This window comes from Heterocephalus glaber, unplaced genomic scaffold, assembly GCF_053883595.1.
Source record: "Heterocephalus glaber isolate CG9 unplaced genomic scaffold, H.glaber_assembly_v1.0 deba00001465, whole genome shotgun sequence".
In the NCBI taxonomy this organism is placed as follows: domain Eukaryota; kingdom Metazoa; phylum Chordata; class Mammalia; order Rodentia; family Bathyergidae; genus Heterocephalus; species Heterocephalus glaber.
Window position 1 is genome coordinate 20,776,587 of NW_028258312.1, and position 116,565 is coordinate 20,893,151.

The window sequence follows — 116,565 nt, forward strand, 5'->3', positions numbered from 1 at the left end:
TGGTTAATCCTCACCTGACTCTTCCCAAAGAAATTTCTGGTGCCAGAAGTAGCATATAGATATATGTATAGATAGATTTTTTCAGAAGCATTCTTTACAGATACTTAGCCCAATCATAATAAAAAGTACTTACAGGTTTTAATTAGAATCAGATAATGTTAGAGTTAAAAGGGATAGTTTGAGTCTCTTAATTTAACCTCACCCCTTTAAGGATGAGAAAATGAGACCAGTTGTCAAAAAATGCCTTCATCTATTTCTTTATTTGCTCAACAATTATTTCCTGAACATAGACTGTGTATTTGGTACAGGAACTCAGTGCCAAACAGAAATAGATATGCTCCTTTTGGAACTTATACTTCAGTGGGGGAGAGAAACACTAATGAATCAACTGATAAGACAAATGGGTATAATGGAAAAGCTGTGATAAAGTGTTATCCATATATTTGATGCAAGTGCATTTTAAGGGAACTTGGTTCCAGGAGCAGTGCTGTTAGAAAACCTCTATGAAATCACGTGAGGGTTGAGTAGGGATTTATTGAGCAATTAGGAGAAAAAGAGGGGCCTAGGCAGTGGGTACAGAGCATGTGCAAAAGCCCTGTTGCAGGAAGGTCATAGCACAATTAACAAAAGGCCTGGATGTTTGGAACTCCAAGAGCCACCACAAGAGAGTTTTGAGAAGAGGCTGGAAAGAGTGGAGGAGGATCACACAGGAGCCTATCCTAGACTTTGGACCTTTATCCTAAGACCTTTGCAGTGAAGGACTGGAAGGGGGCACATGTGAATTAGGAGGCTAAAACAGTGATGACCCAGAAGAAAAAATGATGACTTACTCAAGGCCACGGAGCTTTGGTAGAATTGGTATTATGTCTAGGTTCCTTGATTAACAAGACTCTTTTTTTTTATTGTTATTAATGTATAACTTTATTATTCTTCACTAAACACACACATATACAAAAATTTAAATTATTCAAAGAAAAACAATGCAAGGGAAAAAATCTATAATAATATTCCAATATAATAGAACTCAACCAAAGCAAAACTTAAAAGTACTTAAACATTTTTCCATATAATTAAAAAAAATCTCAAGCATTAACAAGACATCAGAAGATGTGATTTGCTTTAGAAAGTTTTTCAAAACTAATGTTGAACAAATAGTGGTCTGGAGAAAAATTTCTAATTAACTAGTACACTCCACATAGGCCAAATTTTTTTTTTGATTTAAATTTCAATACAGTCATGTGACACGAGATGGAAATGTAATCGGAGAAATATGTTATTAGGCAATTTCATCCATGTGTATCACAAAGTACCACACAGAGTGCCAACTTCTAAGTGGAAACTGAGAAGGTATAGGTCAATCACCTGTGATGGCCCCTTGATATTACCCAAATACGCAGTTAAACAAGAGATACATGAGACTACCACTGGCATAGCAGCACACGGTTTTACAGTAAACTCTTTTATATAAGTAGGGTTATGCTCTAAAGGATGAAAAGCACAGCATGTTATGATGAGTACCTAAAACAGTACCAGTCATTTATCACACTATCGAGTACTGTGTACTGTACATAGCTGTATGTACTTCTTCTGGAAACACACCCTTCTCTCCTTTGATCTCAGCGACTCTTCCTTCCCAACCCACTGATGAGCTCCAGCCTAGTCTCCATCTACATCTCTTCCTATAGTTTTAAACACAGTCTATACATGGATTCTTTCCAGATTCCAGCCTGTAACCTGGTCTTTCCCTTTCCCCTCCTGCCAGCCCTGCCCCTTTGAACCTTTTCTTCCTATTTCAAATTATCCATTATTCATTTTAATCATTTTAATCCTTAATTACACTTTCAGTTTCTCACACCAGAGAAACTATTTGGTATTTACACATGTGTGTCCTATTTATTTCACTTAAGAGGATGGCCTCAATATGCAACCATTTAGCTATAAATGCCTCTAGTTTCTCATTCTTTATGGCTGAGTAGTACTCCATTTTATTAAAAAAACCCACATTTTCTTTATCCAGTCTCCAGTTGATGGGCACTTGGGTTGTTTCCAAGCTTTACCTATTACAAACTGAGCTGCTATAAACATGGGTGCACATATATCATTGTGGTATGATTCTTTTAATTTTTGGGGGAAGATACCCAGCAGGAGGGTAGCTGGGTCAAATGGGACCTCTAAGCCTACTTCTTTGAGTTATCTCCGTACTTATTTCCACAGTGGTTGAACCACTCTGTCCTTTTCACCCATAGTAAGTAGGCATTTTTTTTTAAAAAACCTCTCATCCTTTTTTTCCCCCCATATATTTGTAGATATACCTTTCCTCAACAAGTTCCCATAATTTTAATAGAGCTGGTTGACCCTCAGCTCCAAGGATGGCCTGTAAATCAGACCTAATGAGACCTTCAGATCCTCTTGAGACAGTAACAAGTGGCTCAAGAGGGAGACGTGATGCCACCATAGCAAGAGACGCTGTGAAGCTGTTACTAGGCTGTCTATGACACAAGGTAGTGAAGCATGGCCAGCTTCCTACATGGAGTAGAAACTAAAATCAACATAGCAGAAGCCAGACATGAGAGAGAGAGAAGACTTCTCCAGAGGGCTGATGTTTGAGCCCTGTGTCCAATCATGCCAGAAATAGGTCATATTGTGGATTTTGCCATTATGAGAGACAATGAATCCCATTTGGTAGAGCTGATTTTCAGGGGTTTGCCTACCATGCACAACTGAAAGGCTTCTAATTAGTACAGTACTAAATTATTTACTCCTTGCTTATGCAATACACCTTAAAAGGAGTAAGCTGTGATTTCCAGAAGAAAATTTACCGGGGGGGATAATTTCATTATAAAATCAGCTGCTTTGGATTCATTTCAGTGCAGCACTAGGAACTTCAGTATTAAATCACTTTGAAACTTAAAAAGGTCAAATTTTCATGTGATATTTTATTTAAATAGAGTTGATTCTCTATTAAATACTCATACTGGAATAGTTTTATATTACATGATACTAGATAAAAGCTATTTATTAAATATCATGTCATTGGGGAAAAACAGCTAATTGACAGGTATTACATAATAAAATGATATATGTCAGTTCCTTCTTACTCATCAATAAATCATTGCAACTTTTCTAATACAATAACTTCCCAATTATTTTTGATGCTGTCTCCTCATATCTAACCTATGAAAGTCTCTGCTTTTGTTCTCTCGCCTTAATCAATCCAGGTAAATGCTATATAGTTTCATTTATTTTCTAAATGCTTTTTGTGTCAATTAGCACATAGCTGTGTTTACAAGTTATAATATTTGTTTAAAAACAATATTCTACAATTTAATAAAAATTAAAGACAAAGATTTTACAGGGAATTTTTGAAAATGTAGGAGACTTTTTGATTAAGATTGTTCTTGGCCAGTTGTAGCGTACACTGGTAATCTCAGAACTCTGGGAGCCTGAGCCAGGAGGATTGAAAGTTGTAAGCTAACCTGGACAACTTAGTAACTTAGAGAGACCCTGTCTTAAAAAAAAAAGGGACTGCAGATCTAGCTCAGTGCAAAGGCTCTGAGTTCAATCCCCAGTACTGCGAATAATAATAATAATAATAATAATAATAATATAAATTCTCCTTCACCTTCTAAATCAGACATTTCCCCTAAAAAGTCATCCTTTTGAAAACTTATAATTAAATGGGTTTCAAGAAATGCTGCCATTCAAAATTTTCTTGGATTCAGTCTTTTACTACAAGGCCTGGAAGGTTGTATTCACAGCTTTCTAGGCTTAGTTAGTAAAGGTTGACAACACAAAGTCACAGAAGTGAGGGAACAAGTTAGTTTTTTTTTGTCCCCAATTGGAATGCTGAGTATCAGGAAATCTTAGTAAAATAGACACTAAAAATTCTATTTTTACAATATATATATATTTTCTGCTGGAAATCTGAGTTTGTGGCATCTTTGAGTGGAGAGGTCACTGATGTCTGATAACTCCCAGAAATGAGCAGCAGGGCTAACACAGAAGCACCTGCCCAAGAGAGTCCTGGGGTCCTCTCCCCTCAGGAGTCCTCTGAACAAGGGACAGCTTCCCAAGCTTGGAATCCTACAGTTTTTTAAGAATTCTGAGGTTGGGCTGGAAGAGAGGAGCTTCCAGTGCTGGTGGAGGGAGCTGAGGATGAGGTGGCAGATTTTCCTTTTATGATCTTATGAAAATAGATTAATTACTATATGCAGGACCTACACAGTACTCGAGCACATACACAATTGAATGAATGTGTGATTTGTTATAAATATATAATTGTAATTTCAATATTTAGTAAAACCAAAGGAGAAAATGAAATTGTAAAAATGAACTGAACACCAGCCATATATCCATCAACTCATATCCATCAATATTTGTCCATTCTCTAAGGTACACATGTGATCTACCAGGCACAGATTCTGTGAAATAATTATAATGCCCATTTCATAAAAATGTACAGAGATACTTTTATGTTCAGAGGACTTCTGGCTGGTATGACCAATGAGTGCAAATGTAGAAAAAGTGATATTTTTGCTGTGAATTGCTGATTGTGCAGGATTTAGGAAATAGCACGAATAAAGTTAGGCAGTCAGAGAAAGGAGAGTTCAAAATAATGAGCAGCATGTCATTTAGGAAAGGAAGGACTAAAAGGTAAGTTTAGAAAAATATGGTAAGTGAAGGGCAGATCACCAAGGTACTTGGAAGTTCTTTAAGTGGTTTTGTAGTTTTTTTCTCAGGTATTGGGGAGCTATAAACTAATATGAAGCAAGAAGATGAGATAGCAAGAAGGTCCGAGGAGAGTTAAGATGGTCAGGGGATGGTGGAAGCTGTCCAAGTGGGAGGTAAGAAAGTCCACTTCAGAAGAAGTGGAAAGAAGGGGCGGTTGGGAGACATAGTGCAATAATGCATAGGCCTTTGCAAGTGACTGAGTGTGGGAACAAGGGCAAGAAAAAGATAAGAAAGGACTGGGGAGGCAAGCAAAAGTGGCTGCAGTAGGAAGGAAATTCAGGGCGAAGAATAGATACAGTAATGAAAAGGGGGGAAAGAATGTGCTTGTGTAAGAATTACAGTCACTTCTTCATAGAAATAGAAGTTCTGGATAAAGCAACTACCCTGATTCCTTACTCTGTTTTTATCCTACGTAAGAGGGCTGTGCTTACTCTCTTACTATAGAACTATTGTGATACAATCCTATTTGCAAAGTTCTAATGCAAATAATTTTATTTTTTCCTGCTATTCTTGTGCCAGCTGCCTGCACCAAGTGAAGAAATGACCTCTTTCTTTCAGAAACTATTTATTACAGATTCAAGACCTACATATTTCATTTCCATATGTGCTCTGTTGATCCATGGAAAATTTCAGCTGTAGGATTTCTTTTAGTAGAGATAAAAGTCAATAATGTATGAAATAGGCATTATCACCAACACGATTTTAAAAATATGAGGCAAACAGTACATTCAGCAGCATAGAAACTACACACACACACACACACACACACACACACACACACAAACACACCCAGATATATTTTTAATGCTGTTACTTCTTCTAGTGTTAATAATGTTTCTGAACTCTCACCAGACATGTGGCTAACCACCCAAAAAAGAGTGTTAAGCAATGGAATTAAAATCATCTAGTAAGGTCAGTGAATGTCTAACAGAAAAGATGGTTTTATATGCTTTTTATATAGCCCTCAAGAGTTCAAGGACTTACAACCTCTTTTAAAAGTCTCCTGTGTTTTATCATTCTCCTAATTAAGAAGTTCCTGCCCAAGTCTTGTTGAAACCTTTTCAGCTGCTTTTCTCATTAGACCTCTAAGGAGCAACTACGTTTTTCTTCCTGATTTTGGTGAAGCCTTAATCCTTCTAAAACATCTTGTGCTGATGAAATGACGTGGGGAGCACATTCCCTTCCCAATTGTTCAACACTGTAGTGATGAAGCCAGTTGTTCTCTGGATCTTGTATGGTTTGAGTCTTGTGTAATGACAGTAGAAAATGGCAGTGAACAGAGCCTAAAAAGTTAATGGGCAATCAGTCTTCTAATACCCTCAAGTTTCTATTGATGCCTTCAATACTTTCAGAACCTTACTGCTTAGAACACTACTGCTTCTGTAGGCTTGAAATTGTAGTATCTGGGAGAGAACTGGTACTATATAAAGTCCTATGGGCCGACAGCCAGGAACATTTCCCATAAAGTAAACATACTTGTCTCTAAACTTAGCTTGAAAACAAGGCCATACTGGGTGACTCAAGGAGACACATATGGTGCCAACTTTTAGGGTACTCGGTTTGCACTCTCATTGCCTCTTGGCTTCATCCTAGTCACAGATCCTGACTGAAAACAACTCTTCAGTGCACATCATTAAACTTCCCAGGATGTGAATTAGAGATTTATTATTCTTTTCCCTTGTGGGCCATAAAAATGATAGCAGGTTTAGGGTTGGGGTGAGGATTTTGTTCTCCAGGGGTAGGTGTATGTCTGTTAGGATTCTGTAGTTGTAAGCAACAGAATTGACTTTTCTCAAAGAAAACAAAAAGAAAATTTATGAGAAAGTATTTCAATACCTTCTAGGGAGGAAAAGCCATTTTATGAACCAGATTCAGGGAGGACAGGGAATAGTTCAGGGGTTTGATAGAAGTCTTGCCCAATTCTTTTGGTATGTGATGTGCTAGATACACTTACAAAGAGATAAATACACTTCCTTAAAATGACTCTGTGATTGGAATGCTACCCAAGTTCCTCCTACCTCACAGTGGATGATTGAGACATTCTATAATCATTTAGCACAATGGCAACAAAAATACATTCTCATGATAATTTTTCAGTACATGGGTCATTTTGAACAATAATTTGTATGTCTAAATCATTTATTTACTTATTTCAAAAATATGAGCATATATGAACTAATTGATACTAGGTGCTCTGTTAAGTGGTTGTATTAGTTTTCCCATTGTTGAGACACAATATCCAACACTCATAACTTACAGAAAGGATTTAATTTAGCTCATGGTTTTAGGAGATGTGGTACTTGGTTGGCTGGCTTCAATGCAGAAACCTCATTGTAGAAGGCCATGGAAAAGCAAAGCTTCTCAGTTCATAGTGACCAGGAAGCAGAACAGGGAAATAGTGCCATCGAAGATTAGACAAGGAACCATATATAATACCCAAGACTATGCCTTCATGACCTACCCAGACACAACCAGGCATAAGCTGCACTAATTTTCTAGATGTTTCTTATCTAGTGAAGTTTATACATCAGCATTATTGGTCACAATTCATCTCTTGTCAACTTCACACCCCAAACCATCTCCTTAAATTGTTCTTAACCTCCACATAAAAACAAAAGTAAGTTTATAATTATACCTAACAATACAACTGTCTCACAAACTGGAAATGTAATAATCTCTTCCCCCAAATCTTTCTAGCATTTTTCAAAAGTCCAAGTCTCTTCTGAGACTTAAGGCAGACTTAATGGTGAACCTCTGTAAAAATGAAAAACAGGTTACAAAATCCCAAGGTACAATGGCACAGAGTAAATATTTCAATTCCAAAAGAATAGAATATGGAAATAGAAAGATTTGCATCAAAACCAAACCAAAACCCACCAGGATAAATATTGAGTCCTGTGGCTTTGTATCTGGCATCCATGACACATGGTAATGAGATGTGAGTTTCAAACAACAAGCGTGGCCCCACCCCTATGGCCTTGCCAGTTGCAGCCCACAAGACTTCTCTTTTGGGCTGGCTTTACTCATAGCCTATAGCTTTCCTTGCCTACATTCCATATTCCTGACATCTCTGACTTCCAGGTCCAAATTTAAATTTTTCAATTTTTTTTCCTGCTCTGCATATTGCCACTGATTCTCACTGTAACTCTGGCTAAAAGCAGCCAGCAATACCCATGCTGCAGCCTCAATGTTGGGGTGTTTTGAAATTTCCTTCAGCAGATTAATTAATCTACCATGCTTAATTTCAGTTTCTGGCAAAGTCTGAGGACATGAGCAAAATATGAACAAATTTTCTGCCTGAGTACAACATACTTCTAAACCAACTACTAATGCAGTCTTTTTTCCCAACTGAAACATCCTGGGCCTGGTTTTTTAATGTCTGCATTCCTATCAGCAAGCTGGTTTTCTAGCTATAACCAGAATCACCCACTAAGCTCTGTTTTCAGCATTCTAGAACTTCTCTAGCTTGCCTCTCCAAACTTTCCCAATGTATTCTGGTGAACTAGTTCCAAAGGCTTCTAAACCACATAGTCAGGTAAAGGTCCAGCAATTTATCCACTCCTTCAGGACTTAATTTTCTGTATTAGTTAGCTTTTCTGTTGCTCAACACAATACCAGACACTCACAACTTCAAGGAGGAAAGGTTTAATTTAGCTCATGGACTGGGGGAAGTTGAGCCATAATCACTTGGCTTCAAGGCAGGAATATCATGGTAGAAGTGCATGGTACTTATTTCATAGCATCCAGGGGGCAGAGCAAGAGAAGAGTGCCAGAGAGGAATCGGCAAGAGACCATCTAGTACCCAAGACCATGCCTCCATAACCCACCTAGTCACAATCAGGCATATACTTTTCTAATCTGTTTCTTAATCCAATGAAGTGGGCATATCGGGATTAATGGTCAAGGTAGTCAAAATTGAAGAATAAAAGATATAATTTCTGCCTTCGTGGCACTTACCCTCAAATGGGAATGGAGTTTGGTGGATGAGCATGTAAATAACAATGCAGGGAAATGTGGTATTAGAAATACTTTCATATTGGCTGAGCCCAATAGGACAATTTAAAGAGTAGAGAGACAGCAGTGGGTAGATCATCCTGTTTTGTTCTAAGAAGAGGACCTCATGGAAATGTGTTATAAACACAAGACTTCATGAATGCAGTTTATCGATTCTCAAGCTTATCGATCCTTCTTGATAAAATGCTTCATACATCACAACTGTGGGAATCAGACTTTTATTCCAATTATTACCTGCATTCCCACATTGAGTAAGTCATTATTTCCTCATCAGCTATTTTCAGATCAGTTATGTTCCTAATGTCTCTTCACTTTCCCCCATACCATCAAATCTATCTTATTTAGTTCTCAGAAGAATTTTTAAAGCAAGTAGTATTTTCCTATTCAAACTGAGGCTCTCATAGCATTTGAGTTAGAAGTAAGGCTACCAATCAGTTTGCTAAATAAATTTTCAAAAATAGACAAATTATTGATTCCCAGGAAGGTTTAGAAATTTGTCCAGGGTCATGTACAATTGACATATGAGTGAGACAATGGCCTAAGAACAAATTAATTGAAATAAAGTAATGCATTCAATTTCTGAGCAAGCTAGAATAAGCATGTAGCCCAGCTCTGGGATCCCTCCATGCACAGCAAGCAGCAAAAATAGACAAGGATACTCATCTTTTTGGGCTTGGGCAACTTAGCCAAGCTCTGTTGGCCTCCATCTCTTTTTCTGTCAAGTGAAGATAGAAATACATCATGATTGCAGATGTAACTCCCTTAGCATAGTACCTGACACAAAATAAATATTAGCAGTTGCTAGTGTTAATTAGCAGAAAAAGTAGAAGAAGGGGATAGAGGTCGAATATCTATTTGGTTCAAGTATTAGTCAGGGTTCTCCAAAGAAACAGAACCAATAGAAAGAGATTTACTGTATTTTGAAGGATAGGCTTATCTGATTATGGCGAGTTCAGTCTGTGTGGTACACCAGTAAGTCGAAGGCACAAATAGGAGCCACTGCTGTGGACCAAGTTCCAGAGCCGTCTGCTGCAGAGCTCTTCCTTCCTCGGGGGAGATTAGACCTTCTTTTGATTGGATGAAACTCACCCACATCATGGTTTACTCAAAGTCCACTGACAAACATGTTAATGTCATCAAAAAGCAACCTTACAGAAAACGTCACAGTACTGCTTGACCAAATATCTGGCTGGGCACTTTGGCTTAGCTAAGCTGACACATAAAATTCACCATTACTGTTCCAAACCACATTAACCATGTTTTAAAGAAGGTATCACTGTCTTGTCTAGTATTAGTGAGATTATCATTTCATACATCGAACTTAGCCGGCTATTATTTTTGGCAGCCTTGGGTGCAAATCAGCTCCTTTTTCTCTTTCTTTGCTAGTAATGCTTTGCAGCCATATTCTGTGATGGACTGTTCATCAGATTTTCCTCATAGTCTAGCTCCAGCTGTGGACATTCACTGGCTCTCACACCCTACCTTCATCCAAAGTAATAACTGCTACATTGTTCCCACACCAATTAAAGAGGCACCTACTAAGCCACTGATGCCTATGTTTAACTCACTCATCTTCCTCCTGAGCAGTGATGTTCCCTTTGGTAGCAACAGCTGACCCTAAGTGGTTGTTAATGTTATTTAGATCCTGGCCCTGGAATCCAGATTTGTTTTGGAACGAGCCACGTGGGAAGCAATCAGCTGGTGTGGAGGTTTTTCAATTGGGGCTTTGGTGGTTCAGAGAGATCTGAGGAACTATTTTTAGGCCACACTCTTCTGTCAGAGGCAGCAGAGAAAGCTGAGGTGTGTCATCAGTCTCCTGGCTGACAGGTCCCAGCACCCGGGATACTCTCGCCAGAATGATTTGGCTGTAGAAAGTGGCATAATTTGCCTTGTGCTATGGTACATGTTATTAAAACTGCTGTTTAATGTTCTTTTCCAAGGAAATTGTCTCTGGTGCTTTTATCATCCGGGGAAATGTGGTACCAGAAATGATCACATTCCTGGCAATTTTCTTTGAAAATGGTAAACTTTTGCAGAGTTTATTCTCTTTTCTATTAGGTTCGATAACGAGAAATTGTGAGGATTATTAAACACTCTTAGCTTTCAGTAGGAACTTATTTAGCACAGATGTTTCTATAATTGCAGTACACTGGGAAAATTCACAGTGTTCAATGGCCCAAAACTCATTATTACTTATTACTTCTACCTGTGTATTGTGGCACTAGTAAGCTGGGCTGAAATGTTTAATTTAGCAGGGGCTATAGCTGTGGATCTCAGCTATTTTAGAACGACTACTGAGAAGAGATTATTAGATGTTCTCCCAAACTCTTATCTTTACCTATCTTCCAGCCATGACCTGTTGCCTTGATAAATTCCTTTATATAAGTTCAGGCCACACCATCACACTAGGTCTCTCCAGATAATTCCACAATCTATATAGCTATATGTAACAAAAATATATGGAATCAAGAGACCTTTCAAAGCAAACAACATAGTTAACCACTGTGTTTTATTGGAATAAAAACATGGATTATGTACAACTTTATCTGGTTTTTCCATTATTTCTTAACAAAACACCGCTCTCTTATCATAGCAGTATTGCTTTATTTTAATAAAACCTTACTAATGCATGCCTAAGAAGAGAAATTTGGGAGATGCCTTAAAAACAATTCTAAAAGGCTACTGAAGAGAGTGCAACACTTCCTCATAGTACTGGTTTTCTATAGTCTTAAAATGAAGGGTGTAAGAAATTCCCTATTGCATCGGTTATTTCTGTAAGCTGAAGAGAGAGTGTTTTGGCTTGCTTACAAGTTTGTGGAGAAGTCTGATAAATATATCTATGTGATTTTAGCCAAGGTGCCCTCTCCTTAGAGGTGCCCAAGGTTTGCCTAGGACATTCTTAGTTTTACACTGTGCATTCAAGGTTTTGGTTCCTAAGTGTTCCTCTTAGTCATCAACAAAGAGGGTTTGTTGGTCACTGTCTGCCTGTCTCCTTAGGGTCTCTGTGGTTTGTTCATGTTGCAGCTACTATTGCAGGAGCTGAAGGTTTCTTTGGGCATGCAGAAGAGTGCTCTTTTTTTCCTTCTGTACCTGGAAGAGATTGGGATTTACAATCCTAATGCAAATGAGAAAATATACATGAATTTAGAGACAATTCTTATACATGAGAGCCAATCAGAGAAGCTGTCAGAGACTAAAGAATACACACTGTGAAGTTTGGAATTAGATTTCAAATATGTCACATCTGTAATCTCAGAGCGTCAGAAAGATTTGCTTTTCATATTCATTTGCTCATAATAAAATTAATCTGGTTCATATTTGTCTGACAGTGGCAAAACAGGACTTACAAAATATTCCTGTGGGAATAGATAATGTAGACATATACTTGTACCTTTGTCTGGATAATCTGATAGTCTAATTTTAAAACAAATTTAATTTTCATCATTTATTCCTTACATTGATAATTTGAATTGGCTACTTGGAAACAGAATACAAGTTCAGAAGGTTATGGCTCCTTTGGTGATTGCTTGCTTTGCTGTACATAGAATATAAGTAATTTTTGAAAATATAAAGTTTCACTCCTTTTTACCACTTTACTTAGATTTATAAGTTATATACAACAAATAATATTATATTTTCTTCAGAAAACATGTGGAAATATTTCAGAAAACAAATCCTTCCTGTCTTATTATCTTGGGAAGCAGCAATATGTATGTACATTCCTATCCTACCCGTTTGTAAATGGTAACATGTTGGTGAGGTATATGAATGAGACTGGATCTCTTTAATAGTGATGAGAAAAGCATTGAGCTATTTGCTTTTGGGCCTAAATTATAAGGAAATATTTCAAATTCTAGGTATGAGTTTAAGATATACATTTTTCAGTGTGTCAAAGAATAATATAATTTTGCTTTTGTTTAGGAACCCAAACAAATGTGAACAATTATTTCATACATAAGCAACCAAAGGTATATTCCATTACTGAAAGTGTGGAATAAACTTCTGCTTGTCAATTTATTTTTCATTGTAGCCAGGCATCTCAAGGTTAAGGTATTTATGAAGATCATCTCATTAGTATTCAAACCTTTTCATTTTCAGAGCTTTCTAGTAAGATCTAAAATATTTAATCCACTTGATCATGAAAACAAACTTTTAGGAATCAAGAAATAGCCTCCATATTATTTGTACTTTCTAGCTTCAGACGGGACTCGGGAACACAGAGGTCTGAAAAATGTAAAAACTAATTAAAAGTTTTTATCAGAGTTATTTGAACAGCACCTTAGCTTCAGTTTGACTCACTGCGGAGGGATCAGATTTTTAAAATAGCTGGGCAGAAGAGATTCTGGCCTTCTTAAAATTTTGTTTGCATATGTTCACTTCTCATTCATTTGCACTTGAGTTTTTGAAGCTCTAAATCAGATTCTTCTTTAAGATGGAAAATAAGTGACAGCGACAGATCCAAAGCTAGTGACACTTGCACACAATATGCCAGCTTCAGATGAAGTTATCAGCATTTCTTCTGCACTGCCTTGTGCTGAAATTCTTCTCACCCATTCCTTCCCTGGAATATGCCTGTTGAAGAGCCACAATAATAACTACTCTGCCAATTAAGGTATTCTACCTGGGGCCAGCCGGAGTTTAGTGTGGGGACAAGGTCACTTGCTGGGATGGAGTTGTAGTTACTCAATTACTAGTAGTTCCACTACCTCTTCTAACTTGTCAAATAATGAGGAGACTTTGAAGGCTCAATCCAGCAGTAGCTCCTAGCAGGGTTAATGCAGAGTGAATGACAATGATACTTCAGGAGCGAGAGTCTGACAATGTCTGTCAAGCTCTGGTCACAAGGATGACAAAGTTCGTTGTTACTCAATTCTACTTGGGAAAGCTATTGGTCTTGATCTTAGGGAGGAAGGGCCACATTACTTAGCTACAAATTCATTAACTCCTTTATGCCACCCATGTGAACTGGGCATGCACTTAATGCCCTAATGAGAGAAGTTACATGCGCTTCAATGGAGCAGCTCATCCACAAAAACATGTCACCCCCAGTCTTTTTCTCAGGTCTTGACTTTCTAGTCAATGGCTTTTTGTTTTTGTTAATAAATTCTGTGTTTAGTGATGAATAACAGTGGTTATACAACAATTATTTTTAGTACTCATTAGCAGCACAACTGAGAGTAAAAAGATAACAAAATTATGCTCCCAAATGAAAGACAGAAAGGTTTTATACCAATGATAACAATTTTCACCGCTGACTCTATTGGTAAATCATTTAACTGCACATTGAAAACAACAGTAACTCAGCGAAAAGCCCTATAAAATTATTCTATGATTAGCCATTCAACATTTGTAGGAAATTGACTGGATGGCTTGAAAACTAATGTCTCCCAAGCCTAAAGTGTATTTTTAAACTTGAGCTCAAAGCTGAATATGTAATGCTGCAAAGATTTTTAGCGATTAAATCCCTTGCATGTGTCTTTCTTTTACTCATGTTTATTTATTGAAATAGTGAAGGAGACCACTACCCATTGATTATGCTTGGATCATCTGTGTAAAAATGAGGAGAGGAAATGGTCTTTTTGGCTCCTGGGGATGTTCTAACTCACTCCCAAAATTCTGCTGCAGTTTTCTTTGGATAAATGGACAAAGCCTTTCTGGGTGATGACAAATATATAAACAAATATTTAAAGAGATGCAAATACTACATCTTAGTCACTTCAGAACTAGTCACTGGTTCAGATCTGAAAATCAGATGTTTTTTCCTGCTGAGAAAATAGTGCTGCATATCCAAGATTATTTTACAAAAATGAAAAAAGTATCTGAGTAAAAAAAAGCAAATATATTTTGATCCTATGGCACTGATTCTTTTTCTCATTTTTCTGGACTCAGGCTCCAAAGTATTAACTTTCTTTTTGTTTTTAAAACATGTGGTAAACTCACTAAGGGCTAGGGGGCATTTTCTCATGTTTTTGATATTTATGTCCTAGTATGAGTGCCTGTAATGACCATCCAGGTTTTACATTTCCTGTGAAAAATCAGATAATATAAACTAGGTACTGGGTACAAAAATTTAAATTTGGAAAAATCAGCAGAATTTCAGTTGGGCGACATATCTGTACATTTTAAAGTGGTTCTTTTAATATTCTTTAAAATATTATCCACTGTGTGGAATATTTTCTAGGTTGTCAGGCTGTATTTACTGTCTTGTCTCTTACCTAAAATCATGCTGATTGTTAGTGGCCAAAGCTATGTCAAAGAGGGTAAAAAGCAGACTGTCATATCTGATTTATAACTGCTTCTGGGGCATTTTTCTGAATGGGATTCTCTCTCTATCTTGTATTGTTCCAGAACAGGATTTTCCTTTTTGACAAAACCCATTTTCCTCCATAACTCATTCCAGTTCCTATTACTGGAAAGCACTGGATAAAATATAAGCAAAATACTTTCTTTTGAAAGTCCCAAGGTTGATTCATTAGGAGCAGGTCCTCTTTGTCCTTAGGGGAGAGCTTCTTTCTTTTTGAGACTTTGTTGATGATTTAGTTTGACGTCCCACATCTCTATAGAGCAACTGTTTCTTTCCAGTATCAAGTGTGGGCAGTGTGGCCTGGCACTACTGCTGCCGTCCTCTCCTCTTTTCAGAGGTCCTCCCTCCTTTTCTTTGCTCCCTGTGCCTGAACATCTTCCTTTTCCCTGCCTTATGATTCACTGAGTTTCCTGCTCTTCCCCTCAGAGCCCCAAATATCAGGTAGGTAATTGGACAAATGAATTGATGCTCATCTGTTCTTAGGGATCCATTCCAGGTAGGGTAGGTGTACCTTTTAAATTATCATGAGTTTTTACCTGTTTCAAAACATCTTTCCTACCTTTTGTTGTATGAAGTTGGTGATGCTCATGGGAGGTGACAGAGGACACAGGCTTGGGTCAGATGGTCTTTAAAGACCTCTCCTATCACAGTACATCAGGCCTAGCTTCCTGCCATGACATCATCAGTTTTGCAGATGCTGAGACACACATCTCTGGGCCACCTTTCTACAGATTCCCCATATCCTGTATTTTGCAGATATCCTAGATCTGTAGAACCAACTCTGTCCAGTTTGAGTAGGGTTGTGAAGGACAGGTGACTGTCTCAATTGTTTGCCATAGAACACTCTCTTTTAAAACAATTTCTAGTTGTTTCCAATAATATGGTTACAGCCAAAAGTATAGAAATAAGCATCAAATATTTTTAAAGATGAAAAAAACTAACATTTCTAAGCAATTTCTATATAAAAAGGCATGAGTTGGACTAGTCATCTGAATATGTCCACTACTTGGTGTTTAATGATAAAAACAGATGTCACATTTATTATTCCAGACACAGTGCTAACATAATTACAGATATGCTCTCAGTTAATTCTCAAAGCAGTTCTGAGAAGTGGTATTGTTATTATTCACAGAGAAAAATATAGGCTCAGTGATGCTGTATAAGGTACTCAAATACGTGTGGCACAGAGAGGAACCAGAACCTGCACTCTGGTGATCTAATGTTAGTATCTGTGCCATTTTCGGGGATTGGCCCTGTGCTCCGGTTCTGTGTGACACCTTTGGGCTGTGGTCTCGCTTTGTCATGCTGCTCAGTGAACCGGGCAGCATGGTTGAGTACCTGAGCTGACCCTTGACTTTCCTCGGTTGCTTTCCTCAGGTGTGAAAAACTCTCTTTTTCAGGTATTGGCCATTTCTTTTAGTGGTTAGGTCATTCAGTCAGAGTGCATTATGCAGATAAAAGCAAAGGACGAAAAGAAGTAACACGCAGGTCTGTGTTCTACGAGGAGTCAGCATGAAAGGTTTTCTGAGAGTCTTCTCCAGCACAGAAACTGGCAGTTTAAACTTCCTTGGAAATTGTCAGAACTTTCTTTTGTGTTACCATCAGTTTTTAAGAACCTAGATAAAAGAAAAAATTCAAACTTACTTGATGGTTCTGGTGAGTGATATGTGTTTAGGAATTTTGAGCATTCAAAGAGACAAAAATGTTATGTGCATGCATGAAAATGCCATAATGGAAGCCAATTTTGTAAATTTAATGAGCACTAAGAGGACATGCATTGAAAAAAAGAAATAGGGAATCTGAACAGACCAATAACAAGTAAGATATGAAATTTGCAATAGTAATAGTAAATCTAATAATAAAGCACTCATCAATGAAAAGAAAAAAACCACAAAGATATTTTTCATAATCATCACCTAATTCAAGTCATCCATTTTTATATTGTTTTACTGAATGGTTTTGAATTTACTTAAACTATAATTTTTTAACCTCTAGAAAACTGATTTATTTTGTAATGACAAACAAAAATACAGTGGTTGAGTAAAGCCCCACGAAAAGAGAAAAGGAAAAAGCCATTTATGTCAAATAAACCTAAAACCCCCCAAACTGCAAACGTCTAGACAGCTTATTCAATGTAATATTCATGGTCACAGTTTTCTGTTTAACTAAGATAAAGACACAATTTATTGTCTTCAAGGCTGCAGCATATGTTTTATCTACCAAGTTCTGTGTAGACTAATTCTCTAATTCTGGTAAAAAATATGTCTGCTTGGATTTAGATATAGCCATGAATGTTACAGAGAGAGAGAGAGAGAGAGAGAGAGAGAGAGAGAGAGAGAGAGAGAGAGAGAGAGAGGAGAGGCCGTGGGGGGAGAGGGAGGGAGAGGGGGAGAGAGAGAGGCCCAGGAGAAGGAAAGGAAGGGGACAGCGGTAACGTGTTCCTCTGGGTTTTCTCAGAGGTTTGCTAATTGGGTCTGCTCTGACTACTGTTGGATTCTGCTTAAGATCAGGCTTTTTCTTGATATGCAAGACATTCCTTTTGGTAAACAAAACATTGGATATTCATTGAAAAAACTATGTTATCATCAGTAGACACTTCTTACTATGCATATTTGAAGATTCTCACTATTCTCTGACATGAAATACAAAGATGTTTGCCTCCAGTATGAATAACTTCATAAATTGAAAGAGTTGACTCTTTAGCACTCTTAAATCTAATAAGCAGTAATACATTTTTATTTTAAGAATCATAACATCTTAATTCAAATAAGCAGTCCAGAAGTGTCATGGTCAAGCAGGAAGGAAAAGAAAATATTTTGCAACTGCCTATTCAAGGTGGATAAATTTTGAGTTATGCTTCTTTATAGTTTGGATATTATTTTCCTCTACAAAATGTTCCCTTACAGGCAGGATTACACTATTTCTTGTATCTTAGGAATTAGGTGACACAAGAAGTATATTCGTCCTTCCATGCTTAAATGTGAAATATCTAATAAGAACATGTGATAGTTTTTTAATCACTGGAAACATTCTTACCTACTGGAAATGTTCTTACCTACAGAGCGTACCTATCTGAACAACTATCTACTCTATCTGAAATGTTTGAATATTCATGTTCAAAATCAACAGACTTATTCTCCTTTGAAGTACAACACCAGTATTTTCATAACAATTCAACTAGCAAAATAATGATGTACTATGTAAAAAATGTAGTGGGCTGAAATTCAAGGGAAATTCAAGGGAATGTTTAAACATATAAAAGATTAAAATATTTATATTAACTTAACTGTGCCTAAGTGCCTTTTAAACTGTCTTTGTAGAATATATGGATTACTGTTGTTTTGTGTTGTTGGAAGAACACCCTGCACTTTTACTAGACTGTGATTGTTGGCTGAACTATTGTTCACCACTGTAAATTCTATAAAATGTGAGCTATTCTCCTTTCCTCTCTTAGGAAATAAACAGAATTCTCTCTCTCTCTCTCTCTCTCTCCCTCTCTCTCTTTTCCTCCCTCCTTCCTTCCTTCTCAATCTCTCTCTTTTTGCTCTCCTCCTTCAGCATTACTAATAGCAAATGACCTTAATGCTTGAGACAGGGTATGTTCTTTAAAAAGTGTAAGACTTCTAGCGGGGGATTTATTCAGTGGTTCTGTCGCCTGCCTCGGAAGTGCAAGGTCCTGAGTTCAATCCCCCGTACCAAAAAAAAAAAAAAAGGTAAGACTTCTGACAATGAGTAAGAAAATTTTGTATTTGCTTTGGTTTGGGGTTCAAGCTTAGACTTAAAAGGTCAAATTTAATTCAAAGCTATTTTAGTGAATCTTTCATGAAAGTTCAGCATTTTTATTTTCTTTACAAGTTGGTCATTTCAGTGTAAAAATTGCTATTACAGAGTTAGAGAAAAGAGCCAAAACCTAAGAAAAATAAAGACAATTGTATAATACATACTATTTATATATATTCACATGTTTTAATATATTTATTATCACAAGTGACAGAAGATGGATACTACAATATACTGAACATATTCCTGATGACCTTGGTCATCAGATTGGGGCAGTCTTTCTGAAAGGATAGTTTAATGTGACTTACTAAGAAGTGCGAATATAAATACTCTTTAACAGAACAACATTCTTTGAGAGATGTACAGATGCTGGGCATGGAGACACAGGCCTATAACTCAGTATTCTGGGAGCCTGAAGTAAGAGGATCGCAAGTTCCAGTCCAGTAACTTTGACCCCAACTCAGAATAATAAGGGGTGGGTGGTTCTGGAAATGCACCTCAGTGCAAAGGTTCTGGGTTCAATGCATAGCACGGCAAAACAAGCCCCCCCAAAACCTTTAGTAATCCTTATTGCATTATTAATTAATAATTGCATTATTAATGCTATTTTTAGTATCACAAATTCAGACCTTATCTAAATTTAAAAATATTTATCAGATAACCAATGGCTGTACACAGACTAGAATGTTGTTTGGGTCTTCTATTTATGTGTAAAAGCATATTCACTAATGAGGATAGGTGTTCATCCTAAAATATTAAGGGAAAACCACAAGCACCTGACAAAGGGTTAATAATAGATATTTCTGGGGACCTGGGATGAAGAAGGATTTTTGTGATTTTTCTGTAATGAATGCACTCACTTTATGTTAATAAAAGAATCTTATTTCTTACAAAAGTGATCCTTTAATTTCTAAATTCAAATACGAGCCTAAATTTGAAGGGAAGGAGAACTTAAATTTGAAGTCAAACTTCTGCTGCAGGGTTGGGGATTTAGCTCAGTGGTTCTGCCACCTGCCTCACAAGTGCAAGGATCCAAGTTTGATCCTCTGTATCCCCCCCAAAAAAATCAAAACTGCTGTTTTACTTTTTTTTAATTATAGATCATGACAAATTTTCAGTGAAGTATCATTTTTGATAAAGAATAATTGTGTATTTTTCCAAAATGGAATCTTTCTCTGGCTTACCCAACTATATATAAAAGAAAGACTGACTGTATAATGTAGGAAATATTTGATGCTTCATTTGTTGGTTTTGATTGCCTAAAGGGGTCGTGGAATAATTGGCTGTAAATGTTTACCAAGTAGTGTATCAGTTAATGTTAACAAATGGTTCTGGGGGTGAAGAGAGAAAGTTCTATGTGTAGTCCTTGCTGAATGGTGTAGCTATTCTCACCATGGTCAATTTTAAGCTCCGGATTAGGCATCACCAAATGGGGAAGAGAAGTGCAGAGCAGGCTCTCAGGGGAGGTAATAGCCAGCCTCAGCACACTCGGGGTGAGAGATCTGCACATGCAGAGCTATGTGTGAGGGTGAAGTGAAGCAAGTGAAGAATAAAAGCACTGTGGACTCAAGATTAAGCCATGGAAATCTTCCTAAGGCAAAGGAGAAAGAAGTGTGAAACAGTCATGTGGTTAACATGACTGTTGACATTCAGGAATTCTTGAGAATGGAAGTGACCAGGTTTGAGTGCTCAGAATAACTTGACAAACAAAGGCATTCTTAAGAATCTCTACGGGATTGGGCTTTAGGAATCTGCATTGCAGAGAGACTGTTGGGGACTCTTACCATCAGCCAAGAAAACTTGGATTGGGATGAAAACCTTGTGATCCCATATGATGTTCTGGAGTGAGTGCTGAACACATGGAGACTATCTTATAATTAAAGAGAATATATTATTCATCCTCCAAACTAGGAGACTGTTGAGAATGAAATGGAGTGTGCAGGGCAATATTCATAATCCAAGGCTATTCTGGGAAATCTAAGTAAATGTTGATCCTTCCTGCTTCTAAATATCCTCAGGAGATTGCAGTTAGGTTGGAAGAATAGCTCTAAAGCCATAGAGTGGGTGAAAATGCAGATTCAGAGTCCCATTTGAAGCTCTCTAAAGCAAATGGAAATTCTTCGGCTCTTTCTTCAATGTGAGGAGGGTCTCTGGGTTCTTGGAGTGTGGAAATTGGATTTTAAACACCATCCCATTCAGCAGGATGGAATCTTTCCAAAGATGGGTATAATTTCCAGTTAATGGACAATTGTAAAATATTTATGATCTATTTATATTATTGTTTTGTATTCAGGTTGGCCTAGTCTTGAGTAATGTCCCCCACTAGCAAGCGTTCTGGCTATGTTTGCTTAGGTGGAGAAATACTGACATAGCAGAACCAGAGAATGAAGGAGATGTTTTACCTGCACCTGGTATGATTTACGATCACTTCAATATTTCATAACTCTATTATTTCATAACTCTATTATTCTCCCAGCAAGAATCAGTAGGAATATTGAGCCCACATCAAGTAAATTTTACTGTCTGTAAAGAGAGGTCAGTGTAATAGTGCAGGGCATCACAACCAAGGGGTGATGCAGACCATTGGGATGGGAGGGAAGAGATAACCACTGGGAGAGGTGAAACTCACAGCACACTGGCTAGTGCCCATGGCCAACTATTTTGTACAAGCTCTGTGGTAGGTGTTTCTATCAGATGGAGATGATGATTAGAATCAAGTCTTACTAACCCTTGCACTGAGAAAATGTAGGCGGGTGCCAATGGTGGGTGTAGCACTTCTCTAGCTGGAGGTTGTGTGCTAGTAAGTAGTGGTGTCGGGGACACTTATGCCAAATGGCCCAAACAGGTATATACTAAAATCTTACTTATAGGTAAAATAATAATAAATCATATTATCATTAAGCTGTATATAGATGGTATTGCGATTAACAATAGAATTTGAAATAGAAAACAAATCATTGCTGAATTTATACACATATGTTTACTTATGTAAAAGCATATACAGTACTCTGTCTCGTTTTCAGCAGAGTAATGTGCAATCAGCCATTCAGGGATAACCCACAATTTCATATGTTAAAATATGTCTTCTAATGTATGATGTTTGGTGATCATGGCACAAAATGTTGTGGGTACAACCTCAGCGATCTGTCCATCCTTTGGGTGTACAATTGGTGTAGAAGGCTTTGGTTTCAGGATTTTGACAAAAGAGACAGAAAGGCTTAAGTATAAAACATGAATAAGACATGACGATGACAGGTAATGGAAGAGATAATAGAGGTGATGATTTTATGAGCTCAATGAAATGGAAATGATGGGCTGGTCCTGAAGAGGACCCTGGAGGTAATGTCCTGGACCTTAGAAATTCAAGAGTGAATTGGCCAGGGCAGGCATCAAAAGGTTAACCTTTGGGCACAATCTGCATTTCATAATCCCTTGGACTATAGAATTATGCATTTTCCTTGGTGTATATTTTCCCATAAACATCAGTGACATTGTAGGAAGTCTTTATAATAAATCTATTCAGTGTACCTTCTTTAATAAGAGTGATGCTTCCTCTTGACCTCATTGTATAAAAAGTCTGTAGCCTGTCCAAAACACCCCTGCTGGTGGTAGGGAAAGCCAAACTCAGATGTCCTTTCCCTGTCTGTTAGGCTATTTTGCACAAACTCTTCATCACCTATAATTCAGGTGAGACCTAGATTTATTTACTAGACCTTCCCATTTTTTTAACGTTTTTCAGGGTGCCTCCATTTTCTCACATTTTTTTTTTCTCAGAAAGTTATACTTCTGCCCTTGTGAAAAGGACAGTATTTTCTCATCTCTTCTCTTATGGGTTTATGTAAGTTGACATTTGCTATGCCTTCTCTCTCACTCTCAGCTGTTGGAAAGCGCTTTCCCAGGGTCTCCTTGGGGACCTGGTTTCCAGACTGAGGGCTGGTGTTGCTTTCAGGGTGAAGCCTCCCAACTTCTTCAAAGAACAGACAGGTTTGACCCCAGAGCCCTTATTTATAACAGCTAGTCACATGGTGGCCGTCTTACATGACCTATGGAATGTGCCGGGCACTATTCTCAGACTCCACAGATCACGCTCAAGGGCGAATGACACATATCCTGATTAGGAATGACCTCCCACAGCAACATTATTAAATATTAAGAGCCACAAATAGATCCATCGAATGGTTATGTGACCCAAAAAGAATCTTTTAGCCATGTGTATTTTGCATTCCTAAAATCCACAGCATTTTCAATTATTGAAGAATTGAGATATTTCTTTAAAGTGCTTCCTTTGTTTGTTTTTAACTATTTGAGACACCTGGAGAAGATAAATATGGAATCCCCAAAATGACAAATAAGTATATTTTAGAAGTGAACAGCTGGGTGATTTTTTAAAAAATCTTCCAAGTCTGAGTTCATTGTCTCTGCCTGTTAAAGAAGACAGTATTAATCATGCAGCAAGACTGGAAAAAGAACAGTGAATACAAATAATGTGTCTTCAGTTCAAGAAGTTCAGATGTCTATCATAGTCAAATCACTATTTTAAATATATATTAACTCAACAATATGTTAATAAGACATCAATGTAATTATCTTGAATGTTTATAGCTTTATAGTGTAACAATGAAGAATAAAAAAGAAAAAAATCAAAAGAAAATCCCACCCATGTATGATGTTTTGTTTATACAGCATCATATAAGTGTTTTAAATATATTTTTCTAGAATTTGAAAATTTAGTATGGGAAATATTAATATTTTGTGTATTTATGTGATATTCACTTATAAAAGGTCTGTGGGTTTTCCAAACAGTCTTGATTATGCTCTCTAAAAGTTAATAACCATTATGTGAAGAACTTGATTAATAACATTCCCTTCCAACTTGAAGAAGCATATTATAAAATCTGTCTCACTAATTACCTGGGATCAAATAATATGGCATCTCTACATCTTATTTTACAAGACTCTACAAACTTAAATTTTCTCCATTGAATCAGAAAGTGCATGTATAGGATGTTCTCAGAGGGTCTACCTCTTCTATTAATTTGTTATCATATCAAAAAGAACTACTGCAAGCTAAAAGCCTTTCTTTAGGCATTGGTGTCCAGCTACTTAAGCAGTTATTTGATACCCTTCTCTGTTATCTATTTGTTTTACCTGAAATAATCAGCTCATGGAAGACAGATGAATTTTCTTCCTTCTTCTCTTCCTCCTCATCCCTTCCTCCTTTGTATCTGCTTGGTGTGAGTAAATAATGGCTACAGAAGTGAATAACTTAATAATCAGACTATTTGGATTCTAATTGCTCATTTTGACTAAATCTCCATACGCTACTTTTACATTAAGTTTACTGAGTAATCATATTCTCAGATATTGTGTATAGATTTATCTTGTTGGGAACTACATTATATTATCTACATAGAAAAACAAATATGCCAGGGAAGAACTGTGCTTTCTGAGACTCCATGGAAACTACAGAGAGGACATAAGTTATATCAGAAGTAAAAGATATTTGAAAACAGGAGAATATATCACAAAAATATCCCAAATGTCAAAAAACACAATATAAAGTAGGCAAAGTTTATCGAGGAACTGTTACCTTTAGAACATGAAAATTCACTTCTAAAAGGAAACCAGAGATAGGCATATGATGTACTAGATTCCAAATACTCCACTATTTCATTTCAGTTACTGCAAATCTGTAATTTATTTTTTCCAATTTTGCTCTTCTACAAGTGTTCTGGATCAAAAATCGCTTTTCATAGGGCAACCTAACTTTATTTAAAGAATATATTAAGTAGCATTGCACAACTTGAGAGCAATAAAAATTCATTACAATTTAATGATTCCAGTCGTTATTTGCTGCTGTCAGTTTTAGTTAGCTCAGTTCATCATAACAAATTGCCATGACATGTTAAGAATAAAATCCAAGTGACATGTCAACCTTTCTTTCCCTTCTCTTTCCTGGCAGTTTCCCTACCCCTCCATCATCATAACTTTTTCTCAAGGGCGATTAAGTCTCTGGTAGAATACAACCTGACCATTTTCAGCCTCCTTTATTTGAAGTGTAAACTTTAATATTACAGCTGCCTATATGCCTTTTCTAGATGAATGATGCTGGTACTATTTGTGCCACTATAGTTAGGGGTCTCTTAACATTTCCATTCTAAACATCTCTTTTCAAAGGTTTATAACTCAGCTATAAAAATGTGCTCCAGGCTGAAACTTAGCATACGGGATCCTAGCCCAGGAGCAATTTTTTATTCCTTTATATATTAATCTTGAAAAAAATAGTGTGATTGTATTTGAAAGCACTGGGGTGTTCACAGTAATAGAAGTTAAGAACATATGGGTTTGAGGAAAGATCACCGTGCTAACAAGTGCCCCCATCTGTAATAGGTTTATCTGAAATTCAGCTTCACAACATCTCCTTCCTGCTTTTCATTCTGTCTTTCAATTCTCTCTGCTCAGAAATAAATCTAGTTTTATTGCTTTTATTATTTGTTTCAATAGCCTCATTTGTGGAACTTATTTAGTAGTTATGCCACTTTGATCTATGGCCCTATCCACAGGTGGCTTACAGGTATGACTTAGCCACTCCAGGGAAACATTGGAACTAGGAGAGTGGCACTGTGGTTTCTGGGAGTGTGCTGTTGCTGTGAACATTGACGTTGTTATTGTAACATGGTGACAAATGAAAAGATATTCATGAACTCATGTTGACAGTAATTAAGGATGAACTGAAAACTTAACAATTCAAGTAATTATGCCTTGCTTTTCTAAATTGCTTCCCAAAACATTAGTTTGGATATCCATACTTTTACTGTAAGTAATATTGCTTTTCTCTGATCTAAGATGTTAAATGTATGGGCTTTTCCTTTACAGATATAGCATATTGCTCACAAATGAATTGAGTTTTTGATCAAATATTTTCATAAGCATTTGATAGTTTAATTATTTTAGCTTGGTTTTTGTCTTCCACAATAACCACTGGATTTGAGAATCTAGGTGATTTTAGAGTTTTTGGTATAAATTATAGAAAATTGACTAAGCTCTAATAATGAATTTTATTTTCCTGGTGCATTTTATGTAATTGCAAATCTTATCCCCCCAGATCATTAATATTTTTGGATGCTTTTATCATCTACAATGTTTATTATGGTATCTGGTTTTTTAAAAGAAGAGATCATCTTTGAATTCAAATATTTGCAGTAATATGAAGCATTATCATGGCATATCAATTTATTTACATTTTGATTATTAACAACTGTCTCATGAACAACAAAATATCACAGGTAGAAAAAACAAAAACTACCACTTTTTCTAAAGATGTTACATGGAAGAATAAAAACATACTTCTATATTATAATAGGCACGGGTAAGATGCAAAACCTGAAGTACTTTTTGCTATGAAATTTGTGACATATCTCAATCCATAATCTGACATGATGCATGAGGATCAGAAAACTCATTAGCTGTCAGGATTGGCTAAAGGGGTGCTTTTTTAGTACTTGCTTTTAAAATTATATAGAATAGCATACTCTCCAAGCATCCAAGTCTACATGGCCCTTCTGTATCCATTACCCTCTCCAATGTCACCCTTTTCAGTTTGTCTTCTCTGATCATGGGAATTGGCAGGGTGGGAAGATGAAAAATGACAGGCTTGGTGGGGCCAGGAAGGCATAAGCGAGGCAGAGAGCATGAAGGAGAATGTGTGAGCGCATATGTATCCTTCAGGATTCTCAGTTATTCTTTACCATCTGTCCATAGTGTGAATTCTTTAATAACTACTTCAGAATGTGTAACATTTACTTGGAAATTCACAGATGTATTAAATTACAAATATACTTTAAATCAAATATAATCAAATTTACTTTCATATTCAATGTATTTTATATATATGTATATATGTAAATAAATACAAGTATGTATACACACATACACTCATTCATTCATCAAACATTCATTGAGTGTCTAGTCTATATCCAGAACTGCAATGAAGCCAAGAAGACTTGTACAAAATGAGCTGGGTTCAGAGGGGGGTGGGGAGAAAGGCTTAAAAACAAATAATTTAATGTGATCAGTAAAAGTGATAATTAGAATGCATTGTGATGGAACTCTATTATTGAACAAAAAAGGTGGAACTCTTTCTGAAAAAGCTGCCAAATGCCTTAAAGAGGAAAAGGTCTTTGTATTGGACCTTGGAAAATGAGAGAAATTTTGTAAAAATATATGCAGGCATAAAGACATGAAGGAAGTCTGTGGGTTTTATAAATGAATAGTAGTTAAATACTGGCTTTGGGGCAAATCATTTTGACTGGAATGGATGGAAGACGCAGACAAAAGTGTAGATAAGTACTAGGTTTTTGAGCATGTTGTGTGTTAAATGAGGGTATTTGTACTTCACCCTCTAGGTGAGAGGGAGGCCCTGAAGATTTTTTGGCAGTGACTTAATGTGATCTGCTTAAAGGGGTAACTCTGGTGACCCTAAGGAGACTGGGTTGGAGGGCAAAGAAGATAAATTTCAAGAGGTTTTGGTTATCCAAGGGAAATATGGTGGATGATAATCAGAGTTAATAAATGCCAAGTAATTGAGGATAGAGAATGAACTCAAAAAACAGACAAAACAGGACCTAGAGTCTGAGCATTAGGACAAAAGGAGAAGACAGTATGATCATGACTCATGTATTTCTTTAGTTGAAGGTTGTATGAAATGTTCATGTGATAGGAATTTAGGAAGTTTCATAAGGATATGAGTGGGGATGATGATTCCATACCTTTGGAGTATCTGAAAGTCATCCAGGGGAGCTTAAATAAACAGGGTAAGTACTGGGTAAATTTAGAAAAGAATTCTTGGAGCTAAATATATAATCATTTAACTGAATTTTCATTATATATTAGGCATTTTCTAGTGCCTGATCCCATAAAGCTTCACTAGAGAGAAAGACAAGTAATCAAACACCATTGACTATTGTTATTCCACAAGAGGGTGAGTACGTGGTGACAGAAAGGGGGGAGAGGGACATCTAAACCTCAAAGACTGATGGGAGGAAGCCTCAGGATTGGCTTTCCTAAGAAAGGTACAATTGAACTGAGCATGAAAGATGAGTAGCTCTTACGAAGATGATGAGAGAACAAGACAATTGCAACAGATTTGAGGCTGATCAGTATTAGGTGAAATTGAGAAAATGAGAGAGTGCTTGGCATCAGCGCATGCAGTAAAATGAGACAAGTACTTAACGAGGATAGAATCTTGTGGGAATAGTTTGTAGTGAAGTAGAACTCAGAATTAGTGATATCATAGAAGAAAATTCTCAATAATATCAAAAGCTACTCAGAAAAAAAGCTAGAAAAAATATTCTGCTAAATTTTAATAAATGTTGGCTAAGTACTCATTGTCTAGAAACTGTTCTAGATACAGGCCTATTAGGGTATGAATAAGAAAAGCACAGTTCCTGCTTTGGAAGGATTTACTCTCCAATTGGCTAAGGATGCAATGAATATCTTTGGGATTAGACACAACTGATGATCACATCAGTGACTACTCTGTCTTCCCCATTTTTCATCTCTCCTGGTCCTCAAAACCACTAATCTGCTTTCTACCTCTATATATCCCATTCTGCGTATATTATAGAATTGTAACCATAAAATTTGTGTGTGATTTCTTTTACTTAACATAATATTTTAAAGGCTCAGCCAATTGTAGCATGTCACTTCATTCATTTTAAGGGATGAATCCTAGTCCATTCTACGTATGTATACTGCATTTTGTTTAGCTATTAATTACTTGAGTCATTTCCGTATTTGAGCTGTTGTGAACAGTGCTGTTATAAAAATTTGTATATAACTATTTGTTTGAATACTTGTTTTCAATTCTTTTTGTTTAAAGAGAGAAACCAGTTGTTATTTATATTTGATGGGGAATGAGGCAGTGGAAATGAATATACCAACAAGAAGTGGATAAATGATGGAGAGAAGCTCCATAAAAAATAAAGGGGGAAAACATGAAGGGCATAGCACTGGCTTGGAGAGAGATTTGAGAAGTAGGAGGAAGAAACATGCTATTGTAGGTATCAGCTCTACTACGACACTGCACTCTCACTGAATGTTGGATATTTTACTTTAAAAGAAGACATTAGCTCTTCTAAATGTGTTTTGTCTATCAACGTGGATGCACATCTTACAAGTATTTGTCCATAAATGAGGTAAACCCCCCAGAATATTTATAAGCATTTCTAAAGTCTTTATTAACAAATTTAATAGAGATACAACGAATATACTGGTCATTGCTTAATGGAGGAATTTAATTTGGATCAATTTCCTGCAATGCACTTAGCAGGCTTTGCAATTCATTTTGTTGGGACACCTCTGAGACCTCATGGTAGATAATAAGGATGGCTGGAAGCTGATTTCCTAATTTCTAAGTGCAACCAAGGTAGAATTAAAGTGCAAATGCAATTTTTGAAGTGCTTGACACAAGAGGAGCTATAAAATTGCTCTTTGCTCTGACTTGTTTTAATTTCTATATGAATGTTTTATACAATAGTCTTTTTACTGTTTTTCAAGTCACAAGCAATTATATTTGATGAAAGGGCAATTATCACACATAGAAACTCAGCATTCCAGACACTATCCATATCTTATCATTAGACTCTACTTCCCCCTACCATATCAACCTGGTGGAGAAATGTGGAAATTTTGATTCTAAAAGTTTTAACTTGAATAATCAGAGACAGCAAATTAGTATATTTTTTCTAAATACAAGAATATTCTCATCCTGAAAAATAATGATATAATTGTACTTTTGTGAATTAAATATTAATTTTGCTATGGTAATATACTTCCAAATGCTTCACTTGCAGAAGGTCCATTTATTCTCTGAGAGAACACATGAGAAAGACAGCTCATTCTGCAGGTGTAAGCTCAAATGATGTGGCAGTACTGATTAAATGCATGAAGCTCCAAATGTTTTCTTTTGGATCTTGGACACATAGAATCTCTCTCTGCCTCTGACTTCTCCCCTCTCATTTAAAATTAAATATAGAGTCACTGGCAGCTTTCAGGCTTGATTTTCATCCCAGGCCTAATGGCTTACAGGTGGCAAAAGTTTTTTTTTTTTCTGCAATGATAACATTTTCCCAAGTTTATCCATGGGTAGTGCCAACCAGAACATTACAGAGAAAGGATAGGAAAAGGACAATTTAAAAATAAATAAATAAATAAAACCTTATCCTCTCTTTGTTTTGTTCCATAAAATACTATTCTATTCTGTGGGAGCCATTCCATTCATTACTAGAGCTCTTTTGCTCTAGGATCTTTGCACTTAAGGCTTAGATATTTTGAAGTTGTTTAACTATTATAAAGTGATATTCAGGACAGACTTATCTGTGAAGTATACTGGAGTGATGTTATGATCAACACGTCTATTTTACTTCTCCTTTTCCCATAGCACTTTTGCCCAATGAAAAATAAATGCCGAGTTCCAGCTATTCTCAATCAATTTGATAAGATACGATGTGGGTCCTGAATCAGTATTGACATTATATTGTCAGTATATTTGACAGGATCCCCACTTTTGTAAAACATTGCAGCAGTGGAAGTGGGTGAGGATCAGTGAAAATATTAAGTAAACTACTTTCATTGCAGTTATCACTAAGGAAAACCACCTAACAGGTTATCTGAGATCTTTGGGCTCTCTCATCCCTGAATTTTAGAAGTCAAAAGTTTCCCATAATGAAATCCTTCATGAGAGATAGTAGAGGATTATGGGACAATCAGAACTTATTTTAAATTAAAATTATTACCAAAGGTAGGCTAACCTTGATAGCATTAACATCTTAACAAATAACCCATGATATGGTCTAATACCTGACTTTTTAAGTAGACAGTTTAACATTTATAAGTAAACATCTGAGATGTGCTTCAAGAAAGAAAATGACCAGTAGTTAAGTGTTTTGCTGATTATTATTACTTGTAATTAAATTGTGATACATTACTTGTCTAACATACACTTTTTATGAAAGTTTTGTATATGTCAGTAAGTATTGGCATACATAACTTAAGAACTGATTTGTTTCCAAAAGAAGAGAAAGCCAGGAATAAACTAGCATATTATTTTAGGAGAGCAATAGACAGATTGGACTATATAATGTAACTGCTATTTGCATATAAATTACTTCACAGGTATAATCAAGAAATATTTGCAAATAGCAATCATGAAAATAAAAATATTATGAAAATACAAATATTCATGGGTTTATTGTCTCACTAATATATGTATATGTCTGGGTTGATTCATATGCAGAGGGGAAGTGAAAAGAAAACACTATGATAGGCAAAATATGAAGTAGTAGAATTTGTTTCCAGTGAGTCACTGCTTCATTTAACTAACCATTGAGTCTCAAATCTAGAGTCAATTTTACCTGTATTAACAATACTAATTTTCCAGGGGAGTGGTACAGCCACACTAACCACCCATGGAGACTTTGCTGTAGCTTTCTTATTTTTATTTTATTGCCTCAAAACCATGAAATTAATCAAATAATTTGTGACACGGTGGAGATCAGTGATGGGTTCTACAGGGGACATATATCTGGATGTCACCATTAGCTCTCAGAATATCATGGCTGTGACCTGATAAAGTGCAAGGAGACTCCATGAACTAGAACAAGCATGAGACAGAAGATAGATTTTTGATGTGTTTTCTATCCTGTCTTGCAAATTAAAAAAAAATCTTCACTATCAGGACTTCCCATCACAGGTGATTGCACCCCATTGGCAAGTGTACCTCCCACACTCACCAGGGCCCAGTAAGATAGCCCCACCAGCCTTCGTGCGTTAACCTAGATTTTCTCTTTAACCTGAGGAGGACAGCAAACAGATTTCTTTTGCGCCAGAAAATACATTTTAAACTTTCCTGTATCACTGACCCATCATGAAATTGTGTGACTTCTAGTAAGATCTAAAGACAACTAAATGGTGTAAATTAAGTACACACTTTGAAGAATTAACCTGTCACTTGGGGTTTTGATCTGATGGAAGACAATTATCAGTAACTCTACAAGAAAAATTTCAAATGTCCTGAGAGAGAGAGAGAAATCTTGATTTTGTTTTGAGAATGTGTGAAAGAACTCATTTACATCAAGTTTTGAAATAAAAGTTTCTGAGGACAGAACAAAACAAAATATATTTTAAAAGTTTGCTTAACTAGAAGAGGAAACCTTAGGGTTTGGATTCCATTATAAAGTATAACACAACAGCAAGTAGTAATGTCTATGAAAATAAGACTCTTGGATACCTGTTGACTACTTCTGCAATTATCTAAAGTTAAGTATGTGAGCTGACAAAGGATAGTGACAGCAGTTTTAGATCACCTATGTTTTCTCAGTAATCTAAGAAATAGAGTGGCATGAGGTGGAGAACAGTTTGAGCTTGTACTGTTAAACATTTCTCATCTCCTCTTTTGATTTGTTCTAGTTCCTGAATTGTGCAGATCATTTTGTTTGAGCACCATTCCCTGTTATTTGAACCTAAAGGGAAAGCTCAAAAGGTTCTCTCACCAGGCTGTGGGTGCTGAACAGCATTGGACTGCCGCTCTTGAGTTCTGCATATTCTGAATTCAACTTTGAAGCAGTCTGTACCAACCTTCCTTAATTTAAGTCAAAGATACAGGCACTGTTGTTGTTATTCATGAGGACTATGTTAAACTCCAAGATGCATGGATACATATAATTGAAAAATAAACCTTTACTCTAAGTTTACTCGGTGGCCCCTGGAAGATAAAACTATTACTGTAAGCAGCCCATTGTGTCTTGCGTGTATCTTAGATTTTATTTCCTGTCAGCTACTGCAAGAGCTACAAAGAAGAATTAGTTTCACCACATAGTAAATAAATGCTTTAACACCCTGCATTATTGTTTACACTGAGCTTTGGAAGCACTTAAACCACAACAGATAATTGTCAAAATGGTGAAGCAATAAAACCAAACACAGCCAGCAGTTATAGTATAGATGCGGTTCTAGGGAACAGCTAGTAAAACTTAGAGCTTATTCTTAATTTTTTAAGAAAAGCACTAATTTATGAAAATGTATCCTAAACAGCAAGGAGAAAAAAGTAGTCGCAGGAAGCATTATTAAGACCCAAGAATCCTACAAGCGCTGCTGCTTATCTTTGCTTTCATATCTGTCTCCCTCTCTGTAATTTATTTTGCTTAGACCAGATGTTGGTGTAAAAACTGCTTGAGAAGCATCTGTGAGAGATACCGCGCTGTCCGTCTCCCAGGAAGGAAGTTCGTATCTCTTGTGCGTGTTCTAATTTTAAAATTAACACAGGTAAGGAGGGCAAGGTTGTTAATTTCGGTTCTGAAATAATGGCTTTATCCCACACACGCAAATCTCGATTTTTTCCGAGCTGGAGTTTTATCAGCGTCTTATCTTGAGATGGGGGCAGGGGGAGAGAACTGCCGGCTCACGTGGTTTTAACTACAGAAGGCCTGGATTTCTCCGTGTTTTCCTTAACAGGGATGTCAGTGAAAGCTATGTTCTGTCTCTGTGATGGATCTGAGTGCAAACAGGACCCTGTTAGCCATTATGTACCTATTAGCCCTGATTACCTTCTGATAGCTCCTCACCAGTTGGTTTCTTTCACTTTGACAGATCTAGTACTTTGTTTAACCTTTAAACCAGTAGGGCAATAACACAGCTGACAGAAGGGAGAAATAATTAAGGAAAACTTCTCCAGGACATTTAAAAATCTCTAACAAGGCAGACATTCCTGTTCAGTTTTAAAACTTGTCAAGGGATGCATACAATTCCCCATAATTGCTCTAGGAAAATGTTTCGTAATTTTTGCTAGCTTGAAATTAATTTTAGTAATGTAGCTTAATCAAATTACTGTCTTTCTTTAAAAATATCTGTAATTTACACTTTCAGGATGTAAGTTTTAATATTGCACTATGTCTAAGAGAAGTGATATCCAAGAGAACTTAATTTCTGGAAGGATCAGAAAGGAAATATATTTTTAAAGTATTGTCTAAAAATCTGCCAATGGTTGGAGTTTTAGATTTTCTGAAATGGCTGGTACATGTTTTTGGAAAATAACACAAGTTATCAAAAAAAACCCCAAAACTCTTGAGTCCGTACTGTTAATCATCCTAGACATTGAAACATGGCCAAGAGTAATTAGAAGGCAACAATACATCCTGAACTTTATTGGCTTTTATTTAGAAGCACATTTGTGAGCAAGTTCAGATAACTACTTGGTAGGAAAGCAGTCAGCAATGTCTGTTATTCTTTTCAACATTCTTCAGCATTAACCCCACCTCCAAGGCCTGACCCCATCGCTTTGGAGCTATTTGAGCTACTTCCATGAAAGGGCACACCAGAACTCTCTGGGTATCCGTCCCATTAATCCATGTGCACAAAGCAGAGAAATAGAAAGAGTGCTTCATTGTTGCATGAAGTTATTTAATTAAAGTCGGAATAACTTCTAAATGAGAAAATGCAAATAGTCTCTCCAGATCATTAATAATTTGGTAGTTTATAAGACATTAAAATATAATGTGTTCATTATTTTCCTTAAGTCTGCTGAGAACAGTACATAATTCCACTTGCATAACTGTGTTCTTTTTCGCTGAGATAGTATCAACTAATAAAGGTGTGTCATCCTTGCAGATCTAAGATATTGACAATAAGAAACATCACAATTATCTTCTAATTATGTGTGACAACAAGTCTAATTTAGTATTCTTTCATATATCACTTATAACTCTTACTGTTCCCTGTTATCATTCTTATGTTAATTGATTAATATCGGGTTCTCTACTTCATGGTTAAATAAATACTTCTTAAGAAACAAGTTTGACATTTTCAATAGCTGAAAAACCTCAAATATTTTCAGCCCTATAGATATACACCATATCACAATTTATTTTTAGTAAGATTTCAACAAAAACAGTTGAGGTAGAACATTAAACATTATTACCACTATGTACTTAGCAGTGTATGTTTTATAGTGCAAAATGCATGAAAGGAAGATCCCTTCTTTTCAGGAGTTAGAGTGAGGCAGGAAAACCTCTCCACAAATTAAAGGAAAAAAGAGAATATAGAAGTACAACCAGCCACTCTATTGTATTACTATCAGCGCAGAAATGATTGTGTGGCTAAATTTGGAGCTCGTGTTGGTCAGTGTGGGGGAAAGGAAGCTTTATGAAGTATCAGAAAGAAGAGGGGTGCTTGAGGATAGGAGGCTGGGGAAGGCATTTTCAGACACACGCAAAACATGCAACAAGATCCCAAAGTGGGAGACTCTGAGTTATGCAATGAGTAGTACTAGGTTTGCCATTAGGGTCAAGTATCAAAGAAAGGATATTTGGGGAAATTTCCTATTTGGAATGAAAGTTTTGAACTCTGAAAATGAAAGTTAACTCCTACTTTTGGGAAACAACTTGGCAATCATTAGAGGTCACAAAAAAGCAGTCATTAGTATAAGATATGTCTTTTTTTTTTTTTTTTAAATGAAGGACTCCAAAAATTCAACTGAGAAATGGGAATGATCTTCCAGGTCCAATGATATTAGTGTCTGGACCAAAGTCACAGCTACTGGCTTCCTGAAGACAGTGATATACAGACTGGGTCTCCACCATGTGCATGAGCTAGGAAAGGGCAGAAGAAAGAACTGGAGGAGAATTGGTCCCGATAGAAGGGAAGAGATGTGAGAAGGATAGAAGGTAAGTAGTGGGGAGTAGTGGTTTGGAAGAAAAACATTTTTTGAAGTTCATGTGACTGGAATTCAGAGTATAAAATTGCTATTTGTGAGAAATGAAATCCTGCAGGGTTTTTAATGCCACATGAAAGAGTCTGAATTTCATTCGCCGAGATCTGGGGAGGCCTTCTTAGAAGGAGAACATCATTTTGGTGGTTTAAAAAAAAAATAGAATGGTGGCCTGGTATAGGCTAGTGGCTGTGGGGAAAGCAGAGAGGCATAACTAGAAGAGCTTTAGGAAAGAGGATGGATGAACTTGGCATTCAACTTGATACTGGAGTAGTGGAGTGGAAAAAAGAACGTGTTCTGATCAGGCTGAGGGTTACTGACTCAATAAGAGACTATGTGAAAAATTTTAAAAACACAGCAAAAGACAGAGTTAGAAATACTGCAAGAGTCAAGAAATAAAAGGCCACACTATTTGTTTTAATGAAGGGGATGTTGGTAATTGTCTGACAGAGAGTATTAGAAACTGATTTAGACACATTAAATTAAAGCAACTCAAATGGAGATATTTTACAAAGAGCAGCAAATATAAATAGAGAGTTGCAGTGAGATATCATTAACTAAATTTCTTCTGGGAAACCTGAAAAGAAACAGGGCCAAGGTGTAGTACTCAGTGTTTGCCGCCAACACACTGGAAGGGTCAGTTGAATGAGGTGGAACAATTATCACGAAAATCACAAAAATATATAAAATTCTCTGTATAAGTCAGCTTTCCTGTTTCTGGGACAAATTACCTGATACCCACAGTTTAAAGGAGGAAAGGTTCAGTCTGAGTGGGCTAACTCCAAGGCATCAGAGCAGGGACACAGTGTTAGAAAGGACAGGGTCAGGGGCCACATATAATTCCCAGGGTCACCCTCCATGGCCCACCTAGACACACCTGGAAGTGTGCACCCTAATTCTCTGGGTGTTTCTTAATTTAGTCAAGTTGATGTACCAGGATGGACAGTCGCACTCTCTGAGTTAGACAGAAGTCAAGTGAAGAATGTTACTTATGTAAGGGGACTTTGGCTCTCTGTTATATTTCTGCTAGTTTTATTACCCTTGGTTATATGACGCAAAGAGGATGGCGGTTGACTGCCTATCCAATATTCAGTCATTGCGTTCTTCTCCTCCCTTCCTTCTCCACCCGTTCCTTCCTTCCTCCCCTTCCTTTTTTAACTAATAGAGTCCAGGTTTTGTTGGTGGTGGAGATATGCTCAGTTAAAAGAAATCAGACACACATGTTTAAATATCACATTGTTTCCCTGGTGTGAGAAATTAAAAGGGTAAATAAGGACCCAAATGTATAATAGAATTGGGAAATAGGAAGAACTGTTCAAATGGGAAGGGGAAAAAGGGGTGGGGGAGGGAGAAAAGAAGGAAGGGGAAAGAAAAAAGAGAATAGAAGGAAAACATGGAAATAAAGGTTTTTAAATAAGCAGAGAGAGGTTGAAGGGAGGAGAGGGAACTGGGGAAAAAAGAAGAATCAGGACATATGTGTATAAATACAAATTCCCTATGATGAACATACATTATGCACATCTACAGTGTACCAATAAAATGAAAGAAAAGCAAATACTGATCATGTGATGTGGTTCTGACCAATAGATATACGCAGAAGTCATTGGGACTTGGAAAACATTTTAAAAGGGAGGTAAACTTTACCATCATGAAGTTCTCTATTGTTCATGCCTGAAATGCTGTCAGGATATTGGAGTGTCAGGTAGAGGGACCAGAAACATCTTACAAGCATGAGAACGTGAGTCATATCTTAAGGGTACCTGTGCAGCAAGATTGTAGGAGCTTAGAACATTGAGAGCATTGTAGCCAATCTGGTCTTTTCATCCTTGAACTTTTCCAGGAAATGACCAAAATAACTTTTCTAACTTATTTGGAAGCCAATCCAGTGGAGTCAATATTTTATAATAGTATTACAAATAATATTGCAAGCAATAATTGTTATGATTTTTCAAGTTTTCTCTGCAGAACCTGTAGTGTCAAACATTGTATATGGATTGTTTAACTTATCCTTTACATTTTATAAATTTTATATTTTTATTTCCACTTTATAGATGAGGAAAACAAGATTCAGAATATATAATTAACTTTCACACAATTAGCACACTTACTAATCTCTCTTCTGAATCCATAATTGATTTTGCATCAGCAAATAACTGTTGAATTCATATTCATTTTTTGACTATTTTGTTCTTAGCCATTTATTCACATCTTCTGATAATAAAGAAAGAATTTAATTTAAAACACGAACAAGGAAAGCATTGCTGGTAAATTCATTAAATGGATACATGTCAGGGGAGATCGATACCAATCCATATTTTTTTGACATGCATGCTATTAAAATGTTTCCATCTGAACTTCTTAAAGACCACTGAATTCCTGACATCCTGTAGAGCTCAAGTAAACTCTGATAGTGTCGCTCACTCTCTTTGTGTTACTGACATATTTATTATCACTGTTTAGAAATGTGTATGTGTAGGATGTAGACACAGCTGCTGGTTTCAGAGCAGCGTGATCCTGGGGATTTCTTGGGTGAAGTAGAAGAGTGCACCATCTGGAGCTCCTGATGAATTCCCCCAATACAGTCTCTCTACATTGGAACTTTGTAGCAGTCCCAACAAAAGCCAGCGCTAAGATATGAAACCACACACATCACAGAAATTAGAAGAGCTGGTCTTAATGTAGATACAATGAACAGGAACTCTTGACAAAAGGGTCAGCCAAGGCCAGGAAATGCATATTGCGGAAAACTACAAGTTTAGTTGCTCCAATCTGTGTTTAATCTACAAAGAAAATTACAATAATACCTGTGTCCATTCAAGCCTATATGAAAATTTACCTTAGAAAGGACCACCATAAAAAGAAGCTGAGCTGTGGTGGTATGAGGCTTTCTTAATTATTTACATGATTGTCATGCCTAACCTCTAAGCCCAGGAATATTAAGATAGACCGTGTATGCAACACTGCAATCAATTTCAATCGCAATATAGCCCAAATTGTCATATATAGCTACATTATTTTCGAAAAAAGGAGATCTGTATTACTTGCTCTTCAAGTCAGCAAGGCCTTCGAAGGACACTGCTTCTTCCCAGGGTGAATACCTTTCCTGCAATGCAAAGAGTTTAGTTTGCACGTGTTGCACAGAGGAGTCATATGGTTAGAGAGATTCAATGCATGACAAGGAGACATGATTTAAACCATCGATCTGGCATATTTGAGATTATTCATATACATATTTCTCTTTGGAAAAAATGTGAGTATGAGCTCTGATCAAGTGAAATATGATCTTTAAATTAGGCTCAGGTAAAAGTCTCTAAATATCCACCTTACCAGTGGGGAAGGCTGTAAAGCAGACATTTCACATGTCTCTTCAAAGCTGCTTCGCTGGGAGATGGGAGGTGATTGAAAAAGAGTGTGCTGTGTTCAAACTCATAAACTAAGGCCAGGAAATCACAGATGTATCTTCATTTGTGTATTCATTCTTTGTATAATCTACACTGCCTTTTTTTTTTTAAAAAAAGCAAAACACAAAGCATGAACTTCATACCTTATAATTCCTAAATTTGTATCAGGTTTTCCTTGCCCAAAAGGGATTGTTTTCTGAGATAATTTCTTCCCAGAAAAAGGCATGCTATTAAATTTTATTTTCCTGTTGTATTAATTTCCTATTGCTGTTATAATAAAGTACCACAAACACAGTGGCTTAAAATAGTGCATATTTATTCTGACAATTCATGGCAGAAGTCTACAGTCAAGGTGTTGGCATTGCTGGAAGCTCCAGGGGAGAATTCATTCTTTGTCTCTTCAAGCTTCTACCAGTAGTGACAAGTGTGTCACAGTGGGTTGTTTGTTATCACTGAAATCTCTAAAAGGTTCACCATCACTGTGAGGCAACAGACATTCCATGTCTCATGACATCATCACTGGATATTTGATTCCATAGGGGCATCACTTTTCCTCCCTCTCCAATCTCTCATTTCCTCTTATAAGAACTTTTGTAATCACATCAAATTCACCTGAGTAATCCAGAATAATCTCTCTATTCAAAACATATACCTTCATTCTCATGTAAGAAAATAATTTACAGGTTCCACTGACTGGGACATGGGCATCTATGGGTGTCATTATTCAACTTACCACACCTGTACAAATATGTTGTTAGATGAAACAATAGTTGATGCTTATTGAAGTGATTCTAAATTGCCATTTTTTGGAATCCAATACATTTTATTAGATAGTCTCATTTTTTGCCTTCTTTTTATTTTCTCCATTCCCCTCCCCCCTGATCCATTGTGAATACTGGACCTATCTTGAGACTCAGAATTCCATGAGATGCTGATTTTTTCTGTGACTTTCTTCTAAAGAATAACGTTATACAGAAGTTGGCACCATGAGTGAATTCACACAGCAATCCTTGGTTCTGGAGTTGAGTCTGATCTTCCAAAGACTTCCAAGAGCACTGTATGTGTCAGATTCCGTGGACTCAAATGATCTCTTGTTTTCTTGTAAAAGTCACCAAGGAACTGTGATCCAGGAATTTTTAAAGAGATGTTCTAGAAGAACAAAGAGGATTTTGATTACAAACTATTTCTTATAAAACTTTTGTCTCTCATCCTTGCTTTAACACGTACAGTTCTGCACCTGCTACTTATGACAGTTATTTTTCTTTTCCATGTAATGCCATGTCTGAATTTTACCTTTATTTTCTTCTAGAATTTATGCAAAAGGGTATCAATTATCTGTTCTCATGTGCATGGCCCGCTGACTGTTCCATGAGTGGGCCTGAGTAGGTTTGTCCGGCTATTTGTAAAAAGATGATTTCTGGCTCTGGTTTTCTCCTTTTGTAATTCAAGAGGGGTCAGCATAGACATGGCTTTGGGTCCACTGTTGAAATGACCTTGAGCACCTCATAACTGTAGGGTATTTTTTTGTTTTTTTTTAAGAAATTGTGACTGGGGCAGGCCCACTGACCTCCAGTGGAGCCACGGGCAGAGCACCCAAGACTGACTGAGCCCTGCTGTGTCCGGCTGGCTACACCTCCTTGAGACCAAGAGCTGATAAGGATCCCCCAGGCAGGCCCACCAGCCGCCTGTGGAGTTGCGTGGGCACCTACAACAACAGACCCCCCCCCAACCGCCTCTGGCCTCTTGGCTGTGCAGCTACCTGGTTCCACACTGCAGAGGCACAGGGGACATAAAGGCCACTGTCCTGAGCTGCAGAAGTGAACGAGAGAGAGAGAGAGAGAGGGCCTCTCTCAGGCTTCCTGATGAAAACTGAAGCCCACTGGAAACGTGAAGAGAATCTCTGCAGTAAAGGCACACCAGACCACCATACTTGGAGGACATGGAGCTCAACTTGGGACTTGAAGCCAGAAATCTGCCTGAATCTCACAGGTCTGTGACTGGCTTACTGAGACTCATTGACTTATAACTGCACACTGCTACCCATATTGTCTATAGTGAAAGCAGAGACATACCCTTAAGGAGGCCCTTCATTTTTATTTTTTATTTGTTATTTTTAAAATTACCACTATTTTCTTTGCTTTTATTTTTAATTTGTTCCTCTTTTTCTACTTTTCAAAAATTTTATTTTTCTCTTTTTTCTTTCTTTAATCTTTTCTTTCTGTCTCTCTCTTCCTCACTCCCTTGCTGTCACACATTGTACTTCATCTCCCTTTATATTCCTGTTCTGGCCCTAATTCGTATTTCTTCTTTATTTTTCTTTTCTTCTCTTTCCTTCTCTTTCCTGTGTCCTCAGGCCTCACTGCTAACCTTCCCCTATCCTTCTACCTACCTATCCCTCCCTCCCCAACTCCTTCTAACTCCTCATTCAGAAGGGTAAAGTTGCTACATTGAAGAGTTTATTCACTATGAACATATGTTAGGTTGGTCCTTGATTCTGATTTAATTTACACAGTTAAAGGTGATAGGTTAATAACTACCACTAATTGTCATTTTCGAAGAGGTTCTTGATGCTATTGTGTTGCTAATTGTATTACTTGGGCTAAGGTGTTGTGATTGATCTAATCAGTTGTCCTTCCTGATATAATGAAAATGAGACAGCCTCAGAGCCATTAGAGACATAAAACCTAAAGACCAGCTCTATCTGGAAGACACCTCTGAGAAGCAACCATTCCATAAGTGTTCTAAATACATCAACAGGGCTGGGGATTTAGCTCAGTGGTTCCGGTGCCTGCCTCACAAGCACAAGGTTCCAAGTTCGATCCCCAGTACCAAAAAATAATAAATAATAAATAAATAAATAAATAAATACATCAACAAAGATACTTACAATAAGCAACTTCAAAGTATCAATGCAGGAACTAAACCAAGGACAGTACCAAAAAGGAAAATGACAAGACATTTAAGTAAGGCACAAACTCAGACTTTGACCCCACAAAAGGCAAATTCTGGGGTAAACAAGGTGGAAAAGTCTGATAATCAACCACTTCGACACCCTGAAATGATACCACAGGAAGTAACAAAACAGATGAATGAGGCTCTAGAAAAATTCAAAACAGAAATAATCTCCCAGATAATTACAGAGATGGCAAGCAGAGTAAAAGAGATGATTAGAGGCTCTAGAACAGAAACAGATAAAAAAATAGATGAGCTAAGAAATATGCTAGAAGCCATGAATGTCCAGCATAATTAAGAATTGGAAACTGAGAATGCCCAACATAGGAAAGAAATGGAATCCATAAAACAGATCAAACAGATATTCAGGAGATGAAAAACTCCACTGAAAGCATGCAGAACAGATTAAGGGAATCTGAAGACAGAATATCAGATATAGAAGACAGGATTGTGGTTAAGAATGATGAAAACACAGATTTCTTAAAAATAGTAAGGGACTAGGAGAAATCAATCCAGTCACTGCTAGAAGATGCAAAGAAGAACAACATAAGACTAATAGGAGTCCAGGAAAAAACAGGAGAATGTGCAATTGACATAAAAAACTGTTCACAGAAGTAATAGTAGAAAACTTCCCAGACAGAGGTGGAGAATTAGACATAGAGATAACTGAGGCATATAGGACTCCAACTAGCCATGATCAAAAAAAAAATCTACACCTAGACATATAATAGTCAAGATCCCAGAAACACAACAGAAGAACAAAATCCTACAGGCAGTTAGAGAAAAGAAACAAATCACCTGCAAAGGAAAGCCCATCAGAATCACGGCAGACTTCTCAACACAAACCCTCAAATCAAGGATAGCCTGGAGTCAAGTATTTCAAGCCCTAAAAGAAAATAACTTCCAACATAGACTGTTGTATCCTGCAAAAATTATCTTTCAAAATTGATGGGGAAATTAGATACTTCCATGACAAAGAACACCTGAGAAATTTCATGAACACCAAACCAGCACTCCAAACAATTCTAAGCAATATCCTAGAAAAAGACAATGAAGGTCACAACTCCATGAGGCCCAACAGAGCGAAGCCACCAGGCAAGGTAAGACACTAAAGGGAAAGGGGGAAAAATAAGAAGTAAAAGAGCCAACAACAGTAAAACATCATGACAAGGATGAGTCAATATCTATCAATTATAACTCTCAATGTTAATGGTCTCAATTCACCAATCAAAAGAAATAGACTAACAGAATGGATTAGAAGCAAAATCCAGCAATATGCTGCATACAAGAAACACACATAACTCAAAAGGAAATTCATAGACTGAAAGTAAAAGGATGGAAAACAGTTCTTCATGGGACGGGAACCCAGAAAAAAGCAGGGGTAGCAATCTAATCTTATTTGGAGACAAAGTAGATTTCAAACCAAAACTAATTAAGAGAGACAAAGATGGTCACTACATCCTTGTGAAGGGAACAATCCAAGAGGAAGAGATGACAATCCTTAATATATATGCACCAAATATGAATGCCCCCCACTATGCAAAACAAATATTAATGGACATGAAAAACCAATTAAGCACTAATACAATTATAGTGGGGGACCTCAATACCCCACTATCACAAATAGACAGATCATCTAGACAAAAAATTAAAAATGAAATTCTAGAACTCAACCAAGCTATTGGACAAATGGACTTAATAGGTGTTTACAGAGTGTTCCACCCACAAAATCAGAATTCACATTCCTTTTGGCTGCACATGGGTCTCTCTCCAAAATAGACCACATACTAGCTCATAGGACAAGTCTAAGTAAATGTAAGAGAATTGAAGTTACCCCCTGTATCTCTCTCTTTTTTGGGGGGGTACCAGGGATCGAACTCAGGTCCTTGTACTTGCACAGCAGGCAGTGAAACCACTGAGCTGAATCCCCAGCCCCACTCCCTGTAAATTATCAGACCATAGTTCAATAAAATTGGAAATCAATAACATAAGAAATTGCAAAACCTCCACAAACACATGGAAACTGAATAACACCCTCCTGAACAACCAATGGGTCACAGAGGAAATTAAAGAAGAAATTAGTTTCTACAAGTAAATGATAATGCCAGTACAACATACAGGGTTCTATGGGACACAATGAAAGCAGTTCTATGTGGGAAATTCATAGCAGTGAATGCCCATATTAGGAAAACAGAGAAAACTCAGTTAAATAACCTAATGCAGAACCTCAAGCTCCTAAAAAAGAAGAGCATAACAAACCCAAAGCTCATACAAGAAAGGAAATTATAAAGATCAGAGCAGAAATCAATGCAATGGAGACTAAGAGAATGATATAAAAAATTAATGAATCAAAGAGTTCGTTATTTGCAAGAATAAATAAAATCGATAAAGCTTTAGCCAACCTTATCAAAAAAAGGAAAGAAAAGGCTCAAATCCATGCAATTAAGAATGAAAAAGATGAAGTCAAAACAGACCCAGGAGAAAACCAGAGGATCATCAATACCTACTTTGAGAACCTGTACTCTAATAAAATTGAAAACACAGAAGAAATGGGCAGATTCTTATATACATACGAATTGCCAAAGTTAAATGAAGAAGATATAGAAATTCTAAACACCCCAGTTACAATGAGTGAAATTGAAAATGTAATAAAAAATTTACCAACAAAGAAAAGCCCAGGTCCTGACGGCTTCACTGCTGAATTCTACAAGACATTTAAAGAAGAACTATCACCTTTACTCTTTAAACTCATCAAGGAAATTGAAAGGGAAGCAAGGCTTCCAAATTCATTCCTGGAAGCAAGTATTACTTTGATTCCAAAACCAGGGAAAGACCCAACCCCAAATCCGGAGTATAGGCCAATCTCCCTAAAGAACATAGATGCAAAAATCCTCAAGAAGATACTCGCAAACAGAACACAGAGGGTCATCAAGAAGATCATACACCCTGACCAAGTCAGATTTATCCCAGGGATGCAAAGATTTTTCAACGTTCGTAAAACAATAAATGTAATACACTCTATTAACAGAGTCAAGGACAAAAAGCATATGATCATCTCAATAGATCCAGAAATGGCATTTGAGAAAATCTGACACCCATTCATGATAAAAACCCTACAGAAAATTGGAATAGAAGGTCTTTATCTCAACCTAATTAAGGCTATCTATGAAAAACCAACAGCCAACATCATACTAAATGGTCAAAAACTGAAAACTTTCACACTAAATTCAGGAAGAAGACAAGGATGTCCACTATCTCCACTCCTGTTCAATATAGTTCTTGAAACATTAGCCACAGCAATTAGAAAAGAGAAAGAAATAAAAAGAATAAAGATAAGAAAGGAGGAAATGAAAATGTCATTATTTGCTGATGATATGATACTTTACATAGAAGACCCAAAAAATTTGGTCAAAAGTCTTCTAGACCTAATTGACAGATTCAGTAGAGTAGCTGGATATAAGGTCAACACTCAAAAACCAATAGCCTTCTTTTATACAAATAGCGGACTCATTGAGAGGGAAATCCGGGAAACAATTCCATTTGCAATAACATCCCCCCAAAATGAAATATCTTGGAATCAACCTAACAAAAGAAGCAAAAGATCTCTACACTGAAAAGTACAGCACCCTGAAAAAGGAGATCGAGGAGGATATAAGCAAATCGAAAGACATCCCTTGTTTCTGGTTAGGAAGAACAAATATAGTGAAAATGGGCATACTTCCAAAACTACTATTTAGATTTAATGCAATCCTGATTATAATTCCACCAATATACTTCACAGAACTAGAGAAAACAAACCAAAACTTCATTTGGAACCAGAAGAGGCCTAGAATAGCAAAAGCAATTCTAGGCAACAGAGACATGGCTGGGGGTATCACAATCCCCAACTTGAAACTATACTACAAAGCTACTGTGATAAAAACATCATGGTACTGGCAAAGAAATAGTCCTGAGGATCAGTAGAATAGAGTAGAAGAGGTAGAAACAACTTCAGACATACTCAGCCACCTCATCTTTGACAAAGGAGCCAACCACCCTCATTGGAGGAAAGATAGCCTATTTAATAAATGGTGTTGGAAACACTGGATTTCAACCTGCCAAAGATTAAAAGGAGACCCATACTTATCACCATGCCATAAACTAAGATCAAAGTGGATTAAAGATCTAAACATTAAGACAGAAAAACTAAACTTGCTGGAAGATAAGTTAGGTAAAACTCTTGAAGATATTGGCATAGGAAAAGACTTTATGAACAAAACCTCAGTAGCACGAGATCTAGCACAGAGAATCAACACCTAGGATCTCATCTTATTAAAAAGCTTCTGCACAGCCAGAGAAACCATCAACAGAGCTAATAGACAACCTAAAATGTGGGAAAAATATTTTTAGCAGCTGTACTTCAGACAAAGGACTACTATCTAGAATATATAAAGAACTGAAAAAAATCAGAACCCCCCAAATTCAAAGACCCAATTCAAAAATAGGCATCTGAAATGAGCAGACATTTCTCAGACAAAGAAGTAAAAGCAGAAAATAAATATATGAAAAAATGTTCAACATCACTGGTCATTCGAGAGATGCAGATGTAAACAACACTGAGATTCCACCTCACCCCAGAAAGAATGGCTGCTATCAAGGAATCAACCAATAACATATGATGGTGGGGATGTGGAGAGAAAGGAACCCTTCTCTGTTGTTGGTGGGAGTGCAGACTGGTGCAACCACTGTGAAAATCAGTATGGAGATACCTCAAAGAACCAGAGCTAGAGGTCCCATTTGACCCAGTTATTCCCCTGCTGGGTATCTTCCCCAAAGAATTAAAAGAATCCTACCACAGTGATATATGTGCACCCATGTTTATAGTGGTACAGTTTGTAATAGCTAAAGCTTGGAAACAGCCCAAGTGGCCATCAACTGGAAACTGGATAAAGAAGATGTGGTTTGTTTTTGTAAAATGGAGTACTACTCAGCCATAAAGAATGAGAAACTAGAATCATTTATAGCTAAATGGATGCACATTGAAGTCATATTCTTAAGTGAAATAAATAAGACACACGTGTAAATACCGAATAGCTTCTCTTGTGTGAGAAACTGAAAGTGTTTATAAGGATTAAAATGATTAAAACAAATAATTGATAATTTGAAATAGGAAAAGGTCCAAAGGTGTAGGAGTGGTGGGAGAGGAAGGGGAAAGCGAAGAAGGGAACAGAAAAATTATGAGAAAAGAAAAAACAAATGGAAACGAAGTCTATGTAAATAGGAAAGTGTGGATGGGATGAAGGACACACAGGTAATGGGGAAAAAATAAGAACTAAGATACATCATGTACAGTACAAGCACCCAATGATAAATATAAATGTATTCTATACCTAAAATATACCAATAGAAGAATTAAAAAAAAAAAAAGAAAGAATTTGTGACCAAGTGAAATGTCATAAGGAAGCTCACAATTTATGGTCCATTAAACAGGAACTTTTCCCCCCTTGGAAGTATTTGGTGGAAGCTTCCAGTCACTCCCACAGCACTGAGGAAAGACCACTGAGCATGTGCACCTGTGGCTCCTGGCTCCTCTGGGCTTTCCTAGCCATGGGCCATGTAACTTCCCCTGTGCTCCACTAGAGTCCTGGAGAAGGAACCCTCCCCAGCAAAGGAGTCCAAGCCTTGCCCTGGTGCTCTCTCTGTGACACAGAGGGTAAGAAACAGGAAGCTCATTTATACTTCAGTCTTGGGCTTCTTTCCAACATATTTCTCTATCAACAATAAAAGTGAAAGAAATATGATCTTTTCATTTCCACAGAAGAAATCTCAGTTGTTTCTGGACAGGGATTTGAAATTGTATCAGAAATCCTGACAAGGAGGACTAAAAATAGTTGCACCAAAAAAAAAAAATCCATCTTTCATGATTCAAAATTTAAAAGTACAATATTTAGAAGTTGCCTTATTTTTCAATATAAATGCTTTATTGTTAATATCTCCTTTCATTTGTCTCTCTCCCTCTCCCCATCAATTTTCACCCCCTTTCTCTTACCTTCATTCTCCTTAGCTCTCCTCCCATTCCCTGTCTCTCTCCCTCTCTCTCTCTCCCTCTGTCTCCCTCTCCCTCCCTCTCTCTCTCTCCCTCTCTCTCTCCCTCTCTCTCTCCCTCTCCCTCTTCCCCTCTCCCTCCCTCTCTCTCTCCTCTCTCTTTCTCACACATAACATACACACAGAAAAGCAGAGGTGAGAAGTTGGACAATTTATCAAACTATTAAATTTATTTAGGTTGTGGTCACACTCTGGAGTTTCTAGGAATCATAAAGAAACATTATCTGTGCCATTTATTTTGCCTGTTCATTCGATTCATTTATTTAGCAATTTTTGAGCACTTGCAGCACACCACACACTGTTCTAGGTGCTTGGAATAAGACAGACTGAAAAATGAAAGAGCAAAATGTCCTTCCCCTCATGGAGCTTAGATTCTTTCATGGAGAGACAGACCATAACCAATATACATAATGGATGTATAATTTATATATTCTATTGCAAGTTGATGCATGTTATGGAGGATTAAGAGCAGGAAGAGGGGTCCTGAGCATGAGGAGAGGCCCTGTGTTAGCAGTATTGAGCAGGGTACTTGAAAGGGAGTCTGGCTGTGAGATGCTAATAAAGAGGAAGTTGTATGTAAGCAGGATCATGGTAACCATGCTTGGTTGGAGCAATCGGATCCTTTTATGACAGGACAGAATGGGTTGGTGCTGGAGGTCACAGAGCTCACCAAATGTCTGAGACACATAGCCTGTCACTGCTGTAGCCTCTCAGGGTTCTATTCTCACGTGCTGACAGTCTTCTTCTGATGCTGTTTGTGCTGTGATGGATAGGAGTGGCAGAGACCGTGGGCATCCAGGGTAGAATCCAGGTTGACTTTCATGAGCCTTGCAATTCAGCCTGGTGTCCTGCTTTCAACTACTGTGAGAGAGTGAGCAAGTCCGTTAACCTTTTGGGTTGCAATTTCTTCATTTGTAAAATGAGATAGCCATATGATCCCACTTAACTGTGTCTTTCTTGGAATCTCTGAAAGTAACAGGAAAGTGACGTTGATAGAAAAAGAAAAGAGCAGATGGAGAAAAGTAAAGGCAATAAAAGAGGAATGGAAATGCACAAAGGCAGAAAAGCAGAAAAGACACAGAAAGAAAAATGAGGCACATATGAGTATTTCAGTATATCATAAATATAGCCATAAGACATAGGTTTGGTCATCTTTTCCTCACATTTCTGCAAAGCTATTTTTGCATAGGCACATACAAAGGGGATCCCACTCAGCCCTATGGAGCTATGCCATAAATGTGGGTTTCTGGGGTCTCAGATGGGACTTTGATAGCATTTTGAGGGCCCAACTGAAATTATTGTTCATTTTTGTATTTTAGACATAAAGATTAAATAAGCTTTTTGATTATTTTGTAACCTATCCACCTTAGATAACATCATTTTAATGGGGAAATAGGATTGAAATAATTAGGAACATATTCTTATAATCCTACTTGCTTTCTGTGTCTTAATTAATTTCACCATCATACCAGAGTATATCTGTTTTCAAGTAGATTAACACTAAGCTTTTGCTTATCTTATGTACATATTTCATTTTACAGGTTTTTCTTGACCAATGTTGTCTCCCTTGCTTGATGTCTTACTCCCTCCTGGGCATTTCCCTATTTATTAGCACCAATCCCAGGAGGGAAGATAAGAGGAAGAAATAAAATATAAATCATTTCTTTTCTATAAACTGTTACAAAAACTGTCAAAGGGTAGAGGTTGAAATCAAAAGCAAAGTTTAAGTTCAAGACGAGAAGAGACAAAGCTTTTCCTACTTCGTGCATTAATATTGGTCCCAGATAGCAATGAGGGTGTATTAAAATATTTATGAGCTCTACATAGCAACTCTGTATAGCTAAAGAATGGTATAGAGAACTAAGGAGAAGGAGCTGCCCTTGGAAAGAAGTAGAACAGCACTGCTAAACAAAAAGTGGAATAGTAAAGGTGGGTAATGGTAGAGCCATATCTAAGGAGGAAGAGCATGGAGATGGAGGTAGTTGACGCTTGATGGGCTCTATTGGGTCTGAAAAGAATGAGGCCTAACCATCTTCTTCTGGGGAGTTGGGGAGGAGGAAGCAAGAGAACAGGAAGGAATTGGATCACCTGGTATAAGGACTAGGACGAGGAAACAACATACAGTAACTATCCTGGGGTGCTGAAGAATTAGCAGGTGTTTCTAAATTTGCAAGATAAACAGCACAGTTTGGAGATTTTACCAGGTGTCTTTAGCAGCTCAGGAGCAGAATCAGGTTGAAGTGGCCTGACCATGTATTTGTAGGAAGAATAAAACAGAAGAGGAAAAGAAGTAGACATAGGAAGAGACTGATCTAGAGAGAATTTTTCTGTGTTGTCTCATTAAATGAGTAGCAGTTTCTCAATAAACAGAGTTTTTATTACATATTGGGTTCCTGTTTTATGGGTCAGCAATGTTAGGGACAGCAAATTATCCAAAGTGGCAAAAGACAATAGCTATGTTCATGTCTCCCTGGTTCCAGGAATGTTCTTTTCCACTAAACAGATGGTCCCTCACTTACAATGGCTTGACATGTGATTTCTCAACTTTATGATGGGTGATAGCAATATGTATTCAGTGGAAAGAGTACTTTAAGCTTTCAATTTTGATCCTTTTCCTGGGTTAGTGATGTGCAGTACAACACTTTGTAGATGAGAGGAACAGCAGTGAGTCTCAGCTCCCAGTGGGCCAAAGAGAGCATATTTCAGAACTGGGGAAAAGTTCCTGGAGGTAGCCAAGATACTGAGTTGTTGTGGAATGGAAATAAGCACCTGGAGTAGAAGCTTTTATGGGAAGAGGATTACAAATACTGAAGAGATCGCCTACTTCTTGGTGTGGATGTAACATGCAGCGATGACCAGAGATAAAAAGAGGACAAACCAGGAGCCAAAATTGTTAACAAATATGGAGATAAGGACAGGAAAAGGTTGTGTGACAATGCAGATGTCATTAGAGAGCAGAAATATATGCCATGGACTGACTGTCCTGTAAAGGCTTGCAGCATTCTACTTTAGGTTCCACAGTGAACTCCCGGGACCTGTCACAAGGCAACTTCCTGAAGCACACTTTCTGATTCTATCACTGCATTAAAACTCTTAGCCCTGTCACTCCAAACACCATACCCCACTGGCCCTGGTCTTGATCATTCTGCATTCAAATTTAAGTTTGTTTTTTTTAGTGTTCTCTTACTCATGAAGCTGTGTCTTTTTTGATCCTCTTTGTTTCTTGGGATAGAAATTCCAGCCCTAGGTTTTAGCCCAAACCACACCCTTAACTGTGTTTTAGATGGTGGAACAGCTAGGTGGGAGGAGCCTCAAAGAACAAGTGGCCTTTGAAGGATGTGGCAAAACAATATAGAGCTGATTCAGAACAAAGAGTGCCATCTACTGAAAGCCCACTTACCCCTCTAGTAATTTATTCCCCTAAGCCTATTACCCGAAATAGGCTCAAAATAGCATCTGAAAAAAAATGAAATGGGAGGAGAAGACACGAGGTGTTATAACAAAGTAGTTCTGATTTGCAGCAGTCAAAGGTGGAAGTCAAAGTCCACCCTTAACCCCTGAAAAAGGGACTGAGATTGTTTTCCTTCCTAAGGAATTGTATGGAAAGTTTCCAAGAGAATCACTTAGAATGCGGAAGTAACCTTTTATTATCAAAGATGAATATTTAATCATAATTTCTTGGAGGAAATCCTCAGTTTAAAGTGACAAAATGGAGCAAAGTACACTGGGACCGAACAGAAATGCGTTAGTAGATGGAGGCCAGCAGCCCTATTCCAGGATGGCAGGGGCGATGGTACATGAATTCATAATGTGGCCTGGTCCGAGCAGATTGGTTACAGAGCAAGGGCGCATGCATTTTGCAGGCTCTGTCTCTCACCCTGTTGCCACTTTTTTCAGGGCTCCATATGCTAGATTGCAACTACAGATTTAGCCCTTTTGCCCAAAGGCATCTGAACCTGTGAAAAGCCTAGCTGGGGCACTGTCTATTGTTCATTGACAACTTGTCAATTTACTTCCAGGCAAAATAACTCATAAACATGATAAGGAAGGCAGATAAAACAAGAATTTTTTCACACTTTGCAACTTTACTGCAAAAATGGCTTATTTTTCATAAATGTGTGAAATCTCCCCTCTGAATTGTGACTGTGCACTGAACTTTAAAACTGTTTAGAAACAGCACGAGCATTTCACAATTGCTGTCTGTAATAAGATAAATGTTAAATATTAAACATGCATTAAGAGATAAAATAAAAGATTTTCAAAGGTTCACTAACATCACCGTATTTCTCTTTGATTCTCTGAGTTAGTAAAAGTTAAGTTTGACAGTACTCTCCAACAGGAAAGTGTTTAAGCACAATTTGACATTCCATATGTTTATATCATCTCTTATCTGAACCCTTATGTCAGTAAGACAAAACAGACATAGTGCACCGTATTAGTATTAAATTCAAAAGCCGGTATGTGTGTGTTAGCAAATGTTCACACTGTCATGAAGTAGCTTTTGTTTCTGACATTTAAAAGCATTCCATTTCTAATGTACTGTTTAAATATTGAAAGCTAATTGTGAATTCTTTTAGGTAAAATATTTTAAGTAGATAATAATTTTGAAATATATTAGTCTCTAAGGCAAAGCACTTGGTTTATGTGTAGTTATTTATAAAGCCATATGTTTTAATGAAGCCATGTTTCCTGGATTCAATTCCCTGATAATGAATTTGATTTTAAGCTTCTTGCTTACTGTAATATTATTACATAGCTATACTCTACCCTAGTGATTGTCCCTAGGTGATCCACCGTAACACCAAATATGCTAATTTTGGATAGAGCTATAATTTAGAGGAAAACAGACGAACTGGGGTCCCACCATCCAAGACTAGAATCTGTGACCCAGCCATCCTCTGATCGGGAACTTTGCCCCAGTAAGCAACTTTTTCATTTTGAGGTTGGAAAGTCCCCATAGCCTTTTCCCTCTCATTTCTACGTATTTTATTCACTTACTGTAGAATATTTATAATTAGGAACACATATGCATCTGTTACATAACAAATGGCTTTTGGGAAATAAGTGAGAGAACATGAGAAAAGAAATGTAAAAGACTGTAAAAAAGGGGGAGTAAAACAAATCTGTGATAAACAAGGATGCCTCAAAATAGGACATGACTTGAGGAGGCAGTGTAATACAGTGTATTACAGGAAGAGCCCTGAACTGGTGGACAGAAACCCGAGTTCAAGTCATGTCATTGGCATGAGCTAGCTCTCACCTTTGGGGCACCATCTGTCCATCTTTATTCTCGTATTCAGGTTGGATCGATTCTTTCCTCATGGGAGAGAGAGAATTTTAATGAGCATCCTTCAGATCCTTACAATTTTCCCTTTTAAATAGAAAGAGTGCCTATAATGTTTTAAATAAAGAAAATCTTCCACTGCCATATGAAGGGGGGAGTATTCATTGCCAGATCTGAAATTCTATTTATCATGTGAATAGTATATTCAGGTAATATAATAAGTAATTCATAGGAATTCTCTCCAAACAGAGTCACACAGATTTCAGATGACTCTCATGCTTCTTTTCAATCAGGACATGAATATAGGATAAGCTTCTTCATCGGATTTGTGTGGTAGCATAGAAAGCATGCATACCTGTGCCAAGGAAGCTTTATTTTAAATGCTGGTTTTTCTTTTCTAATATTTTTCAGTGATCCTATCAGGTAAGCTGTGGAAGTCTAAATCTTAGTTTTCAAAAAAAACTAACAGATGTTAATAAGTGAAAGCCTGTATTTTTTCACATGCCGTGTGATGGTCCCATTTCTACAGCTTGACTCTCATGATAATCCACTATGCTGGCTGTGGGGTGTATAGAAACAGCCTTCCCTTCCCACCCCACACTCATGTAACTAACCATCGCTTTCCACCCTCCCGTTGCGCTGTGTGTTTCTACCATCAGCGTGGATGATCATGTACTTTCTCCCATGAAACTAAATCCTGTTTATGTGCCCAATTCTCTCACCTGTCAAGGCCATTTTGAATTTTAATCTTTTCTTAAAAACTATGCTGGCCGTTCTACTTAATCTAGCATCCTTGGCAAGTTAATGAGCACATCATCCATATTATTACTAAAACCATTCCTTCCCTGAGACCAGATATTGCAAAAAGTTATAAGAAAAGCTGTGAGTTAAAATTAAGGAAAAACAAAGAAAGGACTTTAGAAGAGTCAGAAGTAGGACAAAGAGGACAAAAAAGAACCAGAAAAAATAAAGATATGAACCAACTGTGTCTTGGTGATTACACACAGTGCTGAACCTGATATTGAATTTGCGAGTTTAGCATGGATTTGTTTAATTTGAAGCATGCTGTTTCATTCAGAAACACAGCGAAGAGGCGGCTTAGTGCTGGACGTCAATTAATATTCTTCCAAAGGACTGGCAGGAAGCCATGGTGGCCGTCTAGTCAGAGACAGTGTGTCACACTACTGTTGACTGTAAAATTAATTACCATTTTTAAACAAGAAGTCTGTGATGCATACTCTTCCAGGCATACTATACTGCTCTCCTGGCATTAAAGGTTATAAATAATTATTTTTTTTTTAAAAAAAATGTCCTTTAGAGAAGTCACAAACAAAAATGTTAACAATCGCAGTAATAATGACAAAGAGAACCCCGTGTGTGGTGGGACAAGCCCGCACTGTGACGACAGGACTGAATATTAAGAAGTGTCACCCACCTAAAGTAAGTGTTAGACATTCGGATGATGGCATCAGCTGCTGATCTAATGCATCTGGAGCTGCCCTGTCACTAAGGCATTGCTAACCAAGTCAGAGATACAGACAAAGCCGCTTCATCATTAATGTCAGGAAAAGGATCTGGAGGAAAAATAGAGAGTCTCTGGAGACCTTGTCTGGACTTCTTGGAGCCTGGACAACAGTCCTTTCCAACAACACTGTTTTCTGCCCCTTGAGTAGCTGCAACAGGTAAAAAATGAGGGTGTTGACTTGAGTTGTCATTAAGTTCAAAGAGGTGAGAACAGCAGCCCATGATGGACCTTTTCAGTCAGAGTTATTAATAGGGAGTTCTTTTTATGGCTTTCCGAAAATATCACATTTATGAATAGTGCTAAATTATCCTGGGTTATTGTTTGGCAGATGTTGACCAGTCAGTTTTAAGCTGATATGATTAAAATCTATTCTGTCTTTGTGAAGAGGCAAGCAGAGTACAAAATTTCTTTCTTGCAGTTGTAGCATATAGATTTAAAATAGCACTATTAATCTAGGGAAATACAGCTCTGGCTGGTAGTTGGGTACTGACTAGTTCAAGGATCATACTCAATGAGAAGTTATTAATGTTTCAAAGGCAACCTAAAAGGACACATCAAATGATATTCTACAGGGGTCTGTCTAGGGTGGTAATATTTAACATTTTATCAGTAGCTTGGATGATAAAATATAGACATGCTCATAAAGTTTCATGGAAGACTCTTAGTTGGGAGAAATAACAAGAACCTTGGAAGATCTACTTATAATTTAAGATGACCTTGAAAAGTCAGGAGAGGAGTCATTAAAGATCAGGTTTATACCCACTGAGTCACCTAACAGGGAGGTTGGAATGACTGGCAAAATGAGAGAAAGAGGGGTGTGAGTAGACAAATATAAAATGCACTAAATACATAGTCAGATAAATACAAGTTATGCTAGAGAGAAGCACATGTGACATTATAGTATCACATAATACATAGAATTATGAAGTAGTTTGATGCTCAGTGATTTAATTTAAGAACAATATAAACAGATTGAGGGGCCGGGGATTTAGCTCAGTGGTTCCAGCGCCTGCTTCAAAAGCGCAAGCTCTGGAGTTCGATCCCTGGTACCAAAAACACAATAAACAAACAATATAAACAGATTGAAATCCAAGAAAGGCAAAAACTGAAGAGCTCCAAGAGGAAAAAGAATAAATGCCTTGTGGTTTGTGAAGATGGGGAAGTGAGACCAAAGCATGTCTTATTTACAATTCATTGTTACTAGCTCTTACTTTGTTACAGTAAAGATGTATCATTTTCTTCAGGTATTATTAATCATTCTTTTGGTTTGCCTTTATTCAGGATTTAGACATATAGTATCTGCCACTTACAGTTCACTGACTTATTTGTCTCTCTGTGGCCGAGTGCCCATCTGCAGACTTTCATATGGCTTGACAATCTCATACCGGCCTGCAGCTGCCATGGACAGTGTTTGACTGGTTAGTGCACAAAAGTAACATTGTGGCTCTTCTGGAGTTTCCTTCTGAGATTATGCTGGGGAGTAATATTCAATTTAGAAATTCTCTTTCTACCAAAAAGCTGGTTTTTATGTATTCTTACTGCTGCTTCTGTGTGTAGAGAAAGAGCAAGAATCTGTGCCTGGAAAACAGACCACAGACCCACAGGGATGAGTACATTGGAAGCATTGGAGTGGAGTAAACATCTTCAAGTTTCAAGTAGTGGATTAAGAGCAGCAGCAGAAAAGCCATAAAAACCCAGATGATGAAGACTCTTTAAAGGGTAACCTTCAAACAATCATTGCAAAGACTTGAGATTTTCATTACTACTTTTTAATTCCCAATAAAAGAAAATAATCCACACTGAGTGTGTGTTTATACAAGTGGTAGTCAACATTGGCTACATCCAATGGGTGGCCTAAAAAGTGAGGTTTGAATGACTGGTAAAGTGAAAAAAAAGAGGATAGACAAATATGACACAATAATGGGATTAATACAAGTTATTCGAGAGAGAAGCACATGTGATACTGAGTATCACATAATGCATAAGATTATGAAGTAGTTTGATGCTCTATGATTGGAAGTATCCTGCTCAATTTAAAAATACTGCTTCCTATGTCCCAAACTCCAGAGATTCTGACACAGGGGTCTGGGGTTGAGTCTGGGAGCTGGGATTAAAGGGCCGGGTTAGAAGACACTGAGATACACTATATCTTAAAGCACTGGCCAGGTCAGTAATGGCTGACTGACATTTTGTGTTTTGGAGAGTGCCCCTGGCTTCACTATGTCTCTAGGGCCTTCATCTTAACTTTTGATAGTCTTTTGTTTCTGCACTGGCTGCCTACTCTCATCTGAGTGTAATAGTGCTCTTTGCTTTCTTTGATTTTCACTAATGACATTCTCCTCATTTCACTCAGCACTCAAAACAGTGCCTGCATGGCTTGTCTTCTCTCTGGGCTTGTCCCTGGAGGTCAGAGGGTGAAAACAGCACAATGCAGGACAGTATGGAACGACTTATGGATAAATTCAAAGCCACCATTGAGTACAATGGGGCAGTATTATCAAATGAAAAGACTTTCCAGGCAAAATCACAGTGTAGACGCAGACCTTAATGGTATGTAGGCTAAGAGTTTTAGTTCCTTAATTAATTTCAAAGCAATACTCTATATTATTTGTGGGTTTTTAAAATGCACATAGCTATGCAACATAAACCTCAAAATCAAGAATGTAATGTTCACTTTATTTTATTGTTGATTCTTAACTAATTTAGTTTTAAAATTATTTAAAAATCAAATCAAACTACAGGATAAATAACCTTTTACATTTCATTATTGTGGACCAGGTAGACTCAATTAATAACCACAGGATAAAGTGTGCATCACAAAATAGCATTTCATCAAAGTCCATTCTTTCTGGTTGTACCATAGGAGATTACTGAAGTTCTATTAATGTATTTTAAAAGAAAAGTTAATAACAGGCCCATAATACATTGCTAAGATTGCAACTTCTCCTGAGACAGAGTACTTTGGGTCATGAATTAAATGATCTCCTCCTGCCTCGACATATTGACAGGGCTTTATCCAATACGATCTACACAACAACCACCACATGGAATCTTACAACTTGTGACTTAACATTTTGGTTCCTTTGAAGTTATTTTCATGTACTCCTTCATTCTTTTTCAATCTCTTTTCCTCCTATGTTACTGTCATCGACTTGTTTTTATTCTTTCTGCATTCAAAGGGAGAAGGGTTACTGATGTCTCTCAAATTTCAAATAGTAACCTCCTGAGACAGAGGTCCAGTTTCTTATCTTTGTGAAAGAACTTTGGTGAGTGCAGTGGAACTATCTCCTCATGATCAGTGTTGTAGGTCACTGTCTGCCTACTGATCTTACCTAACTCATCATTAGGAAGGTCACGATATGCATAAGAACAGTCAGATTGTCTGGCACAAAGGCTGGGACCTTTTCAACTAGTAAAATAAAGAAGTTAGAATTATTTAGTTTTAATAAAAATACTTTAATCTTTGTATGCTATGAGTTTTCACACTCAAATTTCAGCCATTGGTAAAGAATATATCATTACTGTAATAGATATTGCCATCATCATGTGAGTTATTTATGAGCAACTCTGAAAAAGATTCTAATTTCATCAAAAGATTGACCTCAGCAGAGTCTTAAGGTTTAAAAAAATTTTTTTTCTATTAGCCCATGTTTGGAGTACATGATTACATTGCCCATGGGAAGTCGGTACATGTACATAACACATCTTCATTCTTTCTATGTCCGCTTCCCCCTTTTCTCCATGCCTTGGTCCTTTCTCTTTTGTGAATGATCTAGCTTCCTGTTTCCTATCATCAGTGTTGTATTTTGCTCTTTAAGTTGAAATGTGAAAGTATGTTAGCTACTTAGCTAATCTAAGGTGAAACAAGTGAATTTCTTTTATTATCTTCACGCCTACAATTTCTGTGGCTTTCTCCCCCTTTTATGGCTTTAGTTTTCTTTTCTTCATCCTATAAGCCATTCCCTCCATTGACCCACACTTTCAACCTAGAAAATAGGTGTCCAATAATTATTTTCATCAAAAAATTTAATTCAGGACTTTATTATTAAGCTATAGAAGCATGTGCCTCTTCAAGGAGATTCCTGGTGCAGACGTTCCTAACTCAGTGTAAAGAATCTCTAACAGGAAGAATAGCTGGCAGTGTCATATGCACATGGCCTTAGCATTTCTCTTTCAGAAGGCAGAGTCAGCCCAGCAGTCTCGCTTGAGCTTCCTTTGGGTGGAGGGCTCCTAGAGCCACCTCGATGTAGAACTGCTATATGACTTCTGTTTTCTGCTGGAGCTTCGGAACTCCCTGGGGATGTTTTATGCCTATTAATAAAAAGATAGGGAAAATTGAATAATAGTGTCTGTTTCCATAAAAAGGAACTAAGGCTCAGCGGACTCTGCTCCCAAAGCGCTTTCATAAATAAAAATTAATGCCCACCACTAATTCTCTAGCCTTATTTTTAAGACTAGAATTATATTTTCCATTTAATAATGACCTATTTTTGAGCAAGATTCTCATCTTGTTCCAAACCTTCTGGGAGATGATTTACCTCGCAATGAGACCTTTATTCTTAGCAAACTGAGGAGGTGGGTGGTTTTGATCGCGAATTTACTTCGTGGCATGTATTTTAGGTGTTGTTCCTCCCTGCTCCTTGTGCACCCCCTGCCCTGAGCCATGGCTGATGAAGGAACATGCACAATGACAATTTTCTCCTGCCCCTGTCCAAGGTTTTGTCTTATGCTTGGGTTACTTAGTGAAAGTTCATTTGCAACCAGAGCTTTCACAAACATGCACTCAGTCACTGGTCATAGGGATTTGGGATTACATAGTGGCTGTTGATGAATTTGAAAGAATTACAGAAAATGCACTTGTACAAAAAAGTCACCTGTTATTTTTGATTTGATAAGAGAGGGGTATACTTTATTTCTTTTAACTAAAATATCTAAAAACAAACTCATTTCTACTGTTCTAGCACCTGAAGGATGATGTTCCCTTAGAGTAAGAGTAAGCGGCAAATATATAGGGATCTTATTTTTATGACCTAAGTAAATAAAGTACCTACTTCATAAGTTGAAAATTAGAATGTAATGTAAATGCACAGATGACTGTAAATTCAGATGGTAGCACTTGGTATCTCTGTAATTAAGTCAAAACCTCAAATTTCTTCTTGAAATGAATACATATGGATCATACAGAGTATTGGGTTTCATTGTGGCATCTCCGTAAAGCACACAGCATACTTTGATCATATCCACCCCCAGATTACCCTCTTTGCCTTTCTCTCCCTCTTACTTGGTCCCTTTATTTTTTGCTATAGTTTCTACTTCTTTGTCACACACCCCCAACCCCCAGTAGATTCTGCATATGAAAGAAAATGGAATAATTTTCTAAATCGGGCTTATATCCCTTATCATATTGATCTTTGGTTTCTCCCATTCTACTGCACATGACCTGGTTCCCTCCTCTTTATTGCTAATATTTTATAGGATATGCAGACTCTTTATCCATTTGGTGTTTTGATGGGAACCCAGGTTAGTTCCATAACTTGGCTACTGTGAACTATGCCATAACCATGGATATGCAGGTATCTTTAGTATATAGTGATTTTAATTCCTTTAGGTACATACAAAGAAGTGGTATAGCTGGATCATATAGTAGTTCTGTCTTGAGTTTCTTGAGGACCCTCCATACCGGTGTCCATCTTGGCTGTACTGTTTACATTCTCTCCCTCTCCTTGACAGCATTTATGGTAATTTTGTATTCTTAATGAGAACCATTCTGACTGAGGTCAGATGGAAACTCAGAAGAGCAAAAGTTCAAATTTCAAAAGGCCACGAGACCCAAAATAACAGTGGCTATAACATAAATGCATTACATGTAACTTGTTTATTGCTGTGAAATAACATTACTACAAAATCATCAGTTAGCACAGAACATTTATCATCTCACAGTTTCCGTGGGCTGGGTATCTGGGAACTGTCTTGTGGGCTCTTTGCTTCCATGTCACAGAGTTGCAATCCCGGTGTGGCCTGGGGCAGCATTTTTCCATGAGACTTCCCAGGGGAAAGATGTGCTTCCCAGCTCACAGGAGTGCTAAAGCATTCGATACTTTACAGACTGAACGTCTTCATTTCTGGTTGGTTGGTGGTTGAGGGCAGCTTGCTACATCATAACTTGCTTTGTGAAAGGCAGAAAGGGAAAGAATCTTCTCTCAAAATATGTTGCAGTCTATGTAATGCAATCATTCATGTTCCATCACACACACCCCAATCAAACACAAAAATCAGATGTGTTGAATTTAGCAGCAAGGTGGACAAATATATGTAAATTAGCATACATAGAATATGATTGATAATTGTACTTAATCAGATAAAAATCTTGTTGCAGAGTTTTGGTTTTTTTTGGTACCAGGGATCAAACTCAGGACCTTGTGCTAGTGAGGCAGGCGGCGGCACCACTGAGCTAAGTCCCGGGCCCCTTGCAGACATATTTTTAAGACTAGCTGGTGTACTTATAGCCTTATAGAGCAAATGGATGAAGAGTGGACTAAATCACTGAGCCCCAGACTTTCCTTATCCTATGCATCTCGCCAGGTGCTTATTATAGTACACATTTCTAAGTCCCATCCTTGGATATTATTATGAAATAAGTCAAAGTGACCTATTGGATTCTTATGCTCTAACAACATTGTGAAAGACTGACCTAAGTAGATTGTTAGAAACTGCTGCAAAAGTAAACAGATAAAGTAAATTTAGAGTATGAATGATGATAATTATACACAAATGATTGTGCATGTTGAGCAAAATGATTATACACAAAAGATTATCCATGAGCCTATGATTTGGAGTCCATGACAGATTTCTGAGGCAGAATATGAGGGAGGTGGTGATGAGCATGCTCCTTACCAGTTGGTAAGAAGCTGAGGAGGACAATGGTAGTGATTGGGAAGATTATAATTGTTTAGCTATTTAAAAAATTGGTCCCAGGCAAAGATTTAGTAGAGGAAAGAAAGAGACGCAACAATGAAGATAGGTCCTCATGCCTTTATACCCATAATAGAGGGAATGAGATATGGGATTATTTGAGATGAAGCATGAGGGAAGAAGTATATGGTACACACAACAAGAAGGGCAAATCTAGAGGTAGAAATGAACCAATAATTCCAGCTCCCCTTTGAATTTCAGGAACGTTCTATGTGAAGAGGAAATTAAGTGTGGATTGAACTTCAAAGAGTGTAAAGAATACAACTCGGCTCTAGCAAAAAGTGTAAAGTTTAACCCGCTTAACATGTTGAGATATAAATTTCAACAAAGATAGTCCAGAAAAGCCTACTAGCCTTTCAATGTAAGACCATACTGAATTTTTCATGATGTTTTACTGTGGTCTTATTTCCTGAAATGATAGACTTGCACTGTCATATTTGAAAATAGGAAATAGATCTTCATGGTCTTCACTTCTCCCTCCTTCCCCTCCCACTTTCCCTCTCTCCCTTTCTCTTTCTTTCTTGCCCCATTAGGGATTGAACCCAGGGATTTTGCCCTGAGATATATCCCTGGCCCCTTTTTATTTTTTACTTTTTACTTTTGATGGCGGGTCTAAGTCACTAAGTTGTTCAGTTTGAGCGAAAACTTGTGATTCTCTGGCCTCAGCCTCCCTTCCTCCCTCTCTCCCTGCATCCCTTTCTCCCTATGTACTTCTTTATTCTTTCTTTCTTTCTTTCTTTCTTTCTTTCTTTCTTTCTTTCTTTCTTTCTTTCTTTCTTTCTTTCTTTCTTTCCTGTACATATGGAGGATGAAAAGGACTGAACTGTGTTGATTATCCAAATGTTTAATCAATGCAGCAATAGCAAGATGCATTCTGGCAGTGAAAGACCTTGGCGAGATCCCACTTGTGTTATTCTCCACCCCCAGGTGGGACATCAGTGAACTATTCCATGGTCCCTGCATACCAATGCAGTAGAGCTTAGACAAATACAATGTTAATGGATAATTGTGGGTCACCTTGTCAAAATATGTTAAATGCCCCTTGAGTATGGTGGGTTTTTTCTCCTTATTAAAAATGACAGTAAACTGCGACCTTGTTGATATCATACACGCTTTCAGGAAGCAAATATGATTATTCAGTCTGTAACAGGTTTATTGATTTATGGCTCAAATATTCATTAGGACTAAATTATAAAACACACTTTCTGTATTGATACAACCCATAGTAATTGTATGACAAAGTGCTAAACAGTCCTATTTGTTGAGGCAAATATGTTTATGAACATTCATTCATTCGGGAAATACACACAGAGGCAGCTTCTAGCCAAATGATTCACAAGCAAGCCCTGTGTCCCTGGATGTCTGGGATATCAACAGTACAGAGTCAGGGAAAGTTCACTCTGTGACCAAGGTCCTTGGACTCTGGCCAAGAATACGCCTTCTGTCAGGATGGAAGAACGGACAGGAAGCCTGAGGCTTGGCCTCCCGCCTCCCACTAGATCCATTCACAAGGCCTCGAACACCCACACGGATTCTCCACAAGGACAGAGGCTCGCTTGTTATCTGGTGTCACGAGTCACAAGGAGATGAATTGTAGCACTTGGTGCTGTGAGATTTCAAGTGCTACTTTAGCAGCGTGACATACAGAATGGCGTGGGTTAGACTGACAGTCATATTGGAGGCTTTTTTTATTTAAAAACATAACATTTCTTAAGAAGCTGGTAAAATGAAGATTGGATGGCCAGGAATGTAGATTATGTGAGGAATGTCAGAATTTATTTGTCATTGTATCATTTGTTCCTATTAAGCCTAAGATAATGCTAGGTTGAAACTGAAAATGAGATGAAATGACATAATTGGCCAAGCGTTTTTTTTTTTTTCCACTACAAAGCCTGTTTTTTTCCCTCTGAGGAAGAATGCAAAAAATATTTAAAACCATAGGTTGTGTGCTAAGAGATACATGAATATAGAAAGCATTATGCCACTTTAATGGGTCATGGAAGGAAAATGTGTTGTACAACTATAACACACACATTCAGAATGTGTAATAAAGGGTAGTGTCATCTTTAAAAATGAAAGAAAACAGCATAAATAACTAAAATGGGAACCCTCTTAACATGTCAGTGATTTTATTAGGGGAATAGTTTCACTTTGTATACACATCTTCAATTTACCTCTGGGCAGTGGAGTATAAAGTAACAATTTACACATTATAATGAAATAGAATAAACATCTCAATTTAAAAATTGAGTATGTGGTGAGAATTTATTCTATCAGAACACCAAGGTGAGGTATACCACTCTTTTAGTATATATAATTTGAAGGTACAGTTCTTGTGGAACACATACGCAGTTTTAAGAGCATAGAAATTAAATGACATTTCATTTGATGGCCTAATTCTATTTTAATGGGCTATATAATCTTCCGCACACTTCTGGTTGCTTGTATGATCCTTTGAGAAGTAGAAATGAATACATAAAAAGACTCATCCTATTAACATGAACCATGAAATGTCTACCAGGTTGTTCTTCCTTCAGTTTCATAGACGAGTAGATATTCAGAGTTGGGGGTGAAATTAGAAATCACCAAGATGGTATTCTGTAGTTTCTTGATAAGAACGATGATATGGCTAATCCATCTCATTGTCCAATGTTCTTCTCCAAGACCACACAGCATGTAAAGACAGAATCAGGTGAGAATTCAAGATTTTTCTGTACTCTCTACCATATTACTAGATGTGATTTAAAAAGCATGATGAGGGCTAGGGATTTAGCTCAGTGGTTCCAGAGCCTGCCTCACAAGTGCAAGGCCCCAAGTTCAATTCCTGATACCAAAAAAAAAAGCATGATGAATGTTTAAATAAATTTATTACAGTAAAAGTCACATTGCCATTAATCTACTCCAAAATATGTACATCCCTATCAGCTTTGAACACATTTATCCCATTGTTTTGCCCTTTCTAAATCACTTATGTTTTATGAATGTCTTTAGTTGCATTGTCCAGGCTCCTCCATGTGCTAAATCCATGCAAAATGTTAAGCCTACATGGTCATTTTAACTTGGGGAAAATCCGGAGTCACACTGTGTCAGATCCTGTGAATTAGGTGGATGAGGACACACAGAAACGGTTTTACCAGTCTCCCTTTCCATTGGATGGCACTTGGCAACACCTTTCACCATTTTTTTTTTAGCATTCCTTGTGAAAACAGTCATGGAAGATTTCAGAACTGCTCCAGAAAGTTGCAAGAAAGATTGGATAGTTGTGTTTGAAGCAAAGTGAGGTACTGTGAGGGGAATTCATTGCAATGTGTCCTTTACAGTAACAAATATTTTTAAAAATCTAAACATCACCACATATTTTGACCACACCTTGTATATGCTGCTTCCTTCAAAGATACACCTGTCTTCCTTCCATCTTCTCTGGAAGTGGGGGATCAATACTGTTGCCATGATTCTTTCATATTTTTTTTTGCTTTAGTTATGTCAGTTAACTTGTACTGAAGAATTACTATTAGGGATTATTCTGAGGATTTCATATGTAATAATTCATTTTATCTTCAACCAAGACTATTATCCTTTATAAAGATGGGAAATGATTTTTTTTTCTCCTATCTTTTTCTTCCTCATGCTTTTTTTTTTCCCACAGAAGGGATAGCCAAGAACAAGATATTCCATAAACTGCCTAAGCTCACTAGCTGGTAAAGGGTAGCCCTAAAGGTGGCCCTGCTTGTCTCGAGAGACAGTTCTTTTTACCAATAAGTGAATGGAGTTTCTTTTTATCCAGTAAATAGAGTTATATCTGAGGTCAATTGCAGTTGTCCTCAGAACCATCACTGAAAACCAACAATAGTTGCGGCTAATTCTGCATCACCCAAACTCTTGGTACCACTCTGTTGCATACAGTATCATTTTCAAGATTCTTGGCCCATACTGTCCTAACTGGTGCAGCTAGAAGTGATTTTTGATGAAAGTCATGTAATTTGTTAGTTACTTGATTCTTGCCCCTACTGTGTCTCAAATTCACTTACTTTTTTCAACAGATCATAATATAGTTAATAGTATTTAAATGTGCCACTCTTACGAAGCCAGTATCTAGTATTCAAAATTAGTGTTGGTCATGTAGAAGCATCTTTTTAGTTTAATTTCAATTTTTGTGGATAAATATCCCGAGTAAGGAGATTGATATACTATATAGAAGAAATTTGTCAAACTAATTATATCATTTAAAGTTTTTTAGGACCAGAATTTATTTCTTCTTCTTGATGTGACTCTTATATTCTGTATAGTTGGATTGGGCTTTAAATAATTAAATACACTCACTTGAAAAACTACCTTTCCATTGACAAAACTGCTTAGAGCAGTGATATGAAAATAGATTCTAGAATAGAAGAAATGTTTCATTTTCCCCCAGAGATTATTTAGTGTTTGCCACAATATATTTTAATAAATGGGATTTGATAGTGTTCTCCCTTATAAAAATGACTAGTATTTGTGGATTTTTCTGTTATTTTATTTATTTCACTTAGTTTTTTCCCCTACAGTCTTTAGAAAGAAGTTCTATTTTTCTGTATGCATAATTCCTTCTGCTTTTCTCAACCTAATTTGGTTAGGAATCATAATACAAAACTTAGAATTTCTAATTTCTCACAGTTTCCACATTGAAGAATTTAGCTACTTTTAATTACATGAGACTTGTACAGAGCTTCTTAATTGGAAAAATGTTTGACAATTATACTATCAAAATAAAATTATTATGATTAAATTCATTACTTTTAAATAATAGGGTGATATTTAGAATACATTAAAATTTAAGTTGTTTATAGTCATCATAAATTATACAGACAAAGCTGTATGATTCAAATTGTGTAAGATTCAACACTAGTTTTTTAGACAAGTTAATCACAAGAATGCTTTTATAGATATGTGCATACATATGTATAATTATTCTCTACTTTTTATTGGTAAAAGGTTCATGTCAAGATGCAAAGATTGAACACCTATTTTGTATATATTATCACATTTCATAACAGTTTATTCAAAAGAATAGACATGAGAACATACTACTTTTGTTGTAATAGATTATGTTGTGCATTTCTGCTTCAACATAGATTTGGACAATTATTTTAAGCACAGACAGCAAATTTACTGCTATATGACACTTTCTAGTTAGTTATTTAAGAACAACAAAAACTTTAAAAATATTTCCTGTTACTGTGCTTAATTTTTAATAAGTTAATACGTAAATACCGATAATAATGTTATTACCAATGTGCATGGATGTAGAATTGCCTTTATAAATTAGTATTGGATGATGTCATCTAAACTGCTGATTTGTTCAAATATTTTCTATACAAAAAAGTCCAGAACTACTTGTAAAGTAATCTTGAAGTTTTGACTCTCTCTCTCTCTCTCTCTCATCTTAGTCATCTTCTTATTGCCAAGACGCAGTACCTACACCCTCAACCTAAAGGAGAAGTTTATTTTGGCTCTTGGTTACAGTCCACAGTTGGCTGGCTCCATGGCGGAAACAAGATGGTAGAGGGGCATGGTTGGGGGAAAGGGTCTCCTCATGTTATGATGGCCAGGAAGCAGAGAGGGAGCATGACAGATCCAGGATGAGAGATATACCCTTCCAGGTCACACAACAGCGATTTGCCTCTTCCAACCAGACTCTTCCTCCTAACAGGAATCAGCTACATGGCCCTGTGATTCAGTCCCACCCTAAAGCTCTGTCTATCTATGAATGCCTAAAGCTTTTGGAAAATATTTCAGATCCAAATCACAGCATTTTTCAAATTTCTAAGAAAAAATACTTTTGATATCCTGCATACACTTAAACATTTCCCATGGAAGAGGCCCAAGGAAATAATGCTTTCAAATTGTAGTTCTTTTCTTTTTTCAAGAAAGTCCAATGGCTTCTGATCCCTTAGTCTTCCTTTGTCCTCTTAATAATCCTCATGATGAGGAAAATGGCGGCTTCATGTTTTGTGACTGGGGGGTTGGACTGTCCAGAAATGGTCAGCAGCAGATCTTGTGAAGAATAAAGACTCTTAGATTTTGATGTCTGCATCCATCAGCCAAATGAACATTTCTTTTCTTCAGAGAAGGCACAAGTGTTGGAGTTACAAATCTCGTCATTGTTATTATGGAACTAGAGAAAAATGAATGATTCATGTACTGAGCTTTCATTCTAAGTGTGTGGATTCATCTAGATTTAGCCATCCAGTGGAAAATGTTAGGAAATGAATGTTGCTTTCTTATTTCTCCTTAGGATTAAACAGATCTCTGTGAGGAGATGCAATCAGAGGCGGGGCAAGAAATCTTAGTTAAAATATTTGTTCGAGCTTCATTAAAGTTCCTGGGTGCCATGGAAAAGCCTTTTTCTTTTCTCAGTCCTTTCCTTTTTCATCTGCAAAATAAAGGAGGGAGTAAAATCCTCCAGTTATCTTCGTCCTCCAGGCATTCAATAACGTATATAACCTGCTACTTCTAGAAAGTTGTACGGGTTTCATCGACCCGAATTCTTTCACGTTTTCTTTCATCCTACATGTGTACCATTCTGCTATCATTCCCTACACTGAAAGATAATGTTGAGATATTTCATGAGGTGAGACATTGTTTCTGCCAGAAAAAAATAATTTGGGCTACAGCTGTAGAGAATAAATGTTGTGTTTTTAACTTGGAAAAAAAGATCATGGGATGTGATTTCCTGTACAAAGACCATTTTTTCCAGTAATACATCATGCTTCTTTTCTCCTGTGTATACAAAAAGACCTTCCTTCATTATATGTTAGAAGGTGCATAACTCCAAAAGAGATGGAGCTAGATGAAAAAGAGCTATTCTGAACTCTACTGATTAAAATAAATGTGGTCATAAAAAAGGCAGGAGAGTAAATTACTACATCCCCAGAACAGCAGTAACTTATACACCAACAAGTTATTTTCGAGTTTGCCAGAGGAAATAATCTGCTATCAACAAGGGGTAATTGCCTGAGCATACTCATCTTTACATCTCATACGCACTGTCACCTTGAATAAAAAAGGAGAAATGCACTACATATCAATTCAGAGAAGATTTTGTGAAATATTTTTCTAAAGATTTCTTCCTTCTCCTAGGCAACTAAAAAGAGAGAACATGAATACAGTTCAGAGCACATCTAATCTTGCTCCTGTCTTATCGCCTAGCACTATCAGAACACACAGTGAATCCCACACCACAGGGGCCTAGAGGCAAGATGAAAAAGGCTCCTTTTAGATTGCGGAAGCAATTCTAATCTGAGATTTACCTAAGACTGCCACCAGTGATACAGGTTAGCTAAGAAACCCTGCAGGATACATGCAGCTATCATTAGTAAGAGAAATCAAATACACACACACAAACTCACACACACACACACATATTCTATTTTACAGAAATCAATCATATATATATATTCCATTTTATAGAACAGTAAAGGCAGAAAGAAGAGACAAAAATATTAGGCAGGAAACAGAATAGGGTCTCATTTTGAGAGTCACATCCCAGTTTTACAAAGAGAAAACAGCAAGATCTTGATTTAAAAATCAAATTAATTTTATTTTTTAGCACATCATTAATACATAATTGTCACATCAAGCCTGCTTTCGATACATTCTGTGGGACTTCAGAAGTATAACTTCAACATCTGGGGTATGCTGTGTGTGTGGTAAAATTTCTAAGGATTTGGTGACTCGATGGGGTGAGAGAATGGGTGATTATATCTGAGCTGGAGAGGAAACAGATTCTTTTCTTGGCTAAGTGCTCATTTTGTTGAAAACATACTTTGAGAGGCTTGGGCTGAAGGTCTCTTACTAAGGTAATTACTCACTCCAGAAAAAATACCCGCTTATGGAACATTAGTATATGCATACGCCTACAGATGCACCACCACAACTATATTTTGATTGACAGATAGTAAGATTTATATTATACTTTTAAAGAAAACATTGGCTTTCTTTTAAAATTGCCAGATGTGTTTTGGTAAAAGCAAAGTATTATCATGCTTAATATTCCAATAAAGTTGCAATAAAATTTTCAGTGAATGTACACATCATTTCATTTTTTCATTAGGGACCACTCCAAGTTCATATACAATTTTTGGTAATATTTTATGGAGCTTTCCCCCCTAATTTTGTATGGCAGAATGGAGAGGAAAAGTAATTCAGGTGTAGACTGGCAGGCCAAAGCTTGGGTATAATCTTGGGTCTATCCTGAGAGTTTTATGGGCTTTGGACCAGTTTCCTACCTCTGTGCCTTCATTTCCTTTATCTATGAAATTTAAGACTGTGGTAAGGATTAAAGTCTTATACAGGTAAAACAGAGCAGAGCCCTGTGTAAGCACTAGATAGTATTATTACAAGTTATTTGTGGACATATGGCAGTGTTTCTTCAGGAGATTGTGTGTTTCTTGAGCAAATGAGGTCAGGAAATGATTTACACATTGTTGCACTTCCCAGAGTCTACCAGCACAGTGAGCTTCACCTACCAGGTGCTTCATAAATATTTGTGGAGTCAAGAATTAAATTTAATTTGTACTTCAAAGTATTAGCTAAGATTTTAGTATTGCCATGTCAGAGTAGAGTAAGAGAAGCAGATGTTGTAGGCTTTACGTTGGTTTCCCTTTAAGACTAACCCATGCAATTATTTTCTATAAATTTCTGCTTTGATAATTCAATTATAGATATTTCCTTGTAATAAATTTTTAAAATAGTGTTTTAAAACAGTTTTGGTTTTTGATTTTGTTTGTTTGTTTTTGTTGTGGAGTATTAGGGATTGAACTCAGGGGCTTCCCACTGAGGTACACACACAGTGCGCTCTCTCTCTCTCTCCCTCCCTCCCTCCCTCCCTCCCTCTTATTTTGAGGCAGGGTCTCACTAAGTCACCAAGTTGTCTTGACTGGGCTTGAACTTGTGATCCTCCAGCTTCAGCCTTTCAGAGCGCTGGGATTTCAGACGTGCACCACAAAAAAATTGTTTTGTTTTTTAGTATATTAACATAGATGGATTCATTGCTTTGAAAACTTTGTGGTGTTTTTACTTTTTTATGCCCTGAGCAAATGGAGGAAATATGAAGGTTTCCACTGAAACAGGCAGGATTCCAGGTCAATATTCCATGATAAAATGTCAGGAACATGATTTTGGTGTGAGATTTCCCCAAATTTTGACAGTGCACGATGTGGTCTTACATAGATGTGTTTTGATCATTAATTTTTCAAGAACTTAGTTTTGGGGCCTGAATTGCTTTTGGCATTAATTGAGAGCATAGAATGATACCTTGTACAACATTCACAGCTCCTTAAAATAGTGTGGGATATTGTGAATCCCTAAAGTAACTTGCTGAAGAGGGGGGAAATTACAAGTTTTGACAAATATTGCAGGATTTAATGACAGACTGACATATGTGGCACTTAGACGCTTGTCTTTTGTCTAGACTTGGGCTCTTTGCTTTCATGTATGTTTTTAATTTTTTTTTAGAGTTTTATTTTTGCTCTCCAGTTTCTCTAGCTATCTGAACTACTGTGGAATTTTTGACGCAAATTATTTTCTTCTATTCCCAAGAGAAAGATCCTCAGAACCATCCTTAGAATAAACCAATCAGGATCCCAGTTCTCATTAAGGACATCAAGTGAATGAAATGTAGGAGCAAGAAGTGAATACAGGGGTCTCCCTATGGCCTGGGGCTGCTGCCTCCCCAAACACACTACAGATGGTCTGGAATGGAGTAAACAACTTTGGAGATGGTGCCGTATTCAGCTCCTCAGGGTTCTGAAAACCAAAGAGAACGGCCTCGGCTGTGGTGTCCACAAGTACGGGGTAGATGATAATGACCAGGTGAGAGTGAAGCAGAGAGCCCACGGACCTCCCTGCGCATGGCGGAGGCCCTGGCCTTTGGGCCATGCCCATTTGGGGGATATAAAAGTTGTGTGAACTATCAGTTTTTGAATATATCCTCAACACTGACATAAACTCTACTTTATAAAGCAACAAAGTATGAATTCATATAAAAAATAAAATTAGGAACAAAATAGAAAAAAAGCACATTGACCTATTGTGGAAACACATTGCCTCCCTACTGATAAAATCACCTCAACTCCACTTCGATATTGTTTATTAGATAAGTGCTTTATTTACTACTTATTTTCTAGTACTTTATATATATAAATGAGATTGTTATTATATCTTACAACTATTTAACATGTAAATATGTTTAGATGATATTAAAAAATCTTGATTATGTATTATCATTCACTTTTTATATTATTTATATGTTAGGTATGTCGGAGCCTCCATTTTCCAGATGAGAGAATGATGCAAAGAGAAATGGAATAAAACTTGAGATGGAAGACCCAAACTAATCATGATTAATATAACCGAGATGTTGGAGGAGTTTTCAGATCTTACACACAGGCACATGTACACAGACATGCATGCATGCCCAGACGTGTGCACATATATCCACATATTCTCTATGGAAAGAGAAAAATTTGAAAAAATAGGATAAAAAATACGATGAAAATTAAAAGCAGTTGCTATCAAGCTATCCTCAGCAGTATGCTAGGATTTTTTGCAGAGTCAAGTTCGAGGGTCATTGCCCTTTGTTCATCTGGTCTATGTACTGGACTCAGCACTGAAAGGTTGCTTTTGAGGAAAGCACTCTATAGTGAAGTCTGGATGCCACTGGTATAGATCAGATTTTTTTGTATGTAGTCAACCACATTCATTAACAGTTTGCAAAATACTGTTGCTTTTTGATATACAATTTGTGACCAAAGGCTAAATAATTAAGCATTTTTAAGGATATAGTGATTGTATCTTTTCATCAAACCTCATATATATAATATTAATTATATATAATGTGGATTATATATAATGTATGTTTATTATATAATATATTTATTATATAATGTATATTTACCCTATACAGTAGCTAATATAAGCTACAACTGTAGCCTATGATATCTAGATAATCCAAGAAATGATGTACAATAAACCCAAAATAGTTATGAGTAGAGCTGCTATTTGTTATGTTCAGGTAAAGTTACATTAGCTGAACAGTGCTAATGTAATGATAAAGCTGTCACTTATCTTAGTAGTAGTGCAAGCACCAGTAGAGGCTCACTATTCAGCAAACAAGATAAAGTGATCCCCATAGCTAACAGGCAATCTTCCTCTCCATGTGGATATGCTCGGAATTTAAAAATGAGCTCCAACAGCATATTTGTAGATCTGTACAGCTACATATGCTTAAAAATGAGGAAAAATGAGAGAAATTTGGTAGAAACCTAGTGGGGGAGAAAAAGGAATGTCAGTTCTTACCTCATATTACCCACTTATAGATGTCTGTGTAGCTTTGGAATAAAATAGAAATCATAATATGGTAAGGAATTGTAGTTCACAGTGGCTCTGTTTGATAATTAAGTCTTTAAAACTAAGCATTTGTAAAGAAGCTAAAGCAGGGTTTTTTTTTTCCCCTTTCATAGGCAATAGGTAGACTCACCCATACAGACAAGCATTTAATTGAAAATACTTTTTAATTACTATGAATTATCTATTTCTGTCTTTATAGAAATACCTTCAAGAAAGGCAGCTGATGTAAATTTTCATCTTTGTTTTGCTGAGGCAATTTATTCCTGACTTATCTGCAGTTAAGGAAGAACTCTCTGGATGTATTAAAATGTTTCCCTAAATGTATTTTTACAATAGAAACAAAATAACTTTCCCTAAATAAATGCTTGTATTTACTTGTGAGGAAGCTGGAAGAAATTGATCATGGAACTAAATATCCTGTTGTTAAAATACTACCTAATATGAATAGAATTGAAGTGAACTCACAATAGTTATTTCTATAATTTATACATTTTCGATCATCCTTCATTTTAATCTTTGTTTCCTATTAAGAAAAATAGTGTCTGTCTTTGTTTGACCCAGAAAGCATGCTGGTAATTTGCATATGAGGTATATTTCATTAACATGTTTTTATATTTGAAAACTATATCATCTTAGAACTATCCAAGAAACATAGGTCAAGATGTATGGACTTTGTCTCTTGTGTGTGTTAGTCAGTCTTAAAATGATAGAAATACACTGTCCTGCTAGTTACAAACTGGGGAGCAGCGTTTCCTACAGTCCTGAAAAAGTTTAACCTAAATCCGGATCCAGATCTCAGAAAACTGTAGGGTGAGATTCTGTGCTTTATGACACAGTGAAGGTAGTGGAAAGATGATCAATTAATTCCGCACTAATTCCCTCAAGACTCTTTCCCCTTGGGGAATAATAGGAATATGATTTTACTTATCTGAAATAGGTTGTGCTTACATTCCTGAAAATTGTCCCATTTCTTGGATCCATTTAAAATTTTTCTGTTGGCATAGCAACAGATTAAAAGATCTATCACAGTTTTAAACACTTGCTTCATTCTTAAGAAAACAAAGTATATATTTATTTTACATTTAATTACATCCTTTCTGTCTTCTATTCACTTATGCATGTGTGACTAACTTTCTTTCTCATTCTTCTAAGACCTTCAACCTTATAGTACATGTTGGTAATTCAAAACTATCATGCTAAAACAGATTTCTCATATCTATTTTTAAGTATTAAAGTGTCACACTGAGGTAGTTGCTAGATCATGTTCTTATTGTGAAATATGTATATGTAAATCACTGGAGAGTTTAGTATGTATCTGACCTGGAAATATTTCTCATTGATTTTTACTTGCAATACTGGATTTGAAATGGTCTATATAAAGTATTTTCCAAGTATTCTTTTGGACATAATTCCCTTTCTTGAATAAATGGTTTTTATACAGTATAAATTAAAGTTTTGGAGAAAGTATGCAGAATATTATTTATAAGAAGCTCAGTGTATTTTTCCATTTTGTTGTAATGAATCAGAATTTAAACCAGCACAAATTAAGAAAGATCTCTTCCCGATCCTACCGGTGCTGTCCCTCTACACAAAGCCTGTGAACAGGTTACGGGGCTCTCTTGCGGGCAATGACTGAATCTTGATCATGGAAATAACTGTGAAATTTTAGAAATCACCCCAACCTCACTGTATCTCCCCATGATACTATTTTACTTATTTTAGAATGGGTTTCACACATAAGCATATCTGAATGCCTCCTTAGGTCATACTGATGTGCACAAAGGATTGAAAATCAGTCATTTAGGAGAAAAGAACTAACAGAGATGATTAGCTGTGAATAAGGTCTTTCTCCTTGTTTTCAATTGTGTGTCTTTTGCAAGTGGAATGCGGACCATGAGGTGGAGGGAGGCAGGAGGGCGATGCAGAGAATTAAATGTGTTATGCGTCTATACCAGCTCCCCACGATGAGTGCAATCATCCCGCGCTCCAAACACGTACCGAGAGAAACAAAAACTGGGTAACCACTCCTTAGTTTGCCTGAAGGTGTACATGGGAGTGGATAGCTAAGGACAGATCATTGAAGATGGGAGGGAGGAGAGAAGGGACGAAGAAAGAATCGAGAGTGTGACCTCCGTGGGCAAACTTTCCACAGGGATGCAACCACTATTTGTAAACGTGTACTAACAACAAGTAAAAACTTAAAAGAAAAGAAACTTCAAGGCTAGAATATTGAGTTATTTATACTTTATCACTCTCATTTTTAAAAATGGGATACCTAGAATTAGCATTTGATTTGATCTATGGTAGTCAGAGCCAGTGAGTTATTATTTCTCTTTTTCTCATTAGTACCACCCTTCTGGAAGTCAGTAATTGTATTCACACTTTGGCACATGTGTTTGGTTTATTCTCAGTTGTGGTCATCTCTCCAAAAAATAGCAAATTAAAATAAAATAAAACTTAATAAAATTAACAGCAGTTAATCTTAGTTTCTCCCATCATTGACTTTGTAAAATTAAAAAATTAAATGTGTGCAATTTTTTCTTCTTATAATTGTATTATTCTTATTCTGTAATCTAATCTCTATCACTCAAGGCTTTTACCTGCTTTGAGTGAACTGTGTCTTCCATATAGGAAGACAATTCTCTTGAAAGCCCAAAGTATGTATTCATCTTTCTGGATGTCATTTCCAAATAAACATGGAGATCCTGCTTACTTTTTAGTATGCATTTTTTTTTTTTTGGTTTTGTTTTTGGTACCAGGGATCAAATTCAGGACCTCGTGTTAGTGAGGCAGGGAGCAGAATCACTGAGCTAAATCCTGGCCCCTAGCATTCTTTCTTATTTCGGAAAATAAGACGTGTTGTTTGTAGTTAGGTTAATGTTATGTCAACAGGAAATGGTGTCTCAGAGTGCTCTCCAAAGCACACACATTAGTTGTACTCTACACACAACTCTGTCTCCTCCTCCTGCTTCTCCTTTGAGATGAATTCTTGCTACATAGATCAGGGTGGCCTCAAATTTCTGAGCTCAAGTAGTTCTCCAGTTTGAGCCTTGTTAGCTTTTTGACTTAAGCTAAAAAGAAAGGATACTTGATTTTTCTTCTTCCTTCTTATACTAAAGAGTTGGCTTCTACCCATGCTCCTTTGTCCACCTCTCCCTGTTATACTGCACACATCTCAACAATTTGCCATTTATGGGAAAATATCAAGATTTAACTCTGGCATTTACCTTATAAAGCAAACTTTGCAGAATTTAGTCTTGATAATTTCCAAAAATACAGCATCATTACTACCATTCAAAACAGAACTAGTGAGTAAGATTTGTGATTTCTCTGCTCTTCTCTTTCACTTTGGAAATATCCCACAAAGGGTGAACAGAAGACTTCATTTAGAAGATGCCTGTCATCAGTCTTTGCTCTAGATGATTATATTATCAATTTAATGCACAGTTGGGTTCATTTGTTTTATTTTTTCAGCTTTGGAGCTTGCATTTTTCGTTTCTTTTTTTTTCCTTAAATTCTTTTATTGGCACATTTTAGGTATACAATACATTCACATTTATCTTTGGGTGCTTTTACCTGTACATGATGTATCTTGGTTCTCATTTTTTCCCCATTACCTGTGCACCCTTCACCCCTAAACCGTTCCCTATTTACATACTTCGTTTCCATTTTTTTCTTTTCTCATAATTTTTCCTTTCCATTCTTTCCTTTCCCCTTCCCCTCCCATCACCCCTACCCCTTTGGACCTTTTCCTATTTCAAAGTATCAATTATTAGTTATTAATCCTTTCAGTCCTTATTTACACTCTCAGTTTTTCACACTAGAGAAACTATTCGGTATTTACATATGTGTGTCTTATTTATTTCACTTAAGAGTATGGCCTCAATATCCATCCATTTAGATATAAATGACTCTAGTTTCTCTTTCTTTATGGCTCACCCCAGAAAGAATGGCTGCTATAAAGAAATCAACCAATAACAAATGCTGGTGGGGGTGTGGAGAGAAAGCAACCCTTCTCCATTGTTGGTGGGAGTGCAGACTGGTGCAACCACTGTGGAAATCAGTGTGGAGATACCTCAAAGAACTAGGGCTGGAGGTCCCATTTGACCCAGCTATTTCCTTGCTGGGTATTTTCCCAAAAGAATTAAAAGATTCCTACCACAGAGATATACGTGTACCCATTTTTATTGCAGCACAGTTCGGAATAGCTAAAGCTTGGAAATAGCCCAAGTGGCCATCAACTGGAAACTGGATAAAGAAGATGTGTGTTTTTTTTTATAAAATGCATTTTTCTTTTTTCATTCTTTCAATTAGGAAAATATTGAAATGATTTTAACATCAAAGTTATATGAGAAGACATACTCACAGAAATCTCTTTATATTTCTAACTCCTTCAATTCTTTCACCCCCTAATTTCATAGATGTCTCTTTTTTCAAAAATGGATATGGACATGCATGCACAGCTGTATCTCTGTGTCTCTCTCCATCCTCTCTAGCTCTGTATATATAGTTTTCTCTTTTTTAATACACACTTACAGATGTGTGTGTGTTTTTCTCTCATAAAAAATGTAGCAGACTGTATGCTGTGTTGCACGTTGCTTTCTCATGTTACAATATATGCTGTAGATCACTCAGTATATATCTGTAGGTTGAGATCTTTTTCATCTTTCTTATAGTTGCATTCTGTATGCATTTATCATAGTTGTTCACAGAACCTCCTACTGATGGCCATTTGGGTTGTTTTCGGGTTTTATCTTATTATAAAACACCACAATCAATAACTGTGTGGAAATGCTGTTTTATGTATGTGTAGCAACATCCTCAGAATAGATTCCTAGGGATAAGATTGCTCAAGTCAAAGGAAAATGTCTGCATTACTTTTGGCTGACAATTTTATTCTTGTATTCCTAGAATATACTCTTTTTAACAATGTGTGGTATAGTACCAATCGTTCTGTGCTATTGCATTATTCATTCATACTTTATTTCTGTTTTCCCCAAAGGGATATATATTGCAGCTTTAATCCTGTAATGTGACTATATTTGCAGATTAGCCCTAGACGAGGTAGTTAAGATTAAATGACATCATAAGTGTTGGACCCCAATCTGATAGGATAGGTGTCCTCATAAGAAGAGGAGGAGACACCTGGTATATAGGCACAAAGGCAAGGCGATGTGAAGACGTAGTGAAGAGATTGCTATCTGAAAGCCAAAGACAGAACCAAAGGAGAAAGTTGTGGACTCCTGTATCTTGGGGCTCTAGCCTCCAGAACAGTGAGAAAATACATTTTCGTTGTCCAGTCATCTAGTCTGTGGCAGCCCTAGAAAGTTAATATGATATTCATAAGTAGTTTGACTACGTAGTTTTTATTGAGTAAGGTATGAACATTCGACCCATTTAATAAAAATTTTCTGTTTTTCTGCTCAAAAACAGTTTATGTGGGATTGGAAAGATCTGATCATAAAAGTTTGATAGATTTCCCCTGAGAAAATTTCTGGGACTTATATTTTTTTAAACAGTTTTTGGTAACGTTATTTCTTCTTACAAAGTCATCTCTATAGTTTGACATTCACTTCCTTTATCTGCATAAAGTCATGTGAAATATCTTTTCATTGGAAAATTGTTTCTCTTTAAATTATTTACTCCTTTTCACTTCTTATTTTGAGGCATTTTCTCACATTTTCCAGCTTATAACAGCTACTTGTTGAATGTATTTTATTAAAAATTTCAAAAAAACTTACTTTACTTATTAATTTATTAGCTTTCATTATTCCATTTTTAACTTTTAAATTTTATTCTGGTTAATTTTTTGTTCTTTTTCTACCTTTTAATTATAAGCTACTCTTATGCATTTATATTATTTCCCTTTTATTAACATAAATATTGAAGGGAATACCTTTTCTATGACCACTAATTTAATTGTATCTGACAGACTTGGATAGTTGTGTAGTTTATATTAGCATTATTTTAGAAATTCTGTAGTATGCATGTACATTTTTACTTTGTCTAAGAGTTGTTTAATAGGATTTTTTTAAATGACACAATAATTTTGTTCTTAAGATTTTTTTATTAACTTAAGTTTTATTGCACTATAATCAGAAAATGCCTTGGCATTATTTACAAGTAATTCATTAAAATTTTTGTTCTGTTCTGTTTTGTTTTTTGTGTAGCCTAATAGATATCCATATTTCATGCATACTGAAAAAATGGATATTGGATAAGGGAGGAAGATGAATTACTTACTAGGTTTCTTAGTTTGGAGGTCTCCATTTTTTGTTGCTGTGCTGAGGAAAGGCCTTTGAATGTGTCTCTTATTTATTTAACTGATGTGTCCTTTGATTCTTCATAACTGTTTTCAATGTCACATTACTTCTCTACTTCACTTTCTTATTTGCATTCACTACCCAGCCTCTAGGTGGCGCACTAATTACTATCTGCCTTCTCTCCCAAAGTAGTAGTGCCTTCCTCAACAGCTGCGTCTAGCTATGCATACTTTTCAAGTTTATTCTTTTTGACTTTCCAAGAAGCATTAGGTTGGATTTACTAGGTCTCAGATCTCTCAGTATATCTTACTCAGAGTAGGAGCGTCGTTTTCTGTGATGGAATCCTAGTTGATGGTACATGTGTTTTACCACCTTTGGGACCCACGGTATTCTTTTTTCCGCCCTTTTCACAACTCATACTTTTGCATTAAGAGTGGTGAAGAGTATGAGGTTGTACTTGTAATCTAACCTGACCCAGTTTTGTGGATGTCGGTAGAAGGCACAAGCTTCCTGGATCAGAGATGAAGGACTGCTTTTACTCACAGTAGCAGTAACATTTACATACCTGTAGTTTTTGCTCTCATTCTCCAAGCCTAGTTTTATAGAGTAAGGCAAAGAGTATGAGATATCTTCATGTGGCGTGGGTTCAGTTAAGGGTGGCAAATCCTGAGTTTTGAGAACTTACATCTTTTTGTTGGTGGTGGTGGTTTGTTTTTTGCAGGACTAGTGCTTGAACCTAGTGCCTTTGGCTTAGCACTCTTTGATTGAACTATGGTCTCCCTGCCCCTGGAGCTCAAATCTTTAAACTGAGCAGTAAACATGCCATTCTTTGTTCCAGGTAGAAGATCTCTAGCTTCCATGGCTTTTTGACATATAAACATCCCTGGAGAGTTAGTCTGGAGCAAAGTGCTTGGTCACAATGTGTGTAGAAATTTACCTGAGGGAGAATTTTCTCCGTGCACTGACTTTCCACTCCAGAGTATGCTAGGGGCTGCCTCTGCTTCTCGGGAGTTAGCTTTCCACTCACATTTTAGTTTGCTCAGTTGCCTATATTGGCATAGCTTCTATATGACATTATTAGCTCTCTTTTGATCCCAAATATTTTTTGAGTGTGTCTCACAATTCAAATTTAATTGCCTGCCATTATTCTATAGAAATCTGGAAACCCTCCATTTTATCAATTCTTTAGGAAAAAATTAAATAATAGCAATTATATAAATGTTACACGTTGTTTCCAAATTTTTGAATCGACCTATAGATAAAATGTAGAAAGAAATATAGATATAGAAGAGCATGTAAACATTGTAGATCTTGACAATATGAATAACTGTTTAGCTGATAGGAGTTGGCAAATGGCAGATAGTTGAAGTATGAATATAAATACATTAATTTTCCTCATTTTATAAAATGCATAGTAAGTAAATACTGTCATATGTAATATCTTTATGTAGGTTCTGTTCTGCCATAAGGAATCAACAGAGGAATGAATTAATATTTTATAATAATGTGTAGCTTCTAGAAACATTTGAATGATATTCTAGGACCAACAAAAATGAAGAAATGGGACAAGGAGGGTGGTGAGAGGTAGTATGATTAGTTTAAATTCTTTGTTTTCATGGTGAAATGTAGAAACTATCTGAAGGTAGAGAGATACACAGTTATAACCATTTTATTGAAAATACAGTACCAATTACTGTAAAAAGAAGCAAAAAACAGAAATCAGCTTTAAAATCATTGTCTGTGGTTGTGGGACATGAAATGATTTGAAATGGAACATTTTATTTTTCCTTTTGTATTCTTCTGTACTACTTTGAATTTTTAACCAAGTATATATATATATATATATATATATATGATTTTATCTTTTAAAACAAACATAACTTAAGAAATGATATTTTAAGGACTAAGGATTTACCTATAACAAATACAACAGCCAGCAAAAAAACACTAGAGGTGAGAATGTTCTCCTTGGAGATCTTTAGATTATGTTTATTATAATATGGAATTCATATGCTATCGGCTCAGGACACACAAAGCCCTGGATGAAGCGCTGCATTTATAGCCTGAGGCTAGAGAAGGAAAGAGTAGATGAAAACTGAGACACAGTCTGTAGATAAAATATGCCATGTCCTGGATGGTTTAAATGCAGCCATGAACTTGTGTAAGAGAAGAAATTCAGAGACTCTCACCTACTGTGAGAATGTAGAAGGGTGCTACTGCCCACTTAAAAACTATTCTGTTTAGAAATGGAGAAGGAAGATAAAATGCTCTAGTCAGTTACTATTTAGTAATTTCTGGAGTTTTGCCTTCATTGTTTACATCCATTTCCCATTAAGGCTTTACCTCTCTTGGTAAAATATTTTTTCAGCCAAGTGTAATGGACAGAAAAGAATGGAATCACTCAAACTTGTGTTTAAATTCTAGTTTTCTTCTAGTTTGAAATCCTATATTCCCTCAGCACACTTAACTTTTTAATTTAGCAAAATATAAATAATAATTCTAATTTTATAGGACTGTCTTTAAAATTGAATGAGATAACTAACCCACGTGGCTACTTTCTTAGCTTCATTGAACTGGTTTTATTCTTTGTTACAGAAACCTTTTAAAGTAGGAAATTCTTTATTGTTAAAACTGGAATATGGTAAAGAGCTTTAGTCATGTCTCCAGTAGATATTTATTGAAGGGTTAATAGGTGCTTAACTGTGCACTGCACCGGGAGCTGTAATTTGGTCATCTTTTTTGTTGCTGGGACAAAATACTTAACACTCACAACCAAAAAAGGTTTATTTTAGCTTATACTTTGCCAGATATCAGTCCCAAATCAGCTAACTTCAAGGAAGAAACGTCATGCAGGAAGGGTGTGGTGGATAAAGCTGTTGACTTCATGGCAGCGGGAAAGCAGAGCATAGGAGAAGAGAGCTAGGAGCAGTTGTGCTCTCCAAAGGAAGCCAACCCCACATGACTCTCCTCCTCCCCAGGCCCCCTCCTGCCACCCCGCTGAGTAGATCACCCACGTTCCAGTCACATCTCCAGGACTCTCTTACTCCAGTCAGCTTGACAAGATTAAGTGGCACAAGCTGGGCTCTAGTTTTGAGAAACATAGACAGATACCTGGCCTTGTCAAGTTTCTCCTCTGGTAGCTAACACCCGCCCTGGTCAAAACATCACATTAACTATTGCAAAAGAAGGTCACTGCAGGGAAAGAACTTTTTCATCATAACAAGTTACAAAGAAAGGAAGTTTAAACTGAGCAATAGAAAAAGTCTCCCAGAGAAAGGGAGAGCGGTATAGAAACAAAACAAAGATTTAGGTGAGGAGAAGGAACCCTATGAACAGGTGTTCAGGGGCTAGCAAAGCAAACAGTGATGCAGTTGAAGAGGACAAAGAAAGGTGGCTTGATTGACAAAGAGAGATTGGCTGAGGGAAAAGGTGTGGACATTGCCAAGTCAACGGGCCTCCTTTTCCTCTAGGGAGGCCTACTACATTTTCCTGTGAGCATTCAATACATGCACGATGAAAGCAGTGTCGAGAGTTATTGTATTCTCTGTTTCAGACACTTTACATGTATCAGTTCATGTAAATTCATCAGTCCCCAAAACAAGCTTGTGAAAGAGCCACATCCCGGTTTCACTACTGACATACAGCGAGTTAAGCAGTTGAGTGTTGCTTGGAAATCAAGCAGTCTGGATTTGGGGTCCGCACTGTCACTCACCACACGGTACTGATGCTTTTCAGGAATGAAGGAATAAAATCAATTTAAGATCATGCAGCTTAAAGCGTGACAGTGTTTTCTTTGGACCATTGTGCATTAGTTTGATGAGCACTGGCACTTGGTGAGCATTAAGGGCTGAAATAAAGATTATTAGTTACTGGGCACTTATATTCCAAGTACTGTACAAAAACTATACACATATTATTTCAGTTTTTGTTTATATGCTCATAAAACAGGTAAGTCTGTGAAGTCATTAAAGTAAGGGCCTTGATTTATTCATCTTTGAAGCTATGGAGTTTCTATTGTGTGCCTTCAATAAATATGCTTCTCCTCATTCTGTCCTTTCATTCCATATTAGTGCAATTTTAATTGCATAAGTGCAGGGAGGAGTAGGTGACCTTTCAAGAACTTCCAGGAGCTGTAATTCTTAATGTCCAATCAAACTGCTGTTAACACAAACTAAATCTTAGTATGTAGCAGTGGATTCAGTTAATTGAAATTATCCTAAAATTCAAAAAAGGCTGATGCAGAAAGATACTTATAATTTTCAGCAAAATGTACTTTCTACAAAATGTGCTTTAACATGCCTAATGAAGTTGTTTATGGTAATACTGAGATGAGTTGGAGACATACATTTTTAAAGAGGAAAGACTATTGAAAGACTTTTATGAATATTTACCTGGGTTCTAATCCACCCGAAATGATTCCTTCCTCAGGCCTACCTCAGGGCTAAACAATGTGAGGACAGCTGGGGTTGACCACAGCCCTCAGCCTCTGCATACTTCTGTTTATAAAACTATCATAAAGAGATGTTGCAACATATTGAGGTTAAAATTCAGTTGCAGTAAAATAGATTCTAAACATCGAATAGGATATTAAAAAAGTGATTGCCATGATACTACTTGAATCACCTACAGTTAAATATATACATATAGTATACATTACTTACAAAGCTATCAATCCAGTTTAACAACATCCTGGGCACTAATGCTAAGAAATTGCCAAAAAGCACTAAATGGAATTTACAGAGATGAATAAAAAGCATAATTATGAAGTAGACTTGGGATATTCCAGTTGGTAAATGAGGCTGTGAAATTGCCTTTTGTTAAAGAGGAGTATTAATGACTATGTTAGTACTTGACTAATATATTATGATACTTAGTCTGCTATTATGTGAAATACTTTATACATCATCCTAGATGATAGTTTTGAAATAGTTTTAATGCCTATATTATACCTTGCTAGGGAATTATGGTCAGTTAAGACTGAATATTTGTTAGAATTTTAAAATGCAATCTGGATGGTTAATGATAATCAAGAGAAATTATGGAAGCTTGCACGATTCTCCCTTAATCAGTGTATACTGTGAAAATCTTGGTGAGTGCAAAATATGTGACTAGACAGGAAATTTTAAACTGTTCCGACAGCACTCACAATGCAGTTCTGTGCCTAAATATCCACAATTTGATGTTAACATGACAGAGAGGGCAAGAAAAACTATATGTATACTAATTTTTATGTTCAGAGAGGCAGAATTTTAAATGTGAAAAGAAGTACCTGCAACATTATGTTCAAAATGACACTTTGTAAAATAAATGTACATAGAATCAGATGCTGATGTTAAGTTGTATAATTCCTTTAGTGATTTTCCCCAGGTATCTTTATCTTTTTTTGGTTCCTCTATGTGTATCTATTCCACAATTCACCTCTTAATTCTTTGGTTTCTTGTTACAGCTGCTGTGAATTAAGATGCCACAGCTGACCTCATATCTTCAACTCTTGACCTTCAGAACTTCAGTATGCTAATTCTTGCTTCAAGCTCAATGTGTGTTTTAAGTTGGCTCTCTTACCATCAAATCACCTTCTTAATGTGTAAAGTCACAGGTGTTGTGTTCACTGGGTCCTCTTCTGATACCTGTCAGAGATGTCTGGTTTCAGCTTAGACTCCTCATTCCAACCTCTGCAGTATGATGACACATAACATTAATTTTTTTCTCAAATATATCCATGTTCTAGAACATTTTATCATAATACAGCTCAGAAGTCTTCACCAGAAAATCTGACACTCACCTTCCTATTATGGATACAATGAATAATAAGTAGTTATGTAAAAATCAAAGACAATTTATATATTTTCTTAAGGGAGCTACTTGTTTTCTAATGAGGAATAGGGTGGCATTCCTGGATGCTTCTGAATGAAAGAGATCTCTGATTTCAAATCCTGACTGTGTGACATTGAGATAATTATTTACCCCCTCTCTATGTCAGAGTTTTCATTTGTGAAAGAAGGACCACACCATTTCTAAGCACGGTACACACTGTGTATAACTACCATCCAAGAATTGTTTCAGATACTACAGATATTTCAACTGAACAAGTCCCAGACCTTTTGGAGCTTACATTAAAGAACTAAAGAAATTAATAACTGAAATAATTTTGGATGATGAAAAAATAGACTAAAAGCATAGTAAGTGGAGGGAATGAGAGTTGCAGAGAGGACACAGGAAGGATGGTCATGAACAGGCTCATGTCTGTACCAATTTCAGGGTCCCTGGAGGGATTGAGCTGACTGGGTATGCTCTCTGTGGGAATGACCCAGGGAGGCTTACATATTCTACTTGCCTTATTCTTCACTCTGAATCTTGCCACACAGTGTTCTCCTGCTTCTATCTTACAACTTCTTCAAGGCACATTCAAAGCTCAGCTTCCTTTTCAGCCCTGTCTCTTTATACGGTTGCATTTTGCATCTCCAAGCCCCAGAACACAACAATACTTTCACCTAAAAATATTTGCAGGTAATTGGCAAGTACTCACATGCAGCCATGTGACATCCCTTAACATACATGATTTTGAATGTTTGTGTTGTGACTTAACTCCCACCCATGAAGATTTGTTTTTCACAAGTAAAATATAAGTACTCCAAAGACAGGGAAGAAACTTGTGCTTTGGATTTTAAAAAGAGAAAGAGAAATTCTTTATATTAAAGATCTTTAATGGATATTTGCTGACAGATTGGCATAATGCTTTATAACATTACCCTGAAGCCTCAAGTCTAGAAGGAATTATCCTGCATATGGAAATAAATGAATTGGGAACCTGAAGATTGGTATGGGCAGCTTAGATCAATGTTTGGTTTGACATGCAAAGTTCTGTCATGTGAACTCCCAAAATGGCAAGATTGATACTTGTTCTCACTGTGAAAATATTCCTTGTTATGAAACTCTTCAAACAAACATGATTTTCTATAGTTATTGAAATACTGCTGTATAATGGCAAGGATAATGCCACATACAGTATGCTGAAAGGGGCTAGTATCTGCATTCTTAATTGAAAATGCTGCTTATTTAAAGATCATATGCAGTTTGGAGAGAACTGTGCATGACTGCTTTGATGCATGCGATAGGAACCGGAAAAAAATGGGCAGCCACAGTACTTTACCTGTAAGCTGTCATTTAAACGAAGCTATGGGGCCTGCTTCATTTCCCAAAGTGGGTAATTGCAGCCACGAAGAAATATTCGAGTTTCCTCAGTGTCAAGGACCCAATGACATCATCTTTGTACACAAAGCACAGCTCGTAAATGCTAAAATTTCTCCATGTAATTCTCTTTTCTTCCAGTGAACTCTTATCTGCTAAAGAGGAAAAACACTGCACTAACTTTTCATGCACACAGAAAGGGAAGGGAATGCGGGTCTGCAGCCCTTCAGGCTCAGTTGTCCTCTGTTTCTCTTTCAAGGATTTACCCAGTGTTTTTCTTTCATGTTCCTTTAGATTTTCTTAACAAACAAAACAATGCTTAAAACATATAGAAGCAAACAAAAATTGCAAGAAAAAAACTAAAGAAGAGATTAGAAAATAAAACTCATTGCAAAGCTCATCATCTAGAAATAAGCATTAGTCTATTATTGTATACTTGCTCATATTAATTATATATATGCTTTTGGAAGTATTATTTTATTCAAATTCTTGGTGACTTTCTTTTCTGTTAATATAGAACTGTGAATATTTTGCACATCACTATATTACCTACAGTAGTATCATTTTTATGGCTACCTGCATCCCTTTTACAGATATGCCTAAATATATTTAGCCAGAACCCTTTTTGGTTCATTCATGAAGCTTTCAATTTTATCCTGCCCAGTACAATGATGAATATAGCCTTAGGTTTAATATCTTCTTAACTTTTCTTCTGATTTTTGTCTTATTTCATCATGGTATTGATAGTGTGTTTCTATCTATATATTGTAGGTATAGTGCCAAAATTAGTGCTTTCAGACAGATATGTATTAATTTATGATCTTTTTATATAAAGCCATTGGAGCCAGAAGCATTTCCATAATTTTGTATATTTAGAATTGATAAATGTCTTAGAATGTTATATACCATCTATTATTCACCTTACCATGAGGACCTTGAAATCAAACTTCATAAAAATTTCTGAAATAAAATACATGAGCATTCACACTAAGTGGTTAAATAAACTCATGTTTATTTGACCTAAATATTGTCATCATAAAAATATTTGGTTTTCAGATCTCTTTGAGTGTCAGTAAAGTATTGTGAACATGTAGAACTGAAAACATACATTTCAAATGCAGACTGATGCAGTCATGTGATAAAACTGCAATGTATTTTCAAATTTTACACTTTCATATTTCAATAAGGCAATGTTAAAAATTCCCAGAAATGAAAAATATACCAAATGGCTCTTATTTTTCCTTAAATTTCTTTTAGGAAGAAGTACATCGTTCTTGGGTCAAATGTAATTGAAATTACAGAAGTTTCTGAGCTTTTTAACAAGGAATTTTTTTTGTTTTTGTTTTGTTCTGTTTGTTTGCATTTAACTTTAATCTAGAATAATATATAGCACATAAACTTCTTGAATTAGGAACCACAGTATTTAAGGATAGTAAGCAAAGCATAGGAAGTTGCATAGAAAACCTAAGCAAGCGTTCCACTAGCTACCTGATGTGGCTCCACAGGGCTTATATGATGAGGTCCACCGAGCACCAAGCAGGTGGACCCATCGTCACTGTCATTACCAGAAGGCTTATGCCGGTGGTCATACAAAAATTGTGTGTAGTGGTGAACCCTGCGGGAAGTGCAGAGAGGGCATCTCTATCTTCTGGGGTAATGATCTCACATAAATGCCTTTAACCGCAAGCAAGACCCCCAAGCTGCAGCTCTTTGAGTATCTGCAGTGACAGCAATAACATGTGAAAAGAAATAGGACCCAAGTTCCTGCTTCCTGGATGGAGTCTCTCCTCAGTCTCACCTGCTGCAGGAGGATTGAATTTTTCAATGCCAACAGTTATGTATTGAAGTGGAATGAGTGTGTTATGGGTGAAAATCCTAATATTCGTGGGATAAAGTCAAGAAAGATCTTAGGGACAAGCGAGGCTTTATTTTCCTTAAAAATACATGGAATGAGAGGATTAGATCACTGATTTGTACGTAAAAGAATGAAAGAGATATCATGCTTATTAAACTCATGTCATTGTTTCTAAATAACCAATTTGTCCTTGGCTCTGCTGATACAGTGTATTATATTAATTGACTTACATATGTTGTACTTTTCCTGCATCCCTGAGATGAATTCCACTTGGTCAGGGTGTATGATATTCTTGATGATCTGCATTCTGTTTGCCAGTATTTTATTGAGGATTTTTGCATCTATGTTCATTAATGAGATTGGCCTATGGTTCTCTTTTTCAGTTGGGTCTTTCTCCGTATTGGGGATCAAGGTGATGCTTGCTTCCAGGAATGAATTTGGGAGTATTGCTTCCCTTTTAATTTCAATGAAGAGTTTAAACAGCAATGGCAATAGTTCTTCTCTAAATGTCTTGTAGAGTTCAGCAGTGAAGCCATGAGGACCTGGGCTTTTCTTAGTTGGAATGTTTTAATTATGTTTTCAATTTCGCTGATTGATATTGGGTTGTTTAGAATTTTTAGGTCTTTTTCGTTCAACTTTGGTAATTCATATGTATCTAGAAATTTGTCCATTTCTTCTGTTTTTTCCATCTTATTGGCATGTAGGTTCTTGAAATAGGTATTGATGATCCTCTGGCTTTCTGCTGGGTCTTTTGTAATTTCATCCTTTTCATTACTAATTGCATGGATTTGCTCCTTTTGTTTCCTTTTTTTGATAAGATTGGCTAAGGGTTTTTGTCAATTTTTGTTTATTGTTTTGAAGAACCAACTCTTTGCTTCATTGATTTTTTTGTATTGTTCTCTTATTCTCCATTGCCTTAATTTCTGGTCCAATCTTTACAATTTCCTCCCTTGTATGAGATTTGGGTTTGTTCTGCTCCTCTTTTTCTAGAAGCTTGAGGTTCAGCATCAGGTTGTTTATTGGAGCAAGCTCTGTTTTCCTAATATGAGTATTCATTGCTATAAATCTCCCTTGAAAGTCTGCCTTCATTGTGTCCCATAGATTCCAATATGGTGTATTGACATCAACATTTAATTGTAGAAAGTGTCTGATTTCTTGTTTAATTTCCACTGTAACCCATTGGTTATTCAGAAATGTATTGTACAATTGCCATGTGTTTATGAAATTCTTGTGGTTTCTTTTGTTATTGATCTCCAATTTCATTACACTAGGGTCTGATAATATACAGGGGATAAATCCCATTCCTTTGCACTTATTTAAATATGTTCTATGAATATGTGATCTATTTTGGAGAATGACCCTCTGCACAGCAAGAGAAACCACAAACAGGGTGAAGAGGCAGCCCACAATGTGGGAAAAAATTTTTACCAGCTGTTCCTCACACAAATGTCTACTATCTAGAATATATAGAGGATTTTTAAAAAATCAGACCTCCCAAATGTAAAGATCCAGCCCAAAAACGGGCATCTGAAAAGAACAGACCTTTTTCAGACAAAGAAGTAGAAATAGCAAATAAATGTGAAAAAATGTTGAGCCTCACTGGTCATTTGAGAGATGCAAATGAAAACAATGCTATGACTCCACCTCACCTCAAAAAGAATGGCTGCTATCAAGAAATCAACCAATAACAAATGCTGGCAGGGCTGTGGGGAAAAAGGAACCCTTATCCACTGTTGGTGGGACTGTAGACTAGTGCAACCACTGTGGAAATCAGTATGGAGATACCGCAAAAAAGTAGGATTAGAGGTATCATTTGACCTAGGTATTACCCTTCTGGGTATCTTCCTAAAAGAATTAAAAGAATCAAACCACAGCGATATATGTGCACCCATGTTTATAGTGGCACAGTTTATAATAGCTAAAATGTGGATATAGCCCAATTGCCCATCAACTGGAGAATGGATAAAGAAAATTTGCGTGTTTTTTTTTTATAAATGGAGTACTACACAGCCGTAAAGAATGAGAAACTGGAGACATTTATAGTTAAATGGATGCACATTGAGGCCATACTCTTAAGTGAAAAAAACAGGTCACACAGGTGTAAATACTGAATAGTTTCTCTGGTGTCAGAAAATGAAAGTGTAAATAAGGATCAAAATGTAAAATAGATAATGTGAAAGAGGAAGAAAAGGTCCAAAGGAGAAGGGGAAGTGGGAAGGGCAGGGGAAAAAAGAGAAAGGAATAAATATGAGAAGAGGAAAAACTAGAAACAAAGTCTTTGTAATTATGGAGAGATGGAGGTGTTGAAGGGAGGGCAGGGGAATGGGGAAAATATAAGAAAGAAGATGTATTATGTAAAGGTACAAATTCCCAATAATGAATTCCAACATATTGCATCCTTAAAATGTTCTAATGAAATTCATGAAAAGAATTGACTAATTTGGAACATCAGTAGTTCTAAGAGTTTCTAAAAATCTCATGAAAAAAAAAAAGGCTATCACAGCACAGATGTTTTATTGCTTAAAGAGAATTGTTTATCCCCCAACAAAGACTTAGTAACAATGGTTAATAAACACAAAACCATATCAATACTAATAGAAATAGACGGCATTTCTCAAAGAGAAAAATAATGATCCAATTGCCATTAGCTTATTATAATGTATTGTATTATAACATAATATAGTGCTATTAAATTTATATGTGACTTTTCATCCAAAATGGCTCAATTTGTTAATTTCTGAAGGAGAAGGAGCTGCAGTCCAGTGACAAATGAGGAATTGGCAGAGCCTAGGGGAGACATTCCATGAGGCCTATGGATATTAGGTGTAAAATTACAAAAAACACACACTTTCTTTTTTGGCTTTGTTCATAGTCAGGTACCTTAAAACTAGTAAGCCCTTCCAGTGTGCGTATGTAACTATCCTGGTAGAATTCAGGTGACAAATCACTAGAAATTTAGTTTTTCTGCTAGACAGTGTATGATCATTTTGACAGAGTGAAAAAATAAATATGTGAAAACAACTTCAAGTCAATACAATATACAACCCGTCACATATAATTAGTATCTATGTTATAGCATGGGATATGTTGACTTTAGCTAATTACTTATGAAACTGAGGCAGAACAAAACCAATTACGAGCTAGACTTCATAATTGACTCTGGAGTTTCCACGTTGCAAGACATTCTCCAGGGAAAGTCGGACCTTTGTAGGAATGTGGAGTAGACAGGGGAGTCACTGCAGGCAGAGAAAGGCAGGCAGAGGCATGCTGGGTAACTAGACAGGTCGCATCCTCAGTGAGTGGCTTACACAGGATCACAGACGTCAACACGTTGTTCCCTGCTGCCTAGGTCTTGATGGAAATGAGACTCAGACATTTCTGTATCTCCAAAGTGACTACTTTGATTCTGTCATCTTTGGAGGCAAAGTCTTTTTTATAAAGCACAACAATAACTTCAGTAAAGGTGTTAATTAACTCTGTAGTATTTACTGTAAGTGAATTTTTCTAGAGTAAATCTTATGCATCAAGTGTAAATTTTTCTAGTGTAAATTACTCATGCATCAAGATAAGAAAATACATTGCCCTTATATATTAAGGACTGAAAAATCAGTCTGTTGCAGTAACTTTGCAAGACCAAATTCTTGCTAATTAATTCCTTGTGTATTTCAATTATACTATATAAAACATAGATTCAATAAATGAGTATAAGTGTACTATGAACAGTTATAGTCAAATTTTGTTATATAACTCAAATTTCAGCCACACTGTTTTTGATAACATGCTGGCTCCCCCAATTTTTATTATTAATAAAAATGATGAGGTTGCTGAATTGATCATGATTAAGGTATAGAAAGATGTTTAAAAATAGATCAGCCAGTCATGGTATACACTTGTTATCTGAGCACTCTGGGAGGCTGAGGCAGGAGGATTGAAACTCCAACCTGCCTGGTAACTTAGAGGCTTAGTAATACCATGTCTGAAAATAAAAAAAATTGAAAAGAGTTGAGGATGTAGCTCAGTGCAATGGCCCTGGGTTCAGTACCCAGTACCTCATAGAAAAAAACTTTTTTAAACTTCAGTTTTCATCTATGCAATGAAAATAATAGTAGTATATATATTACATACGGTTGCTATGAAGGCCAAATACTGTAAGGCTTGTACAATATACTGCCTACTCCATAATATCTTTTCAATAAGTGCTGATTATTTCTATTGTTATTTTTGTGAAGATGTTGATGATAATGACCCTCATTTTAGTCACCATTGAACCTCTTCACTTTATTAATCATTTGACCTCTTTAAGCACATTTTCCATTTTCTTTAGTTGTACAGTTTTACTAAATGATCTCTTATTTTCTTTAGTGTTAAAGTTCTATGGATCTATTCTGAAATTCCTATAAATATTAAATAATCTAAATGAAAAAGAGAAAACAGTAATCATATAACAAGTATTTATTTTTGTAACAATTACATTGTGATGTTTTTCTTTTTTCTAGACTAAGAAAATGACTTGGATGATACTTGCAACTCACTTGAGTTAATAAAAATGTAAATTCTAGGTATCTATTGTGAATTTCTGTTATTGTTAATCAACTAAATATGCTCTGTTCTTTGCAAATTGTATTTATTGAGAATTTAAACATTCAAAATTAACCATATTAGTGTCATGAAATGACTTAGTCAACAATGCTTACCACATATCATTTTTTTAATTGTAGGAAGAATCATCCAGAACACAGAGGAGGAGGCTTCTGGGGCAATTTACCACCACTCCCAGCACAGAGGAGGAGGCTTCTGGGCCAATGTACCACTGCTCCCAGCACAGAGGAGGTGAGCTGCACAGGCAGCAGCAGAACCCCCCCAACCCCCCCATCAAAATAAGAAGACACATAAACAAGCCTCAAGACCAGACTTTCAGATCACCTACAGCAACCTCAAAGGGAAACAAGATGGAACACTCTGATACTCAACCACCTGGACTCCCTGAACTGGCAACAAAAGAGGATCTGGAAAAAATGAAATCAGAAATAATTTCAAAGATAACAGCAGAGATTGTGCCCATAGTGCAAGACATGATTGATAAATCTAGAGAGGAGCTGAGGAACATAATGGAATCCCAACATAGGAAACAAATGGATTCCATAAAGCAAAAACAAACAGATTTCCAGGAGATTAAAAACTCCATTGAAAGTTTGCGCAGCAGAATGAGGCAATGCAAGGACAGAACTTAAGATATAGAAGATAAGATTGCAGTTAGTGACCAGGAAAAGAAAAATTGCTTAAAAATTGTAGGGGACCATGAGAAATCAATCCAACAACTGGTAGATGATGCAAAGAAGAATAACATAAGAATGATCCAAGTCAGTGAAGAAAGAGGACAGAATGCAGATGACATAAAAAAAAAACTGTTCACAGAAGTGATGGCAGAAAAATTTCCAAGCAGGGGAAAAGAACTTCACATACATATATAGGTCTCCAACAAGCCTTGATCAAAAAAAAAATCTACACATAGGCATATAATAGTTAAAATTCCAGAAACCCAACAGAAGAACAAAGTCTTACAAGCAGTGAGAGAAAAGAAACAAATCACATAAAAAGGAAAACCCATCAGAATCACAGCAGACTTCTCACCGCAAACCCTCAAGACAAGAAGAGTTTGGAGTGACTTATTTTATGTCCTAAAGGTAAACAGCCTCCAACCCAGACTGATGAACTCTGAAAAACTATCTTTCAAAATTTATGGAGAAATAAGATGCTTTCATGACAAAGAGCACCTTAGGAACTTCATGAATACCAAACTAACACTCCAAAAACTCTTAGACAAAATCCTAGGAAAAGACAACAAGGATCATGACCCCAGGAAACCCAAAAGAATGAATCCATTGGGCACAATGAGAAATTAAATGCAAAGGGGGAGAATTCAACAAAAAGAAAAAGTCATGACAATGACAAGTCAATACATATCAGTTATAACCATCAATGTTAGTGGTCTCATTTCACTGATCAAAAGAAATAGACTGGCAGAATGGGTAAAGAAGCAAGATCCAACAGTATGCTGCATACAAGGAACATACTTAATTCAAAAAGAAACTCATAGACTGAAAGTTAAAGGGTGGAAAATAATACTCCATGTGACAGGAACCCCCAGCAAAGCAGGAGTAACTATCCTCTTTGCAGATCAAGTGGATTTCAAACCAACATTGATTAAGACAGACATAGAATGACACTACATCCTTGTAAAGGGAATAATCCAATAGGAAGAGATGACAATTGTAAATATATATTCACCAAACACTAGTGCACTGAACTATATAAAACAAATGCTAATGGACATGAAAAATCATTTGAGGACTAATACAATAGTAATTGGGGACCTGAATACTCCACTGTCCCAAATAGATAGATCAACTAGACAAAAAATAAGCAACAACATACTACAACTCAATCAAACTCTTGAACAAATGAACTTAACAGATGTTTACAGAGTGTTCCAACCCATAAAAGCAGAATACACATTCTTTTCAGTTCCACACAGTTCATTCTTCAAAATAGACCACATACTTGCTCATAGAACATGTTTAAGTAAGTGCAGAAGAATTGAAGTTATCTCCTGTATATTATCAGACCATAGTGTGATGAAATTAGAGATCAATAACAAAAAAACCTGCAAAAATTTCATGAACACATGCAAATTGAGTAACACACTTCTGTATAACCAATGGGTCCCAGAGGAAAAATCAGAACAATTCCTTCAATTAAATGACAATGACAATGCAACATATTGGAATCTATGGGACACACTGAAAGCAGTTTTATGAGGGAAATTCACAGCAGTAAATACTGATATTAGGAAAACAGAGCCAGCCCAATTAAACAACTTGATGCTGAACCTCAAGCCTCTAGAAAAAGAAGAGCAGGACAAACCCAAAGCTCATACAAGGGAGGCAATTATAAAGATCAGAGGAGAAATCAATGCAATGGAGACTAAGAGAACAATACAAAAAAATCAATGAAGCCAAGAGTTGGTTCTTCAAAAGAATAAACAAAATTGACAAACCCTTAGCCAACCTCATCTAAAAAGGAAACAAAAGGAGCAAATCCATGCAATTAGGAATGAAAAGGATGGAATTACAGTGGACCCAGCAGAAATCTAGATGATCATCAATACCTACTTACAGAGCCTATATGCCAATAAGATGGAAAACACAGAAGAAATGGACAGATTCCTAGATATGTACGAATTACCAAAGATGAACGAAGTAGACCTACAAATTCTAAACAATGCAATATAAATCAATGAAATTGAAAATGTAATTAAAAATTTACCAACTAAGAAAAGCCCAGGTCGTGATGGCTTCACTGCTGAATTCTACAAGACATTTAAAGAGGAACTACTGACACTACTGTTTAAACTGTTCAATGAAATTGAAAGGGAAGCAATACTCCTGAATTCATTCTGGAAGCAAGCATCATCTTGATCCCCAAAGTAGAGAAACACCCAACTGAAAAAGAGAACTATAGACCAATCTAACTAATGCACATAGATGCAAAAATCCTTAATAACATAGTGGCAAACAGAATGCAGAAGATCATCAAGAAGATCATACACACTGACCAAGTGGTATTCATCCCATGGATGCAGGGATGGTTCAACATATGCAAATCATTAAATGTAATACACTATATCAATAGAGCGAAGGACAAAAACCATATGATCATCTCAATAGATGTAGAAAAACCATTTGACAAAACCCAACAAGCATTTATGATAAAAACTCTACAAAAAATTGGAATAGATGGTCTCTACCTCAATCTGATAAAAGCCATCTATGACTATCCAACAGCCAATATCATACTAAATGGTCAAAAACTGAAATCCTTCACACTAAAATCAAGAACAAGACAAGGATGTCCACTATCACCACCCCTGTTCAATATAGTCTTGGAAATATTAGCCACAGCAATTAGACAAGAGAAAGAAATAAAAGGAATAAAGATAGGAATGAAGAAGTCAAATTGTCATTATTTGCAGATGACATGATACTCTATAAGGAAGACTCTAAGAACTCCACCAAATATCTTCCAGACTTAATAACCAAATTCAATAAAGTAGCTGGATACAAAGTCAACACACAAAAATCAATAGCTTTTCTTTACACAAAAAACAGACTCACTGAGAGAGAAATGGGGCAATCAATTCCTTTAACAATAACATCCATAAAATTGAAATAGCTAGGCATTAACCTAACAAAAGAAATCAAAGAACTCTATCTGAAAACTGTAGCACTCTGAAAGAAGAGATTGAAGAAGTTATTACAAAATGGAAAGACATCCTTTGCTCCTGGGTAGGAAGAATTGACAGTGAAAATAGTCATACTTCCAAAACTACTGTATAGATTCAGTGCAATCCCAATTGAAATCCCAGAAGAATACTTCACAGACCCTGAGAAAACAATCCAAAAATTCATTTGGAACAAGAAGAGACCTAGAATAGCAAATGCAATACTAGGCAATAAAGACAAAGTAGGGGTATCACAATCCCCAACTTGAAACTATACTACAAATGTAATGTGATAAAAGTAGCATGGTACTGACAAAGAAACAGACCTGAAAAACAGTGGAACAGTTAGAAGATGCAGGAATAACTCCAGACACACTCAGCCACCTCATCTTCAACAAAGGAGGCAAACACCCTCACTGGAGCAAAGATAGCCTCTTTAATCAATGGTGTGGCAAAAATTGGGTTTCAACTTGCCAAAGGTTAAAACCAGACCTATATTTCTCACCATGCACTAAATGGATTAAGGATCTAAATATTAAATATCTTTAATAGTAAAGATCTAAATATTGAAACAGAAACACAAAACCAGCTGGAACAGAGGTTAGGTAGAACTCTTGAAGACACTGGTGTAGGAAAAGATTTTATAAACAAAACCTCAGTTGCCTGTGATCTAGCACAAATGATCAACAAGTGGGATCTCTTCTTACTAAAAAGCTTCTACACAGCAAGAGAAACCACCAATAGCATGAAGGGACAACCCACAATGTCGGAAAAAATTTTTACCTGCTGTTCCTCAGACAAAGGTCTACTATCTCGAATCTATACAGAATTTACAAAAATCAGACCTCCCAAATTTAAAGACCCAAACAAAAATGGACATCTGAAATGAACAGACATTTCTCAGACAAAGAAGTAGACATAGCAAATAAGCATATGAAAAAAATGTTCAACATCACTGGCCATTTGAGTGATGCAAATGGAAACAATGCTATGATTCCACCTCACTCCAGAAAGAATGGCTGCTATCATGAAATCAACCAATAACAAAGGCTTGCCATGCTGTGGCAAAAGTGGAACACTGCTCCACTGCATTGTGGGAGTGTAGATTGGTGCAACCACTGTGGAAATTTGTATGGAGACACCTCAAAGAACTAGGACTGGAAGTCCCATTTGACCCAGCTATTCCCCTGCTGGGTATCTTTCCCAAAGAATTAAAAGAATCAGCACAGGGATATATGTGCAGCCATGTTCATAATAGCATAGTTTGTAAAAGCTAAAACTTGGAAACAGCCCAAATGCCCATCAGCTGGAGACTGGATAAAGAAAACGTGGTTTTTTTAAATAAAATGGAGTACTACTCAGCCATAAAAAATGAGAAATTAGAGAAATTAATAGCTAAATGGATGCATATTGAGGCCATAATCTTAAGTGTAATAAATAGGACACACGTGTAAATACCAAATAGTTTCTCTAGTGTGAGAAACAGAAAGTGTAAATAAGGACTAAAAGTTATAATAGATTATGTGAAATAGGAAGAAAAAGGCAAAGGGGAAGGGGAAGTGGGAGGGGTAGGGAAAAGGAAAGAAGGGAATGGAATTAATATGAGAAAATGAAAAAATGGAAACACAGTTTTTGTAAATAGGGAGGGCTGGAGGTGTTGAAGTGAGGTCAGTGGAAGGGGGAAAAAATAAGAATCAAGAGAGATAATGTAAAGGTGCAAATTTCCAACGATGAATGCCATTATACTGTACATCTGAAATGTACCAATAAAATAAAATTTAAAAAAGAATCATCTGTGTCCACTCAGAAAATTTTCATTTGGTGGTAGGTAGGAAGTTGAATTATTAATCAAAGTACATGATTTAGTGAAATCAATCATCACATTGAAAAGTAAAATTACCTGTAGCACAATCAGTAAACTCAGGGGTGACAAGTGTGGATTCAGGAGCCAAACTCTAAGGGTTTATTTCAGCATTGATGCTTACTGTCACTTATGCTGAGTTCACTTCTCTAACCCTTCATTAATATCTTTGAAAAAACTATTATACATGTATATACATGAAACCATGTACAATTAACCTGCCATAAGATATAGCTATATATAGTATGCATATAATTTATTAATATATGATTTGTTAATGTATTAGTATCAAAAATTCATTAGTATAAAGTATTAACTTATTAATGTATCTATTTGAATATTTCTAATTTATTAATGTATAATTCACAGGCCATGAAATTTGACCATTTAGTGTGTACAAGTCAATGTTATTTAATGTGTTCAGTTACAAATGTACAAGCATTATCACAGTCAATTTTAGAACATTTTCATTCCCTTGAAAAGAAATCTCATACTCATTGGCAATTTTTTTCATTCTCTCTAACCTCTACAGTCTTAGGCAGCCAGTATTCTATATGTCTCTGTGGAGTTGCTTATTCTAGATATTTTTAATTACAAATGGAATCAGAATATATTCCTTTGGTGTGTGCTTTGTGCACTCAGCAAAATATTTATTTATTTATAAGGCACATCCACATTGTAATATCAGCATTTTATTCTTTTTTATTGTCAAATAATACTCCATTGTGTAAATATATTATATTTTATTATTTATCATTTATGAGTCTATGGGCTTTTGGTTTATATCAGGTTATGGCTGTTAAGAATAATGTTCATATAAACATCTGTACTCGTTTTTTTGTGGACAAGTTTTTTCATTTATTTACATATAGCCAGGACTGGAGTTGCTATATAATAGGGTAACTCCGTGTTTGATCATTCACGGAGATATCAAACTCTTTTCTAAAGGAATTGTACTATTTCATCCTATCAGCGCTATAGGAGGGTTTTAATTTCTGCTCATCCTGGCCAACACTTGCTTTTGTTTGCCTTTTTGATTAGAACCATAATAGTGGCTGTGAAGTGATATTTTGTGGTGACTTTAATTTGTATATGTGATATATTATTTTTAAATATTTTCTCCCATTTGATGATTTGTCTCTTCACTTTATTGATAGTATTCTGTAACACTTCCTTCATGTAAAATTATAATCATAATGAACTTCTACCTGCTAAATTTGTATGAGAGAGTTAAATGAGCACATTAAGCACTTAGAATAATGTCTGGTATAGAGTATATATGCAATAATATTGAGTATGAAGATTATAGCCTCATTTACAATTATTGTACTTCACATGAAAAATCTACAAAACTTTAAAGGCTTTATTTTGTGAAAAAGAGATGACTAAGGGAACTCAAATGCAAGGAGGAAATGAACTTGATTTTTTATGGCCTCTTATTCAATGTTTAATTGTTTTCTCCCCAGGGATTATTGTAATGGGTTTAATTAAAATAAATTAATAAGAGATTTTGCACTATTCCTTCTTTAAAATAAATCCAATTTAGTTGAAAGCCATTCTAAAAATAAACCATTGTTCTCTGGAAGAGAAAAGCAATGCAATAAATATTTATTTACCATGATAAAAAGACTTTTAATAATGAAAACGAAATGATCACCTTATGTTAAAATTATCAATTATTCTAAAAGCAAAATGTGTCTCTGTAATAATCACAACAAGCCTTTTTCTTACTAGTCTGTTAAGGAATATTTCACTTTCATTTTATACACTCAGGATGAGATTCTTTTTGAGAATGGTCACACATTGTGCAAAGCATAGATTAAAGTCATGTGTACAGATGCGAGCTCTATCATTTTTAAAATAAAGTGGCATATTTTCATTTTTAGCAAAGTCATTTCCTATATAACTATGACGATCACAGAAAAAGAGATGAACTAAGCATTTGAAATCATAAAAGGTGAACAGGAGTAGCCATTAGCTACTAATGGAGAAAAAGTTCAGCAGGGGCATTAGATCTGTATTACAAAGCCACCAATTTGTATTTTATCATATTGATAATGAATACCAGCATTACCATTGGAGCAAAACTAGGCATTCTCCCTTTAATCCCAACAGGGAATTTAAATCAATAATGCCCACATTATCCATCTACACGTGTACTATCTATACTTGTGTACTTTTAAACTACAAAATCATATAATGTGTTTCACTTTCATTTCAAATCTTTAACACAGTGATGTACTTCTCTATTCTTCCAATCAATTTATTCTGGTAGTGTTTTTCAGCATTTTAAATCCCTGAGCTAAGTCAATAATGTTGATTACTTACCATAAGCACTGTAAACGCTATTCTAATACAGGTTATTTGCAATTTGACATCCTCATCTATATGCATTATTCTGCTAGGAAAATTAAATGAAACCCTTGATTTAGAATCTGAAACACTTAGAAGTAATGATCCTGTTTACTGATTGACTGAAGTTGCATTTTTTAAGCACTACTTAATAGAGGAAACAAAAAGCAATATTCAAATAAAATGGAAGCATCTGAGTTACTTCAGAAAGCATTCATAGTGGAGAAATAATAGCTTTTATTTTATTTTTCTCTGTTTATGCCACACTGCTACTTAACCAGCATCTTTATTTAGCTCAATATTACCCATTGTTTGAGATGTATGATTGTTCCAAATTTAAATTTGAAGAATCTTTTCAGTTAATTCCAAGATTAGCAGAATATCATTCACATAAATCAAATATTCTGTCATATAAACTACACTGTTAAAAGTGACTTCTAAAATATCTTTAAGCAATATTTTAAGTGTTCATTTCATTTATAATTTAATGTAGTTGTTAAATTTTATGTATTTACAGTATAGAAACAATTATCACAGATCATCTTTTTTATTAAGTGAAGTACTATGTTTATATTTATAGAACTCTTCAAACCAATAAAACTGCTAAAATTTTCCTATGAATATTGAAATATTTAAATCTTTATATCCTTTGTCTTTCATTTATTTAGCTGATCTCAAGCCTTCTAAATATGAGAATCCTAATAAAATCAGTCACATTTGGTTGCAAGATGGATGGTTAGATACATGGTTATATTTATTTATTTTTTTTACATGGCTACATTTAAAACTAGAAATGTATAGACTTATTTTAGACAAAGTAAAAATGAAGACCTCAAATTATAGTATTTTGGATTGAATAAAATGTAAATAATGAAACAATTGAGGAAACAGTGAAATGTTTAGTTCTGAATAATATCTTTTATAAAGAATTAACTTAAGGGCTGGGGATTTAGCTCAGTGGTTTTGCCTCCTGCTGTGCAAGCACAAGGGCCCAAGTTCGATCCCTGGTACCAAAAAAAAAAAAAAAAAGAATTAACTTAAGAGTAAAATAACCGGTTTTTTCAAATGCTAGTAAAATATCTTTCCTCTCTTGATTAATGTCTTCCAATTGACATGGATTAGACAAAACAGAGGTATCCCATTTTGTTTGGTATATACGCTGCCATAAAATTAAGTAGACAGTTAAGTAATTTTTAACTTTTTAATTTTGATTATTCCATGTTTGCAGTACATGATTAGATTCAGTGTGGGGAGTGGGCACATGTACAGAACCCATCGTTCTTTTTATTTTCTCTTCCCTTCCGCTTCTTCCCACTTTTCTCCATCCCTTAGTAACTTTCCCATTTGTAACAGATCCATCTCCCTGACAACTAAGTATTTGAAACAACTGAAATAGCAGTAAAAGTATACTAAACGCTTAATGTTAAAATTGTCATTGCTAGATGTATATTGTTTTGTGTCATTTTAATGATTTTATCAATTTTAATAGTTTTACTTCAAGTTTTAAAAATTATTCTTCAATTTTTAAAAGAGAAGTAGCTTTAACCTATTGTGGAGACATGAAAACAATTCACATGACTAATGAACAAATTTTGGTAAAAAAATATGCAAAAGAGTTCTCAAAAGGACCACTGATTGTGACTTGAGAGATGTGAATATACAGTAAGCACGTTTGCTTTTCTTGTTTTACATTGAGTTGCTGAAAGCGCTAAAAGAAAAACTTTAAGGAGGAAATGCGGAAGGCTTATTAATCAGGATATGATTGAAATTGTCATTTAATTTTACTGTAATATACTTTTGAAAAGATTAAAAGGAAAACTTTGCTCTGTATTTTAACGTACTATTCATCTAGTTGGGTATTCTGTTGACACTTAAAAATCAGAAGGCAGAATTCAAAAGAGCAAACACATATATACGTTTGTGTATATGTATGTATAGGTTTAATTTCTAACATGTGGGGTGGAGAAAATAAAAGTTTAGCCTAAACAAGTCAAATCTATCTAAAATGAACTACTCTAAAGTTTGACCCTAGAATGCTTTTATACAAACACACACAGGTATGTGTACACTTTCAATTTGTAAAATAGTAATCAAAGAAATGAAGCTTTAGAGTAAATAAACCAAACCTTCCTGAAACAAACCATTGAGAAGTTTAAACAGACTAAATTAGGACATGCTTAGTGGATGATGACAAGCATTTCTTTTAACACTATTGATGGAAGAAAAACAAGATTAGGTTAGTACCTAACCACTGCTCTTTAAGCTTTGAAGTGGAAATGCCTGTAGGGATCCTGAATTATGTTAAGTACTTAAAGTTGATCAACACCCTAGACATGATAAGGAGATTAAGTGCTGATTAAACTCCTATCAGTAGAATTCAAATACGTGATCTGGCAAGACAAGGGCTCTAATCAAGTGCTCTTGTTTGTCTGTCATTGGCTCAATATCAGATACAATCAGTCACCGTGTTGTGTTTTTCTGTTCTAAAAGCAGCTCCTCAATTTCAATTGTTTATAAATTAATTTTGAAAGTACTCCTTATGGTTAGTTGTGTGGATTCCATTTGCCTGTGCTTAGGTGAGATTATGGCCTTGAATTATAAAGAGAAATCCTAGGCTAGAAGATGTCTATAAAGATTAAGTTATTTCCCCCCTTTTCCAACAATTAGCAACCCTAGACTGTTAGCAGAGATCAATTGTAATTGAAGAAGTGAGAAAGGGCAATAAACAAATTACTGGTGTTTTCACTAAAGTCTGAAGCCTGTTGGTTTACAGAACCTCTGTTATTTAACCCACCGAAGGTGTCACTGGGCCCTTAAACAGAAGTTACATACTAGTTTAAGGACACAGGGAAGAGGATTCCCCTGGTCTTTTTCTTAGAAAAAACAGATCACATAGAATTTGAACAATTTTTAAACATTTGTAACATTAAGCTTTTAAAGTGACATCTAAAAATTTTGTGGCTTATTTTAATAAGAAAATATAACTGGACTGTTTAGTCCTGAAAATCAAAACCAAATAGCTGATCCAGAAGCTTCTTGAAGCATTTTTGTTTGTTTTGTTTTGTTTTTTGGTATCAGGGATCGAACTCAGGACCTTGCCCATTGTGAGGAAGGTGGCAGAACCACTGAGCTAAATCCCCAGCCCCTGAAGTTGCTGGTTTTGACTGACTCCAGGATCTCCTATTTCTGTGAAGGCTAGAAATGAAATAATAATTATGTGTTTTGAGTTGTTTTAACATCATAGAATCTTAAATTCTATATTGGTAAAAGAATTCTAAAGAAATGGTACTTATACACGAGAGAAGACACTTTATTTTTTGGACACTTTTTGGATTATTTGAGGCAAACAAATTATATATAATAGTATACTGGGAAATAGTCTGAGGGTTCTTTCTGGTATTAAGCAAACTTTGACAACCTAGCTATTTGAGCAGTATGTTTTCAACAGCCTAATATTAAATGCACAGGACATAAAAAGAAAAGTATAACATGAACAAGTTTCTGAGGGTACAAAATAACATTCTCAATGAACAATCTGTTTAAAACAACAATTAACTAACAATAAGTGCAAATCCTATATTATGTTGAAATAGTGTTATTTGCTTTTAAAACTAGTAAATGTTCATTGAATATGTGTTTGCCATGGAAATGAAGCCTCCTGTAGAAGCAGTCCATTAAAAGCACATGGACCCTAAAATGAAATTTAAAAATTTGCAATTTTAGAAAAATACAAGTAAGAATATTTTCTAATGCTATGTGATTCAGTAACCATAAAAAATCTGACCATTAAACAATAAAAATATTTAATGACCAAAAAAATAAGATTGTGTATACATTATAAACTGAAAAAATATCATAGGTGTGACAAATGAAAAGTTAAAATCTTGATGTTGAAAAAGAGTACTTGCAAGTTAATCAGGCAAAAACAAATTGCATAATAGCAAAGTTTACAAAAGGAGAAATGGGATTAGCTCTCTTGTACCAAAGATGCAGAAATAATAAATGCAATAGATTATTATTTTGTGCCTATATCTGATTGGCAAAATAGGCAATTTGATACACTTTAAGGTATGAGGAAATTAATTATTAAAATTGGACAAAGTGTAAGGACTTTTTACTTTGGTGCAGGTAAATTTGGTAATATATAATAAAATGTTGAAAATGTTTATATTTCTCTTCTTTCAGCAATATACACTAAAAAGTGGCACCAAAAGATTAAAATAAAGGATATTCTTTGCAGCACTGTTAATAATGTCCCCAAACAGGAAATAATGAAAAATTAATCACTGAGGAGATGATGAAGTACATTTTCTTTGTATGTATCCAATGAACTGCTACTCAGTTATTAAAAATGATGACACAAATCTATATTTGTTGGCATAGAACTATATCCTTTTCATATTATGGAGTTTAAAAAATAACTTGTAGGATACTATGAACACATTTATTAAAAGAATGAATTATCATACGGTTATGTGTGCAATTTTATAAATGGACATATATATTTTATATATACACTTATATATAGATATCAATATATCTGAAAGAATAATCACTAGAATCTTGATGATGATTAATTTTGGACTTTCCAATGATATGTACAATGAAAGTATAACACGTTATTCACCTATCACTTCACAAAGATGATTGTTCATTGTTTTATTTTCTTTTTTTAAAATTAGTTTATTGAGTATTATTCCAGCATCATGGCACAGAAACACTTAATTTTCCCTGGATTTAATTTCTTTCTTTCTTTGTTTGCTTTTTGAGACAAGGTCTTGCTACATAGTTCAGGCTGGCCTTGAACTCACCACCAGGGTGGCCTCGAACTCACAGTGATCCTCCTGCCTCAGGCACCCAACTGCTGAGATTGCAGGCATGCACCACCATGCTCAGCAGCCATTTAATTCCTTGTAATACCTACTCTAAATATTTTTCATAGTAACAATACAATTAAATATGAAATTAATAATATGCAGCATGTAAAACTTCACGCCGTACAACAAGAAGTCTAAAAAAGTTACTATGTACCCACAGAATAGTTTTTGTAGTACTTATTCCCTATGGAAATCATATTTAAGTGCAATTTTTAAAACCATATTTGAATATATTTTACAACTTGCTAACTGTAGGCACCCATAGTTTTCTTCCATTGCATAATCTATTCCTTTGATTAAGTTGGAAGAGCTGCTGGGATCCCCAGAATGCAGGAAAGGCAAAATAGCAGTTACTTTTTAAGGTCTGAGAATCCAGACCACCTTTAGGGTAGTTTCCTGAGATTTTTCTCCATTGAAGTCAAAACTGGGGTTTTCTTCCTGGAATCTCTGATGTAAGGTTTCTCTGCCATTGGTCTTATACCCAAGGGTCAGCAGCACATAGATTCTCGGAGAGAAGCCCAGCGACTGAGTGCATTTCTTTGTCTTAGAAGATTTTCCATTTTCCAAAGTCCAATCCCCTCCTCAGCTGTTGTAGAATCAGGGTGTGCTCTGTATAAAGCCAACATGCAGTTTTTCCACAATTAGAATCTTTAACAACTTGTAAAATATTCAGCTAATTCCCCCAATAGGGATCGATTTTCAATCTTGTCATGCAGAGAAATACAGGAAGATGAAAAATATTTTGTATCACTTTTCACAAGAATGACAAACTGCTGTGGATTTTGACAAGGTCCTATCTGTGTTCTTCCTTCATTAAACATGGAGAAGAAAGTAAAATCTTCCCTCCTTTCTTTTCTTTCCTTAGTGCTGCGCATTATACCCAGGATGATAAAAAATATTTCATAGATACCTCATAGATACCTGCTATAAAGTGGCACACTGAAGGTTCTTTATTTTATTTTTTCTTAATTCAAGAAAAGGATTTTATTTTATTTATTTATTTTTTAATGAAAAATTCCTTTGGTTGAAGGAAATTTCTTCATTTACTGTAACTATTTGCAAATTTCCCCTACTACTAACAGAATTCCTTTAAGCAATTCATTCTTAGTAATAATTTAGGAATAAGAAAAGAACTTGTATTTGACTTAATTCTTCAAGACTGGTAGATAATTTTCCTAGAAATCTGTCAAGAACTACAATACAAATGATAAGATATTAAAAATAAACAAAATAGGCCCAGGAAATAAAATAGAGCATTGGCTAGAATTTTCCTTCTGTTTTACCAAAAGTAAAACTTGAGATGCTACTTTTCTAAGTCATTAAAGAAGAGACATTTGTCATCTCCAGCAAGTTCCGCTCTACACTATGCTTTTATTTTCCCAGAAGATCTTCATCGAGAAAACAATTCATGGAAATGAGAAGCAACCTGGTGACAGAAGTAACCCTCTGGAACAAGGGGCAAAATCCCATTCTCCAATTTTCACTGCAGGTTTTTCTTTCTTTCTTTTTATTTTTTAGGAACTGTGTTTTTTACTGCGTATCCTTTTTCTCATCTAATATGCAGACTTGCTATTTATTGAGGTGTAAGTTTTGTTTGTCGAATGAGTATCAGCACAATCGGGAGCCACAACATAGTTTAAAAAGTTATCATGGGAATAGACAATGCAAAGCATTACCCACAGTTTGCAATATAGAATTTTTTTTATTACAGCAGAATAGAATAAGTAGTAGAAAGTAATTTTAAAAAAAGAGAAATTTCTGTGCTTTCGAGTGTTGACAATGTCTGGAGGGAGAATACAAATTGGATACCAGCATGGTGAAGAAAGCTATTGAAACCACCGGAGGTCTTCATGATTACGAGTGGCTGAACATTAAATTTAGGTGGGCTGGTCCATACGGACCATGGGGAGGCTCTCCTAGATTATGTGAACTGAGTAGGGCATTCGTTGTTCTAATTTTGTATGCATCTCTTTACTAGATCAATGTAGGCAGTCATTTAATTAACCACTTAACTCTCATCTTTCACTTTGCCTGTATGTTTGTCCAAATTATTAACACATAGCTTCAGTTAACTAGTTAAAGAGTCTTAGGAAGGGGTAAAATGCTAATTGCCATTAAAACATTGATGAAAAGCCGTTGGTAGTTCTGGGCAAAAATGAAAAGGTACCTGTTAAGTTCTGTTTGTGATCCTCCAAAATTGTATGGCGAAATCTAAACTCAATGTGATAGTTTTGCTAGGTTGTGCCTTTGGGAAGTGATTAGGCCATGAGAACAGAACCCTCGCGAATTGGGTTAGTGCCCTTCTAAGATCAGCTCAGAGAACTAGCTATGTGACTATACTGAGAGAAGTTAGCAGTCTGAGTCCTGGAAGGAATTTTTTCCAGAACCTGCCTGTGCTGGCATTCTAATATCGGGCTTGCAATTTCCTCCAGAGCAGGGAGAAACAAACACCCGTTGCTTGTAAGACACCCTATCAATGGTACTTTGTTACAGCACCCTGCACAGACTAAGACCACGCCTTTCCTGCTTCTTCCTCCTTTTCTTTCCTACAATAGTAGTGGCAATCATGACAATAATTAGTAATAACTGTTTATTTTTCTTTTTTTTTTTTGGTACTGGGGATCAAACTCAGGTCCTTGTGCTTTTGAAGAACAAAAGCACAGAACCACTGAGCTAATCCCAGGCACAATAATTGTTTATTTTTAAGACTAACTGAGATTCTATTTTAATTTAGAAATAGACCCAGTATCATCAATTGCATATACTTTGGAAAACATTTTCTGGTTTAGCCAAATAAATATTTTACTTGGTAGTCTTCAAAAAGTTTAAGAAGAAATTCCAAAAGCAAATGGTTGCTTTCTAGGGCATGTTTTGAGTAGAAATGAAGTTTTTGATCAAAGCAATAGTCCATTGTTAATTACTAGCTCCACAATACCTACAAAGTGTTGGTATGTAGCAGGAACATCCAATCAGTAGAAATTCAGCAGCTATTTAGTGTAAAGGTATTTGGTAAGAAGTAAAGTGAGCTAAAAAGATAGAAACTTTTAAAAGCATTTTTTGCTAATCCATCCTACCAAAAACTCTGTGGACCAAAAATGATAAAATCATCTTTTCAGGAAAAATCATTTGATAGTGGATTTTTTTGCAATTTTAATTCAGAGAGAACTTTTGGGAGGTGTTGTTTATACGCTACATTACCAAGATTTCTAGAGCACTATGTTCTTATGGGAAGACACCTAGATATCTGAAATTATATTGGTATTGATATTTGGTCATTTTATGAGTTATCTTCAGAAAGGAAACTTTAAGGTCTCTGCCTATGTATTTTATGTAAAATAAAGACTTAAGTTGAGATTCTAACTTTATATTTCAATCTTTAAATTGAAAAATCTTTATTCATTAATAAATTCAAGAGTATTCACTTGGCATGTCTACTAAACTACCAGTATTGATTAATCTTTACTACATGTATCAGGCATTATTTATTTTATATGCTATTGTTAATGCATTTTATTTTTTAAACTGAAAAAATAACACCAAATGTCAATAAAGGCGAAAGCAGAAATAATTCAATTCATTTTACTCTCTTCCTCCTGGAGAAAGAACTCCTAGTAAAAACAATCTGAGAGTTGGCAAACTTTTTGTGTTTATGTGTAAAGTTGTTTTAAACTTCTTTGTTACGTATCCTAGGCATATCCATCTTTTGGAAAAATCCATTATTTTTAAGAATAACAACATGAATTCCAAACTTTTATGCTGCATAAAGAGACACCAAGGAGACTGCAAAGTTTTTCTTGTAGACCAAGTGAGACAAAAGCAACTGCTTGCCTCAAGCTGGAGAAACCCTGGCCTGTCATTTCCCAGAATTGCATGCTTAGAAGGGGCTTTCCCTCCACACTCATCCACAGCCCAGAAAGGGCCAAGTTCCTCCCCCAGAACTCCCTGACCTCACATGGAATCCTGAGCCTCACTTCACAAACTTACATACAGCCTTGGCTAGTCAATGGGTCCCAGTCGTTTTACCCTGAAGAAAGAGCAGCTTCTTAAATATCACAGACCTGGAGTTAGGAAGTTAAAAGTTCTTCAGTAGTTCTTCTTCTCAGATAAATCTGAAACAATGTCCCGAGGGACTCTGACACTCAACGGAGCCCACAAAAGATGTGTCTCTGGTGTGTAGACTCAGTTCCGGGGAGCTTGAGGTAGCTGTTCACATATAGCTTTCTGATGCTAAAGGGAAATCCATGTTGTCAGTTTGCTGGGAAGAGAAGAACACAAGTGTCCAGGCAGGTAGGGAATTCAGCTACTGTGCACCTGTAGGATCTCAAGTCTTCTCCCAGCCAGGTGACATTGAGCTTTTTGAAAGTATCACTTGTGGATCCCTTTGGAATGACCTTACAAACAGTGACAGAGCTAAAGAGTGAAATAATGAATTCTGAACCATCTTTTGATAAAGTTTCCAATGATGCTTGGGCATTAAAGTGAAAAAGAATAGAATTAGAATCTTTGAAGGATATTTCAAAGGTTTAACAAGATATTCTGGAGAAAGTGGAGGTTGTTACTTGAGCTTTCCTTACTAAATTGCCAAACTGCAGTCACAATGCTGAGTCACATATTTTGTCTGGGGCTCATGAAATTCCACACTGCAGGGGAATGAGGCCCAGAAGGGCCAAAGGAGCAGGACAAGTCAATTTTAATGTGTTATACACCTACTCATGCCATGCACTATGCTAGGTGAGGCTCACTGGTGGGTCAAGTCTTCATTATGAAGGGGGAAGTGGAGGAGGAGAAAGAGGAGGGGGAGGAGGAGGAGGAGCAGGAGCAGGAGGAGGAGCAGGAGGAGCAGGAGCAGGAGGAGGAGGAGCAGGAGGAGGAGGAAGAGGAGGAGGAGGAGGAGCAGGAGCAGGAGGAGGAGGAGCAGGAGGAGCAGGAGGAGAGGAGGAGGAGGAGGAAGAGGAGGAGGAGCAGGAGGAGGAGCAGGAGCAGGAGGAGGAGGAGCAGGAGGAGCAGGAGGAGCAGGAGGAGGAGGAAGAGTAGGAGCAGGAGGAGGAGGAGCAGGAGGAGCAGGAGGAGGAGGAACAGGAGGAAGAGGAGCAGGAGCAGGAGGAGGAGCAGGAGGAGCAGGAGGAAGAGGAGCAGGAGGAGGAGGAGCAGGAGGAGGAGGAGCAGGAGGAGGAGCAGAAGGAGCAGGAGGACAAGGAGGAGCAGGAGCAGGAGGAGGAGGAAGAGGAGCAGGAGGAGCAGGAGGAACAGGAGGAGGAGGAGGAGGGGGAGGAGGAGGAAAGAGAAAAGAAGACCCAAAGTACAAAATAGCAGTTTATTATTATAACAGTGACAAAAACAAACAAAATCAATATGATGTTAAAAGATACAAACCAAGTAAATCACACTCAGCATTAAAAAGTCTTCTTAATGTGCTGCTGGATCAGGCATTTTATGAATTGATATCATTTCCTTGTCATCAGTTGCTTTAGGTCTTAAATCGAGCTTGAGACTCTCAATGCAAATCCTTTCTGCTGGTCTCATCGAATGCCCCATAGGGACTTTGTTCATTTTATAGCAATAACGGGTAGCTTGCTGAGCCTGGATAAGAGCCAGTGATGTGTTAGAAGTCTGTGAGAATCCCTAAGGCAAAGATGTGAAGGCTTTATGTGGGGAACTGGGAGAGACTGGTTTAGTGCCACTTTTAAACTGAGCTGGTATCAGACCAAGTAGCAGGGTTGGAAGAGTCCTCCATTGACAGGCTATTTGGTGTAGTACCACATGATATTTTAGAACAGAATTGTTCCGTCTGTAATAGTGAAGCTTCATGCTCAAACGTTGCTTTATGTGTCCTGGGCATAGCATGGCACAGGTAGGTAGGCTGGATTGGGCCCAGCAAAAGAGAGTGCTGTTCAGATCTCACTAGCAAACATGGTCACCTGATGACAGCCCTCTGCTCCACCCTGGCACAAGTTCCGCAGTGATGGAAGTGTAAACCCTACTTCCCCGGCAGTTCTGTTTCCACAAGCATGAACAAGGTGAGACATCAGGCTGTTGTCTTTGAAAGTGACCTATCTTAGCAGCGCTGAAAAGGTGTAGAACTTAAATTCCCAGCTCAAGATGTCAAGCTCAGTCTCTGCAGACAGACAGGACAATGGGACACTATTCATTGTTTCTCTCTTGGTTTTAAACCTAAAAAGAGTTTATGTCAACGTAACAGAGGCTGTTATTTGGAACACCTGAAATCATTAAAGATAAATTTTTGAATTTTTTTTGCAATATTCTTCTTCCATGTGATAATAGACCATAAGGGAATGTTTACTGAAGAAAACATCAAAATCAAGGCAGAGTTGTTATGGAACAATTACTTGTCAACACTGAGATCTGGGGAGTCTGCCATTTCTTCTGACATGGCTGAGTACATAAACTCTCCCAACTGTGCTGATCGTATTTTAGATTTAGATTTCATTTACATAATACATAAGTATGTGAGAAAACATCACAGAGGGCAAATAAATAGATCAAGAATGAAACCGAAGAAACTCTAAAAATTATTCTTTTCTTCGTTTCACTTGTCTCTTTTGAATTTAACTTGGAGCACTAACTGAACTACAGAACGGTTTTTCTTACAAGCACTTTAAAATAAAAATATACCTGGGATATGATGGCTAGTCCAGTTACTTCCACTCACCGGGCAGTTGCAAACAGTTCCATGGACTTCCCCTTTGTTTGTATCATTCCAAGTGTCTCGAGCATGTCCTTAGGAGATGTGGCAAACCAAGCAGGTTGTTTCAGAGCCTTCTGTCTATCCTCTCCTAGACAGTGTGATCTGCTCACAGTTCTAACCATTTTCATGAATTAAGCAGCTTAGTAATGCTTAAGCAATCATGGTTCCTTTTAAAAATGTTGTCCTACCTTTTGGATGTGTGCATCCATTTCAACAGTTTTCAGTACATCTTATAGTATCACTTATTTGTAAATTCATGCACTTAAGCCAACAAATAAAAATATCCAGTAATTACCAGTGGTTCCCCTAGACTTTCTGGCAACTAGCGAAAGACAGAAGAAAGATTAATTTAAGAGCCAATCTTTAGGCAAGTAGTGACAAAATTCCTTGTCCTTGAAGCTTATATAAATAACTTTCCAATGTTTTCTAACCTTTCCTCTCCCCTCCGCAGTCCACTCAGCAGTGAGGCATGTCACCCCACTTGCTCACATCCATCTTTTTTTATTGATGTCCACTTTGGTGTCTGTACAGGTCATCAATTTTGCTCCCTCGTAGGCAGCCAGTGGGAATGTACAACTTAAGTCACCGGACTTTGTGTGTCAGGCTTGAGGAGCAGGGAGAGGGAGGAAGTGTCAGCTTTCTTTAGCACTAACAGTCCCAATCAGATACTGGCACTGGGCCTCATAAATCTTGCGCATGACCCAGTTGAACCCTGAGGCTCAACGCTCACTGAAAACTGATCAGGCCTCTGCTTAGTTTAACAGGCCATTCCTAGTGACAAGTGAAGGGTTCAACAAATGCACAAAACAGATATATATTAGTTGAAAAACTAATGGCTTTTAAAAGAATGTTTGACAATTGTTTAAAGCTGTCTGAAGATCCATTACACTGATAAACGACCAAGTTGGTGTACACTAACATGGGGCTGGTTGGGAGGATACCAACTTTAAGATTTTTTTTTCTCTCCTCTTGTTCCCCCCTCCCCTTTCTTCCTTGTTTCCTCCCTCCCTTCCTCCCTCCCTCCCTTCCTTCCTTCTTTCCTTTCCTCTTTTAGTCATCTAGGTGTGGATTCTGAGCAACCCATCCAGAAAACCTAGGAAAATACCTGTGCTGCATAAATTTAACCTTGTGATCCAAGTGGAATTAAAAAGACTCTGAGACTGCCCTCAGTGACCTGCAACTGACCGCCTGAACTTCTAACTTAGGGTCAGTAGGGGCCCCAAATTGGAGGTCAGAGGCTGGTCAGCTTTCCCTAGCCCTAACATGCTGAATAGGAAGACTTTATAGCTGTGATTTATGCAATTTGCCGAGACAGGTTAAGGAGATCTTAAAACACACCACAGGGCTCACTTGCATGGGGACACCATCCTCTCAGAAAATAAATTTTGATTGTCCAGCTGAAATCTCTTGGGGATGTGCCTGGAAGTATTTTACCCTCTGTGTCTACAGATTCATTCCCACACTCGACCCCTGAACGTGACAGGGTTAGGGTTTTCAGATTTATTTAAACAATTCAAATGCACCAAATGAAGCACTTTCAAACCTGATTAATTGCAAAGGCAAAATAACCATAGGTAATGAATTATTTGGGGGAGCTGTATAGTTCTTCAAAAGCTAACTCTTAAATCAGTTGCTTCAGAGATCAAAACATAATAAGAGCTACAATATTTAAACTATTCCAAGTAAAAGATGTTGGGATTTGGATTTGTTCCTAAAAACTTGGGTTTTGTGAATTGTAATTGATACATTATCAAGTAGTTTTTGGCCTGATAGGTATGGAAATTATTTTGTTTTAAATGAAAGAATAAATTTTAGGACTTTTATAATAAGTTTCTTTTCCTAGTGTGCATTCAGTGGAGTCAGAGCAGGTTATGATTCCTATTTTTCCAGGAATGTACTAGAAGTGGCTGCCATCTTTTCTTCAGTTTCCACACACACTGAAAACCAACAATGAGCATCTGCCTCTGTGACACAAGTCATGACACAGCCATGACTGTCAGTTATGCTCAGGTGGAAAACAAAAAAATGGAACCCAGGTCTTTTATGGATGAAAAGCTACTTGGTGGTGCAGAGCTTTCAGCTGCCGCTCTGTCTTTTCACAGGGCATTTAGTGCTTCTGGGTGTGTTTGCCTCCATAACTCAGAGTGGCTCTGATCTAATAAGTGCAATTCACCAAGTATTAGTCTATAATGTGGTCTAATTTCATTTGGTAAATGAGAGGAAACAGTAAAGATGTGAAAGAAATTCCCTTTGAAAAATGGCTCATCTGTAATATTCAATAGCTAATTTCCATAAAGTTTTTAAAGATACACTTTAAAAAGCAATATGCATACTCCAAATATGTGTGCTTAGATGCAAGACTGGCATGACTCACTAGGCAACCTATTTGGCAAATAAATAAAAACCTATTAAATTGCATGTATGCAGAGGTTATGATAGGTTAAGCTTAAAGAGTACTAGTTAACAAATGCTGTGGAAAAGTTTTCTGCAGAAATAATTTTTCAAAACTTTGTCTTGCCCAAGTTACATTGCTTATTTTCCCCTTTTGTCACTGCACAATGATGTATTTCCTTTGACACAAGACCAGACTCTAAAAGGCATATCTTTAATTCAGCTAGAAAAATGTCTTGTGTAGTTTTTGAAACTATGCAATATTCTGTTTTGGAGGGATAGAGGGATGGAAAGAACCCTCCATCTTACATGGTTTATGCCAGCACTTTGCTCTTTGTGGTAAAGTTTCCCTTCCTGCAGGTTACCATTCCTGGGGCCACCAGTGAGCCTGTTAGGGTCATCCAAGGAAAGTTAAGGAAGAGACAAGAAGCTCAGGCAGGGCTCTTCTCAGCTCAGACTGTCAGAGCCTTTGTCTTCTCAGCAGTCCAATAGACTGTTACCAGTGGGTTCCCACACTTTAGTGTGGTTAAAATGTTGTTTTCCTGCTGCATTTAATCTGTTGTAAAAAGGGTATCTTCATTCTTGAACAATAAAAATTAAAGCTAATGTTCCCAGTTCACTGTAAATAGCTTTTTGGAAAGTCAGTTAATTAAATCTTCCATTATAAAGTATTTTCTATTACTAGAAGAAATTAAAAGTAGACAGGGAGCACAGGGCAGCCATTAATGAGGTTACGGAAGATCCAAAGGGATGTTGCATTAAGAGAAGGGTTCCAGAGAAAGTCCATGCTTAAGCAAATCCTGAAAAGAACGAAAGTTCATTGTCGCAATGATTGCTATTGATTTATTGAAAGTTTTGAAAGTGCTTGCAGCAGTCAAAGGACAATTCTTTTTCATGCCCTTGGTAGTAACTGTAAATTGATTTGTGGAGGACCTTGTTAAAAAGTAAACAGATTAATATTGAAAGTTTGTTAGAAATAAATGATTTAGTGTAGCATATACTACAACCCTCTTAGGGCAGTTCAATCCTTTTCATTTTGCATGAATTTAAGTTTTTGAGTCATTTCCTTAATCCATGCCAACTCAGTCCTAGGGATTTCTTTATGATTTTTGTTCAAAACTTATATTGACAAATATTTAGAAGAATTGAATCCTTTTCAATTATTTTTCCTGCCAACTCAGTTGGAGTCTTCTTTATTTGGGTTGGTATTAAAATATAAAAATATGGTCCCAATTTCTTGTTATCACTAATAATTTTTGCAATCTCAAGCAAATAATTTTAGGTACTGGGCCAAATTCCAACTCAAACAAGACACGATTTTTCTCCTGGAATGCGATATAACTTTACTGAGGGAGAGAGTAATGGTCTTCTTAGTTTGCCATGAAGCACTACGGGCAATAAATAATTGGCAGTTGTATTCTGGACCTGAGACACAGCAAGTTGCTTACTACTATACCCAATGGTTGGTTTTATTTAACAGCTTCAGGTCACCAACAGGGGCTGGGAAGATTGCCTCTCTTGATAATTTAGGAATAATTTTAACCCTTGGGTATTTCTGAGCTCTGCAGTTTTTGAATCTCATATCTTGACTTATCTC

General features: G+C 36.4%; 1 long non-coding RNA gene across 2 annotated transcripts; it reads left to right on the top strand.

Moving 5' to 3' along the window:
* Positions 1-32,777: 32,777 nt before the first annotated feature.
* On the top strand, positions 32,778-98,860 carry LOC101723422 (uncharacterized). Of its 2 annotated transcripts, XR_015438964.1 has the most exons (4): positions 32,778-33,151; positions 35,341-35,547; positions 40,532-40,981; positions 93,219-98,860. It is a non-coding gene; the product is annotated as an uncharacterized LOC101723422 (long non-coding RNA). The 2 variants fall into 2 exon arrangements; XR_205111.3 differs by lacking the exon at positions 93,219-98,860 and having other exon boundaries at positions 40,532-52,479.
* Positions 98,861-116,565: the final 17,705 nt, after the last annotated feature.